Raw genomic sequence first — 101,539 nt, forward strand, 5'->3', positions numbered from 1 at the left:
AAAGAGATGTAAGACTGACTTTTTGCCAATTTGTCAATATTTTCCAACCAGTTTTGTTCAATTGCCAATATTGACAATTATTATTGCAATTTAAAAAAATTTAAAAAAATAATTTCAATAAATGGGCTCTCCGGTAGTGGAATTTACATGTAACATAGAAACACCAATTAGCTATTGTGATGTGCAGCTTTTAGATATGACCAAAAAATACAACGCTTTTCAGTGTATTTTAGTTTACTTATTAAACATATATTTATTTTAACAGTTTCAACATTGTCAGTTTTGACTTGACCGGCTTTATCTGCCTATCAGTGTTCATTATGGGCCAATGCCAATATTTTATTTAACTCTTTATCTGGCAATATGATGATGATAATGCCAATATGATGTACAATGGATTTAAAGAAAATGAAGGTAACAATGTAACTTCTGAATGTGCGCACTACAGGATCTTTTTAGTGCAAAAAAGATTTTTTTTTGCTTTTTTTTGCTGTTGTGTGTGTTTATTTTATTGTTATAAATGTAATTTGACCAGGTTTTTTGGTGGTGAAAGTTTTTTTTTTTTTTTTGCAAGAAATAGACTAAATTAATAAGCCATAAAACAGAAAGAGGACAAAAGAAAATACAAACAGCGAAAATGCGTTACAAAAACATTTTTTCATCCTATGAGCACAATTTGCCCATTTATTTTCATAGCAGCAAATTAAGTTTTTTGTATAGAGCAACCTGGACAGTGTGCGTGTGCGTGTGCGTGTGCGTGTGCGTGTGCGTGTGCGTGTTCGTGTGCGTGACTGGTGAGCAGATGAACAAGAGACAGGTCAGTGCTTGTCCTGTGAAGTGTTTGTGGCCTGCAGTCTGTTGGCCATGCCTCTGTAACCAGGATAATTAGAGACCAACCCCCCGTTAGGAGCCATAAACAGCCAAGAAACAACAATAACCTCATGATACACAGACAGAAAAACACACGTTATTACCTTGTCATCTAGAACATATTTAGGGCAAATTTGATATGCGTCATACTTAATTTCCAAATATAAACGTTGTCTTTAAATGCCAGCTGGCAGACTTTTGTGGAGCTTCAAATCATGATGATGTGCACTCTGTTTTTTAGTGACTATACTGATAAGCTGAACCGGGCTATTGGACAGAAGAGACTGAGGTCAAGTAAGTATACACCTATCAGCCACAACATTAAAACCACTAATAATTAAGGTGATTTGCATTAGTTGACTTGTTGTAATGCAATGAGAAACCTTGGGTACTTACTTGGGATGTTATTTTGACTTGACCCACCCTTGAGAGCAGCGGTCTGTCCAGGTAGTACAGTGTATCACGCCACACCATAAAATTCCCGTATACAACTCAAGGAAAACAACACAGAGCCCAAGGCTTTGGCGAAGTCTTCAAACTCATTATACAATTCAGTTCATTACAGTTTTACCTATATAGCACCAATTCACAGTATAAGTCATCTCAGGACACTTCACAAAGTAAGGTGAAGACATCGCAATATAATATTATGAACAGAAACCCAACAAATCCAAATAGTCCCTTTAAGCAAGGTCTTCAGTGGTAAGAAGAAAACTCCAGCAGAACCAGGTTCAGTGAGGGCAGCTCTCCATCTGCCATGACCATTTGGGGTGAGGGGAAACAGGAGAGTGAAAAGAATAGCAGATAGAAATCAGACAACCAGCATATAAGAGAATAATGAACACTGTAAAGGTTGGTGAGGCCAGTAAATGCAGATCAGAAACAGGCTGAAGACACAGAGATGCCTACGGAGAGAACAAAACACAAACTATGGGAGAGAGAAGACACAGCGTTAGTGGGATGCAACAGTGGCATATAAATGTATAGAGAGAGAAAGAAAGGAGAGTAGAGGAGAGGCACTTAGTACATCATTGGAAGTCCTCCAGTAGCGTAGGCATATAGCCACATAACTAAACTCTATTAAAAAGGAAAGTTTTAAACCTAATCTTTAAAATACAGATTGTGTCTGCCTCCTAAGCCCAGACTGGGAGCTTGTTCAACAGCAGAGGAGCCTGACTGCTGAAGGCCTCTCATTCTGGTCTTGGAAATTCTAAGAATCACAAGCTAGCCTGCAGTCTGAGCAAAGTGCTTTGTTGAGACAATATGGTACGAGAAGTCTTTTAGATATAATTCAGATTGGTTCATTAAGGATTCTGGGTAAGAAGGACTTTAAATTCTGGATTTTACAGGAAGCCATTGAAGAGAAGCTAAAATGGAAGGAATATTAACCAGAATTGAATTGAAATGAGGTGACATTTTTTTCAACCTCACAATAATAATATACAGGGTATGGAGTTCTACAGGACCACTATGCTACTTTATGTTAACGTCTGTTACGGCCACCAGTATTGGTGTGCCGTTTGATTCCCGAGGTGGTGTCTTTTTAGGGCCTTTGTGTGGGGAAAATTGCAAGTGTGGGTTCAGCTGTGGCTGTTTCCAGAGTCTCTCCAGGAAAACCCAGCTGTGAGCCATGCCAACAACGACTCATCAGTTAACGACCTGCACTGCAACCTTGTTCTCCCCGCCTCCCGACCGTCCTGATTGGGCCACCCTCCAGCTCCTTTGTATGTGTATGTGTACATATTCAGAGGCACCAGTTTTGCTTAGTTCGTTTTGTGCATTTTGTATTAGTTTTTGTTCCTGGTGGTGGGTGTTGCTCCTGTATTTAAGTTTGGCTAGGGAGTTTAGTTGTTTTCTTTGTGTTTAGCTCAGTTACAAGCTCTGTTAGCCTTCGTTTTGTTTTATTCTGTTCTTTCATTTAGCAACACCAACCAGTTTTGTGTTCATTGTCACTTTTATGTTCCTTTTGCCACTAAGCAAAAAATCCCTTCACCTTAAACCAATAACATCTGGTTATTCTGTTGTGTCCAGCCAACCCCTAGGGGTTGGATCGTAACACGTCCATACATGGAGTAGCTCTAAGCACTGTGATCCAGTTTACTATCTACATGGTTTAAAAACAGGCCTTCAGCATTTCATGTTTTACAAAGACATTAAGCTGATGTTTGTGAAATGACCCGAAAGTCAAGAAAGTTTATGGAAGTGTGAGTGTTTATGAACCAAAAGTGTACTTATGGTCACCAAGGTCAAAGGTGATACTAACTTTAGATATTAGAGGGTAACAACCACATGAAATGAATACTATAAAGGCAGGAAATGTCATTTGAGTGTATGCAGGAATCAAATGAATTTCTTGTACAAACTATAAGTTACAAACAGCATCCCTTCTTAGGTAACGTTGTCTGCCAGCTGCTGTTTTTCTCTTTGCATAACTGTGTTAAAGGAAGACTCCACACAGGACCTTATGTGAGAACGATGTGTATCTTTCGCCCATGCAGCAGGGAAAAAAATAGACCTGATTCATCTCACTGAGTTTTTAATTCTACAGACTATTAGCAACTTGCAAACATAAATTCCATAACAGTCTATACCGATTGTAGTGAAATTCAGAGCTTGGTTAAGCTGCTCCCCTGAGATTTTAGCACTCCCATCTGGAATGTGCCCACAGAAATATCTGAAGACTCCTTCCACCTTAAAACATAACCTCATTTAAGGAAAATAATTTTAGCTCACGTTTAATGCAGTCAACTCAATCAGAGCTCTTCTTCCCATTTTTACCAAACTGTGGCCTTGAGTCTGACCCAAGACTAAAACACACACCATCATTTACCTATTTGATTTAAATGTAGTTATTTTTTTCATCACATGCTAAATGGAAATTACCTAAATCCGCTTTAATGTCGTAACAGGTCACAGCTCCACATTTTTCTAAGTACTTTTGTCCACTTGGCCACATCACAAGCGACCACATTGACCAAAGCAAATGAACGCTTGTGGTTGTAACTAGACCCGTTGTCCGACCAACACTGGGCACACTTCTAAGCACACTCACTCCTCTGTGTGAAGCTCCATCCATCACGAGGCCAAGACAGGACAGAAGACCATGGGAAATGAAGCATGGCTAATTCTATTAGCTCGGGGACACAAACAATCTGTGGGGAATCAAAGACGAAAGAAACATAATCCCAGCGGACCCACTTCCTGCTGCATTAGCTGGAGCAGTTCACCATGATGAGGCGAAACGTCACATTCCTCCACACACACACGCACACACATGCGCACACACATGTGCACACACACACACACACACACACACACACAGGGCACTGCACTGCACTGAAACAAGCCGCCAGCATCATGGACATCTCCCCAGCCGAGTCCAAATAGATCACTTCAAACGTGGTCCTTGTCTGCCGAGTGTAGGTAGCTTCATATAGGGAGGTTCACGATGTCCATATTTGCAATCTATCATGCTGACATCTCTCTTGTCCAGTTATTCTTTCTTTCTTTCTTTCTTTCTTTCTTTCTTTCTTTCTTTCTTTCTTTCTTTCTATGTCACTTGCTTCCTTTCTATTTTCCCCTTTTTCCTTTCTCTCTTTTCGGCTGTGCTGTCTGTGTGGAAAGGCTGGTCTCAAAGCTCTCTCGCTGAGCGACCCTTATGGGACAAAGCTGGCTTTCTGGGCTTTTTGCATATATGCAGGCCATGCAGACAATGAGGCCTTTATTAGAGTAGCCAGCATGTCCTAGCTGGAACGGCAGGGATGAGGGATGAAGTCTGAGGAAAGCCGTGACTGACACTGGCCACTAGTGTGTGTGTGTGTGTGTGTGTGTGTGTGTGTGTGTGTGTGTGTGTGTGTGTGTGTGTGTGTGGGTGTGTGTGTGTGTGTGTGTGTGTGTGTGTGTGTGTGGTGCATATTTCCCACCTCTTTCCCATGCATGTGTGTGTGTCACAGAGGTGTGAAGTGGATGCTCTTACCCGTACTTCTTCAGTCAACTAATCAATCTCCGCACACCCGAAGATTACCCGCCATATGGCGTCATGCAGCACATACATGGACAACATCCGATGCAGCCAGAAACTTCCCGTCATAATGCATCTGCATGTGACGCAGGCGAAACAACATGCTGTGGCCTTTAGCTGCAATCAGAACACTGCTCTGAGCAAGCCCTCAGACGGTGTATCTCTATGCACTTGACTAACTTTACAATGCAGAAATCAGGCCTCCAGTCTGAGTGCGTGTGTGCAGTGTAGTGTGCATTTTGTGTGTGCGTTTGTGTCGAGCAGAGACAGAGGACGCTCTGTGACTCAATCATGCGTGAAGAGGATTTTCTGTTCAATAGGAGCTCCACACTAGCATACTTGCATTCTAATGACTCCATGTGCATAATCATACAAACAAGTAAAGATGCACAGATGCACGTGTTCATGTTGAACACAGACTTCCACATGCAAAAACACACACAAACACACCACTGAAGGACACTTTTTTCTGTTCTTCCAATCAGAAAATAGAGGAAAGAGAGACAAACACCTAACTTAAAAAAAACAATATCCTGCATCACATTAGTGTAATCTATATAAGTAGTTCTAGGAACAGCTCAAAGGGTGGATGTCCTACATCTCTTCCACTGAATGCAGCTACTGCCATGTTCTTCAAATATGCCTGAATGAGATGAAGCATGGACAGCATGTTTAGTGCTCTTTCCTGGTTTGTCTTTGCCACTGACATCACAGAGTGTAATAATGTGTTTAAACATTAATGGAGCTTGCATGAAATAAAAACAGGGTGTGAATTTCTTTACCACCACCCATATGTTTGGAATCAGGCTGCAAGCACAGACAAATAGATGGGTTCTGCTCATCACCCTGCGCCTCATATGTACAGCATTCATCTGGGAGCACCTATGTCTCCCCCTCTCTATCTTTTCACTCTCTGTCTTCACTCAGTGAAGCTGGAGTTGTTGTTCTGAGTGGTAAACATGTGCTAAGGGGGGTGAATGGCTAAGTTTTCTTTTTATCCAATAAAAATGTCTCCTTGCCAGATCGATTGTTGTTGCTAGGAGACTGAAGCATCCTTTGGCAAGGGGCTACAGCTCTCCACGTCTGTTGTTTCCCTCCCCATCTCTCTCTCTTTCTCCCTCCCTCTATCTCACTCACTTACTCTCTCTCTCTCTCTCTCTCTCTCGTGCATGCGCGCTCACACACACACACACACACACACACACACACGCACATCCACAGAGCTGGCGCGCAGCGCAGTGGCGCCCATCCTCTCTCTCAGTGCGACTCCTCCGAGGGATCAGGAGTAGACTAAGTCAAACTTCCAGCAGCTTAAGATTTGTGCGCAACCTTTGAAGGATCGAAGTCGTCAAGGTAGGTCAAATATAACATATTCCTTACCGGTGGGCAATTGTGTTGTAGTCTTAGATTACAGGTTAGGGCGACAGAGTGCAGTGAAAAATTGACAGTCCGGGAGCGTTCAAGCGCGCGTCAGCCAATCGTACGGTGGGGAGCAATTTGCTTTGAACTTTGCGCAGGATTTAAACACCCAGTTGTACTGCATAAACGTGGTTCTCGTGTACTTCTTTTAATCAGATACAGCTAGTGATCTCGGACTGTGATAGAGAGAGAGAAAAAAAGCCCCGGTAGCTAATCTCTGCAGCAGATGCACGATAAAGATACAGAAGGTGAAACAAAGAGTATCTGCAGTTGCGTATTTTACGCTGCGTGGAGAAGTTATTTGGGTTCAGACAGACCGCACTGAGGCATGTCCCTCGGCTTTAGGCTTCCCGGGGAAAGATGGGCGGGTGGTGCGTCTCTGGAAACAGGCATACAGGTGGATGAGATAATCTGATTTGCTCACTGTTTATGAGGGTTGTTAGTTTCCGTTTACCTTTAAACCACCGCTCCACACCTTGCGCCAGAGGAGAGGCGCATGGAGCTTTGCTGAAGGTACAGAAGGAACAATGTGACTTTACACATATACTGAGGCTCAGCAAATGTTCTATTTTTCACTGACGATCTTAAAGGTGTGACAGAAGTTGGACTTACTTAATGAAGATATTCCTTCATATCCCCCACATGTGGTTCCTCCCCATGGTGTTGTCATGCACCCCAACTAGAAATAACACGTCTGAATTCTGAAAACCAGCCAAAAAAATACGACCCAAGAGCGATATTCCTGTAGAGCAGGTGTATCTTTTTCATCCTCAAGAGTGAGCTTAGAGTGATCTTACCTGTTATTTTCTTTATTTTTTGAAGCAATACTTTTAGTTATGCTCACATTTTTGTGCAGTTGTGTAATGTGTAGTTTATTTCCTCTTGGAGAGCACACTGACGTGCATTTTATGAACACTTCAGATGGTGTTCAGACAATATTTCCTACGCAACACCACCCATGATGAGGTATGCACTGATGTGGTCAGTCAGTGAATAACTTTGAGTTGGTGTTGATGCACCTTGTTTATGTTTTCCTCAATCAAAAGGTCAAATGTTACTGAAATATGCAGCAGACAAGTGTGATGTCATGTTCTTGTGCTACTGGAGACACAGACTTGCGGTAAAATAAAAATGATGTAAAATGTATCAAAATCTTGATGCTACTTTTCTTTGTGATAATTACACACTATGTCTAAATCTGAACTGGTATTGTAATATTAACATCAGAATTTAGGCTGACTAGATTAAGAATAGTGAGAATTTTAAATTACTCTATTCTTCATGTGCTCTGTTAGAGAAGAGTGAAAGAACAAACATTTACTCAAAGGAGAGGTGGGCAGCGTCTGCACCGCTAGATGTCTGAGAAGCTTGAGCCCATAGGAGTCATGCAAATAATAATAACAATAATAATAAAATGGATATTATGTTATTGTGAGACGTTAATAAAATTATAGGATTTAATGAACATGGCACACTTTTTCCATCCTACACTCTTGAACTTACTGTGAATATTATTATGTTTATAATTATATTGTTGTTTATTGCTGCTCATACTGTATGTTGTGTGCTGCTGTAACATGGGAAATTTCCATGGACACGGGGAGTAATAAAGGATTATCTTATCTTAATTTTCCCATTTTTCCTTTTTTTAGGGGTGGGGTCAACATGTGTGTGTGCATTAGTGTGTTTAAAGTGGCAATTACTTGTTTTTTTACAGAGTAGCACCAGATGCTTATGTTTCTTTATTTTGAGATTTTGAAATTGAAAACTAAAACTAAAATCTATATTGAATTGTATGTTTTTCTGATACAATGCAACGTGTTTGTGGTTTATATGCAGATTTCATATGTCTCAGCACAACTTGTTGCTGTAACTTGTTGCATAATTAAATCAAATTTCTACATGGTGTGTGAATATGTACAAACTGTACGTCAGTGAGAGTCTCAGTATGTGTCTGCGTGCAGTGGAGGGTCAAACATGGTGTAGGAGAGGCTCGCAAGTGTGGGTGGATATTTGGTGGCCTTGTTAAAGCTTAAAGATGTGTTTACATACTTATATATATGTGTGTGTGCTTGTGTGTGTGTGTATGCATGCATCAAGGAGAATAAGAACCTGTGTGCAAGTCACAGGACAATTTCTGATGGTGAATGGATTTGGCCTTGAGTTTCAGCATTTTTGTGCTGGTAAATGTGCTTACATGACCCTGTGATTGTGCATCCGTGTGTGGTTTTGGGGACAGAAATGTCATTTGTGAGGACCTCATTTGGGTCCCCATGAGGGGAAACAGTGTTTTCTTGGCCATGTTGTTGTTACTGAAAAAAGTAAAAGTGCAAAAACGTTTCTTTAGGGTTAGGTATTGTTTTGGTCTGGGTTAAGGTTAGGGTTAGGGTAAGAGTTAGGGGTTAGATATGAATGGGAGTCAATGGTAGGTCTCCACAAGGATAGGAATACACTGTGTGTGTGTGTGTGTGTGTGTGTGTGTGTGTGTGTGTGTGTGTGTGTGTGTGTGTGTGTGTGTGTGTGTGTGTGTGTGTGTGTGTGTCTGTGTGTGTGTCTGTGTCTGTGTCTGTGTCTGTATGTACATGTGTAGAAATGGCCTTGTAGCTGCCACAAAGCACCAATCACTGGATTCTGTATACTGCATGCAGTGGAGCACCTCATCATTAGCATCAACAGCACAGTGGAGGGTGTGTGTGCGTTGGAACAGAGATTTTGAGTTTGAAGCTGATCATTGAATATCACAGGTGGATGGTTTCCTGTGAAATGATGATGAGTTGATTCAATAATTTGATGTATTGTTCTTATTTGATAAATCATACAGCGCTAACTGGATTAGGAACCAGTCATCTGTTTCCCCCTGGACTGAACCATTACAGTGACACTATCTGATTATCAAACACTCAATCTCTACAAGCCTCCAAAGCACCCGTAAAAACTTTGTCATTTTATCCTTCATAGGGCACAGTCTCAGCTCTTACCAGCTCATTCTAATCATGACCTTTACGTTGGAAAAAAAATCTCAAATTGTTAAAATATCCAGAAATTTCTGACACACCACCTGCAGCGTGACCTCCTTTCTGCACACACCTGCTCAAAAGCTTGACAGAATTGTGCATGACGGCAGAGATGGAAATGTGTTTAAACCATATATTGGTGAGAATATGAGAGTCTGGAAGTACAGTAACTACCGAGCATATGGATAGAAAGCAGAGAAAAAAATAAGGAGATTTTGCTCCAAGAGCAGTTTTTGAAGTTCTGTGGACATTTTGTCACAACTGAAATCCATAACAGCTGACATAAATTCTGGCTGTCCACAGCTACCAGGCTCCATAAAGGACAAAACCTTTCCATAGAAACCTTAATATGAATGGGATAATTCTTTGATATTTCAAAAGATTGGATGGCGTAATGACAGATGAGTGCTGTACACATTTTATTTGATAAGTTTAGGTTTTGCTGCAGCTACAGCACAGCCTTTTGAAACAGCTGGATTTTGGGATACTGGTATTTTACCAAAGGCTATCAGGGTTTGTGTATGTCTTGTACAGAAGATCTGGCAAGAAGATGGCATCACTGTAACAATAATAATTTCACATTTTGGGTTTCCTATGGTACTGTTCAGTATAACTTTAACTTTAGCTTTGATGGTACTATGTGTGTCAAATGATTAAAATGGAATATTTGTTTCTTTTGTTTGTAGAAAATGATACAGTCCCAGTTATTGGTTTGATTAATCCAGTCATTCAGTCATTCATGGACTGTTTGGAATTCTATACAAAGTGGCCTCAGTAAATACAATCTATACAGAAGTATAACTAGCCAATAATAATGTATGTTTTTGTATATTTGATAATTAATCATTTGTGGTTGTACACTAAAAAATTCTGTTTTCCACTATGAATGTTTCCTGCTTTCATTCACAAAGACATGTGCCACCACAACTGTGAGCAAAACTGTTTTTTGCAAACAGTTATGAGTGCAAAAAACACAAAAGCACTGACAATGACAGTGAATAACCGGTGGTGTTTTTGTGCCTATTTTACACTAATCATCATTTTTAGAGGTCACCAATAAAAAATCTTTCTATAAATACGTTTTCGGGCCCTACAGGTGTTTCCACGGTCAACATATAACAGCTTTTTATGTAGCTGTCCATGGTGCTGAATTCCTCTTAATGATTTATTTAAGTCAGTGTAAGCTGTCTTTTACAGCACATACAATGAAATTAACATCACAGACTTATTATAATCAGTTCTGGCTTTCCTTCTTTCATGCTATTCTCTCTCTCTTTCTGGTCTCGTGTCTTCAACACTGAAGACAAGGCAATGAAAACATGGGATCTCATCTCAGCAGAGTCAAGGGGCGTCTAACACACTAACAGAGCAGGTAGGCAACTCAAAATCAACACCTTGTCTTATGCACGCAACAACCAAATGAAATGTGATAAACAAATACCTCCATGAAATACGTGGAGCTTCGATGTTCTCCTCCTGCCTGTGTGGGTTTCCTCCAGGTGCTACACTCTCCTCCCACGGTCCAAAGGCATGAAGGTTAACTGGTGACTCCCAGTTGTCCGCGGGTGTGAATGTGAGTGTGACTGGTGATCTGTTTCCCTGTGAAAGCCCTGTGACTGACTCGCGACCTTTCTCATCGTGACCCCGGCCTCCACTTAGTGTCAGCTGGGAGCGTCTCCCGCCCTCCAAGTCCCTCTGAAGAAGAAGGGGCTAGCTGGCAAATGAATGAAAAAAACAAAAGCCTGCTACCAAAAAGAATTTGAGCTCAAAAAGTCGCCAAACATTTTTGTTGAGAGCAAGTATCATTTTTTGCAGTCTCATGTTTCTATAGCTTTCCTATATCACCATAATAAGATCTCAGTGTCATCTGGAAACTGCAAACAGTTAAACAGATGATAATAATGTTTCCCTTTTTTCACAGCAGCATTAGGGATTCATTCACATGTTCATACCTGCCAAGTTAAAAGTCCATCTCCAGTCTTTGATTAAATACTTAAAAAAATCATCACTATATATCAAAGTTAAATATTTAGATGTTTGTTTTCCCCTTCAAATAATACCTTTCTGCCTCAGAATGTCTTACATGTAACTCTACACAGTTGCTGCCTTTAGAATATGCGGCTCTATGACATCTCTGCCTCTCTCTCCACCTGCCCCTCCTCACTTTACTGCAGCTGGAGCACACCATCTCACCTAAGAATCTGCTCAAACACTGTAAAACCACTGCACTACACAGTGGAAAGTTGTAAGATTGGAATATTTCAGCCATGCATGTTCAAACTAGAAATCGATTTTAAAGAAGAATAATGATATGGAAAGTGCCACCCCTCAAGTTAGCAGAATTGACGTCTTAGGTTTGCTAAATAAAAGTCACAGCCTGAATCCCTGCTTTTGAGATCAGCACACTGCAGCTTCCAGATAAAAATGCTCAGCCACGTCATTGCCTTCTACTTTTGCTCATGATATGTCTTGTAGCATGTAAAGAACGCCATATGGATGGATGCTAGCAAGGTAAAAATGTGTTTGTTTGTTTTGTTTTTTTTACTGGAAAGGGTCTTAAAAAGGACACTCTTGAAACCTAATGTGGGATTTTGCAGGGACTTTTGACTCTTACAAGGGATTAGAAAATAAATCCTGGCTTTTGCTGCATTGATTTTGGCCATTTTTCTTGGGTCTCTTGCGTCAATAAGACAGTTACAGCATTCTTATATTGTACATTTTTCAATTCTTCCCCACAAGTTAGTATGTCTAGGAAGTTGTGTACAGTTTTTTTCCCTTGGCAATGATAAATTGTGGAATTGAAAAGGGGAAAAGCATAAAAGCATGCTTTTACTAACCTGACATTTTTGCATGGAAGTTTATCTTTTAGTATGCTATATATTTTTATTTCATTTTTGTCTGTATGGGTGTGTATGTATTTCCTGTGTTTTGGGACTATTGTCATTATTAGAAAAACAGATCTGTTCTGTAAATGCCTCCTGAAGTTCTGGGCTTCTCCAGTATTTATGAAAAAATACCGCTGCTGTCCTCTACATGTTTCTTACACAGTCATGCTCCAGTGACGAAACAGGCATGTGTCTGGAAATCACTACTGCATCCCACAGCTCACCTCTCTTCTTTAACTACACTCACATCGTATACTCTTCAACACACACACACTTAGCAGCATGCACAAACATACACTGTGGTAGCACTACAATGTCTGTTCACTGACATCTCCCCCTTCCCTGCATCTGCACGCACAAGCGCACACACACTCACACACACACGTGCACTCTGGGGATGAGGCAGTGAAAGGGCAGTGGGATGTACAGCTGTGATGGTGTGTCTCAGAGAGAGATCAGACTCGTTAATAAATGATGATCCTGAGGGGGGAAACTGTGTGTATGAGTGTGAGAAGGATTGTGAAAGATGGCTCACTGGTCATGCAGTGGCTACTATTCATACAAAGCGCCTTTCATTGAACCTACAGTGTGCAGATATCTTGAAAAGCTTTTAATGTCTGATTAATATGTTTGTCATTTGTTATCTGATGACAGTTGATTTAGGTGATAGCTGAGATAGATAATAATAATAATCAGCGAGATAATAGCCAGATAAAGATTCAAAACTGGGTCAGGATTTGGAATGGATATCGAACAAATAGAAAATGCAAGTAAAAGCATTTATAACTGTGTATTTTAATGTTTTGTATCCTATTTGATGCTGTTTTGTACACAAAAATAGGCTTAAAAAGAGGCTTAATGTGATTATTGTTACTAGTATCACTGAACGTGTGATTAGCACACACACCAATAGTTATCGCAGTAAAGTCAGAGGTCAGCAGCTTCCAATTTTAGATTCTAAATGTTGCATTGTTGCATGAATGAATGAGTGGATTTGTTTATTTTTGTGTCATAACTGTTGAAATGGAGTACACAAGGGATTATATAACACACAATAATCAATACAAATAAAGCCTTCCAGCAGTTGATGTTCACTTTTGGAAGAAAAGAAAATCATTACTCCACACCACAAATGTTCTTAATCAAAAGAAGAACTAAATAAAAATCTAGTGGTGCTCATAAACAAAGCAGAATTTCCAGCATGAATAGATTCCTATGCATTTTGTAGCAATGCACTGCTTTCTGTCACACACCGTCCTCCAGGTTGTGATCGCATTACAGGCACAATAACTTTGGCAATATTTCTCTTCTATTGCATCAGGTATGACAACTACTCTGGATATTCTCTCCTAATGCTCAGGTCGTACTCCCTCTATCCAACCACTCAGCCTTTTCTCGCTCACCGCTGTGTGGGCATCTGCCACTCACCTGGGAACCACATGTGAGCTGTGAATGTCATCATGAAATAATCAATAAATGATAGTATATAGGGCATTGTGCGAGAAGTCAGAACTATAGTTTGTACTTTTTATATGATTAAATGCAAATCTGTGACTGTATTGTTTCTCACATTAAGGAGGTCTTGGGTTTTGGCCAAGTATCCCATGACAAATTTAACTATCTAAAAAAAAGTAAGCGTAATTTAATGTGTTTTGCCTCAAAGTTAAGTTGCTTTTTGATTCACTTAGCTTTTGTAATTAACTGAGTGACATAACAACCATTTAACTGTAAGAAAAGAAACAAGCCCACGGACATTTGTGCTTTAATTGCAGCATTAAACCACTGACACAATGAGCTCATGAACACATACTCGCAGTACAAATCTTCACTTCAGCTTCAGTCAGTATTTACACATATGTGTTCAAAGCATTGTCCAGCTGCAGTGGAATTGCATATGAAACCTACATTTTTTTCTGTTGTTTTGTCCTCATAACCTAATGAATTAATAAACATGGAAAGATATTAAAATTAATTAACAGAACAGAAAATCAATGACAACCTGAATGCAGGTTTTAAATACTTGTTTTATAACCGACAATGTCAAACAAACAAAACACAAAAATCTCCTTTTTGATAGTGTAAAATAACTGTTTTGTTACTTTAAATAAATGAAATGGTTTGTGTTTAACTACAACAGGTTGAACTTATTACGCTGCGGTGGGAACTGTAAGTCCCGCAATTACGATAAAGAAGAGTCCAGGGCTGATGTGGGAGAGCAAATTTAGAAAGTTTGTCATTTAAATCCTAATAATTAGTGAGGAATGACTGCAGTAATTGGTTTTTACACATCACCACCTAACCTGAATCAACCTAAACCAACCAACATTATTTCTACTAAAGAGGCTTTTGTCTCTGTCCAAGCCAATTATATGTATTTGTCTGACTAACTGCCTGAGATATAGTGTGGTCAACAGCCCGTGGCCATTGCTCCCTACCTGTCCATTAATGCTCCGTGCACCTCATGTATCGACCACGGTGGCGACAGACTGGCGGGTGTGTGAACATGAATTAAGTGGGATGCAGCAAGACCTGTGACAAAGAGGGGTTGACTGATGCTCCATGATGTCCCCCAGGGTCATTACATGACAGTTAAGTTGACAAATGCCGTCCGTAGAGGGGTAATTCTCCTCCTGACAGGCCCACTGCCTTGTACAGTGATGAAATGCGGATCTGATGAATGCTTTCACACATTTCCCAACACTGGTCTGTTTTTAGGCTGAGCAGCCATTTTTAATCATGCCACGTGAGATGAGTTATGGACCACCAAAACTCAGGGAATACACAGTGAGGGCTATGAAGACACCTGATTGAAACTCGGTGGGAAGGCATAACAGGTACAACTACTTTCACAACGCCGTAGATTAATCTCTAAATTATTTCTTGCAGTTTTGGTCTATAAAATGGCAGAGCGACATGAAAAATGTCCATCGCTATTTCCCAGAGTGCAGGGGGATCTCTTCAAATTGGTGCTTTGCGCAACCAGCCATCCCAAACATATTAATTTTAACATGATACAGCAAAGACAGGCAGAAAATCTGCATCTTAACCAGACACGACTTGAATGAATGATGGGACTGCCATAAAATCAGAATTATCGATTCATTTCCATTCGCTTTTAGCACTTTCACAGTTAATTAATTTGGAGAAATCACTCACTGTAGTAAAATGTACTGAATAAAATACTCCAGAATGCTGAGCACTCCCACTGTAGACTTAGTGTGGTGCTCAAAGCTTTAAAGCTCTTTTAGTGGAGAATCCTTTTGGAGTACCCACTGCACATGAGAGCGCAGTTTAGCCTGTGTGCCCCTGAAGCACACTACTTCTTATATGGGTTAATCCAGTTTTCATTATAAATGTACTCCTTTATCTGGAACAGCATGTGGATTGCGCACCACACAATGTGAAACTGCAGTTCTGTAGTTAAGCAAAAATCAATGTTGTGCGGTTAAATCTTTTCAATTTCAGCTGTCTGTAAGGTCCAGGAAATCAATTTCTATGTGTCTCCCGTGATAGGGCCTTTAACCTTTGCACCTGATGCAGGTCATGGAAGAGACTGATTAATCAATACTGGAAAGGCTGAGCTCAGAGTGTCTATTTGTTGATTTTGATTGGTAAATTGTGATTAAGGGGGTTTAACCAAAGTTAGCTGTCATCACACACCCAACAGCATACTGTCATTCCACATTTAGTCTTTTATCTTTATTAGATTTTTTTTCTCGCCATCTAGATTGGTGTGCTTACATTAAAAGGACAGAGGGTTGTGCATCATGTCTCATTGCCAGTTTAGTTGTTATATTTTGTGAGATCTTTCTGTCCTATTTATGGATCATCAGTCTTTCCTGCCTAAAACGCGCTTCGTAAATAATTAATGGTCACAGCCCATTGCACCCGTTAAGACTGTCAGAAGTCTGGGACACCATGTCTGCGCACATATATTTTACAAACACACACATGCACGTCATACTTCTGTGAGGGTTAAAATAAAAGCAGTCCATTTTCCGCACATTTTGACAAGGACGGCACACATCCTTTCTTTTAAAATTCATGTCCCTTCAATTCCCTCAGCACTAATGAGTAGGACTGTAGTTATTTGGCTTTATTCGCTAAAATGAAGAGGGAGAGATGGGAAGAGAATGAAACACGGAAAGCTGTTGATGAATTAACTGATAATCCTCTGACAGTGGACAGGTCTAATAAGGTGTTGCTGTTCTGATATAACAAAGCTCCTGTTACCCAACTGCTCATGTTTCTTTCTTTAGGAAAAAAAAAAGAAGTTACGCAAATATGCACATACAGTGTCTTCTCATACTGTGAGATTCACGTCATTGGTGCAGCTGTGAGTTCTGTGAGTTTTGTTATAGACAGATAAACAAGCGTGCACACACAGTGGAAACATAACACACACAGAGAGAGAGAGAGAGAGAGAGAGAGCGATGGGTTGTGGGCTATCTCTCCTCTCAGTGTACCGCGGTCCATCGACCCTGCATGGCTGCTCTCAGCTGGATACGTGTCATCCACAGCAGCCCTGCCTGTTAGGGGGAGAGCGAGGGCTGTGGAGGGTGTAAGGGAGGTGGAAATAAATGGGGAGAGAGGGAGCACCAGCAAGGAGAGGGAGGAAGATGGGGAGACGAGGGGAGTGAGGAAAGGATGCAGGGAACGTGTCTTGGAGGAGACAGAGGATGAGAAACAGGAGAGGAGTGTGGTGGTGGTGGTAGTGTGTTTGCAACCTACTCACTGTTGAGCAGGTCAGAGGTGAAATGGGGTTGTCTGTCAGATGCTACTCTGCATCAGTGCTCCCAGTGAGAAGGGTCAGTAGTCAACCCCCCGCTCCGTCCTTTTAATAATAACAGTCGGGTTCTTTTCTGACTGTCTTTATTCTCCTCATGTGCACCCCCCGTGTCTCTCTAATAGGTGTCGTTGGTGATGTTGCCATGTGCCAGCTGCCATCTTCTCTTACGCTTCTTTACTCAGGTAAGACATTTAATAACTGTGTAATGTATGTACATGTAATACTAAGGTAAATATGCATATTTACAGGAAGAAATCACAAAACAAAGTAAATAAATGACAGCTTGTGGTCACTGGCCTCGCCAAGAACATATCCAGCATATAACCTCCCATAAGAGCACAATTATTCTTTTTTACCTGAATTTTTTTTTCCACAGATCCACATGTTTTGAACAGATTAAACAACCATGATGTTGTAGCTACTGGCTTATTTTCCCTTTAGACAGCACTAGCCTAGCTGTTTGCACCTTTATGCTAAGCGTAGCTAACTGGCTGACGATGATCTGACTAGTGGCTAGTCTGCCATACACGGCAGCTGACATTTTGTTTTGTTTGGTCATGTTGACATTAGCGACCTGTCCAGGGTGTCCCCTGCCTTCGCCCGAGTCAGCTGGGATAGGCTCCAGCACCCCCCGCGACCCTAATGAGGATAAAGCGGTGTATAGAGGATGGATGGATGTTGACATTAGCATCAGATTAGACAGATGCATTTTACTAAACTTCATAAAAATGTTCTCAATGCAATTAGATGCAAATAAAGAAGGCTGAAGACCAAAGAAACCATGGACATACTTTGAAATATAGTAAGTTGACCATAGGCGTCATGCCGAAGGATGAACTACAAAGTGAGATAAATGGGTGAGCAATGTGTGTTGAACCTAAAGTCCACGGTTTCAGTGCGAAGATGGTTCTGTCAGACTGGTTAGATCACTATAGGACCCTATGCTGCAGTGAAAACCTATTCCCAAGGAGGTTAAATTGAGAATTTGGGTTTTAAATGTACTGTAAGAAATGCCACCTCTTCACAAATATATAGATAATACATTTTCAAGTAGGGGGATATACTATGTATGTAAACCTGTTGGCTCATAATGTTAGTAATGCCAGTGAATGAAATTACAGTAATAGAAACTGTATGTGTGGTTTTGTAACAGGAGCCTACACGTATTCACTTGGTAATACAGAAAACGCATTAATATGTTTTTATGCTTGGTTCTGACTTGCTGCCAAGCCTGTTTTGCACAGCTGATTTTGCAGCTAATAGAACACAGGTTGGTATTTATCACAGGGAATATTCAATAAACAACATTAATTTCACTTTGATTTTGCCAAAGACTAAAGTGATTTGCACGTACCCTTCATTATGGGACAGTGTCAGAAATACACTTCTTGAATATCGTGCTTAAATGTATGAAATTTAGAGCTTTAATGTGCAGCTGTCATGTTACAAATAAAGGACTGCATTGAGACTACACTTCTACCAGGATTCCTCTCTTGCACCAGTTGCAGTAACAGTGTTGCTTTTTGCCGTAATTCATTTTTATATTCCTAATCCTAGAGCGCCACTCTTGACTGAGCAAGGTGACACACACTCTGTCTATGTTCTGTGAAAGAAGCAGATGATGCATGAAAAACTTCATTTTATTTGAACCCGCACTGATTCTGATGAAGAAAGCCTGGACTACCAAAGAAAGTTGATAACCACTGTTGTGATGCACATTAGTTTTGTTGAGCAAGCTAACACAAAGGCAGCCTGGCAATGCAGAACTTGTTTCATAGCACATCCCTCAGTACAAATAAGCTGCTAACCACTAGGGCAGCAAATTCACTCATTGTCTTTCTTGTGAGCAGCTGTGGCATGTGACGTTTAAGGCCAGTGTTGCACTTTTAGCATCTACGAGAAAACAAGGGTCTGCTAAGTCAACGTTACATAAATTTTGTCGTCTAAACAAGTCTACAAGAGTGTGAACAGTCCATGCAGCAAATACACTACAAGGTCAGGCGTGTGCATGCATGGAATATGTAGACACCGAGCTACTGTGCATGTATGTAACACAGTGGATCCAGACTGGAGTAGAAAATGGTATAATAACAGTCTGCAGCTGTCCTCAAAAAGCAAGAGCCTTTTTCAATATCTCAGTGTCCTTGTACAGTGTGGACTGTTTACATATGGGCAGCTTAGATATGTGATTTGTGGATATGATGGATTTTGCAATTTGAACAGGACATACATTTATATTTCTGTATCCTAGGTCATGTGTTAAGAACTCAAAATGTTAATTCAAATGAAAATGCATTCATTATTGCAACGCCAATTGTGCATACATTGGAAAATCTACATTACAATGTCAGTGTGATAGTTACTTCCTTATGCTCTGCAAAATGTTGATGTCTGGCATTCTGTCTATAAAAACTAGCATCAGGTGTGAACTATTTCTTCCTGTTGCCACCCTAATGTAGACAAGGTGTGGACAAAAGTAGCCAATTTTATCTTAAATGCAAGAATTTAAAAAAAGGCTTTTGATACATCTTCTGTCATGCTCTGCATAAGAGCACTCAACAAATGTTTTCTTTTCCCCATGCATTGTGTTTGTAGCTTCATAAATATCTTCACATGTACAACCACACTACGATTCTTAAAATGCAGTATACTGAAGAAGCCAAGCGGCTGACTGTACTTTAGGCTCCTTGGAAATATTTTCGGTAATAAAGAAAGGAAGAAAAAAGATTTTCTGTTTCGCAGTGTGTGCTTTGCTTACACAGTTGCTCTTGAGACAGGAAGCTGAGTTTGGGCACTTTCCAAGAGGTTATAATGAAGCAAACATTCAATTTCGGTGGACACCATGAGAGCAGGGTGAAAATGCTGGAAGATATTATTTGGCACATTTCTGGGAAATTGACTTCAAGAGCTGCCAATTAAAGTAAAGAATACTGTCAGCGTAAGGCATTCAGTGGAACTGTTATTATAGTTTTAGCTTCATAAATATACAAGCATGTGCTTATAGGCTACACAAGAGCGCACACTCAAAACAAACACACAGCTACATCTGCAGCCTTGTTGTAGTGTTATCCTCAAAAGTGAGCTCATTACATAGTTCCCCTTTGTGTTAATTTTAAATTGCCCTCTAATAATGATGTAAGTTTGTTTAAAGAGTGTATTTCCAGGAACTCCAGCTATTTTCATGGAACGCTGGAAATCCTTCAAAGACGATCTGCTTTATTCCTTGACGCACAAGCACACACTTTCACAAACACACACACACACACACACACACACATCGAGCATGTGCAACAGGATCAGGAATAGATATAAATCTTTAATAGACACCATTAATGTCATTCCTCCGCAAAAAGAGGCTTTAAGTTGAATCAAATGTCCATGTCAGATGGTCTCCTGTGACATTTTGACATGAAACAACTCCATAAAATAAGCTCAACCAGGACAAGAGTCCCTTTAAAAGACCATATCAGGGCACATCATGTGAGGTTCAGTCATGGTTCAAATCCTGCATTCACCCTCCAGTTTTTCCTACAATACCCATTTCTCATTTATTGTATATCCGGATCCTACATGTTCCTGGCCACACTAATTCTGATCTCTGCTGGTTGAAGGAGAAGGAAGAAAAGACATAGAAATAGTCTGCTTTTAGGTCAACCCCTCAGAGAAGCAGAGGTGTGTGTTCATGTGTGCGTGGCTGTGTATATGTGTGTGTGCGTGTGTGGGTGGGTGTTTGTCTGGGTGTGTGTGCGTGTTTGTCTGTACGTGTGTGTCATATTACAGAGCAGAGTGGTAAAGGTATGGCAGCCGCCTGCAGAAAAATTTGAGCTGCCTGCATCTAAGAGAAGCTTTCATCCTCCTACCTGCCCACCAAAGAGGGGAGACATCTCACACACACACGCACACACACTCACACACATAGACACACAGATGCACACATACACACAAACCAGCAATCAACAGAAATTTCACTACGAGCGTGCTCCTTGGTCTAAATTGATTTTCCTGGTCACAACGTCAACCTCAAGCTTCTGTCTTATCTCTCCTGAGGACTGGAGAGACTGCAAAGGAGACAGGAGAGACAGAATTTGAAGGAAGAAGAGAGCTATTTCTTACTCAGGGCTTATAAGCATCTTTGCATAACCTAAATAGTTCAAGATATATAAACAGACAGAAAAAGAGAGAGGGGGGTGAGCTTAAGTTATTTATTATCTTAGAGATATAGTATGTATATCTCATGATTTGCATTTTCTTAAAGTCATGCTCGTTCTAGAAGCCCATTTCCATGGGGGGTTAATATGCAGTTTTTCTGTGTATTTTTGTATTGTTATCTGCATAAGCGTATAACAGATGTGATCATTGGTTCATGAGGCCATTACAAGCACGCTCTTGTTTAGCAGTTGCAGTGTTTACCGTGCCCACCGTCTTAATTTATCATGTTTTTGCATGATTTGCTAATTAGAGGATCAAAGTTATCACAGTCCTTCCTCAGGGCACAATTAATGTCTCTACCAAATTTCATGGTAATCCATCAACGGTTGTTCAAACCATTCCCCTCCAAAAAAGTCGACTATGGTGTCACTGGAGGAAAAGTCACAGTATTGCCAGTTGTTTTGCACAAGGGACCTATATTATGTGTCGCTAATTTCAGTGGTAATCTATCCAATTGACTAACCAGTTAACAGAATAAGAGACTATCACTGACATCCAAAAAACCTCCAATCTAGTACAACCACATATGTAGTTTGGTCCCTACCTTTTCACACAAACCGCAGGTGTGTATCAGTGACAGGTAATATGCCACAAAGATTTAGGCATAAAAACGTCTTGTTAAGGGCTACTTAAGTGCTTATTACTTAGGATTTACTAACCTTGTTAGGCAGGTTATGGAATGATTGTGATTGTTTGAAACAGAAGCTGACTAGCAATGTCTCGTCTGTACAACCTGACCTCCTTATACAGATTCTGAGATTCTCCAGCACCCCTCCTGAATCATGCATTTTTTTCTTCATAACCATTACCATGGCTACACGATTTTTTTTCTTTTTACTTATAATTAAGCATATTGTTTTGGGGCATTTGCTGAAACAACAAATGCTGACCCATACAAGAAATTGTCTGAACCCCAAATGACACCATTTATTTATTAATTGATTTATTCATTTGTTTGATCAGGGACCATGCAATTATCACAGAACACATAGAACTGATGCATTACATATAGAGTGTATAGCACTGACCCCAAATGAGACCATTTATCAGCTCTTGGCAATGTTAAAAAGAGAAAGAAGTATCAGATTTTCATCTTTCTGGTGGTCATCTGTGATGTGCTGTTCCATCAGGAGCTTTAACCAAATTTAAGTATAAAAACATGATATTTCATCAAAAATCACTTCATTCTATATGTAAAATAACAACCAACACATTCTGTGCTCGTCAGCGCAACCGTGACACTAAAAGTGACTCAGCAGTGATTAAAAGTTACATGGCAAAGGTTTGGAGATTTTTTGACTGAATTAGCCTGAACTGTAGACAATGGGCAAGTGTGAAAGCAAATTAAAAATATAAGTATTAGATTGACCATTTCTTTCCTAATACTCATAACATCTGTGGCCTCTTGTACCCAGTTATTTAAATTTTTGTAACATAAGTACTCACTGTAATCCCTTTTTTGATTTTTCTATTTTATGATTTATAACATTATAGGTTTGGTATGTTGCACTTTTTTGAGCTCTCTCTACTTCTAGCCACGGTTGTGCTGTTTCCATAGAAATGCAGGACTTTATATTGCAGTGACAAAGGAACCCACAGTTTGTAAAAATGTGACAGGATTATAAAAACAACAAATTAACATGTGAAACTGGCCAGATTTCAGAGGTTTGTAAATAAAATTAAGTTCTGGTTTGTAATAAGCCTCTCTTACAAATACAAATTCACACAGCGAGATGAAAGTTGAAATACCTCCAACTCATTCTGTTGTCTTTTCAAAAACAAACCCTTACTGTGAAAAGGAAAACTAAGCAGAAGTCATACAACAGCATCACTTGGCTGGGACGTGGCATGGTGACATGGTTCTTGGCTTATAATATTGCTCACTGAGATTGATCACAGTGGTGGCACAATAAAAAACAGCAAGAATGCTTTTTAATACCAATTCTAAATGCAAAGTCCAGTGATCCAATCTCACAATCCAGATAACACAACAGACACACAGTGCGTGTTAATACCGTGGTGGTAACACATTCAAAATACCCTTCCAAGTACACTTCCTTTAGTAATCCTCAATAGAATCTTCTGTTTTCTTTCCTAATAAATGCCTACAGCTCTACTCGCCCTTTTGTAATGCATGATTCCTGCTAAAGTCATGCCTCTTTACCGGTTAAAACTCCCTCCAGAGTGCCAGAAGACATTATATAACTGTCCTTACATGCTTAGTAGTACTGCCTGTGACAAATAAATTGTAAAATCTATGGAATGCATCTTTCAAATTAGGCTCACAGACCTCAAAATGTATCATATTTTAGCCTTGCTCTGACAAAATTGGAGGCGGAGGATGTGACTGAACGAAACAGCTTTAATTGAGTCGTAAGCTGTGATAAGTAGCATCAGCTGTTGTTGGCCTCATTGTTGTCAGATAGCTTCTTTCATGCTAAAATGCATTCAGTCCTCACACTGTAATTATGCACGGGAGAGGGGGAGCAATAAATCTGATATTACATACACACACACATACACACACACTTAGGGGTATAAACTCATAGACAAGCGGAGAATTGTTGAAACAGAGATCAGATTAGAGAAGCTTTTCTGATCTGTGGCATGAGAAGGCTAGGCTCATGTATCAACCAGCCATCTAAGCTGGCTTATCCTGATACAACCAGGGGCAGACACACACACATAAGCACGCACACACACAAAGAAAGAAAGAAAGAAAGAAAGTTTACTGGCTGATGTAAGGGAGGAGGGGGAGGTGGGCAAACAGTGGGGTACAATCTCCAAACAGTTCCATATCGCTTTTAGTCATGGCCTGCCTTTGGCTGTGAAGCAGAAATGACTTTGAGCCCTTGTTAACAGTGTCCCCAAACTCCCCTAAAGATCTGCTTTGCTCTCTCTATACTTCATAGTAGCACACACAAGTATTTTATTGTGTAGCTCTGGACAGCTTTGTGATTTGTCCTATAACATGTGGATTGACTAACTTATATCTCCATCCTCTCCTCTCTGTCTCCTCTGCATACAGAACTGATGTCCAGATGGTGTGCCCCTCCGTGTGCGCTCCAGTTCAGCTCTCCCTGACCGTTTCATGGGCCACAAACCGACCCAAGCATCCACGGCCGCTGCTTGACTTGACCCTGCTGCGCTCTGTACAGCTCATTCTTAACCCCTCACCCCTAACCTCAACCCTCGGCCCCTCACTTCCCTCACTCTCTGTCAAGCCTGTCCTCACATTTTGACAATCCTCGGCCTTCCCTGAGCCCAACATGGTGGCCCGCATTCCCGCTTTAGCGCTGGTCATGATGTGTCAAGGCGTCTTGCTCTCAGACCCACCTCAGTCACGCCGGGAGATACGCATCGAGGGCGACCTGGTGCTCGGCGGCCTGTTCCCAGTGCACGAGAAAGGCGCTGGGATGGAGGAGTGCGGCCGAGTGAATGAGGACAGAGGGATCCAGAGGCTGGAGGCTATGCTGTTTGCCATAGACAGAATCAACATGGACAACACTTTACTGCCAGGGGTCTCCCTTGGGGTCCACATCCTTGACACCTGCTCCAGAGATACGTACGCACTGGAGCAGGTGGGTGAGCCTCGTCGCTGTGGGGGATGGAATGGTTTTGGTTATTATTTAAACACAGTTTTCTGTCAAGGGAGTGTTTTTTCTCATGCAATCCAGTCAAAACTCTCATCACATCATGTATGTAAGCTGTAAAACAGTTTGGCGTACAGTGCCTTTTATTTGAATACTTAAAAATAGCTTTTAAAAAATACATGTCCAAGATCGTTAAGAAAGAAAATATTTGATACCTAGTCTTGTTTTCTTGCATTGAACAGTATTTCCTGCTGTTTTTAAATGTGTTTTACATGTCAGCAAGTATATGGCAATTACAAAAATGATCAATTCCTCAAGAAAAGTAATTCAATAAAATAATATCTATATAAGAGGTTTAAGATATAAGAGCCTTCTATGTTTAAGCTGTAGAGCACTGAGTTGTATCTGCATTTACCTATGAATGCTGATACAGTAGAGTTCAGATAAAGTTTGTCTATTGAGCTATTTGTTCTCTTACGCTGCTGGGCCACTTGGACTTTTGCTACATTTTATATTTAAGAAGCAGCTCGACTTCATAAGTTGTGGTGTCAGAAGTAAAAAGTGCAATGTTTCCATTTTAAATTGAGTAAAACTATAAGGTCTCATTAAAAGGTAATATTCAGGTGAAGTAAATGTACCTCAAAATTCTATTTCATCCACATCAGGTAGAGGATCTTGCCTCAAATGATAACAGCAAATCCTTGATGGGAAAGAGAGATTGAAGCTATTTTCAATGAGGGAAATGAGCCAGATAAAGGGGGGAAAGCGCAGCATTTTCCCCTCAGGGATTGTTATCTTCAAAAAAATTGTATCTTATTGCTGAGCTATTTAGGGATGATGCATCTAGTGATCTTATGCAATGAGCTGATTGTATAAACCCTGAATTCTTGACATTTGGTTTGCCCATTCATTAGTTATTTGTCCACAAACCAGAAACATGATATATTCTGCGTTCATCTCAGAGGAGTTAATTTGCAATTTGTGCCCTGTACTGAAAGCATTAAGAGCCCCCAGTGTAAAGCAATGGACTTTTTGTAGGCCCTTCAAAAAGATAGAAACTTTGCATTAGAAATCTAATCAATTTTATTTGTGTAGCATATTTCTTGCAAAAAAAATAATTAAACAACTGATTTAGAATTAATAGATATTATATCCAGTATGGTGGACAGCATTTGATTTTAAATATCTGTGTGCTTGTGTTGCCCAGGCTCTGGAGTTTGTCAGAGCTTCCCTCACCAAGGTGGACGACACAGAGTTTATCTGTCCAGATGGATCTTACGCTCTGCAGGATGACAGCCCGCTTGCAATCGCAGCAGTGATTGGAGGATCCTTCAGCAGCGTCTCTATACAGGTAACAGAAATATAGCCATATTTATCTGAGGAATATTCATCATTATCATCTACTTTTATCTTTGTGGGAAGCTTCTTTTTTCAATTTTTACTCATCCTGGCACAAGCTCCAAGACCAACTGTGCAAAGGCTGACTTCCAGTGGCAGATTCCAGTTCCTGTGTTTCCATGTTTATGTGACTCTGTGTGTGTGTGTGTGTGTGTGTGTGTGTGTGTGTGTGTGTGTGTGTGTGTGTGTGTGTGTGTGTGTGTGTGTGTGTGTGTGTGTGTGTGTGTGTGTTTCTGTGCATGCATGCGCTTGGTTCTTGGAATCAAGTTCCATTCTCGTGTTCTTGTGTGTTTCCCCGGCTCTTGTAGCTCTTGTCACAGAGCTGGATAATTTGCATAGTTTAGCATAAAACCTCCTTCTCCCTTACTCCTCTGTGACTGCAAAAAAGCCTCCTCCTATCAGTCCTTAAATCCCTAATCTCTGCAACTGTCTCCCTGTCCTCTCTTTCTCACCCTCTCTTTTCTCTTCTTCTCTCGCATTTTACGTATTGCTTCTTTTCTGTCTTTTAAATCTTGTCTCTCATTCTTCTCATCACTTCCGACTCCTCTCTTTCTTTTTATTCCATTTTTATATGCATTCAGAGGCATCCCTCCCAGCTATTTGGGGAGAGCTCAGTGTATAATGACCTCAGCCCCCTTCTTCTTCTTCTTCTTCTCCTCCTCCTCCTCCTCCTTCTTCCTGGGGCAGCCATTGTTAACACATCTGCTCTGCCTCTTGTCCTTCATCACACATAATTATCCTTTGTTTTCCTGCAGCTCATTCTTGTTGCCCTTTGTTGCCATTGCTGCTGTTTTTACCTGTCTTTTCTGAGGGCAGCGCTGTTTACGAGACCTGAACTGTGCTCTGCTTTCTGATCACTTGCCATTGAAGCTAATCCAGCTACTCCTTCATGCCTCTCTACTTGGCCAGTCTGTCTGTTGCTTCTAAATGAAGTAATAGGGAATTATTTTATGTTTAACCATGCACAACTAAACTCCAATGCCTTGAAGGCATTTACTTAGAAGGCATCATTCCTCCCCTCCACTCATTCATGTGTGTATGTGTATCTGCGCGTGTGTGTTTGCGTGCGTGCGTGTGTGTGCGTGTGTGTGTGTGTGTGCATGTGTGTGCGTGTGTGTGTGTGTGTGACTTGCATTCCAAATAGAAAACACACAGCACCCCTCCACTGCACCATTTTTTTCTTCCTTCTCTTTCATTTCTTTCGCTGTTCGTCATTCATATTCCTACAGTACATCTTCCTTCCCCGCTCTCACACAGGAAAGGCAGCAGCAGCTTTCGGTAACGGAGTAAACTCTCCGTGTCCCTACAGACAGGCCACTTAGGTAGCTGTGGTCATTGTTCAGTGGCAAGTAATGGAGCAATGCGGTTACATTTTGCAGCGTGACCTTCCGTGACATTTAAGTCAACTGCCATCTTAAAGTCATAAAACCTACCTGGAGAACTATAAGCAGGCATCCTCAGTGTGTGTGTGTGCATGTGTGTGTCCATCAGAGCAGATCTTGGGTGTATGTTTGGACCTGTCCTTGTGCACATCAGTATACGTTTGCGAGTGTGTTTTCTAATCTTCTACATTATTAGCCAAATGAGATTCTGACATGTTGTCAAAACAGCTCATCAACTGAGCTGTGAATGAAATATAGAAAAGCCCAGAGTGATGCGCTCTAAAAGGATTAAACTGAGGCGAGAACAGAATGGCTGTGTAGTTTGTGTTTATTTGACTGACTGTGTGTGCGCATGTTTGATTGTGTATGTTTACATGTCTTTGTGAGCGTGAGTACGTCTGGCAATTATACTTCCATTGTTTGTGTGGCATCTGTGACTAAAATTGTAATGAAGAGAACATGACCAAACCCCAATCAACAGTAAAGAGAATATTATATGGACACCACTAGACCCCAGATGATGTCCATCACTAATGAATGAGTCAGTGTTTTATTCATCTCTGTATCAGTGTGTGTGTGTGCGTGCTCTATCGTGTGTTTCAACATGTGCATACATATTTGCAGTATTGTATTTTATCTTCAAAAAGCCACATTACGCATTAAGCAATTTCTTTTTGTAGAAACCTTCTAAATATCTTGTTATTTTTCCTTTGATGGAAAAACTACATTTATTAAAGGATCAACCCAGTTATGTTTTGGGGATTTTATTGTCAGGTTTTTGTCAAAATGCCAAAGACACTCATGATCTCTCCACTATGGACCATGTGGTCAAAAAGGCAACAATATTCCTGTAACACAACACAGCAACACTGACCCCACCGTTGGTTGACCAACTCTATTGTAGTTTCCTATTGCTAGTGTTGTCTTTGATAAGTTATTTTTTCTTTTCAGTGTTGGCAAGCAATCCTGATGCAGACTGTTAGCCAGCATGAGTTTTTCACTAAGACACTAGAGTTTGTTTTAATGGAGCTTTGTACTGAAAATGGTCCGTTTTACATGCTTTGTCCCATTGGAACATATTACAGACAAAAGCTCAGTAGAAAGGGAAACACTCTTTTATTTATTTCATTTATTTAGTGTTCCAACTTTGTGGCACTAATCAGATATTTTTGTCCTCATTCCAATAATGTTGCAGGGGCATTGTTTGGATGGCTAAATGAAATATTTCTGATAAAAATTAATTAGGGTCATAACTTTCAAGCAAACCAAGGGGTGAAGACATCCTTTGCAGCAACATTTGCTGTGGAGATGCCAGTGAACTGGCAGTCTTAGTCAAATCCATATTCACTGCATGCAGAAAGGTTTTTCATCCCATATAATAGTTTTGTCAACGCTTCACTACTTTCCGAGTGTTCTCGGTCCTCTCCTCTTTTTGTGAACTTGCACGCCACTTTCAAGTGCCCTCCAAAATTATTATACAGTAATTGACTCTCTAGCTGCCACCTCACCAAACATTTGCACTGTAAACACTATAAGTAGCTGCTTGACTGCATTCAGTCTTGAGTTTCATGCAGTTCCACATCACAGCCCAGAATGACGCCATGTGCTTTCACTGCTGTGGAACTGTTGGGCGTCTTATCTTGAAGAAAATGCTTTTAATTTCTCTTTAGCTACATAATTGAATCAGAGGTTATTGGCAAATAAGTTTTTGAGAGTCATTCATTCAGTCCACATTTCAAGTTGCAGGTGTGATCACAGTCTGATCACCATCAGTCAATTCAAAATGGATTCAAGACAAGATTTAACATGAAATTATAGGAAATATTCTTTTGTCATGGCACTCCTCCATAAGTTTATAGTGTTCAATTTGAAATTAAATATTAGCAAAATATACTATATCAAGTGTCATTTACTTTGCGGTAGTGAATTAAGGAAAAAAAAATGAGTCAGTCAGTGTAAAACTCAGCAGTGTGGAACTTGTGTATCCCCTTTCTGGCTATGAGAGTAATTACATGGTGTGCGCTAATGGCATATGCCTCATCCGAATCACTTTGTTTTTTTGTTTCTTTTTAATTTAATCCTTCCTCTGAGTTTTTTCTTCATCTTGACCAGCAAAAACTTTTCTTGGATAGATTTTTTTTATTGCAACCTTCTGTTTCCTTTGCTTCGGTGCACTAACCTCTTCAGCTTTGGCAAACTAGTCATTGCCAGCTGATGTAAAATGCAACACTGCTGGTGCACCAGAGCATGAATGTCACCAAAGACACGAGACATAAAACTCCAGTATACTGTGAAATACAGAAATATTTACCTGCTGCTGAAATTCTTTATCAGCATTGTGTGAAGCCATTTGTCAAGGTCTTGAAAATCATGAAACTTCATCTATATGTAAAAGAAAAATCACTCACTCCAGCTTTAAGATCCTACGACACCTTTAAAAGTTGTGATAGTTCCATTTTGCAAGACTAACTTTGGAATTATTTCACCTTTATAATATCTGATTTTGCTACGTCTCTCCCCTCAGGTTGCCAATCTTCTCAGGCTCTTTCAGATCCCTCAGATAAGCTATGCTTCAACGAGTGCCAAGCTAAGTGATAAGACGCGCTACGATTACTTCGCTCGCACCGTGCCCCCCGACTTTTACCAGGCCAAAGCTATGGCAGAGATCCTGCGGTCCTTCAACTGGACATACGTGTCCACTGTGGCATCAGAGGGGGATTACGGTGAAACTGGTATAGAGGCCTTTGAACAAGAGGCCCGCATGAGGAACATCTGTATTGCCACTTCAGAGAAGGTAAGACATGAAATAAAGTTTATTAGAATATTAGTATGTTCTGCATGGATATAAGCAACTCAAAGAAAAACCTAAAAAAGAAAACTTTAATCTGGAGTGTCACCCTGATGTATGGCCTGCAGCTGAAACAGTAACAATTAACAAGGCGCTAAATTTGCCACTTTATAAAAGTTTGTCTTTATGTCTTATCTTGTATTACGCTCAAATGTGGTTTCATATAACAGTGGTGTTATCAGTTGTGAACCAGAAAATGAAAGCTTATCTTCAGGAACTCATTCTGAGGACTTTCACAGTCCCATATTTCATCTCATTTGCTGCAGAAATTCGTGTTGGTGTGAGACTGTAGGACACAGTTTTTTGTTGTTGTTTTTTTGCTTATTTCTTCCTGTGAACGATGGTAATAAACACTTAAAGATAACATCTGTGTGTATCTATCATCACATTATATCCTCTTGTCCAGGTGGGGCGTTCTAATGCAAAGAAGTCCTATGAAGCTGTGATCCGCCAGCTTCTCCAGAAGCCAAATGCCCGTGTCGCCGTGCTTTTCCTTCGTAGTGACGATGCCAGAGAGCTGCTGGCAGCTGCTGCTCGGCTAAACACCTCTTTCATCTGGGTGGCCAGCGACGGCTGGGGTGCACAGGAAAGCATTGTCAAGGGAAATGAGGTCACTGCTGAAGGAGCCATCACACTCGAGCTGGCAGCCAATCCCATCTCAGAATTCAACCGCTACTTCCTCAGCCTGAACCCTGTCAAAAACCATCGTAATCCCTGGTACAAGGAATTCTGGGAGCAGCGGTTCCAGTGCTCCTTGGGGTCAGTAAATGTGGGACTGGGAGAGACGCCTCCCCCACCATGTGACAAGGATTTGTCAATGGACAAGAGTTCCTTTGAACCAGAGTCCAAGATCATGTTTGTGGTAAACGCGGTGTATGCCATGGCTCATGCCCTTCATAATATGCAACGGAGCCTCTGCTTCAACACCACCAAGCTTTGTGACAGCATGAAGGCTTTGGACGGGCGCAGACTCTACAGGGATTACATCCTTAATGTCAGTTTCACAGGTAAGAGAGCTGGAGCATGGCGAGGAGAGTGAAGAGTCCTAGATAAGGTGTTCAAGGTGGATGAAGAGTGAAAAGTGAATGTCAGAGAGGGAGTTAGGGAGGAAAGAGGAAAGATAGCGAGAAATAGCCAGGGAATGTGAGCATAGTGTCTAGTTAACAGTCCTCTAATAAACAACACAGGGGATGTTGTCCTTCTCCTCAGCCAAAGCAGCCAAGCCACAGAACATAAAAAGTACTGAGACAAATCTGCTTAATTGCTATGTATTGTCAGAGCCAGCTTGCCATTGACACCTTTTACCCATGCGTAATTGATACGACACTACAAAGTTGCTTTGAGGAATGAGAGCCGCAGTTAATCCGTCAGTCATATTCTTCTCTCTTGCGCTAATGAGATTGTGTGTGTTATAATAGCTCCTATAGCAGGCTGCCTGTCTGTCTGTCAGTCTCTGTAGAGTTGGGAGAAAAGAGACAGAGGATTGGCTTGACTGACAGATGGCGTACAAAGGAAGCGTTATAAATAAACTGCTGTGTCTCAGGGACTGACACAGGTTTAGAGGTGCTTATTCCTCCACCAACCGTGACCAGGAGCAGACATCAAAACAGCCAGACAAACAACACTAACACGGCAGCTTTGCCATGGGACGCTGGGGAGAGGGAGCAGAAGGGATGGATGGAGGACGAGGAGAATGGCATCGCTTATTGAGGGAGGGGGAAGGAGGCTTAGAGATAAGACTGACAGGCAGACTAAACTGAGGAAAGTGAGTTTGGGGTGAGGTAAAAGGGAGTAAGACAGAAAAAGAGATAGGGAGGGAAGGAGGGGAAGAACAAGTGAGCACCGAGGCAATTCCGGAGTGGGACAGCATGCGTCAGCAGAAGGAGAGGATTCTCTTTGAAATTCCCTGTCTTCATTTCTGCTACAAATCAAAGGACTTGGAGCTTTTCTGTCTGAGAGGAGGGAGTCAGAAAGAAGGAAAGAGAGAGGAAAGAGTGTGAGTAAGCTAGAGAGGGAGGAAACAGCGAAGGCGATTGCAGTCATTGCCTCCACTTGGCATAGACGATGCCACTCTGGTATAGTATGCATACAGAGAGGAATGGAATAGTTATGCAAATTCACACATAGAAGTTTAAAAATGTTTTGGAGTAAAAGTGAGAGGAGAGGAGAGGAGAGGAGAGGAGAGGAGAGGAGAGGAGAGGAGAGGAGAGGAGAGGAGAGGAGAGGAGAGGAGAGGAGAGGAGGTGTGAATCCCTCTATGACTTTCCTACATCTCTATATCTGATCGTCTCTCTCCCTTACACTCCCCTCTATTCCCTTCTTTTCACCACTGATGTATGTCCACGAGGCGCACGTCTTTATTCTGCAGTCGGGAAGAATAACAGCATATGCAAGGATCTTGAGTTCTTTACAGCTCAGTGTCAGTGACAATGGTGACAGAATGACAAACAGCTGTACTGGTAAAAATGCATTGAGGGAGACTGTGTTGGTAAGAGCTCAGATGATGTGGATGACGGTACAGTTAGACTGCGCACTGTGGCAGCGATTGTTTTGAGTTGTTGGTTAGCCCTGAGTGACTCACTCTCGCTGCTGTACATATACATCTTTCCATCTACAGTTATGTGAGGAAGAAGCCGAGGTGAGTTGAGGTTGGATTTGGTGTATAAATACTGCAGCATCACCATCCGCAGTGCTCTCAGTCTGAACTGTAGCAGACGGAAAACCAACAGTGTTCAGCGCTCTCTATCTCTCTCCGATTTTCTCCTTCTCCTATTAGCACATGCATGTCCGTTGCATATTCTTTGCCTTCTGTCATACTTTGATCTCCCTTATATCTTCACACGTCCAAATACGCCTAAGTACTAACCACTGTCTTTAACTTTATATTCACAGCAGCGCACACTGTGCCTTTAATCATGATGAGGCTTGTTTTGTTGTGTTTTACTGACAGTCTATGTGGTGCACTGAGGCAGTATGTTGTGCGGTTAGGAGGGTGTTTTCATATGCAGCTCTCTTCATCTGGTCTCATCTAGTTGCTATGGTAATGAAGCCGACACTGTTGCCAATTGTTGAAGTGATCTGGTAGATCATGGGAACTGCTCCACACCAACTAGTAATAGACACAAAGGTGTATTTGTGCGTTGTCACGAGGCCTCACTACATACTTCAAACACAAAACACAGACATGCATAGGCACATACACAAACATGTACAAAACAGTCAGCTTTTTTTTTTTTTTTTTTTTTTTTTTTTTTTACAAAGAGGATGCTTGAAATGCTTGTTTTTCTACCGGCATGAAATTGCAGACACCCCCAACCCACACACTTCTCAAAGCCATCATTCAACTCCCACCCATCCACCTCCCCGATCTGCAGCAAACAGATCAGTATATACACACATGCATGCAGTCTTCTGTTCAAATAGTGGTGATAGATGTGATATTCCCCCTTCTCTGTGCTTGTGTGTATTTGTGTGCGTGCGTACGTGCGTGTGTGTGTGTGCGCGCGTGTGCGTGTGCGTGTGTGTGTGTGTGTGTGTGTGTGTGTGTGTGTGTGTGTGTGTGTGTGTGTGTGTGTGTGTTATGTCTGTGTTAGCAGAGGCGGTGTGCCTTCAGGGCCATATTGAGCAGAGAGCTTACTGCAACGTTTAGATGCTCGAGAACAACCTTCACTCATTCTCTCCCTCGTTTTCTCTTCGCTCTCTTCCTCTGTCTCTCCGTCTCCGTCTCTGTCTCTCTACGTCTTTCTGTCACTCTCTCCTGCTCTTCAACACTCTATCTTTCTATATCTCTCCTTTCTCACCCAGAAAATGTCCTACTCTCTCTACATTCAAAAACAGCACATCCCACTCAGACTTCACAAGGTTGCTCTCCTGCCTCCACTGCCTCTCTGCACCGGTCTGTTCCTCCACTCGTTCACTTTGCTCATCCTTCCATCCACCCTTCACCAATTCTCTATTGATTCCTCCCTCTAAAGGCTTTCCTCCATCCACCTATATCTCTGCTGCCATGACACCAGTTTCTTGCTATTTCCCCTTTGCTATCTCCTCTCTTTTTTCTCTCGCATTCTTCTCCCTTGTCACTTACCTCCCTTTTTTTTGCCCTTATCTTGTCTCCCGGCTCATCCTCCATCCCAGCACCTTCTGTTTTTTGTCTTGCCTTCCTTTTGTCTCCTCTATCTCGCCACCTTTCTTCCAGTCAAGCCTGCACTGCTACACCTTCCCTCCTATACATTTCTCACCTTTATTTCAGACTTTCTTTTCTCCATCCTATCTGTCCTCTTATTCCCTTGTGGCCTGTTGCTCCGTGGCCCATCCATGGCAGTACCTCCGTCCCCTGGGATCAGATCTATAGGGAGAACAAATAGAGCTAATGTGATCTGTCTGTGTGCGCGTTTGTGACATTTGGGAGCCTCCCTGCGTATATATTTATACTGTGTGCACTTGTGTGTGCAGTCACATCCTGCACAAGGAAAAGATTCCCCTTCTTTACTCCTCTCTCTCCACTTTTAGATTACTTATTCCTACTTATTCCTCCCAAGCCCCTTTTTGCCTCCTCTGCCGCTCCTTGCCTTTAATACCCACAATCCCCCTTGGGCTTCGCTTTAGCCCGACATGGCCGAGAACATAATTAATTTCTCAGCTTCTGAATGAAAAGCCTGTTTTCACCATGCTTCTAATTAAGCTAGAATAATAAGGTGTTTCTCAAGTTAGCGGGAATGCTAAAGTCTTTCAAGAATTAGGAATCTGGTTTCAGCTGTATAAATGCACTTTGTCTCTGCTCACTTCATTTATTGTTGTTGTATGTGCTATTTGTTTCATATTTGGTAGCCAAGACCATATTTTCATTCATCTTTTAAGATAAACTGGAGTATATTGACAGTTGATCTGCACAAACAGCACTTTGTTTCACTGAGTTGAAAGGTATGGCTCTAGTACTGTTTGCTTTAGCCTGTCAGACACTATACCACAGCTACACAACGGGGATGATTTCAGCAGTCATGGTTCACGTTTGGATGCTGACAACACCTCACAGGCGTGGAAAGTCACTCAGAGCTGTGGTGCTGAGGGCAGTCCCTGCTGTGGGTCTCAGCTGGACTGAGCTGAGCGAGTGGGAAGTATTGTATGGATGAGGTGACACAGAGTCATTTATCAGCACTTGTTTTAGGTTTTCGGAAAGTGTTAAGACACCGCAGGAGAGCCTACAAGCTTCTGGTAGGAAGCAGTCGCCACATTCAATTCCTCAAATGATTGAATCGCTTCAGTTCATGGTTCATTGCAGTTACATCATACAGAAACATGTTGTTGAGAGGAAAACCTGAGGGAGAGACTTCCTTCTAGTCATTCACTTGAGATTCACGTTTTGTAGCCTCTAGCTGCATGATGGCAATGTCAGTCCACCAGTTTGATTCAGGCTAAAATAATTCAAAAACTATGGGATGAATTGGCGTGGAATTTGACAAAGATATTCACATTCCCCTGAGGATGAACCTAAATGTGTTAGTAGTGTTAGGAGACAAACTAAGATGTTGGTGTTCCTGCTATTGTGTCTGTTTGGCATGAGTTCTTTGGAATAGTTATTGTGAGTGTTTTAGCATGCCAGTGTTAGCCTCAAAACAGGAATCCTTGGCCACTGGAGCTCACTATATTTTTAAATTTAGCCCAGGACAGCAATGAGGAGAGAGAATGCCATCTATCAGTCAAGGACCGGGGCTGCCTGTGTCCGCTCTCTGCAGTCACAGGAATCTTGGTGGCCTTCGCCAGAGCTAACTTGCACCCTCATATGCTTTCTTGATAAGCCATTCTGTCACATCAGCAAGGTCACTGATGCTGGCCACAGGGAGGAATCACCAGTCCTCTGAATATACTGCTCCCGATTGTGATCTGTTAAAGTGAAGTCAAGGGCAGAACAGCACCCTCAAATGAGTCTGTAGGCCAATACCGTTATCTCTTTAGTCTGTAGCTATTACACATAATTACCACATGCAGCTAATTAGGCTTCAGCACACATCTAAGGTCCTAATAAGGTGCAGTTATGATAATTAGCTAGTGGCGAAGTGTTTCTGCAAATGTGCACGGGTGTCTAAGAGGAGGAGGAGGAGGGCCCGGCTTGCATTATTGCTCAGTGTTATTAGCTGACTTTATTATCTGGCAACTTGCAGTATAATGGATTCATATCTCTTCTTCATCTCCAGATATTATCAGCACCTTCTTATTGAAATCATTTTCATTTAGCTGTCACCGAAACATTTAGCCCCAAAATCCAAAGAAGACTTGACACTTGGAATTTCCTGTGACAAAAAGAGAGAGGAGGAAGATAGAGGGTTGTGCTGTCTCTGTGATTTATGGATTTCATAAACCCTAACCCCCTCTGCTGCCATCTGACACACCATTCTTCTCTGAACACACAGAGCTTTCACAACAATAGCACAGCTTTAGCCGCTGTCAGTGTCTTGCACGCGCGCACATACACACATTCACGCACACATGCAACTAACAGCGGGGTCAGAGCTTTGGTTCTGTCAGCACAGCCTCCCACAGCGCTCAGAGCAATACCTTAGCCATCACACTGTAAAGCAAAACCTAATGGAGCCTCCACTTGTGTGCACATCATCACACGCACACACACTCACACTCACACACATGCACACTTCTCAGCCCAACAGCTTATTTGCAATCTGTATTCTGATTCATTCTCCTGATCCCAGAGCTGTATGTATGGAGAATGAATTTGGGCTCCGATTTCTTTCAGTTACCCAAAGACGCGGAGATATGAAAAAGGCAGCACAGTATCATCAATGCTGCTGCGCACTGAGGACCGAGAGCCTTGTTACACATTGAAGAGTGATGCTCAATAAACCCGACACACACTGCACTATCCCCAGTCACATCATCATTTGACATGCAGCAGCGTATAACATACCGCCCTATGTGTCAGCAACACAGAGTTGATTGCTCTGCTGTAAGGACTGAAGTGCCACTGTAGGAGTGGCATACACTTTGTCTGTGTCAAAACGACCAAGTGTCAGCACTGTCAGGTCCAGCGCTGCCTGCAACACGTCAGAAAGTTACTTCTTGTTTCCAGTCCATAGACCTTTTCTCCTTCTTCTTCTTTTTTTTAATGGTTTCAGCATCCTGCCAATTTTACAGTCTCTTCTGTTCCCACATCCTCAGGGTAGATGGTAATCCTTTCATAACATGTATACAAACCAATTTGGCAGGTTCAGCAGTGTACCTCCCTCACAGAAGAAACCCAGAGGCTAATTCTATCAATGTGTGGGTAGCTATAGCATTGCCCAGGGATTCAGTCCTCTGCCTTCATGGCTATATGACTTTATGGGCAGTTTGTTAATGATGCATTTGGTAATAAACTTTATCAGACCAGGTTTTAGACCAGCAATCGTGTCCCTGTTTGACTTCAGGGAGGGGTGGGAGACCAGTGATGCACACATCACTAAGCATACCTGGCATTTATAGCCTCTTAGCAAATAGTTTTGTAACTGGCTGGTCCTCAGTAATGAAAACGCTATTGTTATGCCCTTCACTGTCTGTTCGGGACTCCTAAAGCTTAGCTGACCATTGTTTATTGTCTCTGCTGCTTTTAAAAAGCATCAGTGAGACATCAATGGGATGATTGTTCCTGATTGTTTAACTTTGATCTCCTTTCTCACTGCCTTTTTCACTTTTTTGTCCCTGTCTTTGTCTCCTCTCAACCCCCTCCAGCACCTTTCTCTCCCCCTGGCAGCGAGACAGTAGTGAAGTTTGATTCCCAGGGGGACGGCATGGGCCGATACAACATCTTCAGCTACCAGCGCTCTGGCGATCGTTATGTTTACGTGCCAGTGGGCGAATGGGCAGAGAGCCTGATTCTGAGCAGCGATCTGATTCGCTGGCCAAGAGACGTGGTGCCCACCTCGCAGTGCAGCGACCCCTGTGAACGCAACGAGATGAAGAAAATGCAGGCAGGTAGGAGAGTGAATTTCAACAATTTTCTTTTTCTGTCACAGAGACATACCAGGCAGCAGTGTCTCCTGAAAAATCTCAAACTGCCACATATTCCTATTTCCCAGGTGAGTACTGCTGCTGGATCTGCACAGCCTGTGAGCCTCATGAATACCTGGCTGATGAGTTCACCTGCTCGCCCTGCGCTCCTGGCCAGTGGCCCACTGATGACCTGACCTCCTGCTATGACCTTCCTGAAGACTATATTATGTGGGAAGATGCCTGGGCCATTGGTCCAATTACCATCGCCTGTGTAGGGTGAGTGACAAAGGACTTCTGAAATCAAGGATCTGTTGTTTAAAAAATTACTTTGAAAAGCAAGTGGTAAATCTGCCATTGTTAAACTGCATGTGCGAAAAAAGAAAAGCTGGCAGATATAACGAGCAGCAATTACGAAATTGGCAGCTCTTAGTGTCTGGTCAACTGAGACTTGATATTAGACACATTTACAGCTCTCAGTAATTCTGACTGCTTGGACCAATTTATGTTTCCCTACCTAGAAGGATAATGGCTTTACTTTGTTTTTGACTTGTGAAACAGAATGTGAACAGTGACTTCATGACATTGACTGTCTTCTGGCTCCATATCTTCTTCCCCATCCCCAGGTTCATGTGCACCGGCCTGGTGTTTTGGGTGTTTATCAGACACAACAACACTCCGCTGGTGAAAGCATCAGGCAGAGAGCTGTGTTACATCCTCCTCTCGGGAGTCTTCATGTCCTACGCCATGACTTTCCTCTTTTTGGCCAAACCCTCTCCTGCCATCTGTGCCCTGCGGCGCCTCGGCCTGGGCACATCATTTGCTGTCTGCTATTCCGCCCTCCTCACCAAAACCAACAGAATCGCCAGGATTTTCAATGGCGTGAAAGACGGAGCGGGTGCAGTGAGGCCACGCTTCATTAGTCCATCCTCTCAGGTGAGTGATTGCAGCATCTCGTCCATCCATCTGCATCAGCCAGATGGATGGATGGACAGACAAGCAGTGGATCTTGATGACCTTACCTTCCTCTCCTCCCTTCTTTTCCAGGTTTTCATCTGTCTGAGCCTGATCTCCGTCCAGTTAGTGATGGTGTCAGTGTGGCTGTTGCTGGAGGTTCCCGGGACACGGCGCTTTACTTTACCAGAGCGGCGGCAGACTGTCATCCTCAAGTGTAACGTACGCGACTCCAGCATGCTGCTGTCGCTGGGATATGATGTGCTCCTGGTCATCCTGTGTACTGTGTAAGTGTGTCATAGCTGGTTTGATTGGCACTGCAATTACGTAAAAGGCACCGTCAAACATGCTTTATGTTTTCCACCGTGGGCACTTCAAATGACTAAGTGCTGGGCTCTTAGAAAAATTACAAATCAGGTCTTATTTCAGTTTTATAAGGTTTGTTTTCAGTAGAGTAGGAGTTGGCACTTTTCCAGATGATGTCTGACTAATCGGAAACATGATTCCCTTCTTCTAGGTATGCCTTCAAGACCAGGAAGTGTCCTGAGAACTTCAATGAGGCCAAGTTTATCGGATTCACCATGTACACCACCTGTATAATTTGGCTGGCCTTTCTTCCCATCTTCTACGTTACATCTAGTGACTACAGGGTATCTTCTTGCATGTACACACACATGCATAGTATTTTTAGGAGGGCATTGCATTGACATCCAAGCAACTGATGTAACCTTAAGCTTAAAGGAAAAGTCTGATATTTTGAGATATTCTCTTTCTAACAGCAATAGATGAGAAGATGCTGATATGCTAAATATGACTAGACACTAGTAGTTGGCAAATTTATCCTCGTATAAAGACTGGAAACTGGGCAAAACAGATTTCTTGGCTCTGTCTAAAGCTTACTCATTCATACACTGTGGGATTTAGTTCAATTAATCCAAAAAAACAAAGTGTAAAAAGGATTTTTTTTTATGCTTGGATGTGCATAGTTCCTAAACAGTCCACTTTCCTGAACAAAAAAAAAAAAAAAAGATTTACCTTTCAGGAATCGTTTTTTGTCCCCTCAACATGACTAATAAAGATGCACAGGTAGCAAAACAGCAGCAGCACAGGTGTAGTGGCAACTTAAACAATTTCTAATCCTGTTGGCAAATGTCCCAGCTCTGCAGTCCTCGGGTGACAAACAGACAGGCTCTGTCAAACTGCTGACACATGTCCAGATTTAACAGCGAAGGGGAGTGAGTGTTCACCTGAGCCATACAAATCTTAAGCACACACAAACACAGCTCAAGCACACACTTCCACAAGCACACAGAGTATCAAAGGGCACAAGGGAGGAGTGCTGATGCCAGAGCTGCTCATTTGATCCCCATAAAAAACATCTCACTTTCTCTGCTCTCTCTCTCTCTCTCTCGCTCTCTCTCGCTCTCTCTCTGGAAATAAGCATTTTTTTGGCTTTGTAATCTGACTTTAAGATTAGTCAGGTACAAGCACAACATCACTAACATGCATACTCACCCACTCACATAAGTACATACATACACAGAGGAGATGTTGAAGGGTTGATTACTAATGTGCTCAACTGTGCTGCTATTATTCAGCCATCTCTGTGCAGTGATTATGGAAGCCTGAAAGGAACATATACCATGCAAATCTGCAGACCTGCTATTAAGAGAGAATAAAATTGTTCTTAGCATTGATTTCATACAATAAATCGCATAGAATGAAGTTAAAGCTCCCAGGGAGAGACTTGTAAGTCTTGCTGCTGTGGTCTCTGTTGATTAAGTCTTTTTATTGATCGATTCTGTAATTGTTATCCTCTGGACTGTTACAAGGCAACAGAGTCTGCCAACAAAGAGTTGCACTCTCGCTTTACAGACATCATTGGCTCTGTGTGCACACAGAGATCAGTTAGTGTCTTCAGCAGTATTTTCATGTCTGTATTTCTCTTCTGTTTATCAACTTGACTGTAATCTATCATTTTATTTAAAGCTCTTAGCATTAAGCATTCAAGACGCTTTTGTCTTTGGAAAATGTTCATTGTTACAGATTATCCAGTTCAAATTAGCGCTTAACATCATCTAAATTAGCACAAGATTTATCAAAGTCTGGCTTCTAATTACTGCCTTCTCGTCTCTCCTCTGCAGGTTCAGACCACTACCATGTGCATCTCAGTCAGCCTCAGTGGCTTCGTGGTCCTCGGCTGTATGTTCGCTCCCAAGGTCCACATCATCATGTTCCAGCCCCAGAAGAATGTGACCAGCCACAGGCTTAACCTCAATCGCTTCAGTGTCAGTGGGGCTGCGACCACATACGCATCTCATGGTAGGCTACATGCAGTTATCTTTTGTTTTACAGCTTGCAGAGACTGCATTCAATATCCAGCACAACAAACAGTGTTGTATTTTCCAGTATTCCTCTGAAAGTGTTACTTTTAATGCATGATTGATGACTTTTTTCTTAAACTTTAAACAGTGCCGTCTCACTGACAGAACTGCATAGTTGACTAGTGTAGAGCAAGCAGGGATGCAATTTTTATCAAAGCAAGTGTTTCTAAAGGATTTATATATAGGCAGTAATTTTCTGTTTATTACCATCTGATTTTGTTTCTACTTACAAACCTTGGGTCGATTTTTTCCGTTAACAGAGCCTAATGGTTGGTTAAACTGCATTAGAGTCGCATCTTCCTCTCAAATGCACCGGCACACTATAAATTACAAAGCTACTTAGGCTCTTTATGATTGTTCTAATGTTGCATTGAATTTACATCTTGTTTGTAAGAGATGGTTAGTGCCTATTTCTTATTTACATTAATGGTTCCTCAGTGTTCTAAAAATGGTGCTCTATTTAAAATTTCAATTGTGCTTCCTTAGTTTCCCTTACTAACATCACCCTGTTGAGGCCATCAGCTGCTCGTACTCAAAAATCGATGCAGGGTCTTTGCAATTTCTTTCTTACCTGTCTTAAAGACATTTGCATAATTTATGTGACATTCTTCTTTCCTTTTTCCAATAAGGGAAAGGCTTTTTCTCGACCTTCTATTACAGTTGTGCAAAAGCTTGGACAGTCGTGGGCAAATTGTTTTTTGAAGTAAAAGTAAGCTTTAATTTCATGAACTCAAAAAACAGTAAACATTTAAACAGTAATATGGCCAGATCTGGACTTTTTAGCTACTCTTTAGAAGATATCACAGCTTGCAATGCTGTTAGTGTCCAGCTAAGGGTCCTTCTGCTCTTGATTTAGGACTATTAACCATTCTTCTTTGCAAATAACCTCAAGTTCTTAGATATTTTAGGTTGCCTTGCATGCACAGCATGTTTAACATTTCCCCACAGATTTAGTGTGGTGTGTTCCTATAAGTAGTTATGTTCGATTTTAATGTCTGCTTTGGGTCATTGTATTGTTTTAAAAGCCGTCTTCTTTTCTCTTTCAGTTTCTCGGTTGACTGCAGGATGTTTGCATTCAGAATTTTCTGAAATTTAGTGAAATCCATTATTCCGTCTCTCTAGAACGTATTGCCTGTGTCACTGACTCCCACACTACCCTAAAGCAGAGTATTTCCACTCCCACACCTAACAAATGGCAAAGTTTTCTTTTCATCAAATGCTGCTCCTCTTTTTCACAAAGTTACAAGTTGATTGTGGCTGAAGAAGTGAATTTTAATCAGTTCAAAGGACTTCTTTCTCACTGAGATTTATTCACATGTTGCTGTGTAAACTTCGGACAGTCAGAGATTGTTTTGTTATATTGCAGGTAAGGTTGAACCCATGAAACAGTGCACAGTCACTCGTGTATCAGTTAAACCTTCCTGCAGGTCCTTTGCAGTGATATGGGGGATTTTCTTTGCCTTTCTGCCAAGCAGATGTACAGCTTTATCCGAAAAGTTTTTTAGTCTTTCAGATGTTGTCTTGATTTTCAGAGTTGCTTTCGACAGCCAATTCTTAATGATATTTTGGACAGTGGAAACTGCAAGCCGAAGCACTTTGATATCTATTATAGTATTCCCCTACCTCATAGACACCAATTAGCTTTATTTTCAGATTCTCATATAGCTGCTTAGAGCACGCCGTAGCTGTTGAGTGTCTTCACAAAGTTTGATGAGTCAGAGAATTTATCAGCTCTGGAACTGTCATCAGCTGAGAATTCCTCATGTCAGTCCCAATAAGACATTTAAGGTTTAATAAGTCAATGAAGTTCTGAGACTTTACAAATAGAAAGGTTTTTGCTCATGACAAAATAACTGTTTTGATTTTGCATGTTTTCAGTACTTTAAAAAGCAAAATATAACAAATTAAAAAGATTAATTTCAATGTTTATTTGCTGTAGAGGTCATACTAGTTAAAATACTGATAATAGTGTATTCGCCTATTTTGATATGATCATTTGATGTTTTTGGCAAAGCGATTTCAGGTTGAGATTTGGTTTAAATTCTGAAATTTCGCAAAGATATTGTTGCTTCATATTGCATCTTTTTCTTGGTTTGGCATCAGAAATTATTAACTGTAGAAGAGTTTTATGAACATTCACATGCAAAAGTCTAATATTTAAGAATGCCAGATGTCTGTCCTCCTATGTAATTGCCATGTTATTTCAACCTTCTTGTTCCATGTCTTTTCGTAGCTTCTGTCAGTGCCCACTACGTCCCGACTGTGTGCAACGGCAGAGAAATTGTCGACTCCACCACTTCCTCTCTGTGACCACATCCAGTCCACTCTCTAAATCAGCCCCTGCGACTGTTAGCCAATTGATGAACATTATCCCATCGACTTATCCTTTCCCCGCCTCATACGCACACTGTACAAACTCACACACGTCAGCATTACCATACGATATGTACACACACACACACACACGTAAACACACACAGACAAACAAACACCTTCCTTGTGGACTAGAACTGTATCGTTTCACAAATGTAGAAAGTGTGTAACTATAATTAAATTATTTTCTAGGGATGTATATACATGGAATCGACATTGTTGTATGTAGAGAAACAAAAGAACAAAAAAAGTTTTTAGGAGGAATTTTTGGAGCCTTTGTTTTTGATAGCTTTGTTATGATGCTGTGTAAATAGACATGCGCTTAATCATGCTAGGAGGGGCTGTGTCCCTTAGTCTGGATGCACATTTGTGGCTCTGCTTGCCTCACCTGCAATATCCCACAGACTTTTTATTCTCATGCTTTTTTGTAGGTCTCATTGTAATAACCGATTATGTATGCATTTCTATTGTGTATCTGTACATTTGTATATTATACTACTGATGGTTCAAACAGCACAATGTTGACAGTCTTGTAATCCCAGAATGAATGTGGACAAAAGCATAAACTGGACAGGCTAGAACAGCTGGAATGGACATGTACAAAACAAAAACAACAACAAAAGAAGATCCATCAACACCCATTGACAAATTTCCGTTTGAGAATTCAACTGCTCACATCTTGATAGATGTGTTTTGCATCCTAGATCTGTATAAGAACCTATTGTGGCTGTTTTTGCAGGAAAAGATGTTTTGCTTTTGATACAAATGTTCATTTTTTTTCTATTTATAATCATGAAATCCCTTTATCTAAATGGCCATAGTTCCACACGTGTTCACCAAAGCAACAGTGTTTCGCTCCCGCTCTTAAGCTGCTGTTTCTTTGAAGGATCGCTGTAATGGATTGCTGATAATAACTAATAGCACTCCTGAAAAGATAAAGTGCAACAAATGCATTACTTTTGCCTCGAAACTGCCGATGCAAATGGTGCTGCAGCGGTTCTGTCAACAAAAACAAATCAGTGTCTCACCCAGGAATTATGAACTTTAAGTATCCACATGACTCAAACACTAATGGAGGAAAATAGCCTGCTTTGCTGAACACGTACTGGATTTTTCCAACTACAGGGGAGTGGTAGCTTATGTTTTTGTGCCCCATAGATACAGTATGTGGTGGTGTTTTGAATATGGCTATGTGCCTTAATGTATGTTTGATAGAGCTCCAGGTAGAGGTTGTGAGAGATCAGTTTTGCATTACCAGCTACAAGTCCTTGTTTGGTAAATGTAAAAGTGGACTCAATATAGAGTACATGCTTCAGGGCAACACTATGCCAGTTAGTTTTATTCCCTACCAAGCCTTCTACCATTGATTGTTTACCTGAAGTATTGGAACAGTGACTCTGGAGCATCCCTAGGTTAAAATGACTTTCTCTACCGCCCTTCTTTCTCCAGTCTGTTATTAAAAAAGTGAAATGGATATTCCTGATATACACCCATCAAACTCGTTTTACTTTTTACAGCTTAGCAGCTCCAATAAAAGAAGGGAAGGGAAGAGAAGCTCATATACCATTAAGATGAAGTCATTGGCTGGCTGACTTATTGAAGTGTGCAGTTTACATGTCTGTGTTAAATGTGTTGACGTTGAGAGGCACAGTGGAGCAGCTGGCTTTGGCAGTCCCAGAGAGGCTCACGAGAGGAAGCAGAGCACACAATGTCAGCTGCTGGCAGATCCCAGCTAACAACAGAATGTTAGAGCAGAACTCATATGCATAACATGCATAAAAATTTATAAAAACATCAATACACATCAAACTCTCCGTTTGTGGTGGAAAATATTGCAGACTCTGCTGGATGACAATAATGAGGGGGTGGAATAAATAATGAAAAAAGCACATGAATAAAGCTGTTATAAGAAAATTTAAATAGCCTAATTAGCGGACTAATTTAGCATTTTTCATTTTAAAGAGAAGACACATGCAATAATTTATTGCATTTAGGATGTTAGTAATTTTTTAATAAACTGATCTTCAATGTTTACGTATAATATGCTGTCTAAAATAAAGTGTGACTGTTACATTTGATGTTTTCAGCAAAAGATGTGATCAGAATCACTTATTTGCTTCCCCAGACGAGCATTTTATATCTATTTTCTCCGTGTTAAAATTCAGTAGATATGGACAGATCTGTTGAACATTCATCCCTTGACTGCTCTACACCTTTGCACAGCCACTCTCCAACGGCACCCTCTGATTATCACACTGAATGATGGATTGAAAGAATTTCAGTGGATGCGCCAAGATGAGCCGACCTACATTGGGGCGTGTGTGTTAGGTGCAGAGAGCAGCAGGAGCGAGCGATGTGGCAGAGCAGAGGGAAGCTGCTGCTGGATTATGTAAAGCACTCCCACAGCCCAGAAGTCACAGGGCTGCTATGGAAGCTCAAAGCATCTCAGAGATTCACAGTCTTTGTTAGAAGAAGGCTTAGCCATTCACTCAGTGGTCCTGCTCCCACAAGATACACCCTGCATGGCAGGTTGCTATGGACAACCACCACCACATCCGCTGCTGGAATGTCTATTTGTCTGCATGAAGAGAAGGGTAGGAGGAGGGGTGAGGAGTGGCCGAGAGAAGAGGAATAGAAAGAGGAAAAAACGGGTAGCTGGTCTTGATTCAAATTGGCAGTGACTGATGAGATTTGGCTCTGCAAGGCCCTGTACTCTAGTCCTGGCTTTTAATGGCCGCACAAATAGAGCACTTAACCCTGATTCTCCTCTCATTTAGTCTGGGGACTAGACTCGGACAAGAGTCCCATACTCTTCCTCTGACCCTCTCTCTCACAACCCGCTTCACCCCTTCGACCTTTCCCTCACCAGCTTTGTCCACCTCAGCTCTACTCCAATGTGTGAAACTTGCAACGGTCGGTCTCAGCCAAGACCACCTAAGCCAGACCGACAGACTGGAAGCCCACACTTGAACTGAGGCGCTTAGATCCGGGTGCCCAGTGCAGCACATGCCATTGAGGAGGCTGGAACGGGCATAAGGGGATGTTAGATAAAGGATTTGGAGACTGTGTGGGAATATGAAATTGCAGTTTAGATGTGAAGAAAATGCGTCACTTTAAAAACGCATCACCTTGTCTGAGTTATGAGCCTATGCATCCGGTAACTCTCGCTGGAAGCTTCCTGAATTGGCTTTATTCTTGGTTATCCTTTTCAAACTGTCATCCACTATACAGACATTGCTCCTCTATTCAGCCTCTGCCAACTGCCATGTGCTCTCCAAAGGTCTCTGTGCTATAGCCCCCGCTATACAACAGAATGTGTCCTTGGCCTCTCGGCTTTGAAACAACACAAGATCTCTGCAGGCGAAATGAACCCGAGGTCAAGCTGAACTCTGGAACTGGCCTATCACAAAGCAATAGTTCCGTGTTTATGATATGTGCAATAAAGAGGCTGTGATGACATCATAATAAATAACAACAAGCAAAGAGATGGTCTCGTCTGCTTGTCTTTCCGTTTGATCTGATCACAGAAAGTAGCTCAGTGGGTCTGTGTGTGTGTGTGTGTGTGTGTGTGTGTGTATGTGTGTGTGTGTATATGAATTGCTGCGAAAATGTTCAGCTCAGTTGTAGATGGATTTGTCTCTTCAGCAACGTTAACAGCCCCTCACCACCACTTCCACACACACGGGCTCTATTCATAGTGTGTGCTGGCAAATGCTGAAAGATGGCTCTAACACTTTGCCTCATCTGTTCTCTAAGTGATGGCACTCCAATTAAACCATCTACTGGAGTGCTCCCTGCTTTAGGACAATACACTCCAGTGTAAAGGCTCAGTGTCTTGAACTGAGAAAGACTGAAAGCCAAAATTAATAAAATCCAAACAATGAGAAAGACGGCAAAAAAAGGGTCCAGGCAGATTGAAGTGCAGAAGCAAAGAAAGAAAAAAAGGAATACGAAGCCTCTTTAGTGTCAGACCAATTTTTTTTTCTAAATCAGTAAGAAACATGTCGGATTGTTTGATGATTACATTAGACTTTCCATAATATCTACTTATTCAGAACTGCATAGTGACTCTTTTCTTGTAGCCTAGCAATTATCTCCCTCTGGTGGTTATCTCTGATCATTGCTCTTATAACTGCAATGTATTCTGAAATACAAGCAGAAATCAGCACACATGCATGCATGGTTAATAGACTAGTTGTAGATTTGTTTTTAAGACGTACGTATTGATCATTTGTTATCATAAACTCTGCAAATATCTAACAGGACATTTAACTGAGCGAAGTGAGAAGTTGCCTCTCTGTTATTTACTGCCCTCTGCAGGACAATTCAATAAAAGCCAGTAAGGCCCTGAGGAATGTGAGGCAACCAGTTTGGAAAAAAACTGAGTAATATAAATTGACATATTGTGATGTTAGCAAACCCCTCCCCTCCAAAGAAGACAGCCTCAAAATTGGCTTTTTTTTTTCAAATAGATTTAAAATAAACTGAAGCCACAGTGTGGCAAAGGGAAAATAAGAGAGAGTCTCACTTTTTTTAATCTGACTGATTTTTTTATTGTCATCAAAATATTCAGATTTAAAGTGCTGTTAGGACTCGGAAGTGAGAGCCTAAAGTTAAACTAGTCACAGTCTGCTGATGCTTGTTTGTTGTTTTGATTTTTTTCTATAATTTAATTGAGAAAACATTCACACACTGAAAATATTTTCTGATGTAAGCTATATGAGGAATAACATTCTCAGGCTGTGTATCAGGAACTCACACTGTGACACTGGCTGGCTGAGTCACTGTGAGTTTTCAGTGTTTGCAGGACAAATATATGTTGTTTTCACCATTAACTTGAGGTCACAAGTTTTCAGATACAAGAAACTCCCTAAAAAGTATCACTTGTACTGCTGGTGACCTGTGTTATGATCAATTTGAAGGCAATACATCATGTCAAAATAATGCTAAACTGTTGTGCAGTAGGATTTTATATCGGGGGTTAAGTCTTTTTTTGGCGAAAGCTGGCCAGTTTGAGGAAATAGTTTTCTTAGTAAAGTGAGATTTGAATTGTTGAAGGATTTGGGTCACAAAAACACAAATCTTTGGACATTCATTCCACCACTACAATTTGAAGGTTCAGTCTCTATTCACAGAAATTGAATATTATATTCATAATTTTGTTTTCACTGGTGTATAATCACTCAAAAATGAATCATTCTGATGTTTATTTTTTACCTCAGACCTTAGAATGAGCCCTTTATATCTTCAGAGGAGGTGGGTCCTCTTGCATAGAGTTGGAAATGTTTCTACAGCAGTGAAGAATAGACAAACAAAGCACTGGCTCTAGAGAGACCTTTTGTATTTTTAGCAGCCACCTTAGGTTTTCCTACACACTACCAACTTGGAGGATGAAGGGCAGGGGTATTCTTTTGGTTGCAATCTTCAACCTCACCGCTAGATGCCACTAGATCAAAGTGCTCCCTAAAAATTGGAACCTTTCAAAACTGTCCTGTCCCAAAGTAGCAAAGATGTTAAATCCTTTTTGTTTAACAGAAATGAGATCTCATGAGCCAAAAATTATGAAAGCGTCATCCATCCTTCAAGCAAGCTCAAAGAAATTGAGATCATCCATTCATCCACACCATTAATTAGGAATTAGGACACACAATAGTAATTTAATGTTAATGGTACTTTATGTGTCTGACGTGTAAATATATGTCAGGATGAGTTTTGCATTTTGTATTCATAATGGATGACATGTATTTTGTCATCTTATGTGGATCAGAAACCATTATGATGACTAGTTCTTGGCCTTATGATTCAGGCAAAGCAACATCTTTATCAGCATGAGAAATAAAGTGCTTTTTTCCCCCCGAAAGGAAAGCCTATACCCTGTTTGAATGAATGTACAACTGTAATTATCATTAGAAAAAAAAAACTGCATGTAGTTCTCTGGATGGTCAGGAGTGACTAGTACACTTTTGGTTCCAAGCAAAAGAAACAAATTTGAGTATTACATTCAGAAATAATTAAGAATTAAATTACTTTGCTTTCAGTCTTTCTTTTTTCACCTTCAATGCTAGTCACACCTCTCTTTCTCTAAGCCCTTGAGTGGATTTCTCTAAAGCGTCAGTTGACAAGTTAATCAATCAAACTGAGTTCGCTTCTACATAAATACATCATAATTTATTTGACGTACATCGACAGTCAACATCACAACCTCAACAGCATAACATGGCATGTTCATGTTCAGGTGGTTGGCAGATCTAATTTCTGTACAAAGATTTCAGCACGGCAAAAAAAAAAAAAAAAAAAACAGATTAGAACATTTGGGTTTTACATGACCAGAGCATACTAATCTGTGTACATGTTTATGGTAGATGGAAACACACTAACCAAGGTGAGCCTGATGGCAAAATACACCACAGCTGTGTAACAAATACACAGTGTCAAATAAATATAACCAAAAGACAACATCTCGTATAGGTCCTTGTCTTACCCTGAGCTCTTCTAACAACCTTTTCTGACATCAGTTTGGATCAGAAAAAGATCAGGAAGTGTCTGTCACACACACACACCTGCTTCACAGTACTATGCTTCGATTTGGACGGCTCTGTCGTACCGAGCTTTAAGGCCACCGTGTTTGCGTGACGTCTCTGAACCTGGCTCTAGTAGCATAATGTGTGTCTGTGTATGTGTGTCTGTACACACAGTTGGTATTCCAGGTACCAAAGCTCATAAAGGGGGTGGTTTGTTAAAGGGGTCACTCAGTGGAAAAGCCTCATGAGGGTCCGATTTCTCCCCTCGCTCACTTCACCGCCGTCCTAGCTCCACACGAGTGCTTTCGAATGAGATGAGTTAAGCTGCACATTTTCGTAGTTCTCTCCATTTCCCTGAAACCAGAAGCAAACACATTTATTTTAGAACCTTTCAGCACAGAGAGATTTTCCTCCTTTAACAGCACATTGATGCTGTAAACTCCTACCTTGGATGCTATGGCTTTGAGTTTGCCGAGTAGAGACGGTTTTGTGTAAACGACTTCATCCTCCATGTCTCCCTCATTCTCTCCCTCCATCACGGCACAGCTGTCAGCCACTGGCATTTCACACTCCTTATTAGCAGACATCACCAAACGCGAGTACTTGTACTCCAACCTAGCAGAGACAAGCGACAGAATCAATACGGCAGGAATATACAAGCAGATGTGTAATGTCCACGTGAATGTTGATAAAAACTGGGACACGATGAAGCATGAATATGGAGGAGAGGAAGAGAGAAACTAGAAAAAGAGGAAAGGAGAAGATGAGGTTAGAGAAATAGAACGACTGCCTAGCAGTTTAGTGCTTCCATTAACCATTTAAGTTGCAGTTTACATCCATCTCTCCATCTGTCCCTCTGTCTCGGTGCTAAATATTCACCAGAAAAGTGCTTTTTTGCAGAACACTGAGTTTACAGTGAAGTCGACCTATGATCTTCTGGATATAAAATGTCCTCATTTTATCCTGTTGGACATCTGTGTGAAGTTTTGTCATAATTAACCAATGAGTTGTTGACTTAAAGGCCAAAAAAGTGCTTCATGAGGCTAAAGTGACCTTAGACCCCCAAAATCGAATGAGTTCATCGCTAATTTCATGTGAACGACGCAAAATTTAAAGAAATTCCCTCCATGTGTTCACATTCACAAGCTGTGTTACAGTCAAAAACACATTCTCATCTTTTTAGAGTCCAAGTAGGCATATTTTTTTTCAAAATTAAAGAAATTCATGGCGAGATATCACTTTTGATGAGAATAAGACAAACAGACAGATGGAGGGATGGATGAGCAGACAACCTGAAAACATATCGTCTCCCACTGCAGCTGTCAGCAGTGCGGAGGCAGAAAAATGAGTAAAGAAGCACAAACAAAAGAGGGGAAAACTAAAGTTAAGACAAAGAGGATGATGTTTAGAGAGAGGAGAACAATAAGGCAGGAGATGAAGAGGAATTAAGGTGGAATGAAGGAGGAAGAAAAAACATGGAAGGAGGCAGAAAGGGGAAATCTAATGGTACCGTTTGTTCTTCTTCCAGAAGTAGCAGGTGAGGGAGACGAGCAGCACTGCAGTGAAAGCTCCCACGCCTGCACCAAGCCGTACCCAGAACTCCATTCCTTCACATGGCAATGTTTTCTTTTCAGGCAAGGCGACACCTCCCATGCACAGCTTAGGTTCAGTCCACACATACAGCAAGTCCTGAGGATAAGCAAACACATATAGCTTTAAATAAAAACGGGACAGAACAGACACTGAGACATGCACCTTAACATTTGCCAGAAGTATTTGGGCTGTGAAGTGTTTTTGTGGTTTTGGTTGCATTTCAACTGAAACAGAGACTGCTAAAATGCTTTCAGTTTTAAGTGTGTTAGCATCCATATTAGGAGAACAGTGCTGGAATTTTAACGGCTGTTATGCTTGGCTGGATATATAATAGGATTTAATTTCTGCACAGTCCACTGGATGTGGGTGTAAATGGTGGTAAATTAAAGCTGAAAGTCAGCATATTGTCTTATTTCAAAGTCAGTGTGCTTTAGTAAAGAGCCACAACAAACGTTTCCCCGCACTTAGCAAATAAATTCTTCGCCCACCTGGTGTCCTCCCTTGCAGACTCCCTCTATCTGATGGTAGTCTCTCTCTGTGCATGTAGGACAAGCCCCAGAGCTCTCCCATAAGAAGTTAAAGGTGCAGCCGTCACAGGTTCCTGCCGGGCACTGACTGAAATATCCAAAGGCAGAATTTGTTACTTTACACCCTGTCACAGTATAGATAAAAACTATGGTGTAATATTAGTAAAACTGACCACAAGCCAAGACAGTGCTAGAATACCTGGGAACTGAGAGCTCTCCTTTAGTGCTCTTCTCTGGGTTACAGCGAAGTGTCACCACAGCGCTCCGACCAGACTGGCAAGAGGAGGTCACCTCCAAAGACCTTAGCAACAAAAACACAGGCAGTAAGAACCTTACCACACAGCTATGTTGTTGTTTTTTTAACTTGAAAAATGTCTGAAATTATAGATATACCTGTAGAAGAAGTTGATATCAGGGACTTTCTTGGAGGTCTTGGGATACATCTCTGGTGTGACCCTTATTCCATCAAGAGTATCATTAACAGTGGCTCCTTAATAACATACAAAGATAAATATTTATTATGATGTGCATGTTCAATCAAACATGAATTTAACAATGAAAGCTCAACATGACCACAGAAGAACAGACCTTTTACTTTTCATTATATCTTTTCAAGCAAAAACAGAAGTGTAGTTAAAAAAAAAAAAAATCAAACATTCAGTTCACTATCTTCTGCATGTCACTAACCAAGGAATGTGTCAGCCAGGTTAATGGACTGCGAGGAGAGCGCCGTGCGGAAGCCTCGTCCACTGGCTGGGATTATTGTCGACTGACAGATGAAGGTCTTGACAGCGCTGGGCCCTTCCCCTTTCTCTCTCTGGGAGTCGGCGATGGATAGGTCTGTCACATTATCCGTGCATACTGCCAACTGATCCTTAAATAAAGAAACCAGAGCCAATAGCAAGGGCATTCCATTTGTGCACTAAAACCTTTAAAATGATTGGAATTTCTGCATATGCCAACTTCCATCTTTGCACACCTGTCCTCCACACAGACTGATATTGAACTGGTGGAAGTATTTGGTTCCTTTGGAGGTAAAGCTCGGACCGTTCATCAGCGTCCCCACAGAGCCGAGGAGGCTGAAGTCAAAAGTGAGAGTGGCATTGCCGTCGGTGTGAGTGAAGTGACAGTCACTGTAGCACAGACTGTGGTCCTGGAAAACACAAACACAGCCATATGGTGGATTGTATAAAGAGGCATTAAACACAAGGACGAACTTTATTCCTTTCCCAGCAACAGCAAACCTTGTCGCTCCTGCTGGCAGGTCCACAGGGTTTGCAGGCGTCAGCGCTCGAGCAGCGTGAGAGACGAGGTATGTGTTTGCGTGGACACTCTGAGCACTGGCTGGTGAGTGTGTCGATGTAATGTCCAGGTGGGACATGGCACACAAGTGGAGCTGGAGGGCTGGGTGCTGAGGGCACAAACCCGACACCCAGAGGACACGCCATCCACCGCATTAGTTACCGAGATGGAGTAGATTCGCGCCACGTCATTGAACATACTGACGCATCTGAAGGGAAAAGACATACAGAGTGAACTTTATGTCCTGCAAAGTTTAAGAAGATTTATGAAAATCTAAATATTTCAATAATCAATTTAAATATTTTTGCAGAAGCTTTAACACCAACCCCTACACATGCAGCATCTGTGCTTTGCAGAAAAAGATGCATTTCCCTCATTTTAATTTCCCACATTCTAAATAAATAGATGATTTAAAAGAGTTGGCTAATGTGTCAAGCTGCACCTGTACGACTGCCTAGGATTCCTGCTCATAAAAGACATCTTTTCTCCACTGTTCACAAATTATGCAAGATACTGTATGGGCACGGTGATAAAGTAGCTTGTTTGGTTTGTAGCTCAGTTTAAACACTGAAAATTATATTATATCTGAAACCAAACAGAAAGGGAGTGTTTGGTGAACCTAGTGTGGAGTAGATTTTTGCAGCTGAACGAGGATGATAAAGCTGTCAGGAAGTTTTTAAAGCTTGTTAGTTTTTATGGACCTAAGATGAAGGAAAGAAAAAAAAGTTCACCCAGAGGGCATGTCAGGTTTCCGGATCATATGAAGTTTTTTAGAGGCAAATGCTGCGTCAGTGGAATCACAGTTCAACCGGTCATTGCACATACCATCAGCTACTGCATAAATTACAACATAACATAAACAAACATGTACAGTTTAAGGATTTCCTTGATGAAAATCGGGTTTTTATCCTAGTTAACATGTTCAAATGGAGGTTTTATAGGTAGTCAATGCCACCGCTGAGCAGTTCTGCTTTAAACACGGATTTGGATGGACATGGTTTCATAAATAACAAACTGATAAAGTCAGCTTACGAAGTGGGGCTTTCCATGTAACTACTCTTCTTCAGAATCAGTTTCAGATTAAAGCAGATATGGCTGAACTACTCCAATGTTACAACTTGCCACTATGTGTCATAGTTTTACAGTGTGTGAGCAGAATCATAGGTGAGATGTTGTGGAAAAAACTTGTAAATACGTAAGCTTGATAGCCAAAGATGAGTTTTTAGGGGTTTAATCTTCACATGGAGAGAGATAAGATGTCTTCCTTCTGCAGATCATAGTTTGTTTTATGAACCCATTATATTGATATTTAAACAGTGATTGTAAATTTACATCGTCAAAGTAGATGTGACTTTATGGAAGGAAAATCAGTGCCAAGGACATCACAATAAGTTAAAGATGCTGACAGAATGTGAAGTTGAAAAGTAGTCAACATCTAAGTGTGTATCTCTACTTACATCGGAAGGCTGGTTAGTTCTCTGGAAAGCCCATGTGTAGGAAAACCGAAGCGTTCTTCGTCATGACCGTGTGTGTAGGTCTGTCTGGTCTTCGTTCTCTCCCATGACTCCACCACCGTAGTGCTCTTCCTGTTCACATCCTAAAGGGATTTATTCATCAGATTTCTCCCCTAAACATGTAAATAGTACACAGCAGCAAACAAAAACAAAGCAAAACTCTCACCATCATGAAGTAGAGCTCACAGTCGGCTACGCATGAAGTTTCAAATTCAAAAGTGATGCGACCAAATTCCGTCGCTGAATGGCTCGACACTGATGTCGGGAGCCTGACAGCCGATGAAGGCAGGAAAAATGTGAAACAGAGAGGAGTGGAATTACTCGCAGCAGAAAGAAACAGGCAGCTCAGTGACAAGAGTGATCGCAAATGAAAACTCAACGTGACTGCACTTACTTGAAGCCAGGAACATGGATGTTGAGGATGAGATAGTCATTATCTGAGCTTCCTGCTCCACTTTGGATGTAATCACCTGCCACTCCCAGCCTGAGGGACAGGACAAACCCACATCACTCAAACAGCTCAAGAAATATAATGCATTCAGGTAAAAATGAAGTGATTTTAATCTCAATTTACATCAAAGGAATAATTTTGCATTATATTATTGGATTAGAAGGGTAACGGTATCTGTGTAAGTATAACTTGTTTTAAAAACACTAGGAAAAGGGAGAACAGCTACAAAATGCAACATGCTAATTGAAATGCATATTGTAATTTACTTTGAGGCTGTTTTCTCCTGTTTTCCAGATAATTAGCCTATTAATGAGCTTTAGCAAAGCTCATATGCACATTTTGTTTGTTTTTTCTACATTAAACTGTCACAGATGGTGCCTTGCAAGAGTTTCAAGTTTCTGATAAACATTTGTGGTTAACCTTTGTCAAAGCTGCTGCAGATCTGCAGCAAGGTTGGTATTGTCGCATGCAAATTAGCGGTGGACTACTTTGTAGAAAATTTAAACCACTAAACTACCGTATATCTACTTTATCCCTCATAGGATCACTGGGGGCTGGATTCTAGACAACCCTGGATAGATTGCCAGTCTAATCACAAGGCAAATACAAAAAAACATACACCCAATCATGCTCACATTGACACTTGTGGTCAATTTAGAAGCATGTTCTAACTTAAACTATAGGAGGAAGCCAGAGTACTCAGAGGAACCCACGCAGGCACAAGGAGAACAGCTGACCAGCAAGTTCGACACCCACAACTGTCTCCTGTTGTTGTGTTTTAAGAATTTATTTTAAAAAACTAAAAATTTTATTTTGCTTCAAATTTGTTGCAAACAGTGAATATTTCTGCCAGATGTTTTCCATAAAGTAAGCCAGAAATCCACAGAAAGCTGATCAGTCGTTGTATGACTTAACATATGAAATCTTTCCAAAAATTTGTGCAGTGGTCAATTTGGTAGTGGGAGCGCAATCATTTGATCGTCAGCAGGCAGCTGATGTGGTGCTCAGTTGTCATAGTTACAGTGATGGCATGCCCGTCTCACAATGATACAGAATCTTTAACAAATGGATCCAGACTACAAGCCGCCATCACTGCCAAAATGTAATCAATTGCTCCTTGTGTCATTTCTGACCTTCCCTGAAAATTTCATCTAAATCCATTTTTGAGTAATGTTGCAGACAGAACAAACAGACAAACCAATGCTGATCGTCGCATAACTCCCCACATTCCTTGGCAGAGTAACTAATAGATAAAACATGATATTCCTGCAAATTTGCGGCAACATTTCCAGAGGTTGATTACAACGGTCAGAAAACATTACTAGACCATGTTGTCTGTGGCACACAGAAGATTACAAGAAGTAAAAGTGAACCAACAGTGAGCATGTTTGCCAGTAACTTCTCCTTGTAGCCAGAATGCTGCTGAAAGTATGCCAACATTACCAAATTTGAGAACATCATTCTTTGGCAAACTTAATACCTTTGCTGTAAATCACCAACAAACTTGCCACAAATCTGCTGGATACATTTGCTTTTGCAAGGGCAAGTTTCATGATTATCCTTCATATATGAGTGAAGCATTGGCCTCTCATCATGTACAAAACAGCAGAATAAAGAGAGAAACAACTACTGGAAACATCATCCCGAAAGCACCCACCATTCATGCTGTCACATTTGGAGTTTCCCACATTGAAACAGGAGGTCTTCATGTTAGATGGAAGAATATTCCACCATTTATACTCATAACCTAAGGTGGGCTCCGTGCCTGCAGGACACTGCTGACACGCTGCGAGACAAACACAATGAAAAACACAGTAAGCAAAAGAAAAAAACAGTAAGGAAGAAAAAACGGCATGGAGGAATGTATGATAAAAACAGAGTTTTCAGTACGTTTCATCCCATCGGAATACGTCCCAGGTGGGCAAGGTGAGCAGATGGCTGTGTCATTGTTATAGAAACCAGGGTTACAGGGGGGCAGGGCTCTCGTTCTCCACCCGGAGGTAGCATCTCGGCTCCAGTCACACCCTCAAGGCAGATCTTAGGCTCAATCCACTTATATATGACCTGCGTCTGAAATTTCACAGAGATGTATGAATAGAGTGGTGAAGCAGAGCACAAACTGTGATTACAGCATGACTTTCCTCCGGGTATTAATTTAAAGATAGCTACTTTTGTCTCACCTTGCCTTCATGGTCACATGCTGTGTGGATCTGGAAATAGTCTTTCTTGGAACACGGAGGTCTCTTCTTACACGCACCTGATCCCTCAGCTTGGAAACAAAATGTAGCGACAGTGAAAGATGAAATTACATTAGCAAAGCAGAAAATGAATGAATGAATAAATAGGTTATGATCCTACCCAGAATCCCTTAAATACTGCAGTACTTCAATTAATAATAACCTCTCTCATTGCAAAACACTTCACATCAAGACATCAAACCAAATCATTAAAACGCATGAATCCAAATGAAACAGAGAAGCATTTGGTTCCTTTTATATTACAATCAAATGAAGCAAACAATTGTGTGAGAAAAGATGCGATAGAAACAAAGAATAAAAGAAACAGTGAAAATGATCATTTCTATTTCTGTTTGCTTTTAAAAGAAGACTGTTCCTAGCAAGACCTGTGCTGAAGAACAACAGTGAAAGCAAAGGTCATACAATATGCATAAATAGGTGTATTAATTAAATATGGAACATGGTCTGAAGGTTCCAGCCTTTTGAAATGACTTCTGAATGTCTTCATTAACACTAGATGCATTTATAGCATCACTGGACACTATATTTTATAGACCTGGTGACAGTATCAACAACATAAGTTCATGGCATGACAGATTTTGGTTATTCTACTGAATAACATTCACTGTCTTCTACTGTATCTTGAGTGTGGACAGTTGGTACAGCCACTCAAACAGGGCTGGTCCACTTCCTTCCTTGTGTACGGAGATGTATTAAAGCAAATCCCTGTAGAGAAAATATTACCGCATTTGCTTTCACCCTCATAAATAAACTTTAGAAAACAAAATTGTAAAATGTAAGCAATATAGGAGGTTACAAAAAGAACAGTATTCTCACTACATCATTTGCCAAAACCTGCTGCTCTCTTACAATCACATAAGCTCAGAGCGCTGAGCTAACAAGCACGATTCTTCTTCTAAAGTTCGACTAATGTGGCTGAAAATAGGACACACTCTCTCTATATCCTTTGAACGTATCATGTGCTACTGTGAGCAGCACTGATTGCAATTAGGCTTCACTCAATACTGCAAGTTCAGTGTCATGATGTTGCTCTGCAGGTTCATCGTAGGATCAAATTACCTTTAAAACACACCCATCCATACCTGCATAGTAACTGCTGCTGTTACAGGGGGTGCAGGAGCTGGCTCCGTGATTCGAATACGTGTCCGCGAGGACAAGGTTCACAAGTGGAGGAGCCTGGCACCGACTAAAGGACCCTGATTTACATGGGAAACACTCGGATGTGTAGGCGACACCTGCAAGAAGGAAATGATGGCATGAAGGTAAATAAACAGCAAAAAATGCCAGACTGCTGTGTCTGTTAGTCATTGTCTAAAGTGAGACAAGGAAGAAAGAAGGAAAATATGTGACTGACCTTCAATTTGAACATTTTTCAGCAAAAACAGGCTTTACGACTTTGCTCCCATCAGAACGCCTCCTGTCCTCCAGTAAAGGATGTTGGTGCCAGATTTCAGTTTACCTAGAAGACCGTAGTTTGGTGTGAACAAAGAGACAACAGAGGCTCTAGACCTTATGTAGTTTCAGTTAATGAGATATAACATCAGAAAATTGCTTCCAAAGCTGCAGAATGATTAATTTGAAATAAAAGCCACAAAAGGAAGCAGGGCAGCAATAACTTCATGGAAAATGCTTTACTGCATAAAACAAAGTGTTACATAAATGAATTAATGTGGGGTTTTTCAACGTAATAATTCAAGATGCATCAAGAGGGTAACAGTGTACTCAACTAACAGACAACACTGAGATCAAGTCTAATTTGATTAGTACACAACCCACAAAAAAAGTACCACTTTTGCATTAAGACCATAATCTAGAGAATATAATAATATTATACTACTTCAGAAATCTACATACCCTAAACTCCTCCTAACAATGCAGAATGAATGTATTTTTCGCTGACAGTGCACACACAGAAAATCATTTTACAGTGGAAAGTTACTGGAGACAATAATAAGGGATGCCAGGCTCTTTCTGTGAGCTAACAGGCTTCCTGTTCGTATCCACCATTGGTTGCTGCACAATACATTTATTTTAGAAGACAGAGGCCAGCTGCCAGAGATCTGTCCTCTGTGTCTGCTGCTCATTTTACGGTGTGAACATTTACCGTGTGGGTTGCCATTCGCCGTGATTGGTGAGCTTGAGCCACTTCGTATCAGCAGACTGATCCATCTCCTGACACTGGTCGTTCTGGATCTAAACACACTCAAATTAACGGTATGCGTCAGATTAAAACTCTCTCCTCTCTACGGTATGAGTCATAAAACACTTATGCCACTGATGCACAAGACAAAAATCAATTGTGCTGATGTGACTTTTTGTCCATACAGACAATTTTTGGAAAGATGCTCTTTGATGATGTACAGTATCAGCTGTAAAATAAAGCACAGTATGTGTTGTGATTAGGTATTGGAGTGACTATGTTCTGGAATATTCCAACTAGATCGGCAATAAATAAAACATCACAGACATGCTTATTCAAACAAACATTACACACTTAACAGATATGTATATGTACTAACCAACAAATGCATACTACTTCCTAGGAGTAATATAACATTATGTGCATGTTGCACTGAAAGATAAGAATGTGTGACACTCACAAGAACTCAAAACAGCAGGTTTGTTCTGGATACTGGTACTCAAAGCTGACAGAGCCTGTTTCTTCAGATGCACAGCATAGGATGAGAGAGACCGTGCATTCATCCCTTTGGACTCCAGATAGTTTCCCTGAGGCACCAGGAAGAACTGCCAAAAGGAAGAAGGTGTGAAATGATTTAGACTCATTTCTAATCAGACTTTCAGGATTTAATTTATGTCTTGCCTCTTTACCTGTTGCAGGTTAATCTGTCTTCTCCGTGGGACCATTTCCTGCGAGGTTGCCAAGCTACTAAATCCAGCAGGCATGGCATCCATTGGTCGAAGCGGATGCCGCTGCCGAGGGAGTAGCTCCCGCTGCACACTGAGTGCACTCCTGAGCTGACATCTCCAGGACTCCCCAGCTTTGCACGAGAAGGCTGGGGACACGAATGAAAGAGATACACAGAGAGGGGAAGAGGAACAATAGGCCACGCTGAATAAGTCATTTCCCACCCGTCTATTGCATGCGGCTGCAAAAAGCATTCATATCAAATAAAACAGACTAAAAGATGAACAGACAAATGGTCATGCAATCACTGCTGCATTCAGTGTAATGTACCCCCAGTGATCGAGGAACATAATCCTACATCCTGTTTCACACTGTGTCTGTCTCTGCACTTTTTCCACTGAGCCGTGACGTTTCTGCCAGCACAGCACTGGCTTTTTCTGCCATACCTGATATAGTCTAATGGCACTGTGATGCTTTCTCTATGCTTCAGAGCAACCAACACAAAAAGAATGTAAAGGCAATGCAATTTGTGTAGCATGTGTTGACAGGCTTTTGCTTGCATGATCTGACTGTAAATATAGCAGATACTTCTGCGCTGATATAAATAAACGCAACTATGTGAGATAGCTTGATAGCTATGAAAGGAATTAGGTGTCAACTCTGTGAATTCTGTTGAAGGCTGACGAGGAAGAAGTAACAAAAATGTGAGCATAACAAAAGGTGAAAAAGAGCTCTTTTGTCCCTATGGACATATTTTTACCTTTGCACTGTATGCAACATGAACATCCAACAGCTGTCAGTAATGCAGAAGAAATTATTTATTTGCTTTAGTGAAGGTAAATTAACAAATTCCTCAATAAAAAATTATTTTCTTCATTGTGATTCACTATTATAATCAGCTAAAAGTTTCTATTTTATGCAGTTTTACATATTTGAAGAATGGATCTTAGAAAATAGTCCATCAAAATTCAGAAAGAATACACTTGTGACCTGTTCTATGTAGACCTTTAAGGGCATCGATTTCTCAGTGATAATCTCACTAAGCCATTGGAGAATTGGGTTGTCCTGCACTTGGCAAACGGTTCTAGATAGACACTTGGAGGATCACCTTACAGAACATCAGAGTTAAGTCTATCTCCTGCCTGCATTATAAAAAGCCACCTTAACTACAACCAGATGTCAGTGAACAAAAGGATGAAGGTAAAACCCCATGACTTATCTTTCACTTGCAGATCTGATACCATCAAAATAAAATAATAGCATTACAACTACTGTAAAGAATTACTTCTATAGAACATTCCAAACTACTAAACTTTCTGTATTTTTTGTCTTAAAGTTCATAACTAATAAACTCTGTTTGGATAGATTTGCTCATGATCACACATTGTTTGTGTTTGTCGAAGGACTCCTGGATCTCACATTGGACACATTGAATAATTTTAGGCCACAACATGAACCCACTAATGATACAGCTTAATGCCGTAAATTATCAGAGAGAAATTATGAGGCAGTGTTTTGCTCCAAGTGTATTTGGTTATGGTTACAGCTTTATCTGTGGTTGGTAGAGGTCCAAAAGGGGTGAGTCAAGTTGTAGTAGAAATCCCAGCTACTGATAAGAAGGTGACATACACGCATCAACTGTCACTATTTTCCACTCCCACACAGACGCAGTTATTTCCAACTTACTGCACTCTGTGCCACGTACTGGCTCCGGTAGTCCAGTGCAGGCCCCAGGCTCATGCGGAATAGCCACTCTCCACCGAGATCCTCTGCTGTCGCACTCTGTGTATTCATAGTAGTAGTCCCCTGAAGAAAAGAGGCACAGAAAACATATGCATAAGAAATCAGTCGCCACAGCAGGAGTGGTCTCCAACAATGAGCAAATGTAGGCCAGAGCCAGGTCAGTAAACATCACACGACAAGGGGTCTCCACGTAAAAGGAGAGCGCTGAGTCACCTCTTTCTGGATACGAATGCTGAAATTAACCCACACATCCTGCTCAGGCTTTAGAAAACACGAGAGCTTGTTATCTCTCGAGCTCCAACCACTCTTCTGCCCTGGATACGACCACATACCATCTCCACGGCGATGGAGAGCAGTGAGGCTGTTCTGGGAACAGTCATTTTACCAACATTTCAAGCAGGAACACTTAAGACATTTGATTATTGCATGTAATGGTTTTAATCTGTTGGCCTGGAGTGGAACCCATTAGCCTAATGTTCTTCACTCCGCAGAACTCCTCTCCATCTTTCTGTCAACAGAAGACGGTGGCCTAATTTCTTGACAGTTTACATAATGTTATTCCTTGAGCCAGACCAGATTTTGACACCACAGCGCATGCAGGCTGTTGTGTGTGTGACAATTTTCCCTGATGTCTGTGGGTCTGGTGGTGGAGTTCAGTCACACTGAGAATGAACGTACAAGAGGAATGAAGCTACACGAAGCAAATTCTAGGACAAAACAGGAAAATAAACCGGATTGTGTTGTGAACTGTGCAACACTAAACACTAATTATCTCTTCTGACTCCCACAACAGCTGTGGTCAATCATCGATATGGCAGCTGTTCAATATTCATTTCACATCATAAATATTCTAAATGCATTAGATTGAGGACAAAATATCAGGTCAATCGTATTCTTGCTGCACTGGAACTGAAACTTAGCAGCACAGTGATTTGGCAGCACTTAGGCCTGAACTGCAGTAATCTCTTTGTCAGTGTGAAAACAGAGATTGTGGCAATAATGGAAGAATGTTGCTCCTCTATCTTGAGGCTGTCTGGGTGGTGTTGTGCTGCCAGGCTGGTCTGAGGAGGTGCTGAGTTGAACCAGACCAGAGGGAAGGAAAGGCCAGTCCATGCAGGAAACTGATAACAGCACTAACAGCACTCTGTGGTGAAGTTCAACAAACACCAGACCTCATCTCAGATTCCTGCTCCTCCATGACGTTTCTCCATAACTCCTCTTTAAAACAGTGATTAAGGTGTGTGTTTGCTCCACTTGCTGCAAATGATAATGAGGAAGTGATACCAAACATCATCCCATGAATGTGTCATCAATTTCTATCCATGGTCACTGGTTACTCACTCCAGCTGTCGCCTAGAAGGTTTAAACAATAAATATGAAGGCTGGGGAATAAGATGATCGACTGTTTGCCTCACCTCTCCACATTGCCGCTGTACTTTGGTCCCGTCAATCAGCCGGAGGGTGCAGAGGATGAGAGCGCAACGGGCGACGGACCAAGCCGAGGACCGCATTGTGGATCATCGAAAAACAAAACAACAAAAACAAAAAAAAACAGCAAACCTTGATGCAGGAAAATAATATATTTGTATCATAAAACCGAGGCGGATTAACCCTCAATCAAACACCTGCTTCTGTAGCCCCTTGTTGGCAGATTGCTACCCGGCCTCTCCACCTGCGATTATCCTCAGACTGTGTGCGCTCCGGGGCTGCTTCAGTCAAGTTTGGGACAACAACGCAGTTCTTCCGGTGACGGTTTTCAAAATAAAGGCTGTGGCGCATGAAGGCATCACTATTCATTAGTTAATGCCATTTCTTCAATGCATCTTTTCTTATATTAATTGTAATATAGATGTGTTCATGTGCATTCATGTTCATTTTGGAAGTTTTCCCTCGTTTACCGAAAGATGAACAGTTTTTGTTGCTTTAATTTGAAAGTAAGCTTGTCTTTTTTGATGATACCTGCTAACTTGATGCTATTCATACATTTGGGTTTTATCACCGGCTCTGTAGCTTCTGTCATGTCGCTGGTAATAATGTTTTATTGTCCTCCAGCTGGCGTAACAAAAAAAAAAATCTAAGTTGAAAGCTGTTAAATATAAAATAATGCACTCAAGGCAATCGAATAGTCTATTCCTGCAGAATTGTTTACGCGTGTCGCTGTGAGATTGGACATTATGAAAGCAGCAACATCTTGAGGACAGCTTTGGTCGGATGCAGCATATAAATCCTGATGATTGTAGTCCATATCAATGACCACCAGGGGGATACAAAGCTCTGCAACAGCCAGTCATTTCTGTGTAACTGCCAGTAGATTATATGTTGAGACCAGTGGTTTGTATTTTGTACAGTTCCTACAAAAAGTATTCAGTTCAGTGATCACTGAATCACTGTCAATATAATTAGGCTTTTTTGACAAGTCAAAAAGAAAGTTAAAAATGCTTTTGTGTGAAAGTAAAAGCAGATCTGACTCCATAACCTTCAACTTTTTGTCTTTAAACCATGTCTGTGTAGCTTTGGTTCTGCAATTAGGCTCATTGTATGGTTGGAAAACAAATCTTCTCCCAAGTTGCAGTTCTATTTCAGACTTAATAAGGTTATACCCCAGGATTTCCCTATGCCTTGCTGCAATCATTGTATACTCTAACTTTACAGGCCTTCCTAGGGCCTGCTGATAAATAAATATCCCCACATCATGATGCTGCCACCACCATGCATTACAGTAATGTTTGTAATGATGTGCAGTGTTTGGTCTGATGGCCAAAATGCTACATTTCAGCATCATAAGTGCAAAGAACTTTCTTCTAATTTGACTTCAAATTCTCCCACATGCTTTTTGGTGAACTCTAGTCGAGATTTAATATCAGCTGTTTACATCAGTGACACCTTCCCAAAAGCTTTGATTGGTGAAGAAGCCAGGCAACAGTTTTTGATGTATGTACATTTTCTTCTATCTCAGCAGCTGAAGCTTAAAACTACTTTGTACAACGAAATTAAAGACAGGTCTTGTGGTGCAAAGTACAAATAAGACCAAATAGATAAAATTATAAATACATATACAAAAGGAGCCGTAAGACAGTGAGAAGATATATTGCATTGCTGACAATTGACTGAAAACAGCTATTATGTGTTCTATTATGCACTTGGGTAGAATGTGGTGGTGAATCTGGAGGTGCGGGCCTGGATTGATCTATATCTCTTTCCTGAGGGCCACAGTGAGAACAGGCTATGTTCTGGTGTGAACTGTCAGAGATGATGCTTCTGGCCCTGCGCAGACATCTGGTGTTATAGATGTCTGACAGAGAGGACAGCTGTGCTCCTATGATGCTCTGCACTGACTTCCTGACTCTTCCAGAGCTTTCTTGCCAGCCTGAGAGCTGCTCCTGTACCGTACTTAGGTGTTGTGGGTGAGGATGCTTTTTACAGAGCATCCTTTGAAGTACAGCAGCAATTCTATCTTGTTGTGCCATTGGACATCACATGTAACATTAGAAATATACTACATGATTTTATTCTTGCATCTTTAGAGTCCCTCTAAGCGCTAAATTAGTAATTGAAACTATATCTCCGTTTACGTCTAGAGACAACAAAGCCATGCATGTTTCATAAGAACACCCTAGTTCAGTTTGTCAGAACGTGCTACACCCTGAAGTCCAACCAGCTTACCATGTCGCAGAAAACACTGATAGAGAGTTCTGTGTTTATTCATCATATCTGATTTTATGTCTCACATCAAGAAGTACAAACTGTGAATTTGTTTACCTGTTGGCTTGTTGAAATACCACTTTAAATCCCTGAAGAGCTCATATATATAATTTATGACATGCTGCATTGAAGTGCGTCACGAGCGCTGTCCAAGGTGCTGGGACTTCCTTGGTCATGCACGCAACAATAGGATTCCTGCAGGTAAAAAAAAAAATAATGGCGGGTTAAAATTTTTAATTGACCTGACAGAATCTGCCCTTTCAAAACATGGATTTCATTGAAGGAAGCTTGACAGTGAATTCTATGTTTTTTGTTGTTGATTATTCTGCTTTTGGACATGAGCAGTACTTTGGCTTTATGTCCCTCAGCCTCATGCTGTCTCTAAATGTAATGTAAAGCATCTTTAGGTGGAGTTGTGCGCAGTATTTCATTTTCTTATAAGCCAATGATAAAACAATAAGGGAAAATGTATGGCATACTGTATGTTTAGCTATGAACCCACTGATTAAATAATGGAATGGGTGTTTACTTTAGAATGGAGACATTTCTTTCTCCTGTGGTTATTTTCTCCACATCGCACCACATAGCATTAAAGCGCACTTTATTGGCTTATATAATTGTGTTAACTGTATCTGCTGCAATGTAAACAATCTAAAACCGAGAGAAATTATCTAAATATGCATATATAAACAAAATAACAATAGTAAGTTTCTCATTATGCCCTAATGTGATATTGTCTTTTATAAATATATTTACCAAATAGGCCAGGCAGAATAAACTATTTATGCAAGTCTGCTGTATTTGATTATATGAATATTCAAGTAGCAATCACCCAAAGGCAACTGGGTTTCTCCTTTTTCACTCTTTCTGTGAGGAGTGATGCCAGTCCTTCCTCTCTATCTTTCTCTCCCTCTCTCTGTCTTTCCATATCTATCTATCTATCTATCTATCTCTCTTTCCCTCCTTTCTCTTTCTCATCTGAGGCCTATCGCTTACGGTGTTTGCCTGTAACTTGAACTCTCATATGCAACCATCTGTAACACACTAATAACCTTTACACCCTGGGCCACTGCTCTGTGATCAGATGAGTTCATTAATTAATAGTGTTGAAGTGTAGGGCAAGTGTATTAGTAACTGACCCTGAGTCAGATGGTAACCAGAGTCCAGCAGGAACAGTGTGGCCCAACCCCAGCCTCCAAACTCACAACAGAACAGGGACTACCTGGCCAAGTAATGAGACACCCAGCAGCTCACACATACAGAAAAAAGGAAAAACCCTGAGACGCTCATACGCATACAGGTTGTCAGGGAGGCAGATAACGGACAGGAATAGCGGTTGGAGCCACTTAGAAGCAACATGGCCTGGAAATTTCTTTATCTGTGAGCAAACGAGAGAATGAAGTGATGACAGATCGACCTACTGACCCAGACAGATGACACAGTCTTGTCTTTTAAGGATATAACTCTGGAATACACTAATGAAGCATTAATATATTTGCTTCAGGACACGAGGGCGACTGCTACTGAGGATGTTTGTATTCTTGAATGGAAATTAATGTTGCCCCTGGATATAAGATGTTTTTATATCATTCATTGCTTCACGAGTTTTTAAAGGTTGGTTTGTCCAGATGTACTGCCTTAGTTGTGCTTTTATCACACTTAAAGGAAATGGTGTGCGAAACTAACTAGAAGCTACAACAGCTAACTACCTAATGTGCTCGCACATACTAGAAAACTCCATATCTGCCTAATGTCAGGACAATTAGGATCTATTTTATTGTGTCTTTTGGTCATTTCTAAGTCTGCCAGCATGCACGGACTACCCTGTTCATCTCTGGGTCACTGTTTTGGTAATCCAGCTGAAGTTAACACTGACCAGCACCCTCTGTGGAGCCAAGCAGCTCCAGGCGAAGCAGGAATAGCCATGGACCTCCAGCAGAAGATCCAGTAATATCACAGCCAGAAACACTAGCAGGCAGCCCACAGGAACAGCAGCATAAAGAGCCCCAGAGGACTGTCAGCTGTATCTCCACTCACTCCACCAGGAGCAGAAAACTAAATGGTACTAGCTCAGACTCTATCTGCCACGGGCAGAATAAAGATGATGACGCATACTTTGAGTCACCTCCATCTTGCCGTAGCCTGGCAGAGAGTTCAGATGATGGTGAGCGGGTGTTGGAGTGCAGTCCAGAGCTGGAGCTGAAATATCCTCAAATCCCCAGACCCTCCATTATTATCAGACAACCTAAGGTAAGAATGTGGCCACTAAGTTCTCTCTTTAATTCTTAAAATTAGTAATGATGGATCTAGTGATGATTATATAACAAGTATGTTTGAAGTTAAAACTTATTTGTAGGTCAAAGGTAAAATATTTTTATTGTCACTTTCACTGTGCATTTTCATATATAAGAGAACAAAATTTGTTTCTCGATCAGTGACTGCAGCGCAATAGAAACATCAATAAATAGTATACATCTTATTAAAATATAAACATCATAATAAACTAATAAATAACAATAAAAATCAGATAAAAAAACAATTCAATCTCTCAAACAATCCAATCTCTCTAATGTGCATTAAATCTTTGACTTGACAGATGACTAGCTGTCAAGTGTGAGTGTGGGTGTGTATGAGGGACAGTCCATTAATAAGTCTTACAGCCTGGGGAAATAGGCTGTTCAGCTTCCTGCTAGTTTTGCAGCTAATGCTGCTGTATGTCCTCCCTGATGGCAAAATGGGGGGTGAAGCAGGTCCATGATGATGGAGGTGGCTCTACTGATGCAATGCTCCTGGTATAGCTCCATCAGGCAAGAGAGAGGACTGCCAATGATTTGCTGGCTGTCTTGACCAGTCTGTTGAGCCACTTTTTATCCTTCACACTGCAGCACCTGAACGAGGTGGTGAAGCCATAGGTCAGAAATGTTTTAATTTGATTTATAAGATTGTTTCCTCCTCATTGCTTGGTGTAATGCATTGTTTAACCTCAAGGGGGCTGCATAGCCCAGTTAAAGTATTGTATTTATTCTGCAGGGGGTTACAGTGAGTAGAGGTTCGTCTCCATCTGTTTGGATTAAAGTCACTCATTTCTCAATTGAATGAAACAAAGTCTTTTTTTTAATCAATGAGGCGTAAAACTCTGAAACTGCAAACACACATGCACAGACACATTTGCAGTCAGAGTGCTCAGTGACAGATAGGATGTCAGTGAAATGTGTCCCGAGCTGCTGTTCAACATGATCTGTGTTTCCTGATCTCTCTAAACTGATACGTTTGCGCCTTTGTGTCTGTGTGTCTGGACAAGTGTATTTGCATTTAGTCAGCATTTAGTCTCTCTGCTAGAGATTTCCTCCTTATTCCAAGAAGCAGATGACACATTATGCAAACTGTGTCCTCAGGCCCTGATCAATAATGCTGATCAGCAGTGAAAACTCCAGAAGAATGAAAAGAGGGGGGCATGTTTTAATCACAATCCTGGAATGTAAATCATCTATTACTTCATCCAAACGGATACATCTCATCAGCAGATGTTTAGACAGCTGTTGGCTTCATCGTTTAGGCCAAGGGATTGTTTTTTTCATACAGTCTAAGAAAAGAATTGTGCTGTGAAATTATTAAACACATGGGTGACTTATTGTGGCAGTCTGATACAAGCTTGGTATGCATATTTTACATTCTTTGGCTGACTGAAACGCTGAGCCAACATTACTCAACTATTATATAAGATCACCCTTTTACTACCTCGTACCAGCCTTGAAATAAAACTGTAGCATAAAAACATACCAGCACAATACATGATAGAATGATAAGCCCATGAACGCATGTAACAGTCCCTTCGTCCAACATAACCACTAATTCGCTGTATCAGAATGAGCTAACACCTGTGAAACGTGATTCTCACTTTCCGCAGAAACAGGAAAGAGATTGCACAATGTTGATTTCAACAAAGCAAAGGTTGATCATGTGTAACACACCCAGGGTTGCTTCCTCTCCGAGCACTGATCTTGACAGCAGGTTAAACGAAGGCTGATGGATCCACTGGAGCAGGCCAGATCTGACCCTGTGCACCACCCTTACAGGGCTCCATGACTTCATAAGACAAACACCATCCTGATTCAGATTAAAATCCCCCTGCTGTAGAGCTCAAGGAAGTGAATGTGACGATGCTGGCATTAAATGACAGCCGTGATATGGAGAAAAATATCAACAGAGTGTATCAAGTAAGAGTATTGACCCAGAGTGTGTGTGAGCATGAATAACAAACAGTGACTTTTTGGGGGTATTATGTGTCAGTCCAGTGTAAGTGTAATTCTTCCAACTTAATCATCACTGTTTTTGTTAAGACTTCCAACACAACAGATGTAGCTTTGATCTACTGCCGGCAAAGGCTTTATCTGTGCGCATGAGTGTGTCCGTATCAATGCGTGATAAATCCGTGGCAGCATTTATCTCGAACCCCTCCCTTTTGAAGCCTGACATGTTTATGGAGACACTTCTGACTGCTGTCATATCTGAGCCTTCAGCACAGCTCACACACACACATTCAGGAACAATGATTATACGGTTCGCTATCATGCAGATTCTTCAGTATCACTCACAGCCACACTCAGTACTGAATGATTACTGAACACTGTGATTAGACAAATAGAGGGGTTGGTTTGACTCGAGAACATGAACACCCCCTGTGGCACACTAGAAACTATGCATTATGAGAATGGCATTTATTGTTTATTGTGAAATCAAATCAAGATATGCCCTAATTTCTCATCTTAGTTCCCTGTGTCTTTTGACTATATATGGAAATATCACAGCTCTTTATCAGTTTTCCTTTTACGCCCTCTTGACATTATTTATTGCAACAATGTCTCATATCACGTGACCGCTGTCTCCCTTTAACATTGTGTTTTGTGTGTAAAATTAACCATTGTGCTAATATTGCCACACAACCCCACCTTGCTTTATTCAGCTTCTTCCATACATGTACTTATTGACGTGTGCCGGTCGTGCCCATTAGATTAATGTGTTTGTTATTCAGCGATGACCTTACGATGACTGACAGTAGCCCTTTGTGTTCCCTTCCCACATACTCCCCTCAGGAATCAGAATTCCAGGAAACAGTGTCTGACAGGTCGGACTACAGAGAGGCAGAGGATGGAGGGTTATCAGGTACGGAAAACAACACAAGCTTCCTCCTCTTCACTTTCCGCTCCCCTCTCCATCTCCAGATCTTCCGTGCTGGAGCTGTTGGGCACAGATTTGAAAATGGAAAAAAAAAAAAGGTTGTGGCTTGAGTTATAGTCTGCTGATGGAAAAACAACGTTGATTTTTATGTGGAAAAAAACATATTTGGGAAAAGAATTACTCTGCATGTGAGGAAATGATCGGGTTCACACAGTTATCCCCCCGGTGTGTCATTACGGAAGAATTTTAGTTCCACAAGTTGTCTCTTTAAGGGTTCAGAGAAACTCACTGTTCCTATCCAGAAGAAAGCACAAATATTCTGCCCTGGGTAGGACTTTGTGTGCGTTTCAGTGCATGTTTGTGTGTTACTTCACCTTGCCAGGATGTCTAGGAGGAGTTGAGTGCTGGCGGTTACCTTGGCGATGAGTCTAGGGGCAAAGCAGTGGGAGGGGTGGAGGTCGACAAATGGGTAAAAGGATGGAGTTGAGTGGCTGATTAATAATGTGATTGAGTGTGCACATTGTGTATCTACAAATGTTGGTGTGAATTTGAGCGTGTGCCGGTGGACCTACAGTGTGCAGCAAAGCCTTGGCATGCACAAACCAAGGCTGCATCATCTGCCGCCAGTCTCTCTGTCTTTTGTTTCCTTAACCTTTTTGATAGTATTACAATGAACGCATTTCAGGGTGGGGATTGAGGGGGATGTAAACATCTCACAAACTAATACAGTCAATTGTAAAAGCATCTTAAAAGGCATCTTTAGAATTTAAACTAGGAGTGCATCTTCTGCTACAAAAATCTGACTTTAAAAGTTTTAGAAAGGAGGAATTTATTGCATTTGATTACCTATTATTGTTAGATTCATCCACTGTATCATTCCACTTTTTCACTGGGTATGTATGTGCTGTTGTTTAAGGTAATAACAAGCATGGACAATGGAAAACAGTCAGACTATGTTAACTCCACAACTGTCATTAGTGCTGTACTGACACTCCATTGTGTTTCAGATGCTTTTAAAGGATTAACATCTTTGTCTGTGCTTCTGTAGCACAAGCAGACAGAGAAAGACCAAAACAAGCAAACATCTGTTACATGTTACTCTCTAAGAGTTGTTACATTAACACAAAGAACCCTGTAAGGCCAACAACTGAGACCTCTTTATTCCAGTGGGAGAAATTTAAACAATACAAGCACACTTTTGTCCCCCCTCCTCATCCCCACCACCCCTCTACCCTCCAAGGATAAAATGGGAGAGATTATGATGCACCAGGGGGTCATGTAAGTACAGAACCTCCCCTGTTTCTTTTTTTCTTTGACACACACACACACACACACACACAGACGTGCACACAGTTGTCACACTGACCTTGATTTCCGGCGTGTGCGTGTTGTTGGAAGAGCCTTCCTGCTCTCTGTGTTGGAAATCCTGCTTATTCAGCTTATTCACACTAACACACACACACACACACACACACACACACACACACACACACACACACACACACACACACACACACACACACACACACAGATGAGTGGACGGACAGAAGGGAGGGACATTCTTCTCTATTATGATGCCTCTGTGTCTCCTGTAAGGGTTTGTCCAGGTCTGAATTCTGTGTCTCTTTTGTTCCTATACTGTTTATGATTAACTTGAGGGCTAACATTGCCATTTACACAACCTGTTGGCTTTTGTCAGTGCCGTGAAAGAATATCTGAGTTTGTTTGCATGGTTTGTGTGCACAAAAAAACGGCCTATTATGACAAAAAAGTAGAAACTGTGAGATGTGAAATATTATTTGCTTTGTACATACAAGCAAATAGTTAAGTTTGCCAACAATTTTTAGATATGTGTCGGGTATCAAGGCTTATATCCAGGACAGATTTAAATGTAGTCTGTGCTATAAAATATATATGGTAAGTAGTGGATACAACTCTGGATATTTCACTCTAACTCCACTGTAACGGAGCCATCTGTTCCCTTGCTGTTGGCAGTCATTAGGCTAAGTGGAAAGACTCTGTACAGTAAAGCTCAATAAATCTGGTAGGCTTGACCAGTAATAACAGCTTTCTGTGACAACATCCAAGGACTGCAGTTAAATTATTGTATCTTGATCTTTGCATGACATCCAAACGCATGCAAACACTGAAACACGGACAGGCATGCAAATGCAGGAAACGGCATGCAGTCAGTGATGCACACATTTGCTGTGCTTGACTGAATAACGTTTCCTCTGAATGAATTTGCGGCCATAATTTCCGTATCTGATAGGAAATAAATTTGAATGTACGATAAGCAGGAATAATATTTATGCGCAAACCTTTTAAAAGCCCTCTATGATTAACATTGCAAGGAGGCCGCTCTAATAAAACGTGATGAGGTTTCATAAAAAATTACATTTGTTGTTTCTCCTGGCTTCATTTTATGCCCAGTGTCTCTGTTGTCTACCCATGGCCAGTGAAATATCTGGGTTGGCGTCAGGACAGCCAGCATGAAATAAGGAATGCAGAATAGTCAATGACAGAGAGAATGACAAAGCATGAGGGCACGTCATCTGATAAAGGGAGGAGGGGGAGAGTTTGCATGGCTAATGAAGCCGAAGAAGAAGAGATCATTTCACCAGTGTACGGAGAGGCTGACACAGCACTGACCTCACAAACCTTATTCGGCCAGACACCATAGTGCATGTATGTGTGTGTTTATGTGTGTGTATGATGTCAGACGCCCTCGTGTGTCTGTGTATCTGTGCAGAAAGGGACACTGAGGTGTGAGTCATCCAGCAGTGATTGAATTAGCTGAACTTTGGCTGAACACTCACAGGCAGAAAAAGAAGGAAAGGCAGGGAAAGATGAATGCATTACGTTACCCCAAGACCTGGAAAACACATCTCAGAACACAGACAGGCTGACAGTAGGAGTGACGCCCAGATTTATTAAAAATCGCATGGCTTTATTAAAGTTTTGTAATGCACTCACATACATACATGAGTGCAGAAAAACACAAAGCTTCTTACAGTGAACCAAGTGAAAATTTGCTCCATCAAACTTGCATAAATGTGAAATATTACTTGAGGATTGAGTTTTTTCTTGTGGTTTCTCCACCAGTGCATTGAGGTTACATGCTCTGGCTCCTGTGAGGTCAGACATGAGAGAAAAAAAGAGTGGAAAGAATGTATTAAGCCTGTTTGGAATGAGAGAAAGAAAGAAGAACATGGTTGATTTTTGTTTTAACAAGTCTCTCAAATATACCTCAGGCTCTTGAACATACACTGCTTCAGCATATGGTGGGTGTACTGGTAGTTTAAACCCCCAGTCATTCAAAAGTAGGTCAAGCACGCAGGGGGCTTGTGTTTATGTACACTACAATTACACACAATTATTTACCTCAGCTCCATCCCTACACTAGCAGGATGCTCGATATGGCTTCTTGCTATCAACAAAACAATGAAGAGAGTGTTTTTTCCTATTTGTTATTTGTTTTATCTTGTGTTCATAGATCACAGAGCAGCAAAATTGCAAAAAAAATTAATCACAAATAAGATAAGTGTTATTGCTGACCCGCATTTACAGGAAGGCCTCTCTGTCACCATGGTTTTTAGATAACTGCCGCATCCTGTTTAAAGTGGAGGTCCTTAGAGACCTGACAAATAAAGAGCAAGGGGCCTCTTGTAGAAACTTACACACACACATGAACTATAGGAAAACCTGGAAAGATAACAGAAACATCTGTTCCAGAACCTAGATAGCAGCAGGGTGAGATTAGCCTAGCCGCGCTAGACAACCCACAGCAACAAATTTAATTCTCTGCCAGGGAGGGTCTAGTTACCCTCCATAACGCTCGAGGCTGGATTCTCCTAAAACTGGCCGGACCAATCACCATGAAGTGTAGAGTCAGAAGGCGGGTGTAACTAAGTGACGACAGAGGTGTGACGATTCTGACAGAAACAACCTGCGCACAATAAACAGTTATCTTTCTACTCGGCTTTGGCCACAGCCCTTAAAGATTTGAAGCTAAAATTCAACTTGAAAGATAAACAAAGGACGGCATTTAAGTGTTTCATTGAGAAGAAAGACGTATTTGGACTTATGCCGACGGGATATGGCAAATCCTTAATATACCAGTTGGCTCCGCAGCTCCGCTGGTTGGGAAGCTAATGGGACTTAGCCACAATCCGCCGGTGCTCTCGGAACTACGTCAGCCTATTCGTTGCGTTGATTGGTTGTATACCTACCCAATTGCTGCAGAGTGATTTGATAGACAACCTTTTAGCCCGCCTCCCTCCCTGTCGAGCTTCCTTAGACCCTTGTGCCGTCAGAAACATGGGTGTAGCATGGCTAGGCTAGAGTGAAATAATAGGGAGGGGGCTTTAAAGCTGTTCACTTCCAGCCTGTGACATCCGCTGAAGAAGCCCCTATGTACACAGAGAAAAAGTGACCTTAAGGGTCCAAAGTTATCAATGTCACACAACCACCTTTTATTTGCAGTAGAGGAATGTATTGAGCATTATGGATTGTGTCCATGTGCTGACATGTGTCCACACAGGTCAGTAAGGACTTGTAATATTGATGTTCTCTGCTGACATCATGTTGTGTTTATGCACAACAAAACCTGTTGCACAATCCGGATTGTTGCTCAGTGGTTTGTGTGCCTGCTATCTTACACTGGGCTACATGGTAATCTGTGTAATTCTGGTTTCAACATTGGCATCAATCTTTCTATTTGTGCTGCAGAAATTTTGATTTTGAGCAGTCATGGCTCGTGTAGGTTTGTCTGTTTAAAGGCAATCTACCCAAAGTAAAGTGCAGGACAGTTCTACTACTACTGGTGTAAAACGGGTTTTTCACTCATTCAAACCACTATTTGGGCGTGTCGGCAGCAAGCATCCCCTTCAATCTCTTCATCTCAGCTGTGGTTTAGAGGAAGAAGTATGAAACTTCACTAAAACATCAGTCAAACTTCCCCAAAACCACCTGAAACCGGAAATTTCTGACAGCTGCAATATCTCTGTTGATCAGGTTGCTTCACTTACACAGGTTTGACATGCTAGCAGTGAGGAAGTGCATTTTTACATATTGTAGTAAAAGTTCTGCATCTAAGTTTAAACATGAAAGTGTTTTATTTAGATGACCTATGAGGAACAGATGAGGTGATCTCTGCTATATTATTTGAAATTACACTACCAGTTATAAGTTTGGACACCCTTCTCATTCAGTGTTTTTTTTTTTTAGTTTAAGGTGTTGCTTGACATATTGGATAAAACTCTTTTTCACTTCCTTGATAAGAATTAGTTGAGGAGATTGATACCACCCTTATGTCAGTACAGTTCAGCACAGTTTACCACATGCTCAGTGAACTAAATGTCAAACTAGTTCATGACTGTGAACAGCTTCCTCAAGTTGCTTGGAACTGGTGCCTGCAGTGGAAAATTCAGCAAACAATGGTTCCTAGAACAGTAAGTTCTTCTTTTTTTCCCCCCCAGTGTTTATGATAATGTAATGTACACTGTAAAAAAAATGTTTTTCAACATTTTTTTTATCTGTAACCTTTTGAAAAATTTTCTTTATTGGAGATTTTCCTTTGTTGAATTAGAGATAATGACTAGTAAAATCATTTACACAGTAATGCTAACATAACGCAAGTCCATACCATAATAATGTACACTTCAAAAACAAGTATTGTTACAAACTCTCTTTCCAAATTCCCATTTTTTCTGTATTTAATTCAGCAAAAAAACATTTTTTAACAGTAGAAAAAATATTTACAACTGACATTTTACAGATTTTACTTGTTCTGTCAAATGAAAAATAATGCCTAATAAAATCACAGAAAAAAGTGTATTAATTTTTAAAAAGAAAGCATGCTAAAATTGTGCAAAATATCCATCAGAGGTGAGCATTTTTACAGAAAGTGATGCATTAAATCCACTAAAAAATATTGCTATTTTACAGATTTACATGTTGATTGTTTAAATGTAAGGCCAAAATGGTACATAATGTCCATTTAAAAAAGCTAAACTTTTCTGAACCCTTATCAGGAAATTCACAAATAGTAATAAACAAATACCAATGTGTGTTTATTTTAAGAATGTGTGATCATAACATTACACTGTTTACTGTTTTTAAAAGCTAAAAACCACAATTATTTTTGCAGATATTTTTCATTATCGTGAAATTTTAATTTTTTGAATGCCAGAGATATTCAACAGCTTTTATTAATTCATATTTTTCTCATTTTATTGTTTATTTGCATTTTTTATTACAGTATGAGGGCTGCAGCTAGATACTGTACTCATCAGCCAAACACAAGAATGATCTTGAGCTAACTCTTGATCTGGTATTTTGGAGATGACCTCCTCTTTCAATAAGCATAGTTCCCTTTACGCAATAGAAATACAAGTGGAATAGGGTGTTGATGGTGATTTGTACAACTAGTGACAGTTGTTGGACTGACTTTTTCTCTCTTACTCAGTTGCGTGCACACTTGCTCGTACACTTTATACACATCTGTTTCCTGCATGGTGGGAGCTCGGAGGGTGGTGGTCTCTGGAGGGAGTGTCCTCTCCGTCAGCGGCGACCCTTCTCATGACTCATCCTATTGTTCAGCACAACACTCTTAGTCACCCCTCTCTTAAATTATGAGAAGGTTAGTAGGAATGTTTTACTTCTCTGATACTTCCTCCTCCCACATGCTTAGATTTCAGACCGGACCCTCGGGCCGTTTTTTGTTCTTTTAGTAGTTTCCAGTAAGCCTGCTCTGGTGGCAGCTTAGATCTTTATCCAACAATTTGTGAAGTCCAGGAGAGATGGTCAAGAAGGATACACAGGATGCCCTACAAATAAGCAAGGCAGCATCAAAGCGCCAGATCACCAGGAAACTAGGGGTTTCGGTGAGCCGATTTAACAGAAGGATGGTGGATAAGCAGATCCACCGACCCTTCATCAGTAAGCAGATTATTCCTTATCACAAAGAATGCTGAGGATATTCAGTCTGCGACAACAACAGGCAGCCGGCTCATCTGTTGTAATCAAAGTGAAGAGTAATCAGCTGATGTGTCTGAGGAAATTTCACCATTACTTTTTAAAAAGATATAGAGTTTCTTTTGATTAAAAAAACAGTAACATCACATTAAGAAAGGTTAATGAAGATCTGTAAATTCCCAAAGATAGCCAATATATCAGGCTGACTTTGGGGAAATCTTTAGTTTTTATGAATCTCTATCTTTATATCGTTTACTTAGACAAACATAAAATTAGGTTTTTTTTTTCACTTGAGGTCAGAATAACAATCAACAAACACTGACATAAAAGCATTAGTCTGAAATGTAAATTCAGTGTTTGTTTTTTTAGCTCTGTTATAGTCCTCACCAGCTCCTATATCAGTAGCTGCTAAATACGCAGTTATATTTTCAAGCTAGTAAACTGTCAGTTTGCTAATTAGTAATTATTACTGCTGTGCAAGTTGTGTCTAGTGGGTTTTTCAGAGATTAGTCAATGAAAACAGCTGCCTTGTATAGCTAAAAATGGCACCGATAAGACCACTGATGAAGAACCATATCAGTAAAGTTTAGAACCATTAAACCAAAACAATGAGCTAAAAGATGCTAATATTTTGATGCTAAAAGTTTAGAGATAATTCTTTATGGGTTCATCACTGTTAAAGACCCAGATTTCTCAGATTACACTGCAGTTAATTATTTTAAAAATATTAATGCAGTTTTAAAGCAGAGAGAAAAACGTCATTGTTGTGGTACAGTTATGCTGATGACACACGTGTATCTGCCTGTTATTTTCTGGCCTTTGTGACGTCAAAAAATGTAATGTAAAACATAAAACTTAGACAACACTGCTTGTTGTTAGGTCGCAGCAAATGGCTAAACAGATTTAGGCATCAGCTGGATCCCTTTTGGATCACTCTTCTAATGAATCTTGGCATCTGGTTTGATAATAAAGTAAGTTTCAAGCACCACACCACAAAACCTGTCCCATTGTGTTGCTATTATCTAAGAAGTATTTCAAAAGTGCAGTCTCTTTTAACTTATAAAGACACACAGACTATTTTACATGTTTGTATTTCATCATGCTTGGCTTACTACAAAAGCTTTTTTATCTGCCTGGACCAAAGATTTATTGATCAGCACCAGACCGCACAGAACTCAGCTGCAAGGTTTATTTAACTAGAACCAAAAATGCAATTACACTCCTGTATTTCCTGTTATACTCCTGTTTACATTGGCTCTCAGTGTGTTTGGGGATAGATTTCTCATTTGCAGAGTTACTTGGTGTGTTCTTTTGTTTTTGTGGTGTATTTATAACCAGGAGTATTAATTCAGCAGTGACTGGACCTTGCAGATATGTGCATTATTATATTACAGTCACTTGAGATGAATTAACTGAACTGTTAGTGATCTGGGCTGCTCAGCGGAGTAGTGGTTAGCACTTTCGCCTTGCAGCAAGAAGATCCCTGGTTCGAATCTTGGGGTGGGCCTGGGATCTTTCTGCACGGAGTTTGCATGTTCTCCCTGTGCATGCGTGGGTTTTCTCCAGGTACTCCGGCTTCCTCCCACAGTCCAAAAATATGCTGAGGTTAATTGGTTACTCTAAATTGCCCGTAGGTGTGAATGTTAGTGTGAGTGTTTGTCTGTATATGTAGCCCTGTGACAGACTGGCGACCTGTCCAGGGTGTCCCCTGCCTTCGCCCGAGTCAGCTGGGATAGGCTCCAGCACCCCCTGCGACCCTAGTGAGGATAAAGCGGTGTATAGAGGATGGATGGATGTTAGTGATCTCCATTTGACTTTGAGCGCCAGCCATTAAAAATGTGGAAACTCCTAAGAAGGCAAATACTTGTCACAGTCACTGTATTTTTGACCTCTTCAGCATCAGAATCATCTTTAATGGACGACAACTTTGACCGAGTGTTTTTGCTCACAAGTACTTAATCCAAAATAGTATCCTTTGCATCAGTACACACTTTAAGATTCTCAGTCAGAGGTCTTTTGCTTTGTTCCAGGAGTCAGGCCTTCTTAGAACATACTTTTATCTGAGAGCCTTTCCTGATTTTACTCATGTTTTATTACTTTCAGTAATCTTTTACATTTTTCAACACTGTATCGGTTTTTATAAACATAACTGTGTTTTTATCTGTCTTGTAAATGCTTATATTTTGTGACATATGTGCAGCGAGCTCAGTGAGTACATCATGTTTTTGCAATTATCTGTTTTTTATTGCATTGCTTGAACATGTTGCACTGCTGTTTACAGGACTCATTCACTGTATGTGTTAATTGTTAGCATATGACACTTTGTGGTACGTTTTTCAATTTAGTGCATTTTAATTCATAGTATATTTTACACTTTATTGTACATTTGTATCTTAGAACAGCAGAATTTCCCCTTGGCGATCAGTAAAGTATTTCCATTCTATTCAGAATCAAATTAGAATCATAAAAGATTTTATTGCAAAGTAATTTTTTACATACAAACTTACTTGGTTGAATATTCCTATCGCTCTTCGGTGTTATGTAAAATATCACATTTTTCCACTGATGTAAGATATGACATGTGTTTCAGTGTGTTTTCTGTTAAATGTATTATTCAGCTGCTTGGCCAATTGCTCAGACTCTTGATATATTACTACCACCCCTCCATTTTTTTCAGTTTTTTATTTTGTATGCTGCTTAAACTTCCAAGACTTTCAATGGGAGCAACCGAAAGCAATTTCAGTATTTCTGATTCTGGAGATGCACTGTTCGTGCGCGTGCGTGAGGGTGTGTGTGCGCGCGCGCTCCATCCGGAAGCTCCGCCCTGAGCGCGAGGAGTCCCCCTCTGGTCTCCTGCAGCGTGAAGACAGAAGGAGGAGGAGGGGGAGGAGCCACGTCGTGACGTCACGGAACCCCTCCCACCCAGTTCAAATTTACATTTTCTATGGGTCTTGACTGAGCGTACGTGTGTGTGTGAGTCCAAGTGTGTGAGTGAGTGTGCGCGCTACAGCCATTGAACAGTTTCCACACGGAGACACACCTCAAGCTTCCAGAAGAAGTGATCCGGAGACGCACCGATGTGGCCCGAACCACTTTGTCATTATTAAATATTAAACAAGTTGAGTTGGAGAAGTCGGCTCGGGTTCGACTTTTTGAGGTAGGTGTCTGCGGTGAGTGTGTGTTTATGTGCCTCTGGAGCTCGTGTGTGTGTGTGTGTGTGTGTGTGTGTGTTTCTCGTGGGGTTGTTTCCACTAACAAAAGCAGCACGTTTTTAATTGTCCGTGAGATCTGAGCCGCAGAAGCAGCAGGTTTTCTGGGGATGTTTTTGTAAGAAAAAAAAAGTGAAAGATCGTGTAGCGAGGAGAGAGAGAATGAGATTGCAAAATACAAACTCTTGGTTCATTGTCTCCTTTTGTTGCAGCGCATGACTGTAAGCGACGGGACAGTGGAGAACAAACACGCTGAGGTTCAGCATGTACAGACAACACTTTGGTGTTCTTCACAGCTCACTGAGGCTATTTGTGGCAGTTTACACTTTGGAAAATAAACAGTGGAGGAAAATGTTTATTTCATTTTGTGCGTCTGTGGCGTTTAAAGAAGATGTGATGCTTGAGGATGATGTTAAATTTGGCAACATCTGTCATCAGATCTGCCAACATCTGGACACAATGTTGTTTTTGAGCAATATTAGTTCATGCTAAGATCGTATATTTGTGTTTATAATCCTTAACACAAGATTCTGTTTTTCTTAGCTGGTACCAGAAGCTAGAAGTAATAAATGTGACCTATTTGTGTGACCAACACCCCATAAAGATACCTTATTTTGTGGATGATCTGTATCTGAATGAGTCAGATTCTGTGTGTGACCAACTGCATCCTGTGTCAAAGCACATGGTTTTAGTCAGAGCTGACAAACTGGCCTGCTGCTGTCATCGGACACACTGTCATGTGAAGCAGTGCGTGTTTCTGTCTTTTTAAAGTCGGCAACAGGTCTGTAAGTGTACAGATTACTTTCTTTTTCATAGTGGCTTTTTGCTTTCTGTCAAACTTTAACAAGATGTTAAACAAACTGGGCAAAGCCCAATCTGAAGCCAGCAGGGTTGAGTGTGTGTCTGTGTGTGTGTTTGCTGGGTGGAGGCAGCAATAGAAACCTGGCAAATGCAAGCAGAGCAGCCTTAAGGTGAAGTAGCTGAAGTCTAGGTTATCTGATGTGTTTGAAGGTAGAATATAAGCGGCAAAAGCAGGTGGTTTAAATGAGTGTATTTTGCCATCTAGGTGCATGATTTTCAAGAGTGTGGGTGTGTGTTGGGAGGGGAAAGTTCTCGCACATGTGTTAGTCATTTGGAGGGGAGTCAGCTAAACGATTTACATCTGTTTTCTGATCTTTGAACCCCCTCCTTCCCTCTCTCTCTTACTGGGTCTCTCACTGTCTTCTGTTTCCCGTAAGAGCTGATGCTGTCACTGTGTGTCAGAGTGCATATATGAATGTGTGTGTGTGGTGGGTGTACGGACTGAAAGTGCTGTCTGCTCCATTGTTACTGCACTCGAAGGAATTTAAATATGTGAATGAAATGCCTGAGTTTCCATCCTATAATGGTAAGCGTCCATTAGTGGTTCTGCTGCGTTTCTCACATGTATGATTATAGAATCCTCAAGAAAATCAAGGTATTTGGGTCAGAATAGCTGTGTGTGTGTCCATGAGGGGTATAACTGGCAGCCGCCTGTGTGTTGACATTGTTGTCTCCCACAAGCCCTGCTGGTCTGTATGTGGGCACAAAATCTTCATTACTCAGCAGAGTGCACTGATCCTCAAGACCCACATCGCACGAGAGACGCTGTAACTGTGTGTTTCACTATCAGGCTCTACTGCCAGCTCTTCATGCTGGTGGTGAAAGACTACCTTGTGAAGTGTTTTAAAGTCTTTTCCGTGGTAATGAGCCATGTAAACAAAGAGACGTTTCAGAGGGTCTCTGCGCTCAGAGTGGAGTCCTCATGGTTTTACCAAACACATCTCCGCTCAGTCCAGTTCCAGCCTGCTGGGAGAATTTTATGTGTTTTTTCCTTTTTCCACTGCTAGAAGCTGTGACCTTAGGACTGGGTATTGTTTTCAATTTTACCAGTGTTTCGGCATGATATTTGTGTTTTTGATGTCAGGATAGCACTCCTTCCCTCAATGGGGAACAGAATGTTTTCTTCTGAACACTTCAGCGTTGTCTCCGCACAAACATCTGGCTGGAAAATTGGCAAAGTTATGACCTAAATCAGGAGATATCTAATTATCTAATCAGGAATTTACACAGCAGTTGTGATGCATTTTGTGGGGTTTTTTTAGGCCATCATCTGCTCACTAAATTGAATTCAACTTCTCAGCGGTTTCCACTGGTAAAACCCCATAAAGCCATTATAACTTTATTCGTTTTAGTTGCTTTTCACTCAAACTTCATAAGTTAATTTAGTTCAACTGAATAATATCCATCCCTCCCTGGTGTTTTCTAAAATATCACAACTTTTAGCTGTACATCCGCTAACATCATAGGATGTGAGCACACTTTGATGAAACACGTGTGTTTTCTATAAAATGTATTCGACAGCTGCTTGGCATTTTGATCTGTTTTGGCAGTTGCTCAGACTCTTGGCGTCTTACTGCCCCCCCTCCACGCGGGCTGAATGAAATATTATGATGCAATATGAACACGAGTGATGCAATCACTGAATGCTATAACAGGACAAGGGATCTGTTTACACTGTGTGATGGTTTTGTTGCCATGGTGTTGTGATTGAGAAGTATACTGATATAGAGCTAGCATGGGATACATGGTAGGGGAGAGAGTGTGTGCCTGCATGCGCTTATGTAGGGGAGGAGGGGATCAATTCATGCCAAAGTGAGACATGCAGAGGCTTGTTTTAGCAATCCCAAGGCCTGAAGTAGATTTACTCATAAAAGATAAGGTATGCACAGCAAAGACTAAAGAAGAGACATGTGCACACACACACACACACCTTCTGAGACTCAGCTTCTCAGAGAATCCCATTGATTTTCCTGCTGTTAAGCCAGAGCTTCAATCTCAATAAAACACCATTACTGTGCCGACCACTTTACATAGTCTTGGAGGACGGATGGCACACGTGCACATACACAGAGTCTAAATGCTTTTCCTCCTTGCGGCTTGTTAGGCCGAAGTCTGGAGAAATTGGGAGTCTGAGCAGCTTGTATTGGATTAAGTTCTTTGTAAGCCAGTATCAAGATATATGATCCTGTCTTATTACCAACACAAACGTGGACACACACAGAAGAACAGACCCACTGCTTTCTATTACAGCCTGAAGCCAACTGGACTTTCAGAATGTATGCTCACTTTGGAAACTTTCATCAGACAATGAAACCACATGATTGCATTCTGCCCCAACTAAAAGTATGCACATATGTATTTTGTGTCATGTCGAGCATAACGCATAGAATCCGAGAGAACAAAGCCTTTTCATTTGGCCTGTTTCTGGACACCTGCTTACCTCACTATCTGAGTGTGTGTATGTGTGTGTGTGCACAGTCAGCGTGCACCCCTGTGTGTCTGTCTGGATAACTGAAGATTGTCTGGTTGCTCAAGGTAACACTTGTTATTGGGGTTTTCTCTACTGGCATGTAAACAAAGGAGAACCTCCCAAATGCTCCCTGGTGTGCCCTTCAGCCAATGAGATATGAGATCCCAGCCGGGCTCAGCCAGTAGACGGCAAGGAGGGGTGGGACTCTGCTCCATGAGGAGAAAAACAGCAGTAAAGCACAAAGCTTTGAATCTGGAACTGGAACAGACAGCAGAGCCATAACAAAGACTCTTCCTTTATGGCTAAATGGCACTTCGCTCAGCTTAGCCAGACAAAACAGCCTTGGCATTTTTACTATATGGCTTTAACACCACTAAAAAGAGATATTTGGACTGCATTTAACTGATGTGTGTGAGAAATGTGCAGTATATGGGAGCATGTTTACATCTCGGTTTACATGAAATGTGCATGTGTCCTGTGAATTTAAAGTCTTTTGTGGGTGTGTGTGTCGCATATATGTCTGCAACCAGAGCATGTGGTGTTCTCCTTATCTGTCTCAGTCCACCTGTTCCATCAGGTCTATACATATACATACAGGACCATGTGTCAGAGGCCAGCTGTGGAAGAGTATAGACCAGCCTTTTGTATTTGACTGGCAGGTGTGACCCCAAACTGTACCCCCACAGCAATTATTCAGGACATGTGTTCTGAATTGAGTCAGCACTTTGATTTGAACCTCCGAAAGAAAAATGCACAGAGAATGCAAGCATATGTATCTCACTCAAAGATGTCAGTGTTTGAATATACATCGAGGTCTGTGAGTGTGTGTCCGTGTATGCATGCTGTTGTGTGCCCAAAGCAATAATCACAGTGCAGTTTCATCACATTCCCCCAGCGTGACTCAAAGTGGCGTCTGTGCCTTTTCAATCCATTCCATTCTTCCTGTAATCTGCCTTACCCCAGGGCTCATACCGTGTGGTAGCAGGACAGTGCATGAGCATGAATGAATCCAGTCAGTGCTGGACACAAATCGTCAAACTAAACATGTTTCAGTTCTAAGAGAGAGATCGCAGCTAGACCTGATTAAATTGTACCTCTCTGAGTAATATCGTCTTCATAGAAGGCGTCAGTTGCTCCAGTCATTTAAACAGCTGCTTTATCTGATCACATCAGGATACAACAATTGCTGCTTGCTCATACTGCAATCAACTCTTAAAAGGTAGATATGGAAACAGTGAAGCTGCCATTGTAATCAGTCATTGACCAGAAGCAAGTACTGTGGTTATCTCAGGGCTGAATGAAGGCCTAAAATTAAATTAACTGTGTGCATGTAGTCATTGCCAAAGTGATGAATGTGTTGTGAATTCCACTTCATAATGGAAAAAAAATAAGTTAGTTGTGCAGAACATAGACATAAGGGGTGGAGTTGTAAAGGTTCCTCTGTTTTGGCTTGTTATCTGAAATTATAGTGTCTGAGGAACAGCAAAGGCCTTGACGTGAGGGGGACAGAGTTTAAACTTCCATTTGCCACTTTGTCGCCTTCAGCTGGTATTCAGTGTCCTGATTTCTGAAGAGCTTAATTCCCTGAAATGCAGACAATCCCTAGTTGATTACAATGAATATATATATATATATATATATATATATCCCACTTCTTTCATTCCTGTTTGTGATATATTGACTAGCACTGTTGCGCTTTCTTAAACACACAGCATTGAAGTAATGTAGACGGAGTACAAAATGATTTACATTTGTTTTTGAAGAACTGGAGGTTTACCTTATGGTCTGAGGGGGGAAAAAAGTGGCTTTCTGGTTGACAAACTGAAAGAGTGACACCGTTTCAAAATGATTAAAACATAATAAGAACATTTACGCTCTTGGCCTATATACACCAACACAAGTTTATCTGCAGCAAACTAATATCAGCTGATATACTAACTGGAAGATTTACGAGTCCAGACACAGTACGCTGTAAAAGAAAAAAGTGTTTTCTAGCCGTTTTTAACTTACATTTTTTAGCAATTTACTATCAAATGACAGACTTTTCCTTTAATGTTAAATTACAGATAATATCCAGTAAAATTACAGGAAATTATGAATGGACATGTCCTAAAATTCCACTAAAAATATTATTATTATACAGAAATTTGCCATTATTTTTCACAGTTTCTTAACAGTATTTCATGATTTTTAACAAATTTCTTTCTAGTTCTAGCCATTCTAGCCATTTTTTGGGGCAAGTTTATCTGTCTATATATCAAAGACAACCAATGTTTTTCTTGTAAGCAGTGGGTTGCCAGAGTAACTCAGATGCCTTGATCAAACTCTAACCAGCAGTGACTTTGAGTGTCATTTTAACAGTCTATAGAGCCTCCTAGTCTTCTCTTAATGACTTCAGTGTTTGATATAGAGACATACTGCATAGCTGAATATATGAGAGCCTCACAGCTCATTCCTCTGTCACATGATTCATATCGTGCTTTCCTTCTGTGGGTGTTTCCTGCGTGTTTGTGCATCTGCGCTTTATGAACCCTAAAAACCCCGATTGTAAATTCCCATACATCTGAATCTCCCTGGTGACATCATTGTGTCGTATACTGTGGAAGCAGGGCGGGTGCTCCTCGAAGGTCAGTACATGATGAGGCCGCCAGAATTCCCCAGCTCCTCTTCCCCGTCGCTCCAAACCCCCACCCCAAGGCAGGAAATACAAAACAGATCTCAACCCCCAAACTCCCCAGCATACTTTTGAGGAACAGCTTTCTTCTCACTCTCTCATTCTTTGTTTGCCCCTTTAGATTATCTCAATATTTAGTCGTCTTTGTCCAGATGCTATGAATATTTGATGTGTGTGTGGTCAAAAGTACTTGAATAATGATGACATCACATCTTCATTTTCCAGCCACTTCTTTATTTATTAACTATAAATTTGAGATACTTGGCATCTAAAGTGAAAATATTGAGAGCATTGGTGAGTGTGGAATTGTGTGTTTGGATCGTGTACAGATGAATACATTTTTGCCTTAGTCAAGAGGATTTGAGTGTCATTTGTACTCGCACTATTTTGCCTACAGATGCACGTAGAGTACAAGACTGAAAACAAACACAGTAGGTATGCGGGCTGTTTGACCTGAATGCGCCAGTCTGTGCAAGTGAGTGAATGTGCTTCCCATCATGATTTATGTGTTGCCATGGGCTAGGCTTGTAAATGAGCATGTACGCACATGGGTCCTTCTGCAGGGAAATGATCTCATTGTCACTGCTGGATCCTCAAACTCTCTTATTCCCCTTTACTTTTTTCTGTCAGTCTCCCCCTCGCACACACACCCACTCTGCTCTCCCCCATCCCCTCCCCCTCCACCATCAGTTAAAAGCCCATCTATCTCTGCGTTTTAATTAGGGCCTCCCCTGTTTATGGCTGAATGGCCGCTTCATTAAGGGGAAAGGCTCTGAGATGCACACCCGGATCTGTCCAGCTTGTAACGCATAGCAAAGAGGGAGGAAAGTGCGTACATATGTGTGTGAGAGAGAGAGAAAGAATGGGGTGTGGGGGTTGCTTAAGGGGTATTGATGACGCAATTTCCCCTGAGGGGTGGACCTCCCATCTGTGAGTGGAATAGACAGGATCTGGCCAAAAACAAGGGAATGAGAAGGACTATATGGGACACGGAAGAGGATATAAGCGCAGAGATTAAATTAAGTTTCAGGAGTTGTTTTTCTCTGGCAGTGAATTTGTGTTATCTCTCTGATTCAGCGCCAGCTGATCTGGTTTATTTCTTTTTGTCTTCATGTATATAAAGTAAAAGTTGCGGTTTATTTATTTTTTTTATCAATGTTCTTTTTTCCCTAAAATGGCAACTGAGAAAATGCCTTGAAAAATGAGAGATAAAATGAAGTTGTTTTCTCTTGTTACACATTAAAAATATAATTTTTTTTTCAATAACAACCACCAGGAAGTATAACCAAGACTACACTTGGACTCTCTCCCTTCACAATTCAGCATCCTTTCTTTATACTAAATGTGTCCATTATCAGCTATAATTTAGATCAATCCCCTTTTTGTAAACCTGACCCCTGTGTACCTTTGTGCTGGATACTGTGAAAAACAAATCCTGGCTTGCAGATGATGGAGTGGGTGTGGAGAGGAGAACTGTGGGGTCAGATGGTGGAGCAGACCACCAGCTGCTCTCCTTGCCTTCATTTTCTCTTTCTCCAAGGCTAGAGCAGCAAGAGGGCCACTCCTGAAAGGCTATATCATGTCATTACTTCATTCTCCATGTCTTTCCATGTTTTCTTTTCTTTTTTACCCAGTCTGTCCACCTTGGCACTGATCCCAACGGAGATATATCTGCCTATTATTTTCCTCTTTCTTCTTGTTCATGTCAGAAACAATTTTGTAATTGTTAGTCTCTCCTGGAGTATCCACTGTTGTTTGTCTGGTCAATTTATGTTCTCCTCTTCATCCCTCATCACTATTCCATGGATGCTCTTGTTGTTTGGGTTAGACCAGAATGAGCGCTTTTCAGGCATATTTTTTAAAGAATATAAATGAACATATACATTTGTATACGCATGGAGAGGGAAGATGCAGGCTGGAAAACAAACGCAGTCAGTTAAAGAACTTCTCCTGCACCTCTCACACGCTACGGAGCTATTCGATCCATTTATGCTATAACAATATTAATTATAGCCACATTAATGTTGTTTTTGAGGGCAGTTTTTTGGTTGTTGTAAGTTAATTGGGACACTTGAGGCGTCAACTTGGTATCATTTATTTCCTGTTTTTTAGTGCTGTGTCACCGAATAAACTGTGGGTGATGGCAGATCTCCATGGAGACTCAGAGGAAATTGAGAAATCCGTATTATAAATGCAAGTTTGCGAGCTGGCCACAAAGACGCAATCACTTGGCACAGTGCATCCACTCTACCCTTCTAAAATCAGTCATTCTATCAGCTCTAATGCAAGCTGCCACCCTGGGGTGCACTTTCACACACTAGTGCAAACACATTAAACAAATTACCTCCTCCTTTAGAACTCAGAAAAACACCATGCATGTTTTCATTTCACTTTAATGCAATAAAAAAGAATGGTGAGTGTGATATCAGGGCCGTGTTATTAAAACTATATGTGTAGGGTTTCTAAATGGATTCCTGCACTCCTTTTTATTTGTTTACAGATAAAAAGGAGTGGTTGATTGGATATTTCCTGTTGTTTGAAAAATATTCCAGTGAGTAGATGACAGTCCAATGCAGGTCATGAGGACGACAAGGAGAGAGTGAACAGAAGCTGTGATTGGTTAACTTCCTTTTACCCTTTCTTAGTCTGCCTTCTGACCCAGTTTTCCCCCTTCCCTTCTGTTTTGTTTTCACTAACTTTCTTAGTATTTTATCCTTGAGCGCTTGAATTGTCTAAATGCTGTAGCCTTTCACTTGGACATGCTGGAAAGTGGTCTTTTGTAGGCTCATTATATCTGTGTGTGTCTCTGCAGCGAGGGTGTGCCTCCAAGACACAATAAGCAAACTGTTTTAATTGGATTCCTTGAAGAGCAGGAAGCGTTGCCAAAAAAAACTGTGGACCTACATGCTTAGAGAAATACAAACATCCCACATGTTCAATAAGAGATGTAATTGATATGCAGGTACTAATGCGTGGAATCTATTGTATGTATTGAAGTGGCTTTTATACATTTTTAGAGTCCTGAACCTCCAAATAGCAGGACTTCTGCAGTAGTCCTTGAAACACAAAGTGCAGGCCCTTATCTGCACAATGCTGGATTATGTTAGCTTGGCTATCTATGTTACTCCCAAGGTGTTGGACTTGAACTGATACTCCAATGTAGCTTTTAAGCAAGGCTAGACGGACCATAAAATAAAGCATGTAAAACTACCAGTGATAAGGCTGGCTTGAAGCGGCGCTCCAATTTGAGGCTTTCAGGTCCCTTTTGAACTCCCTACGTTACTTCCCCTCTCCCCCGGGGCCATATAGGAAGTGGGAGCGGATGTGTTAACCTAACGGACACTTTGACAACACTGCCAGTCTGTAGGTTCCTCTGCCCCTGCTAGTCTGCATTAACAGAAACCACCTTTGATGTGCACAGCACGTGTGGGCTCACACGCAGCTACTGATTACAGCCCCAAGCTGCTCTGCCCATCTATGCCATCTCACATTTATAAACACTGCTGCCATGTAAACTAAACTAGTTAAATGTCCTGCTTTTAGGGACAGATTCTCCAAACTCGACTCTAAACCTTTAACATGATGATTTTTTGAGTTTATTGTAAGCACAGATTTGTGACATGAATTCAAAAGCAAATATTCTAAAAGACTTAGACTTTCTTTATTGTCATTGCACAAAAAACACAGCAGTGTTATTTTGGCAACGAAATGTCGTAAAAGGTCACTAATCTGAGATTAGCAGGGAATGCAGTACTTTCCTTGTGTCAACACATTCTATTATATTCATCAGGGTTGTTTATTATGTGACATTTCTCTCTTTTTGTTCTGCACCCCATGTAGCAAAACACCATGTTTATCTTTGGCTTCTTTGTTATGTAACTGACATGATTTGGTTTCAGGGATGCAAAAATATCGACCTCTAGTGGTGTCTGTAAGTCATTACACCACCAATTTTTTGGGTGCATGTTTTGATTCTGAGGACACGCTCCCCCCTCCTCTTCGCTCTTGTGTTCCAGCACGTGCGGTGAAATGCATCTTTGGTGCAGCTGATGGTGATTGGCTCGCTCAAGATCCAAAACATCACGCTTCGTTTTCAGTCCTCATCAGTGTGTCCTTATCAGTCACAGGCAGGAGAGCCCCGTAACCAAGCAACACCTCAAAATCACAGGCACGACTGATGATGAATCTGACTCAGGCTGTGGGTGCATGAACTTGTTAGCTAATGTTGAAGCAAACAGATCCAGTTCATTTAAGGATAGATTGTTAAACCGCTCCACTGTTATTTTAAAGCTACCGTTGTGCCATAAAGTTGATATTACTGTGCATATAAGATAGATATTCCACAGCGTTCAATAAAGTAATAACTGTGTGATTGCACTGGTTTCTATATTCAGAGAGAAATGCTCGTAAAGTACAAGATGTGCTCACTGACAGTGAGTGGGACAGAGCAGGTGAGGGAGGGAGCAGAGAGAGATAGAGAGGGGGAGTGTTTGTGAGCGTGGCTATAAAACAGACTTTGAACTCCAACCAGCTCAGTACCAAACAGCTGTGTAGGACAAAGCAGCTCTCCTACGCTCGGATCTGCAGCACACTGATAAACAGGACAGCGTGCTTTAATAGCTTTTCCAGGGTAAAAAGAATCCGAACCAAAATAGCAGAGATGGCGACAATGTTCAGATACCCCGTCTTTCCTCATCTGCAGGGTGAGTTAATCTAGTTTTTAACACTAGAAAAAAGTCAAGTGCTGAACTGTTTGGCAGCTTACAACGCGTGTTTTAAAGGAAATATGTATCGTTGCAGGCAGTTATTGTTATATTTCTCATGTGGTTAATTGTGCTGTTTTATCTGCTCATCATTAAAAACTTCCTGCTTGGAATAAAGTGCATGTCAGCCATAAATTCATATGGATTATTTTTACAGAGAAAAGCAGACTGGTTAGCAGCAGCTGCCATAAAAGTGATTAACTGTGGTGTTGACATGCACTGTGCAAATAACAAAGAGTATTGATTAACCGTTTCTCAGTTTTATCATACTCGTTACAGCAGGTGAAAAGATGAGGGTTTTCCACACATTAATTATATGTATGTAGATGGGTAAAATCCTGTATTTACAACTGTTGTAATGTAGGCATTTCTAATTTATACATGTTAAATGCAGAAAACTCAAGGGGTTACCAACTGTGTTTAATAGCCAGAGGTTATGTGCCCACATCTGGCGATCGTGACTTGGAATAGCTGTGATTTTGAAGTCACGGACAACAGTGGGATAAACCTCTGGGCTAACTGTGTATTAGTAGCTTCTTGAATATCTACCTATGTGGCTGGAGTGTGTTAAAGTACGTCTCTGTGCTGTCCTGGTTCATCTCTTCTTCATTTTTTTCATGAATTTTTACATCATCTGACCGAAGGATGAAATGCTCCCCTTCACTCACTGTGGAACAATTATGTAATTTCATTGCTGAGTCTCTTCATCACTAGAGAGAACATTCCAAAAACTCTGTGCTGACGCCAGAGGATCAGGCAGATGCTCATGTCAGGGTTTGAGAGGATTGCATTTTCAGAGAAATAAAACATTTACCCCCCACAATGAGATCCCTGTCACCCCAGGGACAAATACATGTCTTCGTTTTCTGCATCCAAACCCATGTCCCAATAGAGTTTAAGTGAACGTGTTCCTCCTTATTTCTCTGTCCCTTCAGATCGCTGTGATCCTGGTCTGTCACTGTCACCAGGGAGGAGTGTCATGGCGGAACCAGACTATCTGGAGGGAGACTGCGATGAGCTCATCAAACCCAAGAAGCTGATCAACCCAGTCAAGAACTCCCGCAACCACCAGGACCTGCACCGAGAGCTGCTTATGAACCAGAAGAGGTGAGGAGAAGAAAACAACACTTTCAGTTCCCCTTGAAAATTGTCCTTTGTGCTCCTCTTATCTGTTTCCTGATAAGTGCACAGGTTTCTGAGATTATGACCCACCCAATATCTAATCACGTTTTATGATACATAAACAAACCAGGTCTGTGTTAAACAGAGATGTGTTCTCGGTCTTGGGATGACAATAAAACATTTCCTCACGTGCAGCACGGGACTGGAATGATAAAGGTTTGGCTTTTTATTGAGCTGTTCCAACTCTTCCTGGATCAACATCATCATTTGTTTGTTTACAGCAATAACAACAAATTCCCCCTTATCTAAACACTTTAGAGGGAGGAAAACAGTGCTGGCAGTATCCAGATCCTGACTAATTTAGTTTCATCTCTACTAATAGAGGATGTAGTAACTGTGCCACTTTCTACTGACTGCTCTTGTATCCATGCAGACTGTACTGATGGTCCTGGGGTGTGTCACTTCACTGGTCCCACTAACCTCCAGCAGCAGTATTATGAAAAGCTCTGGATATAAATCTTTAATAGGAGCTATTATATAAAACCTTGAGTGCATCAGTTTGTCAAAAATCGGTTATGTAAAGGTCACACACGCATATAGAGCAAAGGATGAACCTGGCCTGGGTGCTGATATTAACACGGGATCCTGCCACAGAGGATTTCATGCAGCCTTGCGTCTGTGTGTGTGTGAAAATCCATCAGCGTATGTTAATGCACATGCATACTGGGACCCGCGTCCACCTTTTTGACACTAAATGTTTGTATTTGCTCTCACTGTACAGTGCGGGAAGCTTTGTGCCTGACCTATAAATAGCCATGTAAACACACATGCTGTTGACAGCTGTTACATCACAGCGGCGATGCTCTGTTGCAGGGCGAAGAGTGCGGCACTTTTGTAATGATGAAAACAGAGCATAAACGAATGATGGAAAACAGGCCAGGAAGAAATGTAATAACGGCAGAAATTGGGGAAAAAAATAGAATTCTTCTGTTTCCAAATTGCTGCGGAATATTGTTTCTAGTCGTCTAGACAGAGGATGGACTGAAGTATTAGTCTGTAATACAAACCTAGCAGGCTTTTGGGGGGTAAAAGAAATGTTTTGATTGGACTTCTCTATTATGTGCTGAAGTATAGAAAGACTGGCCTGCCTAGTGGATTAGTCACAGTGATGATAGTGGGGAGGGGTGGGGTAGGTGGGTGGATGGATGGATGGATGGATGGATGGATGGATGCATGGATGGATGGATGACTGTATGAAGTGAAAAAAAACATGTTATGTAATCAAGATTACAAAACAGTCTCTGGCTGAGGGCCTTTTCTCTGCCTTTGCTACCTTAGCTGTGGTGACCCTCCTACACACACACACACACACACACACACACACGCAGAGAGAGAGACACGCATATACATACGCACACATTCAGAGGAATTTTTCAATCGACAAGACTGGTGGAGCATTTTATTAGACGGAGATACGGATGTGTAGAATTTTGAGCATACATTCCTCCCCGTCTGCCAGAGAGAGTGCATTTGTACAGGGGGGAGTAGGGGGTCAGTGATTATGTAAACGCTGCCCACTGCGAGCGAAGGCTGGAGTAAGCATCTTTACAGCCTGTCTTATTGCCTTCAGTGACCTTGACCTCCTCCCTTCCTTTCGTCGTGGCAGAAACAGACCGACCCAGTCACATCTTCACCCAGCCTCTCGCTCTCTAAGTGCTTTCAGAAGACCCTCGCCGACATGAAAGCACAGTGTTTAACTGCAGTAGTGTCTCAAGATAAAGTACTGTCTTGTTACACATTAACTCCCACTGCTTGTTGGAACATCGCGAGCCTGGTTATGTAATCTCCAGGATTTAATAATGTATTTAATTAAGGCGTTGTTGTGGTTGAATTGTAGTCAGGTGGGCACACTGTGTTTTCTGTGCAGGCTGTCATGGTGAGAGGAAAAAAAAAAAATCAGTAACCTCAGGGAGAGTTAAGCGATCTGGATCGTAGGATTTTATAATTGAAGTAATGAAGGTCACAGACATTGGATTTTTGACCAAGCACAGATTATATTGGTTTACTTGCCTTGACATATTTTTTTTTCTTCATCTGTTGCACTTTATTGTGCCCTTAATCCTTTGTGGGCTTTGCCATTTATTGGTTTTTGCCTTTTATAACAGACTCCAACCCCATCTCTGTTCCCCTGTGTCTTAAGTACTCCTATACCCCCGTCTCATCCTCAGCCCCCGCCCTTTTCTCTCGTAATTTGGAAGGGTTTGGAGTATTACATAACATTTTCTATTTTTGCTTCCCTTTGCAAGACAGTCTCACACTTTGCTAAGACATTCTCTAGCCTCTTTTTGAATTTTGTGACCCAAAGCTAGGTAGTTGTGTAACAATCTCGCTGTGCAACCAGTGACTTAAGAGCGCTGCCATGTGAGGAATGTGTTTACAGGGTGTTTAAGATATGGGTTGATATTTTGGGATTGTTTTTGAAACTTCGAGAAAGAAAAGAAGAGAAGGAGAAAAAAAAGACCAGCGGTTACAACCCATTTTTCCAAAGTCAGTTCCAGTTCTGGCACCAGTCATATATGCAGATCTAGAAATGTGGAACAAAGTGCGATTAGTAATCCTGAACATCTAATATAGAACTGCATGTCAAACTACAAAGAGGTCACGATAATCATCTGTTATGCATGAAATGTGATGCCAATCTCCTTTAAATGGGGCTCTGTGGTGTCATTAGCGTGTTATCTGAGGTGACTCATTAAGCCTGATTGTAGTAACGTGCTGTGTCACTGATTGCCTCTACACAGGGGTCTGGCTCCTCAGAACAAACCCGAACTCCAGAAGGTCCTGGAGAAGAGAAAGAGGGAGCAAGTTCTCAAAGCTCAGAAGGAAGAGCAGGAGGCTCACAAGAAGAGGAGTGACCTGGAGATAGAGCTCATGAAGAGGCAACAGAAACTAGAGCAGGTAAATGACTGATAGAGGTGTCACTGCCACGCTTACGCATGTCCACACAGATGGATGCAAATGTTTTCCAGTGTCTGAATCACTCATCACTTTATTTGGACTGTGCAGACCGTCACGTGTGGTTTAATATTTGCTATAGGTAAATTTTGTAATGTATTCATTCCTGCAGCTGGAATTGGAGCAGCAGAAAATTGAAGAGGAGCAGGAGAACACCCCCGAGTTTGTGAAGATGAAGAGCAACCTGCGCAGGACCAAGCAGGAGACCGACGGGGAGGAGCGAACCACCTAAAAACCAGCAGGGGTGTCTGGGTCTGGCTGACTGTGCGCATGTTTGTGAGCACAGAGGTGTCAGGAGTGTGTGTACCAAAAGAGAGAATGTGTTGTGTCTGTGGCGCACGGTGGTGACCTGACCGTGGCCCAACATGAACTTCCTGGCTTTCCCAACCCAGCTGTTCCTTCCTGCAGTGAGGAGAGAGACTTTTACAGACTAAAGACCCCCCTCTGTCTGCCTGCAGCGGACCGCCAGTACTCGCACCCATCCAGCAGCACACAGCACCCCGCGGGAGTGATCTAACACAGACACGTTACACGCTTTTCAACAAGGGGCGAGCAAGCTTCCAATGAGCTCTGATGGAGAAACAACCAAACACACACACACACAGGAGTTTTCATCCCCTCTGTTTTCACTCCTTTCTCCACAGTAAGCTGTTGTTTCTATTTACTGTCATCGGTGTTGTCATTGTTGTTGTTTTTTTTTTTTTTTTTTATTCTCATCTTTCTGAATCAGATAAAGGAAAAAGTGGACACTGGATGAACTCTTGAAGCTGTGTAATGTAAAAGCCAAACAAATGTGCTTTTGTTATTTATGTTTGTAGCTTTTAGCCCAGGTTATAGGGGAGAACACTTTTACTACTTCTGTATTTTAATTTCATTTTCCAGCATAGTATATGAAGCCAGAACAGGACAAAGGGAGTGTGTGGTTGTGTGAAACACTCGAGTATGCTTTTTTTTTTATTATTCTAAACATGCCATTTCCTCAGCTAATGCAATTTTTGAGCAATAGTAGAACTCCCAGGCATGAGAGTGACTTTTCTTTATATATTCTGTTGTTTTGTATAAATGAAAGTGTTGCTTAATAAATAACTTAAGTTTTTGTTAGGTTGGTTAAATACGAATAAGCCCTGAACGGTGTGATCAGTCTTTGCGTGCTTTTGTGAACAAAGGCTTTGGAGGCCATGTGGTAAAATTAAAAATGTACAAATGAAGGCCACCTGCTATAAATTATTTTATTGATAGATAATTCTAGGCTCCTGAAACAACTCTGACAGGCCTCATTGAACTTTATCACTTCAGTATTTTGTCCTTATTTTCAATGAAGCCATAGATTCCACTAATTTCAATCAGTTAATCTTAAGTGGGTGTTACCTGCATGTGTAGTCTTCACCTTTAAAAAAAAAAATCTAAAATGATTACACAATGTGAGAGACCGTGATTACTTTGGGTGTTAAAATTCACATTCAATGGTTATTTATTACCACACACAGTAATACTATTGGTCTAAAGTTCTGGTTTGTCGATCTCCAAGAGGTGATTGTTTATTCTGATGGGATGAAACCGATTTATAACAACTTAACCTTGTGTTTCTCTCCAGAATCTTCTTTAAAATAAATATAATTTTAATTTTAAACCTTTAAAACCTCCATCTGTTTTATTTTATTTTATGGTGTCTTGCTAGAGTTTGTGGAATTGTTATGCTCTGAAAAGGAATGTGATGCAAAAATAGCAGCATGGCAGTGTGCCTATCAGCCATCACTGTAGTAAGTTTTGCTTATTTAGTCTGGAATTGATGTTGATTTTACCCACACTGCAACAGATGCCAGACATCTAGATGTGCATAGCTGGTTTTCAGTGATGGATTTACAGATCTGGAAGTGAAATATCAGAGATTATACTATCAAGCACAAGAATGCGACTCATCATAGTGTAGTGGCTTTTATATAACAATTTTTTTCTAGAATTTTGCATGTTTTTATTTTATATTTTTGTATATTTGATATGTGTATTGGCACTGTTTGCAAGAGTTTGTACTTTTTACTGTGCGGTGTAGGACGTTAATGGCAATCAAATTTGTGACACTAGCAGAGTTGCACACTAAAAGTTCACTTATTTTCATCAATTAGAGTATGTTCATTCTAAATAGTTGCACTAGTAACATGGGTTTATTTGAAATCATACAAGCTAAACTGTTTTTAAAAAGAAAACAGAATTTGAAGTTTCGATGGGTACAACTGAATAACAGCAGTCTAAAATTTAAAGATGTGTTCAGACTGGTAAGAGGATTGACACGAGGCAAAAAAGAAGAGGAAGAAATTTCAAAATAAAGCACCAGTCTCCACTTACAAGGAATATTGAGTCCAGTGCAGTGAAGACGGCAAAGACCTATACATAGGAGACTAACCGACTGCTCCACTAATCCACATAACAGCCAGCTCCTCACCTACATCTAAGATAAGGAATGCTCCTTTGAGTACAGCAAAGTCCACCTTCTGACCGGAGAAGACAAACTATTTGAGACAGGAATACAAGAGGCTGTTTATGTTCAACTGGAACAGCCATCTCGAAGCAGAGATGGGGGTCTTTGACACCACTTACCAGGTACTTCGAATGCAGTCTTGAAATATTTCCCTCGAGAGTTTCACTACCATAAACGTCAAGTCTCACTTAGCCAGACCACCCTGCATTGATCCTGACCTGACAGTTTAACAGTCATTTACACCTTGAGGAACGTGAGTTTTCGGTCACCTTCAGGTCATTAGACAAAAAATCTCTTGGATGAGAAGTGAAGTATCTTTAAGAACCAAAAAGAGAAGTCTAGGTGCATTTAACTGAAGCTCTTAGGATTGCCATGAACTGGATTATGACCTGCAATGTTCCAGAGATGTTAAGTGACTTGGGAATTGTAATTAATTTCTTCTTTTCATTACAGTTCAGATAAAATAAGAGAGACAGCAGGTCCGATTTGTGGCACTGGCAGCGAGCAGTGACACTTTTTGTGGCACCACCACGGTGCCACGGTTAATGCCACTGAGCAGTGACACTTTTTGTGGCACCGCTGCCGTGCCACGGTTAATGCCACTGTGCAGTGACACTTTTTGTGACACCGCAGCGGTGCCACGGTTAATGCCACGGTTAATGCCACTGTTTGGGTGAAATGCCACTGCCGCAGCGGCATTTCCAGTGGCCTCTGGAGATGCCATCAGAGATGCCACGGTTAATGCAACTGTTTAAGGAACATGCCATGGTTAATGCCAGTACTTTTACCGCTGTTTGGGCGAGATGCCATGGTTTATTCCGCTGTCTGAGGGAGATGCCACCAGGGGTGAAAGTAAGCCGGAATGGTCCGGAACTACGTACCGGCAAAAGATCTGGTGGCGGAACGCAGTTCCGGGAAAAGATCTGCTGGCGGTACGCCGCTCTTCTACCGGTATCTATGGGTACGCCGGTACGCCGCCCGGCCTGCCTGCTATCCATAGATATCGACCGGAGTTCACTCAGCAGTACGTGAGTGCGCATGCGTGTCTACTTCCGTAACACAGCGATTGTTATGGGTTGTTGCTAGAGGTACGGACCCGTACCCGTAGCCTGTGGAGTACGGTCCGTATCTGTCTGGCAAATGGAAAGTGCCCACAGGCTACGGGTACGGGTCGTATCTGTAGACACTACCATTGTTATGGCCAGTAGCAGCCAATAGCAAATAGGTGCGCTTGATTTATTGCACTAGGACGAGCAATAAATTACACGTGAAATTCCACACGTTCTTGTGATTGGCTGAAAAACTTTCAACAGGATTTACAATGGTTAGCATCGATGGAATAGGGTGAAAGTAAGCCGGAACGGTCCGGAACTATTACTAATAGTCCCGGCAAGAATTTAAAACTACTTTCACCCCTGACTGAAGACGAATTTGTTTCACATTACTCCAGTCTGCCAGCATTTGGCAGCAGTTTCTTCCCTCAAATAACTAGTGTCTTTAGCGCCCCTAGGGGCAACGACCACTAGTTCGTTCAGGTTAATACGGTCACCGGGCAAACCGCAGAATCGGATAACCCCATCCAGATAGTAGTAGTACTAGTGGCATCTCCCCAAAAGAGTGACATTAATCGCTGTTCGATTGTTTACAAACATTTTGTCCCGAAGCCACATCTACTTGCCGACCCCTGCCCTAAACAGTGACATTAACCGTGGCACCTCTGCTGGCATCTCCAGAGGCCACTGGAAATGCTGCTGCAGCAGTGGCATCTCGCCCAAACAGTGGCATTAACCGTGGCACGGCAGCGGTGCCACAAAAAGTGTCACTGCTAGCTGCCAGTGCCACATATCGGTCTTGCCCCTACTGTAAAATAAGTAAACACGTCAAAGTGAAATTTGAGTATAGCCATAAAAATTCTTGTAATTCCTGCAGAACGTCAACATTTAGCTGCAATAGTCATTGTGGTTGTTCATTGAAGTCAAATATATTGGTTAAAGATATGACCTAAGAAACGAACCAACAAAGCTTTAAATATGTGTTTAAAATCTTAATTAAGCTTGTTTTGGGCTGATAGATAATCTCTATAGAATCACAGGAGTGCCATAATAAAAGATAAATCAGTTTAAAAAATAAGTAAATAAATGCGAAAATATAAAGAGGAATAAAATAAGTAAACAAATCTGTTAAAAAATAAGGAAATAAA

General features: G+C 41.2%; 3 protein-coding genes across 5 annotated transcripts; 2 read left to right on the forward strand and 1 right to left on the reverse strand.

Annotated features, from left to right (window-relative positions):
• The first annotated feature begins 6,090 nt into the window (after positions 1 to 6,090).
• Positions 6,091 to 47,603, forward strand: grm3 (glutamate receptor, metabotropic 3). Of its 2 annotated transcripts, XM_022191961.2 has the most exons (14): positions 6,091 to 6,244; positions 10,628 to 10,696; positions 17,121 to 17,180; positions 24,236 to 24,788; positions 26,008 to 26,151; positions 30,105 to 30,374; positions 30,835 to 31,435; positions 38,148 to 38,390; positions 38,495 to 38,684; positions 39,032 to 39,341; positions 39,453 to 39,646; positions 39,877 to 40,009; positions 41,504 to 41,681; positions 43,977 to 47,603. In XM_022191961.2, the coding sequence occupies exons 4-14, from the start codon at positions 24,477 to 24,479 to the stop codon at positions 44,051 to 44,053; spliced, it is 2,652 nt and encodes an 883-aa protein (XP_022047653.1). In that variant the 5' UTR covers positions 6,091 to 6,244; positions 10,628 to 10,696; positions 17,121 to 17,180; positions 24,236 to 24,476; the 3' UTR covers positions 44,054 to 47,603. The 2 variants fall into 2 exon arrangements, with proteins under 2 accessions (XP_022047653.1, XP_022047654.1); XM_022191962.2 differs by lacking the exon at positions 17,121 to 17,180.
• Positions 47,604 to 50,262: 2,659 nt separating this feature from the next.
• On the reverse strand, positions 50,263 to 64,613 carry elapor2a (endosome-lysosome associated apoptosis and autophagy regulator family member 2a). The gene is given in 35 exon segments (XM_051952332.1): positions 50,263 to 50,991; positions 51,084 to 51,252; positions 52,148 to 52,326; positions 52,719 to 52,845; positions 52,957 to 53,058; positions 53,151 to 53,247; positions 53,445 to 53,631; positions 53,737 to 53,910; positions 54,002 to 54,133; positions 54,135 to 54,253; positions 55,504 to 55,558; positions 55,560 to 55,583; positions 55,585 to 55,656; positions 55,740 to 55,842; positions 55,968 to 56,049; positions 57,158 to 57,162; positions 57,678 to 57,810; positions 57,915 to 57,998; positions 58,001 to 58,094; positions 58,205 to 58,293; positions 59,365 to 59,428; positions 59,430 to 59,464; positions 59,467 to 59,517; positions 59,637 to 59,736; positions 60,381 to 60,397; positions 60,400 to 60,475; position 60,775; positions 60,883 to 60,991; positions 60,994 to 61,027; positions 61,112 to 61,191; positions 61,194 to 61,235; positions 61,238 to 61,273; positions 61,276 to 61,296; positions 62,835 to 62,954; positions 64,306 to 64,613. Coding segments are annotated over 35 exon segments (2,979 nt in total). The 5' UTR covers positions 64,403 to 64,613; the 3' UTR covers positions 50,263 to 50,922.
• Positions 64,614 to 81,746: 17,133 nt separating this feature from the next.
• Positions 81,747 to 98,493, forward strand: fam107b (family with sequence similarity 107 member B). 2 transcript variants are annotated; one of them, XM_022191958.2, is made up of 4 exons: positions 81,747 to 81,906; positions 93,662 to 93,833; positions 96,650 to 96,806; positions 96,976 to 98,493. In XM_022191958.2, exons 2-4 carry the CDS (start codon positions 93,706 to 93,708, stop codon positions 97,093 to 97,095), a joined length of 405 nt encoding a protein of 134 aa, XP_022047650.1. In that variant the 5' UTR covers positions 81,747 to 81,906; positions 93,662 to 93,705; the 3' UTR covers positions 97,096 to 98,493. The 2 variants fall into 2 exon arrangements, with proteins under 2 accessions (XP_022047650.1, XP_022047649.1); XM_022191957.2 differs by lacking the exon at positions 81,747 to 81,906 and adding an exon at positions 92,487 to 92,666.
• Positions 98,494 to 101,539: the final 3,046 nt, after the last annotated feature.

This window comes from Acanthochromis polyacanthus, chromosome 8, assembly GCF_021347895.1.
Source record: "Acanthochromis polyacanthus isolate Apoly-LR-REF ecotype Palm Island chromosome 8, KAUST_Apoly_ChrSc, whole genome shotgun sequence".
Taxonomy (NCBI): Eukaryota; Metazoa; Chordata; class Actinopteri; family Pomacentridae; genus Acanthochromis; species Acanthochromis polyacanthus.

Excerpts from the sequence above, each read along its gene's own strand:
- fam107b (XM_022191957.2), top strand. The coding sequence starts at position 92,624 with ATGGCGACAATGTTCAGATACCCCGTCTTTCCTCATCTGCAGG. Across the intron at positions 92,667-93,661 it reads CGTCTTTCCTCATCTGCAGG|ATCGCTGTGATCCTGGTCTG; the intron begins GTGAGTTAATCT and ends CTGTCCCTTCAG. Across the intron at positions 93,834-96,649 it reads CTGCTTATGAACCAGAAGAG|GGGTCTGGCTCCTCAGAACA; the intron begins GTGAGGAGAAGA and ends GCCTCTACACAG.
- grm3 (XM_022191961.2), top strand. The coding sequence starts at position 24,477 with ATGGTGGCCCGCATTCCCGCTTTAGCGCTGGTCATGATGTGTCAAGGC. Across the intron at positions 38,391-38,494 it reads GATGAAGAAAATGCAGGCAG|GTGAGTACTGCTGCTGGATC; the intron begins GTAGGAGAGTGA and ends CCTATTTCCCAG. Across the intron at positions 41,682-43,976 it reads GACCACATACGCATCTCATG|CTTCTGTCAGTGCCCACTAC; the intron begins GTAGGCTACATG and ends GTCTTTTCGTAG.